The sequence below is a fragment of the Eptesicus fuscus genome, chromosome 21 (genome assembly GCF_027574615.1).
Source record: "Eptesicus fuscus isolate TK198812 chromosome 21, DD_ASM_mEF_20220401, whole genome shotgun sequence".
NCBI lineage: Eukaryota > Metazoa > Chordata > Mammalia > Chiroptera > Vespertilionidae > Eptesicus > Eptesicus fuscus.
The window spans coordinates 45,251,883-45,391,308 of NC_072493.1; the positions used below are offsets into that span (position 1 = coordinate 45,251,883).

General features: G+C 43.9%; 9 protein-coding genes, 1 non-coding gene and 2 pseudogenes across 10 annotated transcripts; 10 read left to right on the plus strand and 2 right to left on the minus strand.

Annotated features, from left to right (window-relative positions):
* The first annotated feature begins 13,153 nt into the window (after positions 1-13,153).
* LOC129147098 (zinc finger protein 665-like) lies at positions 13,154-14,664 on the plus strand. Its single transcript, XM_054711157.1, has one exon. It carries the CDS (start codon positions 13,154-13,156, stop codon positions 14,621-14,623), a length of 1,470 nt encoding a protein of 489 aa, XP_054567132.1. The 3' UTR covers positions 14,624-14,664.
* A 16,433-nt stretch (positions 14,665-31,097) lies between these two features.
* LOC114227374 (U6 spliceosomal RNA) lies at positions 31,098-31,193 on the minus strand (annotated as a pseudogene).
* A 4,657-nt stretch (positions 31,194-35,850) lies between these two features.
* Positions 35,851-36,834, plus strand: LOC103297705 (zinc finger protein 239-like). The gene has a single exon (XM_054711158.1). The coding sequence runs from the start codon at positions 35,851-35,853 to the stop codon at positions 36,832-36,834; it is 984 nt and encodes a 327-aa protein (XP_054567133.1).
* Positions 36,835-42,289: 5,455 nt separating this feature from the next.
* On the plus strand, positions 42,290-56,690 carry LOC129147522 (zinc finger protein 665-like). The gene is given in 4 exon segments (XM_054710033.1): positions 42,290-42,322; positions 43,185-43,307; positions 54,944-55,745; positions 55,995-56,690. Coding segments are annotated over 4 exon segments (1,548 nt in total). The 3' UTR covers positions 56,585-56,690.
* A 6,138-nt stretch (positions 56,691-62,828) lies between these two features.
* LOC129147827 (U6 spliceosomal RNA) lies at positions 62,829-62,931 on the plus strand. The gene has a single exon (XR_008555046.1). It is a non-coding gene; the product is annotated as a U6 spliceosomal RNA (small nuclear RNA).
* Positions 62,932-64,687: 1,756 nt separating this feature from the next.
* Positions 64,688-66,030, plus strand: LOC129147523 (zinc finger protein 773-like). Its single transcript, XM_054710034.1, has 2 exons — positions 64,688-64,938; positions 65,815-66,030. Exons 1-2 carry the CDS (start codon positions 64,753-64,755, stop codon positions 66,028-66,030), a joined length of 402 nt encoding a protein of 133 aa, XP_054566009.1. The 5' UTR covers positions 64,688-64,752.
* Positions 66,031-71,027: 4,997 nt separating this feature from the next.
* Positions 71,028-87,247, plus strand: LOC114229809 (zinc finger protein 883-like). The gene is made up of 3 exons (XM_054710035.1): positions 71,028-72,271; positions 72,356-72,431; positions 86,657-87,247. Exons 1-3 carry the CDS (start codon positions 71,028-71,030, stop codon positions 87,245-87,247), a joined length of 1,911 nt encoding a protein of 636 aa, XP_054566010.1.
* A 4,526-nt stretch (positions 87,248-91,773) lies between these two features.
* LOC129147685 (zinc finger protein 211-like) lies at positions 91,774-98,445 on the plus strand. The gene is made up of 3 exons (XM_054710769.1): positions 91,774-91,998; positions 92,923-93,049; positions 97,976-98,445. The coding sequence occupies exons 1-3, from the start codon at positions 91,840-91,842 to the stop codon at positions 98,056-98,058; spliced, it is 369 nt and encodes a 122-aa protein (XP_054566744.1). The 5' UTR covers positions 91,774-91,839; the 3' UTR covers positions 98,059-98,445.
* A 392-nt stretch (positions 98,446-98,837) lies between these two features.
* Positions 98,838-100,018, plus strand: LOC129147687 (gastrula zinc finger protein XlCGF7.1-like). The gene has a single exon (XM_054710770.1). The coding sequence runs from the start codon at positions 98,923-98,925 to the stop codon at positions 99,703-99,705; it is 783 nt and encodes a 260-aa protein (XP_054566745.1). The 5' UTR covers positions 98,838-98,922; the 3' UTR covers positions 99,706-100,018.
* Positions 100,019-117,175: 17,157 nt separating this feature from the next.
* On the plus strand, positions 117,176-118,978 carry LOC129147524 (zinc finger protein 502-like). Its single transcript, XM_054710036.1, has 2 exons — positions 117,176-117,192; positions 117,804-118,978. The coding sequence occupies exons 1-2, from the start codon at positions 117,176-117,178 to the stop codon at positions 118,714-118,716; spliced, it is 930 nt and encodes a 309-aa protein (XP_054566011.1). The 3' UTR covers positions 118,717-118,978.
* Positions 118,979-122,852: 3,874 nt separating this feature from the next.
* LOC114227391 (U2 spliceosomal RNA) lies at positions 122,853-122,984 on the minus strand (annotated as a pseudogene).
* A 7,263-nt stretch (positions 122,985-130,247) lies between these two features.
* On the plus strand, positions 130,248-139,065 carry LOC103305015 (zinc finger protein 239-like). Its single transcript, XM_054710037.1, has 2 exons — positions 130,248-130,280; positions 137,920-139,065. Exons 1-2 carry the CDS (start codon positions 130,248-130,250, stop codon positions 138,784-138,786), a joined length of 900 nt encoding a protein of 299 aa, XP_054566012.1. The 3' UTR covers positions 138,787-139,065.
* The last annotated feature ends 361 nt before the right edge of the window (positions 139,066-139,426 follow it).

The following is a 139,426-nucleotide window of genomic DNA, read 5'->3' on the forward strand; positions in this document are numbered from 1 at the left end:
GGGTGGCTTTTCAGATGATGGTGTTTGCCATTTGATCAGGTACTCCGTTTTTCTGAGTCGTTTCAATGTATATGGAGGTATACATGTTAATAACTTTTTGGTTGTTTTCTCCTGTTAATCTATATAATATCAATTTAGTTATTAGGCCAACCAAAGAACCTAGAGAAAAAGAAGGAAATAGTATTTCCCCTCTACAATGTCATTTTCCTCTTTTTGTCCCACTTAACTCCTCAGAATAAAAAAATACTGTTCAGGTTTGGCCAGTGATGCAGGCTGTGAAAGAATTCAGAGCTAAAAGAAGACATGAAGAGAGGATGTTTATGTTACTTTCCAAGAGAAAAAAGGACCAAGTATTGCTAGCCAATACAGGGCAGGAATAAAGGGTAGCTTATACTTCTCAGTAGTGTCTGTTTTGAAGAGACAAGGAATGGAAGGGCATTGAGTTGCGCTGAAGTTCAGTAGATATGAGGGGTTGTTTTTAAAAGTTTCAGTTTGTTTGCATTCCTGCAGACTGTCTGGGAGATGTATAGGTAGGTGACTTCTCAGTATTTTTCCAAACCTATAAAATATGACTAGAGCCCTAACCGGTTTGGCTCAGTGGATAGAGCTGTCAGCCTGCGGACTCAAGGGTCCCAGGCTCGATTACTGTCAAGGGCATGTACCTTGGTTGAGGGCACATCCCCAGAAGGGTGTGTGTAAGATGCAGCTGATTGATGTTTCTCTCTCGTTGATGTTTCTAACTCTTTGTTCCTCTCCCTTCTTCTCTGTACAAAAATCAATAAAATATTTTTTTTTAAATATGACTAGAGAAAAAGTTATGCAGAGTTCAAATGAGGCTTGTTTGAAGGGACAGAGGGAAGGAAACTTTACTAACTAGGGACTCCTTGGTGCAAATTATATCTGAGGTGTGACAACAGCAGGGAGGAGGGGTAGCAAGAATGTAGCCTTGAAATTAACTAATCTTGTTCAGCCGTTTTAACAGAGGAGTTGTGTGAATTAGAGGAGCCAGCAATCTTGGGGTTTAATTAGCAGGCGCTTCTAATAAATTGTGGAAGGCCACAGCAAAGAAAAAGAAAGACCTATTTTTTGTCCTTACAAATACCTCCACCACATTTAGAACCTAAGGCTTTAGTGGACTGACCAGTGAATATTCCAGGAGACCAAATAAAGGGACACCAACAATACGGGTCATTTTGTTAAGGAAGATGTGAACAATGGGTCTGGCAGGAACTAAACCACTCATTGAATTTTCTCCTCAACCCACAGGTTCTAACTCGAATACAGACAAAAATGATGCTCGATACTAATCTTAGCAAGCTCAGGGAGCCTGGCATGGCATAGTGAATCTTGCAAACTCAGAGGCCAAAAGTAACCATATAGGATGGTTTATAGCCCTGACTGGCTTGGCTCAGTGGATAGAGCGTCGGCCTGTGGACTGAAGGGTCCCGGGTTCGATTCCGGTCAAGGGCATGTACCCTGGTTTTGGGCACATCCCCAGTGGGGGGGTGTGCAGGGGACAGCTGGTCAATGTTTCTCTCTCATTGATGTTTCTGGCTCTCTATCCCTTTCCCTTTCTGTCTGTAAAAATTCAATAAAATATGTATTTTTTTTAAAAAGATAGTTTGTAGTTAAAACATTTTAAGTAAAAGTGAGTCACAGGGGTAATTATTCTAGCCTTGTTTTAGGCTTTTGTTTTGTTTTTGCAAAGGTCAATTTTTACCTTATTGAGCCTCTCTATTGTCTTTTTGCATCTAGAATAACATACCTTTGGATTTTCAGGGAAATTTCCATTTTACAGACTCCTAAGGGCATAATCTCCAAGCACAGAAGACCACAGAGCCCCAATTATTATTGTCATTGTGTTAAATATTAAGTGTTAACTATTCTATAACATTTCAAAAGAAGTATGTGTCTATTTTTTTTTTTTTACTTTTTAATCCAATCCCAAAGAACTCCCTCCTTAACTCTCCCCTCTAATTTATCACCAGTGAATGTCATGTAAACCCCTTATGTCTTCTCCTTTGCGTCTAATGTATAAAAAAGGTGCAAAACTGCCATTCTCCCAACTCAATCGATTGTTATGTTGCTTCCTGGCAATGTCTCAGGCTTCGGTCAAATAAACTAAGAAACTTCTCCACAGGTTTGGACATTTCGCACAACATCACCAAAAGCAGTTGACTCAGGTGAAGCTGGAGAACCTTACATGGAGGGGAATCAGCACTTCCAGGGACTCAACTGACAGAAGACAGACAGATTTATAAACACAAATTTAGAGCAGACCCAGAACCCAGCAAACTAGAGCTTTCCCATTGCTTTCAGAGAACAGAAGGAAATGTTCAAGTCTCAGGTGACTGTTTTTATTGTGTGTATGTGTGTGTGTGCGAGCTCTTAATTATCACTCAAGGATTTATTGTTTGTTTTCTACCCTCACCCATCTTCCCTTCTGAGATTCTGAACTCCATTCCATGCTTCCAAATCTCTGAAATCACTTCATCAGTTTTTGTTAATTAGATTCCATAAGAGTGAGATGAAGTGATACTGTCTTTCTCTGACTGACTTATTTCACTTAGCATGATGCTGTCCAGGTCCCTCCATGCTGTGTGAGAGGGTAAGAGAGTCTTCATTTTTACTGCTGCATAGTACAAATGTAACCACAGTTTTCTATCCACCCATCTAATGATGGACACTTGGGCTGTTTCCAGGTCTTTGCTATTGTAAATTGTGCTACTATTGACATAGGGATGCATACATTCTATCTGATTGTTTCAGGTTTCTTAGGGTATATTCCCAGAAGTAGAATCACTGGATCAAATGGCAGTTCCATATTACATTTTTTTGAGGAAAGTCCATATGGATTTCCATTATGTCTGTACCAGTTTACATTCCCACCATCAGTGAACTAGGGTTCCCTTTTCTCCACATCCTCCCCAGCACTTGCCTTTTGTTGATGGCAGCCATTGTGACTGTTGTGAGGTGATACCTAATATTTGCTTAAATGTGCATCTCTCTGATGATCAGTGACTTTGAGCATTTTTTCACATGTCTCTGGGCCATCTTATCCACACTGCAGCCAGGCACAGCTGACACTTTGAATGACATTAGAAGCAGATGCTCTTAAGTATGAGAGTCTGTTCTGTGACATTAACTTTGTATAATGGATTCAATGGAGGCAGGTTAGATTGACTTAGAGACTTGAGCAACTTCTGCAAGCTACATTTTCCCTGAAGGAGAAACCTTCATTCAAAAGTCTTGAATGAAGAAACAATGCCTGCCATTCAGAATGCGCAGGTCTTGAAGAAAGATATGCAAAACCAGCCGCTAAAGGAAGACAGGCAGGTGCACCAGAAACAAATTTGCCCCAGAATTCACCTCTCCAGAAGGCGATAGGGGACCCTTAGTATATTTGGTGTGTTCTTGGGCTATATGCTCTTAAATCCAATCCTGGAGTCAACTGAGAAATAAGGGATCCTGGCCTTGTAGCTTCGAAACTACATTACCCAGAAGGCCACGCATGGAATGCCACCAGTCTGAGCCAATGGAGGCTCAGAGAAGGCATTTCCGTTAGGCCGCTACTGTAGGGCGGGACCGGTAGTCCTCCGGGCAGGATTGTGTCTTAACGGGTTTTAGTCTCAGGCGGTCTGTGCTGAAGGCTGGAGAGTGCTTTTCCCCGCCGCACAGCCAATGGCGGGAGCCTCCCGTGGTGCTCACAGCTCACACTGGGGATTGAAGCTCGGAGTCACCGCCCGGACCCACGCCAGGGTCGGGACAGGCACCGCCATTCCTGCAGCGGCTTCGACTCCGGCCGCTTCCGCCCGCTCGGCCCACAGAGAGCAATGGCGGCGCCCGCGCTGAAGAGCTTCGCTGAGGTGAGTTCCGGTCCCCCAGGCCTCACCGCCTCCTCACACCGAACAGGACCGCTCGGGTGCGGGCGCCTGTCACGTCCTGCAGCTCAGTCCGCGTGGAGGACCGTGAGGAAGGCGGAGGGGAGGGAGGAGCGTTGTGGCTTCTGAGGCACAGCCAGTGCAGGGCGGAGAGGACAGGGCTGACTGGCATCTGAGGTTCCCTGAGGGTGTGGGCTGTGAGGATTGGCGGACAGATCAGAGGCTGCAGGGAGGACGGCACAGCCTCATTGGGGCTTTCCCGGCTGTGGGGTCCCTCAGGGGCCGGGGGTGGTCCTGGACCCGGCTGGGAGACAAGCTTCTCTCCATGCCATGTGCCAAGTTCATGGGTGAGTCCAGCGAGATCCAGTGGCATTGGAGCAGGAAGGGGGCAGAGCTGAGGGAGTGAACCTGGGACTGAAGATGGGAAGAGGTTAAAGGTTACCCAGTGGTGTGCACATCTGGAGGAAGTGTGAGCTGATGGTCCCCGGGACCTGGTGTGGGGACTGAAAGGCGAAGCATAAATCCAGGCTTGGCTGTGTCTTGGAGGCATGATCTAGGAGACTGCAGTGGGATTGCTTGGCGGGAAGGCTGGGGCCCTGCAGGCATCGCCCAGACCTTAAATGGCATTGCCCTCTCTCCTCCCCTCCCCCAGTCCTTCCCACCCAACCCAGCTGCTCTGCTGAGGGCAATCCCAGTGAGTAATGGGACTGTGATGAGAGAGCAGCCTGCACTGGCATTAGGGCCTGGTGTCCACACTAACCGGGTGCCCTGGAGGAGGTTGAGGGGGGGAAGGTGTGTAAGGAGCAGGAGTGGGGGTTCTCAGAGAGACAGCTCTGGTGTCAATTGTCTCCATTCTGACAGGTTGGCGTGACCTTTGAGGACATTGCCCTGTACTTCTCCAGGGAGGAATGGAGCCTCCTTGATGAGGGTCAGAGACAGCTGTACCTGAATGTGATGCTGGAGAACTTTGAACTTGTATCCTCGCTGGGTAAGACCCTCACTCTCACAGTGACCTGGACTTGGCTTTGGGATTTCCCAGGCCCCATCCCCCAGGGTGTGCTGTGTCCTCCCATGTAGACTGTGGTTCTGCTTGACTTTCCAGTTTCCTGGGTAGTTGCTGTCCTGGGGAGGGTGGGTCTGTTTCCGCTGCTCCCTTCTATTCCTGAAGTCCCAGTTCTCCCCGCTGTACTACGTTCACAGGGAAGGACTTGTGGTTGGTAGTGTTGCAGGAAGCCTGAGGGATTAGTGATGTCCAGTATTGTTGTGTTTACATGTGAGTATTGATTTCAGCAGCACCACTCATTGAAGAAACTATCTTTCCCTTCTTCTGGGTCTTGCAGCTTTGTCAGAGATTACTTGAAAGGATGTGCCTGGGTTTATTTCTGTGTTTTCTGTTCTGTTCTGTTGATGTATGTGTCTGTGTTTCTCCAGCAACACATCGTTTCCTTACTTTCTCTCTGTAATAAATTGAAGTCAGGAAGTGTGATGCCACCAGCTTTGTTCTTGCTCAGGATTGTTTTTGCTATTCGCATTATTTAGTTCAATACATTTCTAGATTCTCTTTTTATTTCTTTGTAAAATACCATAGGAATTATCCTCAGGATTGCATTTAATCTATAGATTGCGTGTGTACTATGGATATTTTTACCATATTTCTTTTTTAAATTTTTTATTGTTTAAAGTTTTACCTCTGTGCCCTCATTCTCCCATTGACTACAAATGAGTGAGATCATGTGATATTTATCTTTCTCCGACTAGCTTATTTCGCTTAGAACAGTGGTCGGCAAACTGCAGCTCGAGAGCCACATGTGGCTCTTTGGGCCCTTGTGTTTTTAGCAAACTCCAGCTTAGGAGTACCCTAATTAAGGTAATAACAGTGTACATACCTATATCGTTTAACTTTAAAAAAATTTGGCTCTCTAAAGAAATTTCAATCGTTGTACTGTTGATATTTGGCTCTGTTGACTAATGAGTTTGCCAACCACTGGCTTAGCATAATGCTATCCAGGTCCATTCATGCTGTTGCAAATAGTAAGAGTTCCTTCTTTTTTACAGCAGCATAGTATTCCATTGTATAGATGTACCACAGTTTTTTTTTAAATTTTATTATTATTATTTTTAAAAATATATATTTTATTGCTTTTTCACAGAGAGGAAGGGAGAGGGATAGAGAGCTAGAAACATCAATGAGAGAGAAACATCGATCAGCTGCCTCCTGCACAGTCCCTACTGGGGATGTGCCCGCAACCAATGTTCATGCCCTTGACCGGAATCAAACCTTGGACCTTTCAGTCTGCAGACCGACGCTCTATCCACTGAGCCAAACCGGTTTCGGCTGTTTTTTTTTCTTGATTTATTTACTTATTTATTTTTGTTTATGTATTTTCTTTTTTTTATTGTTTAAAGTATTACATATATTAGTACATGTATCTCCTTTTTTCCCCCATTGACCTTTCCCCAGCCTCCCCTAGCCCCTGTCGCATGCCTTCATCCCCGCTTCCCCCCCCCACCCCCCCCCAGTGTCTTGTGTCCATTGGTGTGCTTATATGAATGCATACAAGTCCTTTGGTTGATCTATTTCCCTCCCTCACCAACACTCCCCAGCCTTCCTGCTGTAATTTGACAGTCTGTTTGGTGCTTTACTTCCTCTGTATCTATCTTTTTATTCATCAGTTTATAATGTTCTTTATTTTCCATAAATTAATGAGATCATGTCTTATTTTTCTTTCATTGCCTGGCTTATTTCACTTAACATAATGCTCTCCAGGTCCACCCATGCTGCTGCAAATGGTAAGAATTCCTTTTTTATAGCAGCGTAGTATTCCATTGTGTAGATGTACCATAGTTTTCTAATCCACTCATCTGCTGATGCGCATTTAGGCTGTTTCCAAATTTTAGCTATGGTGAATTGTGCTGCTGTGAACATAGGGGTGTATATATCCTTTCTGATTGGTGTTTCTGACTTCTTTTTAATATATTTCTTTATTGATTTCAGAGAGAGGAAGGGAGAGGGAGAGAGATAGAAACATCAATGATTAGAGAGAATCATTGATCATTTGCCTCCTGTATATCCCCTAGTGGGCATGTAGCCCATAACCCGGCATGTGGCCTTGGCAGGAATCCAACCTGGCCCCTTCAATTTGCAGTCCAAGGGTCTATCCACTGAGCCAAACCAGCTAGGGCTGTTTCTGATTTCTTGGGATATGTTCCTAGAAGTGGAATTGCTGGATCAAATGGGAGTTCCATTTTTAATTTTTTGTGGAAACTCTATTCTGTATTCCACAGTGTCTGTACCAAATCTGCATTCCCACCAGCTGTGCACACGGGTTCCTTTTTGTCCACTTCCTTGCCAGCATTTTTCGCTTGTTGATTAGTTGATGTTAGCCATCCTGACAGATGTGAGATGATCTCTCACTGTCGTTTTGATTTGCATCTCTCGGATGTTTAGTGACTTTGAGCATGTTTTCACATGTCTCTTGGCCTTCTGCATGTCCACTTTCAAAAAGTGCCTGTTTAAGTCCTTTGCCCATTTATTGATTGGATTGTTTATCTTCCCTTTGTAAGATGTATGAGTTCCCTGTCAACCTTGGAGAGTAAACCCTTATGGATATAACATTGCCATATATGTTCTTCCATGCAGTAGGCTTTATTGTTGTTTTGTTGATGGTTTCTTTTGCTGTGCAGAAGCTTTTTATTTTGATGTAGTGCCATTTGTTCATTTTTTCCTAAGTTTCCATTGCCCTAGGAGCTGTATATGTAAAGACATTGCTAGGATATATGTCTGATATTTTGCTGCCTGTGAATTCTTCTAAGATATTTATGGTTTCCCGTCTTATGTTTAAGTCCTTTATCCATTTTGATTTTATTTTTGTGTATGGTATAAGTTGGTGGTCTAGTTTCATTTTTTGCATGTTTCTGTCCAATTTATCAACACCATTTATTGAAGAGTCTGTCTTGACTCCATTGCATGCTTTTGCCTCCTTTGTCAACTATTGAGCATAATATCTTGGGTCGATTTCTGGGTTCTCTGTTCTGTTGCATTGTTCTATGTCTGTTGTGGCAGTACCGGGCATTTTTGTAATATAGCTTGGTATCTGGTATTGTGATTCCTCCAACTTTGTTCTTCTTTCTCATGATTGCTGCGCTTTTCGGGTTTTGTGTGTTTTTTTTTTTATTCCATATGAATTTTTGGAGAGCTTTTTATAGGTCTCTGAAATATGCCCTTGCTATCTTAATGGGCATTGCATTGAATCTGCAGATTGCTTTGGGTAGTATGGATATTTTAATGATGTTGATTCTATCAATCCATGAACACAGTATATTTTTCCATTTGTTTATATCTTCTATCTCTTTTTTCAACTTCCTGTCATTTTCAGAGTTCAGATCTTTTACTTCGTTAATTAAGTTTATTCCTAGGTATCCTAATTATTTTGTTGTAATGGTAGATAGAATTTGTTTGTTTGTTTGTTTCCCTTTCTGTGAGTTCATTATTGGTGTAAAAAAAGCCATAGATTTCTGGGTGTTAATTTTGTATCCTGCTACATTGCTGAATGAATTTATTATATTTAGTGGTTTGTTGTTTTACTATTTTTATTAATTTCAGAGAGGAAGGAAGAGGGAGGGAGAGAGAGAAAGAAATATCAATGATGAGAATCACTGATTGGCTGCCTCCTGCAGGACCCCTTATGGGGATCGAGTCTGCAACTCCCAGTCCGCAGGCTGATGCTCTCTGCAGTGAGCCAAACTGATGCCAGTCAGTCCAGTTTCTCCTCCTTATGTGTCCTGATCTGCCCCTCCCCGCCAGGCTAGCCTGGCCCTGGAGGACAGCTGAAGCCTGAGCTTGTAAGTTCAGTTCCTGGTGCTGCCATTATAAGAGGAGCAGCTGGGTCTCCTGCAACCTCTGTGTCACTCAGTTCCAGTCCGCACTGGTTTTTACAGCTTGTAGTTCTTACTGCCAGTAGGGACTTTTTTTCTCAGGTCTGGGATTCTGGTCTGGGCATTTGGTGTGGGACTGTGACCCCTTGCTCCTCCAGGTGACCTCTGCAGAGACGACCTCCCTCCCAATGAAAAGAGTGGCCCCCATGGGTACAGGACCAGCACCTTCTGTGCCTCCGCACCTCCTACCAGTCTCAGTGAGCTTTCTTCTTTACTTCTCTAGTCATAACACTTCCATTCAGCTAGCTTTCCAGAGGTTCTGGCTGATGGTTGTTCTGTATTTTAGTTGTAATTTGATGTGATTGTGGGAGGCGGCAAGGACAGGCTTTTGCCTACACTGCCATCTTGGATCTCCTGTTATGTAACTTTTCTGAATTCCATTCTTTATTCTTCTTTTATCTTCACCTGAATAGTGATAATATTTTTTTCCATTGATTTTTTTTTTTCTCCTTAGAGAAAGAGAGAAAGGGAGAGGCAGATAGAGAGAGAGAGAGAGAGAGAGAGAGAAACATCAACTGGTTTCCTCCCACATGTGTCCCCACTAAGAGGGGGGATTGAGCCTGAAACCCACGAACTTGCCCCTTACTGGGAATTGAACCCATGACCTTCCAGTGTACAGGCAGGCACTCTCAGCACTGAGTGACACGGGCCAGGGCTATTTATTTATTCTTTAAATATATTTTATTGATTTCAGAGAGGAAGAGGAGAGAGCAATAGAATCATGAATAATGAGAGAAAGTCATTGATCTGCTGCTTCCTGCACTCCCCCCCCCCCCCCCCCCACCCCACAGGCTGGCAACCTGTGCATGTCCCCTGACAAGGAATGGAGTTGTGATGTTTTAGGTCATGGGCCGATGCTCAATCACTGAGCCATACTGGGAAGCCTTTATTTCTTGATTTTAGAGACAGGAAGGGAGACAGAGAAAGAGAGGGAAACATTGATCTGCTTGTTCTAGCCATCTAAGCATTTATTGGCTGTGCCCTACGTGTACCCTGATTGGAGATCAAACCCACAACCTTGGTGCATCGGGACCACACAAACAGTTGAGCTACCTGGCCAGCGCTCTGAATTTGTTTATTAATTTCAGAAACTTATATGGGATCCTTTATATATATATATATATATATATATATATATATATATACACATACACATACACACACACACACACACACACACACATACATATCTATACATATCTATCTATCTATCTATCTATCTATCTATCTATCTATCTATAGCAATTGTGGAGATTTATTGAAGAACAAGTATGACTCCCATGTGGGGAGGAGGGAAGAGTCCCTCAGAATGGACTCCCACGTGGGGAGGGGGAAAGGGTCCCCCTCATATGGGATCTTGCCAAATTTCTTTATGGCGTGTCATTCGTCTCCTAACATCAACATCTCTTATGATGCTTTGTGGTTCATAAGAGATGTCTTATCTTTCATTTCTTTGAGGCTTGTTTTTTTTTTTTCTTTTTGCTTTAGTCCCAGCACCATTTATTGAAGAGACTGTCTTGACTCCATTGCATGTTCTTGCTTCCTTTGTCAAGTATTAATTGAGCATAGTGGTTTGGTTTGATTTCTGGGTTCTCTGTTCTATTCCATTGATCTATATGTCTGTTCTTGTGCCAGTACCAGACAGTTTTGAGAACAGTGGCTTTGTAATACAGCTTGATATCTGGTATTGAGATCCCACCTACTTTGTTCTTCTTTTTTCAGGATTGCTGCAGCTATTTGGGGGTCTTTTTTTTTTTTTATTCCAGATGAATTTTTGCAGAGTTAGTTGTAGATCGGTGAAATATGCCATTGGTATTTTAATGGGGAGTGCATTGAATCTATAGATTGCTTTGGGTAGTATGGACATTTTAATGATGTTGATTCTACCAATCCATGAACATGGTATGATCTTCCATCTGTTTACGTTTTCCTCTATCTCTTTTTCAGTGTCCTGTAGTTTTCAGAGTACAGGTCTTTTACCTCCTTAGTTAAGTTTATTCCTAGGTATCTTAATTTTTTTGGTTTAATGGTAAATGAGATTGTTTTATGGTCACTCTTTCTGTAAATTCACTATTGGTGTATAGATATGCCATTAATTTTTTGGCATTATTTTTGTACACTGCTACATTGCCAAATTCATTTATTAAGTCTAATAATTTTTTGATGGAGTCCTTAGGGTTTTCTAAGTACAATATCATGTCATCTGTGAATAAGGACAGTTTTACTTCCTTTTCAATTTGGATGCCTTTTATTTCTGATTGTCTGATCGCAACGGCTAGTACTTCCAGTACTATGTTGAACAGGAGTGGTGTAAGTGGGCATCCCTGTCTTGCTCCTGTTCTTAGGGAAAATGGTTTTAGTTTTTGCCCATTGAATATGTTCTTGGCTGTGGATTTGTCATATATGGCTTTTATTATGTTGATGTATGATCCTTCTATTCCCACGTTGCTGAGAGTTTTTATCAAGAAAGGGTGTTGGATTTTGTCAAATGCTTTTTCTGCATCAATTGATACGACTGTGTGGTTTTTATCTCTCAATTTGTTTATGTGATGTATCACATTTATTGATTTGCGGATATTGTACCATCCTTGCATCCCTGGGGTAAATCTTACTTGGTCGTGGTGTATGATCTTTCTGATCTACTGCTAAATCCAGTTTGCTAGAATTTTGTTGAGGATTTTGGCATCTATGTTCATGAGGGATATTGGCCTGTCATTCTCTTTCATTGTGCTGTCTTTATCTGGTTTTGGTATTAGGGTGATGCTGGCTTCATAGAATGAGTTTGAAAGTGTTCCTTCCTCTTTAATTTTTTTGTATAGTCTGAGGAGGATAGGTTTTAGTTCTTCCTTGAATGTTTGGTAAAACTCCCCTGTGAAACCGTCTGGCCCCAGGCTTTTGTTTGCCGGAAGCTTTTTGATGACTGCTTCAATTTCTTCCATGGTTATCAGCCTATTGAGAGTTTTTTATTCTTCCTGATTGAGTGTTGGAAGGTTGTATTTGTAGGAATATGTCCATTTCCTCCAGGTTGTCTAATTTTTTTGGAATAGAGTTGTTCATAGTATTTTTAAACAACCCTTGGTATTTCTGCGTGGGGTTTTTCTTTGAAGATTTGCATCATTTATCCCATACAATGGCTCAAATGGGAATTAAGGGGAAGAATCATTTGTGCATCACAGTAGAAACTCAACTTTATGAATGACACAGTGGACACACAGGCAGTCTTGCCTTGGTGAAGGGTCATTGGGGAGGAATTCATGGCTTGCCTTTGTTACATTCATAGCTAGAAACCCAGTGTTCGGTTAAAGTTGCCCATTCCTCACCCAGTTATGCTTGTATGTGCTTATTGTTGATATTTTGCCAACTAATCAGTTCTAATAGTGATCATTTTACTCGAATTCTCAGTCCACAGATAACCTTGACCGCTCTGGACTTTGCACCTCTGCCTCTTTCACAGGTCTCTCTTTACTACAAGCCAAAGTTGGTCCATGCCTGCAGCACCTTGGCGAGCATGCGTGTTATCATATTGACATTGAACATCATGTGCTCTAATGTAATTCATTTTTATGGCTTTGAGCAGCATTAAATTATTCTACACAACTCACATGGTCTGCATGTAAGGTCCTAAGGAAGCCGTTTGTGCAGGAACAATGAGTAGAGCCTTCCTCTCTTCTTTGTGTCCCATCCTGGGCTTCTGTCCCTCCATTGGTGAGATTTTCCTCATCGACTAACTTTTGGGGCCGCATTATGTATAAGAGCAATTTCCTCATAGTATACCTCACTTGTCCTGAAAATTATTCTATGGAATCATGTCTACTCATGACAGATAAACATTTGTGGTAAAGATATTCTGTTTTCATGAGGTCAGCATGTACTTCACCAGCGTTTCTTTTTGTTCAGGTTGCTGCTGTGGAGCAGAGAATGTGGAGACACCCACAGAAGAGAACATTTCTGTAAGAGTGTCACAGGCAAGGAATCCCAAGGTAGCCTTGTCTTCCCAGAAGAGCCACCCCTGTGAGAGGTGTGGGCTAGTCTTGGGAAACATTTTCCACTTGACTGAGCTGCAGGGAACACAGCACAGACAGATACTGTTGAGATGTGGGGCATGTGCAAAACGGTTTTACTTCCGTGTAAAATTTCACCAGCAGCATGTGAGAGAGAAGACTCTCATTATAGGTGTGGACAGGATCTCACGTGCAAACAGCTGCAATTTCAATGTGTCCCAGAATCATTTCACATGCGAGGAGATTGGGCAGGGTGATGTCCTTACTGAGTCAGGACATCTCCACCTAAAGGCTACTCAGACCAGGGACAGTTCAAGTGCTATTTCAACACGTGGGATGACACTTCAAAGGAGAAAAGATTATTACACAAGAGAAGATTGTAAGAAAGACATTAGTTGCAACCATACGTTTATTGTGGAAAAGGATGTCCATGCAGGAAGTCGGTGTTTTGTGTGCTCTGAATGTGGAAAATATGTTACCAAATTTTTTTGGTTTCATTATCAACAGCGACGTGACACTGGAGAAAGGCCTTATCAGTGCAGTGAATGTGGGAAAACTTTTACCACTAAGACCCACCTTCGTAGTCATCAGAGAGTTCATACTGGAGAAAAGCCTTATAAATGCAGTGAATGTGGGAAATCTTTTACTGCTAGCGCTACGCTTCAATATCATCAGAGAATTCACACTGGAGAAAAGCCTTATAAATGCAGTGAATGTGGGAAGTCTTTTACCACTAACACCAACCTTCGAAGTCATCAGAGAGTTCATACAGGAAAAAAGCCTTATAAATGCATTGAATGTGGGAAACCTTTTACCACTAAGGCCCACCTTTATAGTCATCAGAGAGTTCATACAGGAGAAAAGCCTTATAATTGCAGTGAATGTGGGAAATCTTTTACCACATGCACTGATCTTTGTCGTCATTTGAGAGTGCACACTGGAGAAAAGCCTTTTGTGTGTAGTGACTGTGGAAAATCTTTTAAAGGTAGCACTGGTCTCCAATATCATCAGAGAGTGCACACTGGAGAAAGACCTTATCACTGCAGTGAATGTGGGAAGTCTTTTATCACTAGCACTGAACTTCATTGTCATCAGAGAGTTCACACTGGAGAAAGGCCTTATGTGTGCAGTGAATGTGGAAAATCTTTTACAACTAGCTCTCACCTTCATTATCATAAGAGAGTTCACACTGGAGAAAAGCCTCATAAATGCAGTGAATGTGGAAAGTCTTTTACAACTAGCACTACTCTCCAATATCATCAGAGAGTTCACACAGGAGAAAAGCCTTATCAATGCAGTGAATGTGGGAAGTCTTTTAACACTAGAACTGAACTTCATTGTCATCAGAGAGTTCACACTGGAGAAAGGCCTTATGAGTGCAGTGAATGTGGAAAGTCTTTTACAACTAACTCTAACCTTCATAGTCATCAGAAAGTTCACACTGGAGTAAGGCCATATAAATGCAGTGAATGTGGAAAATCATTTACAACTAGCTGTCACCTTCATTATCATAAGAGAGTTCATACAGGTGAAAAGCCTTATCAATGCAGTGAATGTGAGAAAACTTTTACCAATAACTCTAATCTTCGCAGTCATCAGAGAGTTCACACTGGAGAAAAGCCTTATCAATGCAGTGAATGTGGAAAATCTTTTACCACTAGCACCCACCTTCGTAGTCATCAGAGAGTTCATACAGGAGAGAAGCCTTATAAATGCAGTGATTGTGGGAAATCTTTTAGAAGTAGCAAAGGTCTTCAATATCATCAGAGAGCTCACACTGGAGAAAGCCGCTCTGAGTGCAATTAATGTGATACATTTCTCAGCTAAATTTGTAAATTCTCTGTACACAAAAGAGTCCAAATGTGAAAATTTTCTTATATGTGTAGGAAATGTTGCTTCTTAGATAGAAATTAACAGTTGTATAAGAAAATATGTGAAGTCTCAGTCAGAATTATAATTCATACATTTAATCACCTACATTATGTAACGTCCCCTCAACTGTTTTTGTTATTCTGTTTGTTAGTATTTATGTTGGAACCATATGTATCTATGTTGTACTTTCTAACATACAGAGATGTCTTGCCAGGTCTATGTCAGTATATAATTCTGTTGCTGAAGGTATTTGACCTGAACCACCTATAAGGTCTCTGCCGATGGCATCAGTCACCATCCTCATGTTCCCAGGGAAGCTAACTCTGTTGTCTAATTTGTTGAAGAAAATTAGGAATACCTGAGCCCTTAGTTCTTACTTGTTTCCCTGTCTTGAGTTGCCATATAGGACTGATTGCTGTTGGCCACATTAAACATAAGGTTGGAGAACTGCCATTTTCAAGGACACACATTCCCTAGATGCCAGTGATGAATTTATTGAGTGCCTACGTCATCAATGGGAGAATTGCCAGTTTCAGATTTCTTTCTTTGCAAAATAATGACGGCTTTTTCCTAAGACTTCTTTAATGTTGGGTCTTCTATTGACTCTATGGGTTAATTTATAAGGAGATCTGGGCTCTCCTGGCATGATGATGTGAAAAACTTTTATGCGGTCTCAAACATTTTTGCCCTTGGGTGAAGACTATGGTGCAGAAATTAGCTCAGCAGTGTTTGCCAAATTTACGTTGCTGCCCATAGTTTTCTTTTTCTTTCTTTTTTTTTTTTTTTTGAATCTTTTTTAATGAAACAAGATTACAATTGTTTCTCCTTTTTCCCCACATATCTCCCCACCACCCAGTTCCCACCCCCCCCTCTGCCCCTACCTCCCCCCCGCTGTCCTTATCCATAGGTGTATGATTTTTGTCCAGTCTCTTCCCATACTCTCCACACAGACACCCCTTTCCCCCTGAGAATTATCAATCCACTCCCATTCTATGCCTCTGATTCTATTAAGTTCACCAGTTTATTCTGTTCCTCAGATTTTTAATTCACTTGACTTTTAGATTCACTTGTTGATAGATATGTATTTGTTGTTCATAAAATACCTTTCAGCATTTCATATAATACTGGTTTGGTGGTGATGAACTCCTTTAGCTTTTTCTTATCTGTGAAGCTCTTTATCTGCCCTTCAATTCTGAATGATAACTTTGCTGGGTAGAGTAGTCTTGGTTGTAGGTTCCTGCTATTCATCACTTTGAATATTTCTTGCCACTCCCGTCTGGCCTGCATGGTTTCTGTTGAGAAATTAGCTGATAATCGTTTGGGAGCTCGCTTGTAGGTAACGAACTGTTTTTCTCTTGCTGCTTGTAAGATTCTCTCTTTGTCTTTTGCTCTTGGCATTTTAATTATGATGTGTCTTGGTGTGGTCCTCTTTGGATTCCTTTTGTATGGGGTTCTGTGCGCTTCCTGGACTTGTAAGTCTATTTCTTTCATCAGGTGGGGGAAGTTTTCGTTCATTATTTCTTCAAATAGGTTTTCAGGATCTTGCTCTCTCTCTTCTTCTGGTACCCCCATAATTCTGATGTTGGTTAGCTTGAAGTTGTCCCAGAGGCTTCTTACACTATCTTCAACTTTCTGAATTCTCTTCTCTTCATGCTTCTCTGGAGGAGTGTCCTTGGCCTCTTTGTATTCCAAATCTTTGAGTTGATTCTTGCAATCCTCTAGTCTGCTTTTGGGTATGTTTAATTTCTAGTTGGTCCTTTTTCATATCCTCGAGGGTCTCATTGAATTTATCGGCCTTTTCCATGAAATTCTTGAAAAACCTTATAACCGTGGTTTTGAACTCTATGTCCAGTCGCTTGTTCTCCTCCATTTCTTTGGTTTGTGATCTGTTTCCTTGCCTTCTCATATTCTCTGCTTCCCTGAGTTGGTAGGGTAGCTTTGTGTACTAGGTGTCCTATTGGTTCAATGGGTCAGCCTCCCAGTTACTTGAGATGGACACTTTTGGTGTACCCTTGTGTACTGTGTGTCCCCCAGGAGGAGCTACAGCAAGAACTAGTTTTCTCTTCTTTGCTTGGGCGGTTTTAGAGCAATCTGACTGGAGCTGTAGTTTATTTGGTTAAGCTGCCACAGAACAGGCCATTTATATGCAAAAGCCGCTGTGTGGAGCCTGGGCGGGTTTGTAGAATGTGCAGGGCGGGGTCTCAGGGCGTCACTAGGCTAGGGCGTGGCCATCGGCGATGGCTGCCGTCAGCCTTCTCTGCCTTTCCACTTTTCCAAGTCCCTGTGCTCCGCGCTGCAGCGTAGTAAACAATGATTGCTGGGCGCACCACTGCAAAAAAGTCACTCTCACTTTCCGACCCGATGGCTGAGAGTCCAGCTTCTCCCCGTAGGTGTCTGGGTCCCCCGAGTGTCCCCAGAAACTGGATTTCAGAGTGATTGGGAGCTTGTCTCCCTGCGGGTTAAAGAAAAGCGGCGCACCCAGTCGCCCGCCGCCAGCCTGATTTGCGCGCCTCCGTACCTCACTCAGCTTTTCAGCGATTGTGCTCCTTTCTCTTCTTAGTTGTAAATCTTCCACTCAGCCAGCTTTCCCGTGGTTCTGGGTGGTAGACGTTTTGTCATTTAGTTGTATTTTTGAAATTGTTGTATGAGGCAGCAGATTAGTTGTTTATGCCGCCATCTTGGTTCCTCTCTGCCTGTAGTTTTCCAGGAAACACTGTGGACTCTCTTGTCCTCATGTGAAGATGGATGCTTTGAGACACAGAGATTACTCCAAAGAGGTGGTAGCTGTGACAACCTCATGTATATCTGGGAGCAGCGTGAATTTTTTCTTGTTTTCAAGGGATGCTAAGACATTTGAAGGGAACCTCCTGCCCAGGTCTTGCAGAGGGCCATGTGCCCTGATACCTTTAATTCCATGGGTGATGGTCACTGGTTGGAGGACCATTACAGTGAGGGGAACCCCTTTCACTGCAGAAACACTGACCTAATTGTTGTTGGACCGGGCTGCAGCCCATTAGATGGAATGGTCTTCATCTAAACCTGCATGCAGAATTTTTTTTTAGGAAAAACAACAGGTACTGTGTGTACACAGATCTGAGAAATGTGTTGTTGTTTTTTTTATCTCAACAATAAATATTTATTAAATTTAAAAAACAATGCTAAGGAGAGGTGGAACTTAAGTGCCAGTTTATTTTTATTTTTTAAATATATTTTATTGATTTTTTACAGAGAGGAAGAGAGAGGGATAGAGAGTTAGAAACATCGATGAGAGAGAAACATCGATCAGCTGCCTCTTGCACACCCCCTACTGGGGATGTGCCCGCAACCAAGGTACATGCCCTTGACCGGAATCGAACCTGGGACCCTTGAGTCCGCAGGCCGACGCTCTACCCACTGAGCCAAACTGGTTTCGGCTTAAGTGCCAGTTTATTCTTTGGAGTCCTCAACTATCAGGTTAACAGAGTGCTGGATAAAGGCCAGCTTTGTTTGCACTTGCTGTTTAGTATCTTTCATGAGCTTTTTGTGGAATTCAGCCAATTCCTCTTTAAATGCTTTAATTTCTCTGGCAACATGCTGTTCTTTGTTTAAGCCTGCCACATTCTGTGTGTACTGCTTATGTGCAGCTTTCATTGCTTGCAGGATCTGCTTTAGCCTTTTTCTAACTTTTTGAAAAAACTTTTGTTGCTCTAAAAACGCCTCCTTAAAGTTTTGCTCTGATAATGTGAGGGTCTTCTCAGCTCTCTCCTACTCTTCAAAAAAGTCTTTAGTTGATTAAAACATTCCTCAAGAGGCTTCTCCCTTAGGTCCTGCCTCTCGCTGTAGCCGTCTCCAAGCTTCTGGGAAATGGTTTCCACGCAAGCATTGGCTTCCATGAATAGTTCTTTTTCCTTCGTGAGAAGAGACCTTTTCATACCACCTGTGTGATCGTCCAGGATTTCCCCCAATTCCTCACTCGATATTCTGTCCTCAAGGTCAAAAGGAGAACTGTCTTCCTGATCCTCCAACAGGGGCTCCAACTCTCTGTTCATGTCCTTCTTATGACGCACTGTCATTGTTAGAGTAATAATGATAAGAATAATATAGAATAAGTATCAAAATGTGGAATTACAGTGTGATATTAAAATATGATGTTAAAAAGTATTGAATGTAATGTAAACAGGTTGATTAAACACCCCTGAGTGGCCTGTATGCAGGAAAAAAAAAAGAAGTAAAGTGATCTGTTCCCCATATGTAAAACCAGATATGCAAGGCTCCTGGGACCCGCTGATAAGATACACTGAAGATGCCCATCTAGGCACATAAAAAGAGGAAGCACCAGAGGAAGATCAGAGAGGCTGCTCTGCTCCTCCACAGACGGTCACTCTCCACCCCGCTTCCTGCAAAATGCCCAAGCTCTGCCGTGGACTGTGAGTCCAAACAGTGAGCCGGAAACTGAGGCCTCAAGCAAGACGCCGAGCCGCAGCTACAACATCCAACGTCCAGTGTGTGTGTCTGTCGGCGCGGATCCCCGGGTGACCTGCCGAGGTCTGGAAACCACCAGGACTCTGGTAAATAAACTGTATGTGATTCGTGCATTGCATGTCTGCTCCTGTGTAATTTATGCTCGGTCAATATTAAGTAAGTACCTTGGGTCGTACGTGTCAGTTTAGAGACTGGCTGAGGCACCCTTGGTCGCCTGTGCTTACGTCCCTGAAGGAGAAATTGGGACAGTCATCGGGTCGTGTCCCGGGGTAGTCACGGGTCTCCTGAGCCTCCTGAGTGTTCCTCGGGCGGGGGCTCCCCGCGGAGAGTAGATGGGCTTTGGGGGTGCCTTCTTCATGTCACGGCTCAGATCTGAGGAATGTTTATCTTCGGTGGAGTGGTCATTGTCATTGTATATAATCGAGGTTTTGTGGCTCCTGTAGCTTCTCAGGTGTTCCCATCAGAACCATTGGTGCTCTGGCAGCAAAACTAAGGGGAAAACAAAGGGTGCCTTTTGTCCAGGGCTGTGGCTTTTGTGAGCCAGTCAGCATTCCAGTGGGTTTGGGTGAAAGTTCTTCATTGTTTGTTGCATTTCCTGTCACTGAGATGAGACTCACCCGGAGAGCATAAGAAGGTAGATTGAATATAGAGTTGCCAAACCTGTTGTTCCAAAATAGGTGAACGTACATTTGTTTTATCTGGAACCATTGTTAACAGCTGTGATGAGTAAATTGCATGTGTTAAGTATAGTGTTTCATAAATCTTGACATGTTCTTGAAACTTTAACCATGATTATACTCATAATACTGACCATATCTGTCACTGTGCAGTTGCTTCCTGACCTCATTTAATCTCTCTGTTCTTCACAGCTTTCCTAGTAACTATGGATTTACATTCCATTTTAATAGAGAACTTTGCTTTTTCTAAGTATTTTTCTGCTTTAACTTATATTTTATAAGTTCTTGGAGATTTATTAAAGATATATTAGTAACTCATCTGTGTTTTTTTTTTTTTGATAGATATTCTCTTTGTTGTTTTTGTCGATCCACATGAGAATATTTTCCCATTTATTTTTAGGGAGAGTGAAAAAGACAGTGAAAGACAGAGAGAAACATCGATGTGAGAGAAACACATCAGTTGGTTGCCTCCTTCATCAGTTGTGACCAGGGCCCGGCAGGGAAGGAGTCTTCATCCAAGGTGTGTGCCTTTGCTGGAATCGAACCTGGGACCCTTTGGTCTGCAGGCCTATGCTCTGTCCAGAGCCAAACCAGCTAGGGCTCTGGTAGATATTCTTTGAGTATATCACCATCATGTCCATTTTAATAAATATTTGGTCATTGCTAATAAAGCTGGTACAAACATTTCTGTATTATTCTTTATGTGGATATAAGCGTTATGTACCTTTGTCAGTCGGACATCCCCCGAGGGCTCCCGGAGTGTGAGAGGTCACAGGCCATGCTGAGGGATCCACCCTGAGTGTATGAATTTCATGAATGGGGCCTCTACTTCAAAGATATTGTGTAATTTTGAAATTCTACCTCACTGTAGTTTGATTGTATTTTCTGTAAAAATTTATGGTGAGCCTTTTCTCAGAAGTCTTAAATGCTTTTTTTTTTTTTTTTTTTTTGGTATTTGAATATATTTTAACATTTTTTTCCTTTATAATAAATATTTTATCTTTTTTTTAATGAATCTTTATTATTCAGATTACAATTGTTTCTCCTTTTTCCCCACATATCTCCCCACCACCCAGTTCCTACCCCCCCCTTCCCTTACCTCCCCCCCCCCGTCCTTATCCATAGGTGTATGATTTTTGTCCAGTCTCTTCCCATACTCCCCACACAGACACCCCTTTCCCCCTGAGAATTATCAATCCACTCCCATTCTATGCCTGATTCTATTAAGTTCACCAGTTTATTCTGTTCCTCAGATTTTTAATTCACTTGACTTTTAGATTCACTTGTTGATAGATATGTATTTGTTGTTCATAATTTTTATCTTTCTTCTTCTTTTTCCTCTTTTTAAAGAATACCTTTCAGCATTTCATATAATGCTGGTTTGGTGGTGATGAACTCCTTTAGCTTTTTCTTATCTGTGAAGCTCTTTATCTGCCCTTCAATTCTGAATGATAACTTTGCTGGGTAGAGTAGTCTTGGTTGTAGGTTCCTGCTATTCATCACTTTGAATATTTCTTGCCACTCCCGTCTGGCCTGCATGGTTTCTGTTGAGAAATTAGCTGATAATCGTATGGGAGCTCCCTTGTAGGTAACTAACTGTTTTTCTCTTGCTGCTTGTAAGATTCTCTCTTTGTCTTTTGCTCTTGGCATTTTAATTATGATGTGTCTTGGTGTGGTCCTCTTTGGATTCCTTTTGTTTGGGGTTCTGTGCGCTTCCTGGACTAGTAAGTCTATTTCTTTCATCAGGTGGGGGAAGTTTTCGTTCATTATTTCTTCAAATAGGTTTTCAGCATCTTGCTCTCTCTCTTCTTCTGGTACCCCCATAATTCTGATGTTGGTTCGCTTGAAGTTGTCCCAGAGGCTTCTTACACTATCTTCAACTTTCTGAATTCTCTTCTCTTCATGCTTCTCTGGAGGAGTGTCCTTGGCCTCTTTGTATTCTAAATCTTTGAGTTGATTTTTGCAATCCTCTAGTCTGCTTTTGGGTCTCTGTATAATATTTTTTATCTCAGTCAGTGTATGTTTAATTTCTAGTTGGTCCTCATTGAATTTATCGGCCTTTTCCATGAAATTCTTGAAAAACCTTATAACCGTGGTTTTGAACTCTATGTCCAGTCGCTTGTTCTCCTCCATTTCTTTGGTTTGTGATCTGTTTCCTTGCCTTCTCATATTCTCTGCTTCCCTAAGTTGGTAGGGTAGTTTTGTGTACTAGGTGTCCTATTGGTTCAACGGGTCAGCCTCCCAGTTACCTGAGGTGGACACTCTTGGTGTACCCTTGTGTACTGTGTGTCCCCCAGCAGGAGCTACAGCAAGGGCTAGTTTTCTCCTCCTTTGCTTGGGCGGTTTTGGAGCAGTCTGACTGGAGCTGCAGTTAATTTGGTTAAGCTGCTCCAGAACAGGCCATTTATATGCAAAAGCCGCTGTGTGGAGCCTGGGCGGGTTTGTAGAATGTGCGGGGCGGGGTCTCAGGGCTGGGTGGGGTCCCAGGGCGTCACTAGGCTGGGGCGTGGCCACCAGCGATGGCTGCCGTCAGCCGTCTCTGCCTTTCCACGTTTCCAAGTCCCTGCGCCCCGCGCTCCAGCACAGTAAACAATGATTGCTGGGCGCACCACTGCAAAAAAAGTCACTCTCACTTTCCGACCCGATGGCCGAGAGTCCAGCTTCTCCCCGTAGGTGCCTGGGTCCCCCGAGTGTCCCCAGAAACTGGATTTCAGAGTGATCGGGAGCTTGTCTCCCTGCGGGTTGAAGAAAAGCCGCGCACCCAGCCGCCCGCCGCCGGCCCGATTCGCGTGCCTCCGTACCTCAGCTTTTCAGCGATTGTGCTTCTTTCTCTTCTTAGTTGTAAATCTTCCACTCAGCCAGCTTTCCCGTGGTTCTGGGTGGTAGACGTTTTTGTCTTTTAGTTGTATTTTTGAAATTGTTGTGTGAGGCAGCAGATTAGTTGTTTAACTATGCCGCCATCTTGGATCCTCTCTGCCCATAGTTTTCCAGGAAACACTGTGGACTCTCTTGTCCTCATGTGAAGATGGATGCTTTGAGACACAGAGATTACTCCAAAGAGGTGGTAGCTGTGACAACCTCATGTATATCTGGGAGCAGCGTGAATTTTTTCTTGTTTTCAAGGGATGCTAAGACATTTGAAGGGAACCTCCTGCCCAGGTCTTGCAGAGGGCCATGTGCCCTGATACCTTTAATTCCATGGGTGATGGTCACTGGTTGGAGGACCATTACAGTGAGGGGAACCCCTTTCACTGCAGAAACACTGACCTAATTGTTGTTGGACCGGGCTGCAGCCCATTAGATGGAATGGTCCTATCTAAACCTGGATGCAGAATTTTTTTTTTAGGAAAAACTACAGGAACTGTGTGTACACAGATCTGAGAAATGTGTTGTTGTTTTTTTTATCTCAACAATAAATATTTATTAAATTTAAAAAACAATGCTAAGGAGAGGTGGAACTTAAGTGCCAGTTTATTTTTATTTTTTTAAATATATTTTATTGATTTTTTAGAGAGAGGAAGAGAGAGGGATAGAGAGTTAGAAACATCGATGAGAGAGAAACATTGATCAGCTGCCTCTTGCACACCCCCTACTGGGGATGTGCCCGCAACCAAGGTACATGCCCTTGACCGGAATCGAACCTGGGACCCTTGAGTCCGCAGGCCGACGCTCTACCCACTGAGCCAAACTGGTTTCGGCTTAAGTGCCAGTTTATTCTTTGGAGTCCTCAACTATCAGGTTAACAGAGTGCTGGATAAAGGCCAGCTTTGTTTGCACTTGCTGTTTAGTATCTTTCATGAGCTTTTTGTGGAATTCAGCCAATTCCTCTTTAAATGCTTTAATTTCTCTGGCAACATGCTGTTCTTTGTTTAAGCCTGCCACATTCTGTGTGTACTGCTTATGTGCAGCTTTCATTGCTTGCAGGATCTGCTTTAGCCTTTTTCTAACTTTTTGAAAAAACTTTTGTTGCTCTAAAAACGCCTCCTTAAAGTTTTGCTCTGATAATGTGAGGGTCTTCTCAGCTCTCTCCTACTCTTCAAAAAAGTCTTTAGTTGATTAAAACATTCCTCAAGAGGCTTCTCCCTTAGGTCCTGCCTCTCGCTGTAGCCGTCTCCAAGCTTCTGGGAAATGGTTTCCACGCAAGCATTGGCTTCCATGAATAGTTCTTTTTCCTTCGTGAGAAGAGACCTTTTCATACCACCTGTGTGATCGTCCAGGATTTCCCCCAATTCCTCACTCGATATTCTGTCCTCAAGGTCAAAAGGAGAACTGTCTTCCTGATCCTCCAACAGGGGCTCCAACTCTCTGTTCATGTCCTTCTTATGACGCACTGTCATTGTTAGAGTAATAATGATAAGAATAATATAGAATAAGTATCAAAATGTGGAATTACAGTGTGATATTAAAATATGATGTTAAAAAGTATTGAATGTAATGTAAACAGGTTGATTAAACACCCCTGAGTGGCCTGTATGCAGGAAAAAAAAAGAAGTAAAGTGATCTGTTCCCCATATGTAAAACCAGATATGCAAGGCTCCTGGGACCCGCTGATAAGATACACTGAAGATGCCCATCTAGGCACATAAAAAGAGGAAGCACCAGAGGAAGATCAGAGAGGCTGCTCTGCTCCTCCACAGACGGTCACTCTCCACCCCGCTTCCTGCAAAATGCCCAAGCTCTGCCGTGGACTGTGAGTCCAAACAGTGAGCCGGAAACTGAGGCCTCAAGCAAGACGCCGAGCCGCAGCTACAACATCCAACGTCCAGTGTGTGTGTCTGTCGGCGCGGATCCCCGGGTGACCTGCCGAGGTCTGGAAACCACCAGGACTCTGGTAAATAAACTGTATGTGATTCGTGCATTGCATGTCTGCTCCTGTGTAATTTATGCTCGGTCAATAGTAAGTAAGTACCTTGGGTCGTACGTGTCAGTTTAGAGACTGGCTGAGGCACCCTTGGTCGCCTGTGCTTACGTCCCTGAAGGAGAAATTGGGACAGTCATCGGGTCGTGTCCCGGGGTAGTCACGGGTCTCCTGAGCCTCCTGAGTGTTCCTCGGGCGGGGGCTCCCCGCGGAGAGTAGATGGGCTTTGGGGGTGCCTTCTTCATGTCACGGCTCAGATCTGAGGAATGTTTATCTTCGGTGGAGTGGTCATTGTCATTGTATATAATCGAGGTTTTGTGGCTCCTGTAGCTTCTCAGGTGTTCCCATCAGAACCATTGGTGCTCTGGCAGCAAAACTAAGGGGAAAACAAAGGGTGCCTTTTGTCCAGGGCTGTGGCTTTTGTGAGCCAGTCAGCATTCCAGTGGGTTTGGGTGAAAGTTCTTCATTGTTTGTTGCATTTCCTGTCACTGAGATGAGACTCACCCGGAGAGCATAAGAAGGTGGATTGAATATAGAGTTGCCAAACCTGTTGTTCCAAAATAGGTGAACGTACATTTGTTTTATCTTGAACCATTGTTAACAGCTGTGATGAGTAAATTGCATGTGTTAAGTATAGTGTTTCATAAATCTTGACATGTGCATGAAACTGAAACCATCATTATACTCATAATACTGACCATATCTGTCACTGTGCAGTTGCTTCCTGACCTCATTTAATCTCTCTGTTCTTCACAGCTTTCCTAGTAACTATGGATTTACATTCCATTTTAATAGAGAACTTTGCTTTTTCTAAGTATTTTTCTGCTTTAACTTATATTTTATAAGTTCTTGGAGATTTATTAAAGATATATTAGTAACTCATCTGTGTGTGTTTTTTTTTGATAGATATTCTCTTTGTTGTTTTTGTCGATCCACATGAGAATATTTTCCCATTTATTTTTAGGGAGAGTGAAAAAGACAGTGAAAGACAGAGAGAAATATCGATGTGAGAGAAACACATCAGTTGGTTGCCTCCTTCATCAGTTGTGACCAGAGCCTGGCTGGGAAGGAGTGTTCATTCAAGGTATATGCCTTTGACTGGAATCGAACCTGGGACCCTTTGGTCTGCAGGCCTATGCTCTGTCCAGAGCCAAACCAGCTAGGGCTCTGGTAGATATTCTTTGAGTATATCACCATCATGTCCATTTTAATAAATATTTGGTCATTGCTAATAAAGCTGGTACACACATTTCTGTATTATTCTTTATGTGGATATAAGCGTTATGTACCTTTGTCAGTCGGACATCCCCCGAGGGCTCCCGGAGTGTGAGAGGTCACAGGCCATGCTGAGGGATCCACCCTGAGTGTATGAATTTCATGAATGGGGCCTCTACTTCAAAGATATTGTGTAATTTTGAAATTCTACCTCACTGTAGTTTGATTGTATTTTCTGTAAAAATTTATCGTGAGCCTTTTCTCAGAAGTCTTAAATGCTTTTTTTTTTTTTTTTTTTTTTTTTGTATTTGAATATGTTTTAACATGTTTTTCCTTTATAATAAATATTTTATTTGATTTTTTAAAACATTTTCATTGATATCATAGAGCAAGGGAAAGAGAGGAAGAGATACGTACATGCATTTTGAGAGCACAGCTGGCATGGCTCAGTGGTTCCATGTGGACCTTTGAACCAGGAGGTCACGGTTTCATTCACAGTCCGAGATTATGCCTGTGCCCTGGCTAGATCCACAGTGTGCGGCATGCAGGAGGCACCCGATCAATGATTCTCTCTGAGCATTGACTTTTCTCTGTGTCTCCCTGTCCACTGGCAACTCCAGCCTCTCCTGCAGAGACATTCCCAGGTCAGGCACTTCTCATTTCCCAGTGCCCCCAAGCACCTTGTCTTTGCGTGCATTTTGGTAAGAAACGGGACCTACAGGAAGCCACTGACTGCTGCAGGGAGGCAGGTGCTGTGGGCACTCAGGTCTCATTGTGGTGCCCCACCTGGGAATCTCCAGCAGAATCCCTGAACTCCCTGAATCTCAGTTGGCTGAATGTGACATGCAGATGATTGATGGCGCTTACTCTGGCCTCCCAAGTTCAATAAATGAATCAAGCTAAGTACTTGTTGCCAGGATTCCAGGGTTGGATTTCTGAGCATTTTCTCTTTTCAATTCTCACAACAACCTAGACATGTGTAAACTCATATCAAATTGCTGAAAAAAATCAGTATCTGAGAAATGAAGTCAGCTCCCCAAGTTTACACCCCAGACAAGTGTCAGATTCACGGGGCTGGATTTTAACCATTATTTTCTCAGCGTCAGACACAGTCTCTACCACTGATGAGCAGCCCTCACTGGAGCAGGTGCAGCATGAGGACCAGGGTGGCTCAGCTGCAGCTCCTGTCTCCATGGTTGCAGTTATGCGTTTCCTCCCATTCCCTTTACATCTCAGAGCTCTTACCCTGGACATCCTCAGGTTCAGGGGAACGCCATCATTTCTCAGCTGCAGTGGTTTCTCCAGGGGACCTTCTCTCAGAGTGAGCTGCTGTTTGTCTGCCTCCCCTTTGATCCCAGCACAGAGTTTGACCCTCAGGAGACCTCGGTAATTAGGGCTGGGCCTCTGCACCTGTGCCCACATGTTGGGTGTCATGCTGTGATCCCATCCACTGTGATGAATTTCATGCCTCAATTTGACCCTTCACATGATGCTCCTATGTGGCACTGACATTCACCCTGCAGGAGTGGATACACTTGGACATGAATTTGGGGACCAAATATTCTGAAGTGATCCTAGTCTCATTGGATGGGTGCTCACCTCTTATTCATGCATAGGACCCACTGCCCATGTGCTTCTGTCCCATATATCCCTACTGGCTGAATGAGACAATGGCTCTCACCATTTTTTCTCTGCAGCCCAGATCAGGTTCTGAAACTGGTCTCCCAGTCTCCTGTGTCTGCACCCTGGGTCTTTGGGTTGGAACAGATTCCTTTTGAGTATAAGCTGTCACTGCAGTGCACAGCACCCTGGGCCACAACTGAGGTCCTTACTGTACTTTTCCTGACCATCTACCCTACCTGACTCTCCACACACCACATTTTCTGACTGTAGGTGAAGGTGGCCTTTCAGATGATGGTGTTTGCCATTTTGGCCAGTTACTCTGTTTTTCTGAGTCATTTCCATGTATACAGCAGGTATACATGTCAATAACGTTTTTATGGTTTCCCCCTGTTAACCTATATTTGTAATCAAATTTATTGATTTCAGAGAAGAAGGAAGAGGGAGAGAGAGAGAGAAACAGCAATGATAAGAATCATTGATCGGCTGCCTGCTGCATGCCCCCAGTGGGAATTGACCCCGCAATCCAGGCATGTACACTTGACCAGAATCGATTCCGGGACATCTCGGTCCTTAGGCCGATGCTCTATCCACTGAGCAATACCAGCCAGGGCTGTATCACAATTTTGAATCCACTCATCAATTGATGGACACTTGGGCTGTTTCCACATCTTTGCTATTGTAAATTGTGCTGCTATGAACATAAGGGTGCATACATTTTATCTGATTGTTTCAGGTGTCTTATGATATATTTCAAGAAGTATAATCACTAGATCAAATGGCAGTTCCATACTAAATTTTTTGAGGAAAGTCCAGACTGATTTCCATCATGGCTGCACCAGTTTGCATTCCCACCAGCAGTGTACTAGGGTTCCCTTTTTCCCACATCCTCCCCAGCACTTGTCTTTTGTTGATTTGCTGATGGCAGCCATTCTGACAGTGGTGGGTGATACCGAATTGTTGCTTTAATTGGCATCTCTCTGATGATCAGTGACTTTGAGCATTTTTTTCAAATGTCTCTTGTCCATCTTATCCACACTGCAACCTAGGAAAACCTGGCACTTCCGATGGAATCAGAAGCAGATGTTCTAAAGGATGAGAGCCTGTTTTGTGACATTAAATTTGTGCTATGGATTCAATGGAGGCAGGTTAAAGCCAGTTAGAGACTGGAGCAAACTCCCCCAGCTACAGTTGGCCTGAAGGAGACACAGCCAAAAGTCCTGAATGAAGAAACCTTCAGGAAGAGCAGGTCCTGGAGAAAGATACGCAAAATCAGCAGCAAAGGGAAGCCAGGAAGGTCCCCCAGAAACAAACTTAGCCTAGACATCACCTCCCCTGAATGCGCTGGAGGGCACTGAGTATACTTGGTGTGTTCTTGGGTTATTTGCCCCTAATCCATTCCTGGAGTCAGCAGAGAAATACTGGATCCTGACCTCGGAGCCTAGAAACTACATTACCCAGAAGGCCCTGTATGGAATGCCACCAGGCTGAGCCAATGGAAGCTCAGAAAAGGCGGTTTCCTTTGTCCATTTCTGAGGTCGGTTTTGTCCTCTGTCAGGTCTGTCAGGCGGTCAGGAGCTCCTGGTCGCAGGGTCCCGTGGAGAAGGCAGGAGAGGGGTGTTCCCCGCCTCACAGCCCATGGGGGGCGCCTGCAGGGCGCTCACAGCTCACACTTGGGGTTGAAGCTCCCAGTCGCTCCCTGGACCGCGCCGGGCCTCGGACCGGCACCGCCATTCCCTGGGCGGCTGCTGCTCCCGCCGCTCCCGCCCCGCTCGGCCCCCAGAGAGCAATGGCGGTGCCCGCGCTGAGGAGCTTCTCTGAGGTGAGTTCCTGTCCCCCAGGCCCTCACCGCCTCCTCACACCGAACAGGGCCGCCCGGGTGCGGGCGCCTGTCACGTCCTGCAGCTCAGTCCGCGTGGAGGACCGTGAGGAAGGCGGAGGGGAGAGGAGCGTTGTGGCTTCTGAGGCACAGCCAGTGCAGGGCGGAGAGGACAGGGTGACTGGCATCTGAGGTTCCCTGAGGGTGTGGGCTGTGAGGATTGGCGGACAGATCAGAGGCTGCAGGGAGGACGGCACAGCCTCATCGGGGCTTTCCCGGCTGTGGGGTCCATCAGGGGTCTGGGGTGGTTCTGGATCCCCCTGTTAGACAAGCTCTCTGTAGATCCATTTGCCAAGTTCATAGGTGAGTGCAGCAAGATCCAGTGTCATTGGAGCAGGAAGGGGGCAGAGCAGAGGCATTAACTTGGGGACTGAAGATGGGAAGAGGTTAAAGGTTACCCAGTGGTGTGCACATCTGGAGGAAGTGTGAGCTGATGGTCCCCGGAACCTGGTGTGGGGACTTAAAGGCGAAGCATAAACCCAGGCGTGGCTGTGTCTTGGAGGCATGATCTAGGGGACTGCAGAGGAATTGCTTGGCGGGAAGGCTGGGGCCCTGCAGGCATCGCCCAGACCTTCAATGGCATTGCCCTCCTCCCCTCCCCCAATCCTTCCCACCCAACCCAGCTGCTCTGCTGAGGGCAATCCCAGTGAGTAATGGGACTGTGATGAGAGATCAGCCTGCACTGGCATTAGGGCCTGGTGTCCACACTAACCGGGTGCCCTGGAGGAGGTTGAGGGGGGGCAAGGTGTGTAAGGAGTAGGAGTGGGGGTTCTCAGAGATACAGCTCTGGTGTCAATTGTCTCCATTCTGACAGGTTGGCGTGACCTTTGAGGACATTGCCCTGTACTTCTCCAGGGAGGAATGGAGCCTCCTTGATGAGGGTCAGAGACAGCTGTACCTGAATGTGATGCTGGAGAACTTTGAACTTGTATCCTCGCTGGGTAAGATCCTCACTGTCATCAGTGACCTGGACTTGGCTTTGGGATTTGCCAGGCCCCATCTCCCAGGGTGTGCTCTGTCCTCCCATGTAGACTGTGGTTCTGCTTGATTTTCCAGTTTCCTGGGTAGTTGCTGTCCTGGGGAGGGTGGGTCTGTTTCCGCTGCTCCCTTCTTTCCTGAAGTCCCAGTTCTCCCCGCTGTACTACGTTCACAGGGAAGGACTTGGTAGTGTTGCATGAAGCCTAAGGGATTCTACCTTGATTAGTGAGGAAAACATCTATAATAATAAAAGTGTAATATGCTAATTAGACTGGACAGCCAAATCACCTTCTGGAGGAATGACATCCTTCCAAACAAAGCCACCAGGGCTGAGTCATAGATTGTTAGGGGTGATCAGGCAGGCAGGCGAGCAGTTAACACTTTAACTGCCCAGCCTGTTTTGTCTTCCAGATGGAAAGTATAATGTCACTCACCGGTGACTGACATGATGCTTAACATGTTAAGGGCGATCAGGCAGGCAGGCAGAATGGTTAGGGGCGATCTGGCAGTCAGGCGATCAGTTAGGGACGATCAAGCAGGCAGGCAGAGTGGTTAGGGGCAATCAGGCAGGCAGGCGAGCAGTTAGGAGCCAGCGGTCCTGGATTGCGAGAGGGAGCTGGTCTGGCTGAGGGACCCCTTGCCCTGTTCATGATTTTTGTGCACTGGGCCTCTAGTTTTCTACATTCCTATTGGTCATTTGTACCTTTTTTTTTTTTTTTTTTTAATATGGAACACTTCACGAATTTGCGTGTCATCCTTGCGCAGGGGCCATGCTAATCTTCTCTGTATCATTCCAATTTTAGTATATGGGCTGCCTTTTTATTAACTGTACTAGAGGCCCAATGCACGAAGATTCGTGCAAGAATGGGCCTTCCTTCCCCTGGCTGCCAGCACTGCCTTTGCTCTGGCCGGAGCTGCCTTTCTCATCGATGTTTCTAGCTCTCTATCCCCTTCCTTCCTCTCTATAAAAAATTAATAAAATAGCCGAAACCGGTTTGGCTCAGTGGATAGAGCGTCGGCCTGCGGACTTAAGGGTCCCAGGTTCGATTCCGGTCGGGGGCATGTACCTTGGTTGCGGGCATATCCCCAGTGGGGGGTGTGCAGGAGGCAGCTGATCGATGTTTCTCTCTCATCGATGTTTCTAACTCTCTATCCCTCTCTCTTCCTCTCTGTAAAAAGCAATAAAATATATTTTAAAAAATTAATAAAATATATTTTTAAAAATTTATTCTTAGGCCGAAACCGGTTTGGCTCAGTGGATAGAGCATCGGTCTGCGGACTGGGGGGTCCCAGGTTCGATTCCGGTCAAGGCCATGTACATTGGCTGCGGGCACATCCCTGGTGGGGGGTGTGCAGGAGGCAGCTGGTCGATGATTCTCTCTCATTGATGTTTCTGGCTCTCTATCCCTCTCCCTTCCTCTGTGTAAAAAATCAATAAAATATATTTAAAAAAAAAATTTATTCTTAGTGTGTAGACGGGGAACGAATGTTTGTAAGTTTATTTTTCATCCCGTAACTTTTCAGAATTCCTTTTTTTTTTTTTTATCTTCACCTGAATACTGAAAACACTTCTTTATTTATTTTAGAGACAGGAAGGGAGACAGAGAAATAGAGAGAGGGAAACACAATCTGCTGTTCTACACATCTATGCCTTCACTGGCTCTCCCCTGCATGTGCCCTGATGGGGGAATCAAACCTATAACATTGGTGCATAGGGACCACACACTCATTAAGTGAGACACTGGCCATAGTTCTGAATTTGTTTATTAATTTCAGGAGCTCATAGTGGGATCTTGACGAATTTCTCTATGGAGGGTCATGTCAACTGTTAACATCTCTTATGATGCATTGGCTTCATAGTGACAGGTGTAATATCTTTTCTTTCATTTCTTTTTTAACTTATTTGAGGCTTGGTTTTTGTTTTTGTTTGCTTTTTTTTAGTGTAGCTAAAGGTTTGAAAAGTTTTGTATCTTTTAAAAATATACATTTTTGGTGTTCCTTTCTTTTGTCTTGTCTCCCTTTTATTCATGTTTGTTCTAATCTTTATTGTCCCATTTCTTTGCAACTTTTGCATTTACTTTCCTGTTGTGTTTCTAGTTTCCTGAGGTGCCAGGTTATGTTATTTAAGATCTTTTGTGACAATGTAGGCATTTATCCCTATAAAATGTCCTCTTAGATTTACATATTCTGAATATTATACATAAGCTGTGGTAGGTTGTCTTTTTATTTACTTTGTCTCTAGACTTTTTTGAGTGCTGTTGTGTATTTGGCTACCCTGAAATTCTTATGTACTAACTTATCACTAGAGGCCTGGTGCACGCATGCATGCACTAGTTGGGGACGTAACCTGTGGGGATCTGCTCACTGTGGGAGGACCGCTCATCCCGGTCAGCCGAGTGGCTGTGGACCCACCCTCTGAGCACCTTCTGAATGAGGAAATTAGTCTGAGCTGATATTTTGGGGAAATGTCATGGGTAAAGGCATGTTCTGTGTCCTGGAGGAACCTGGCAGAGAGCTTTGCACCCCAAAGCCACTTGGTTAATGTCCTTGATGTGCAATGCCAGGTCAGTGACATCATTGGGGATATTCAGAGCTGCCATGCTTCAGGATCCTCAGCTATCAGGACAGCCTCCCTTGGGGGTCCAAGTCACATCCCCTCTTGCCATCCACCTATACCAGCTCCCTGTGCTCTTTCTACAACACAGCTTAGAGGACCTACATGAGAGGACAGGCCAGAGTCTGGATTCTCAGGTATTTGATAGGTTCATAGACTGGGCCTCGTCCTGGGCCTGCAGTGGCTGCTCCTGCTGTGGGAGCGCAGTGACCACCAGGGAGCACCTCCTGTGCTGAGCATCTGCCCCCCTGGTGGTCAGTGCACGTCATAGTGACTGGTCGACTGGTCGTTCTGGTGGTTCCACCATTCGGTCGCTGGGCTTTTATATATATATATAAATTCCTTTCACATAGAGAGGAAGAGAGATGGAAGGAGAGAGAGAGAGTAACATCCGTGTGAGGGAGAAACATCAACCGGCTGCCTTCCGGACACACCATGACTGGAAAAGGAACCCGCATACTGATATGTGCCCTGACTGGGAATCGAATCCAAGACCCTTGGATACACAGAACGATGTTCCAGCAAACTGAGCCACATTGCCCAGGGCATTCTGTGGTTTTTAAAAACAAAAATTTCCAGTGTTTTTTGAAGAACAGGCTACAGAGCAGAAGCACAGTGGCTGTTAGAAGTAACTCTCACCCTTTTATTTTACCATATGTATCTTCAAATACATTTGTTCACCCAGTTTTCTGTCATGCTTTCTATTTAGTTCTTCTTTATTTGGTGTTCCATATTACTGTTTGTCTTCTTTATAGTCTTGTTCCCATATTCTGTGGTGGTATTTTCTTCCTGAATATCTGTCTACTTACTCTGGGATGGGAAAAGATTCTCTGTCTTCGATTCTGTCATCTTGCTGATGTCACTCTCAGAGATCTTTTTGCTGTGATCTCATTTGTGCTTTGTTGTCCTACCATAGTGCTGACGATCCATCTTTTCAGTATTTCTTTTAATATTTGCATCATTGCCTGGCCAGCTTAGTGGTTGAGCATCAAACTGTGAACCAGAAGGTCACGGGTTTGATTCACGGACCGGGCATATGCTCAAGTTGAGGGCTCGTTCCCTAGTGGGGGGCATGCAGGAATCAGCCAATCAACGATTCTCTATCATCATTGATGTTTCTCCCTCTCTCTCTCCCTCTCCCTTCCTCTCTGAAATCATGAAAATATATTTTACAAAAAGATTTGCATTGCCCTAGCCTTTGGTCGGCAAACTGCAGCGTGCGAGCCACATGCGGCTCCTTGGCCTCTGGAGTGTGGCTCTTCCACAAAATTAGGAATACGCTAATTAAGTTAATAACAGTGTACCTACCTATATATTTTAAGTTGAAAAAATTCGGCTCTCAAAAGAAATTTCAGTTGTTGTACTGTTGATATTTGGCTCTGTTGACTAATGAGTTTGCCGACCACTGCCCTAGCCAGTTTGGCTCAGTGGATAGAGCGTTGGCCTGTGGACTCAAGGGTTCCAGGTTCGATTCTGGTCATGGGCACATGCCGTGTTGCAGGCTCGATCCTCTATAGGGGACGTGCATGAGGCAGCCAATCAATGATTCTTATCATTGATGTTTCTCTCTCCCTTCCTTTTTGAAATCAATAAAAACATATATAAGAAAATAAAATAACCTTAAAAAAAAAAGATTTGCAGCATTTATCCCACCAAATGGCTCAAGAGGGATGTAAGAGGCAGAATCCTTTGTGCATCACAGAAGAAACATGACTTTATTAATGACGGGGTGGACTCAGAGGAGGTCTTTCTTTGTGAAGAGCTATGGGGGTGGTTTTGAACGCCTGGGCTTTGTTACATTCGTATCTAGGAATCCATTTTATTCTACAGTGTTTTGTTACCATTGCTCACTCCTCACCCAATTCTACTACTTCTTGCTTAATATTGACATTTTGCCAAGGACGCAGTTTTAATACTGATAATTCTATTCAGATTCCCAGCCTGTAGATAACCTAATCTCTCTAAACTTTGCACCTCTACCTCTTTCACGCTTCTCTCTTTCCTGCAGTCCAACGTTGGTCCATACCTGCAGAGCCTGAGATTGCACTGTATTATTATATTGACACTGAACATCCTGTGCTCTAATACAGTTGATTTGTATGGGTTTGAGCACATTGAAATTATCCTACACAGACACACATGAAAGGTCTTAAAGGAAACCGTTTGTAAAGGAACAACTAGCAGATCCTACCTCTCTTCTTTGTGTCTCGTCCTGGGCTTCTGTCCCCCCTTGCTGAGATGTTCATCATCCACCGACCTTTGGGGTCACGTTATGTATAACAGCCATTTCCTCAGAGTCTAACTCACTCGTCTTAAAAACCATTAAATGGAATCATATCCGGTCATGATGGATAAACACGTGTGAAGATATTCTGTTTTTATGAGGTCAACATGTACTTCACCAGCGTTTCCTTTTCTTCAGGTTGCTGCTGTGGAGCAGATAATGTGGAGGAACCTACTGAACAGAAGGTTTCTGTAAGAATGAAACAGGCAAGGAATTCCAAGATGGCCTTGTCTACCCAGAAGAGCCACCCCTGTGAGAGCTGTGAACTCGTCTTGGGAAACATTTTCCACTTGCTGGAGGGGCAGGGAACACAACACGGACAGATACTGTTGAGGTGTGGGGCATGTGCACAAGGATTTTATTTCAGTGCACAATTACACCAACAGCATGTGAGAGAGACTTTCAATACAGGTGTGGACAGGAACTCACTTGCAAACAGCAGCAATTTCAATGTGTCCCAAAATCGTTTCACGTGCGGGGAGGTTGGGCAGAGTGTCCTTACCGGGTCAGGACCTCTCCACCTAAAGACTACTCTCACCAGGGACAGTCCAAATGCTATTTCAACGTGTGGGATGATGTTTCAAAGGAGAAGAAATTATTACACCAGCAAAGAATGTAACAAAGACATTAGTTGCACCCACACGTTTATTCAGGAAAAGGGTGTCCATGCTGGAAGTCAGCGTTTTGTGGTCCCTCATTGTGGAAAATATTTTACCAAATTTTCTAGCTCTCATTATCAACAAAGAGGTTACAGTGGAAAAAAGCCTTATGAGTGCAGTGAATGTGGGAAAGCTTTTACCAGTAGAAATGGCCTCCGCTATCATCAGAGAGTTCACAGTGGAGAAAAGCCTTATGAATGCAGTGAATGTGGGAAATCTTTTACCAGTAGCACTGACCTTCGTCGTCATCAGAGAGTTCACACTGGAGAAAGGCCTTATCAGTGCAGTGAATGTGGAAAAGCTTTTAGCAGTAGGAACAGCCTAGGTGATCATCAAGTTTTGCACACTGGAGAAAGGCCTCATAAGTGTAGTGAGTGTGGGAAAGCTTTTACCAGTAGCAATGGCCTCCATTATCATCACAGAGTTCACACTGGAGAAAGGCCTTATCAGTGCAGTGAATGTGGGAAATCTTTTACCAAGAGCACTGGCCTTCGTCGTCATCAGAGAGTTCACACTGGAGAAAAGCCTTTTAAATGCAGTGAGTGTGGGAAATCTTTTACAAGAATTGATAGCCTTCTCATTCACCGGAGATTTCACACTGGAGAAAGTCCTTATGAGTGCAGTGAATGTGGGAAATCGTTTACCAGGAACAGTGGCCTCCGTAATCATCAAAGTTTTCACACTGGAGAAAGGCCTTATGAGTGCCCTGAATGTGGAAAATCTTTTACCACTAACACTCACCTTCATAGTCATCAGAGAGTTCATACAGGCGAAAAGTATTATAAATGCACTGAATGTGGGAAATCTTTTACAGGTAGCAACGGTCTTCAATATCATCAGAGAACTCACACTGGAAAAGCCATTTTGAGTGCAATTAATGTGAGATATCTCTCAGCCTAATTTGTAAATTAGCTCTGAACAGAAGAATCCGAATGTGAAAAATTTCTTAGCTGTGTAGGAAATGTCGTTCTTAATTAGGTCTTAACGATTGTATAAGAAAATACGTGAAGTCTGAATTATATCTCATACATTTAATCACATATATTATGTGACATCCTCACAACTATTTTTGCTGTTGAGTTTACTTGTTTTTATGTTGGAAACATATGTAGCTCTGTTGCACTGTCTAACATATAGGGATGTCTTGCCAGGTCTATGTCATTGCACATTTCTGTTGCTGAAGGTATTTCACCCGAACCACCTATAAGGTCTGTACAGATGGCATCACTTACCATCCTCATGTGCCCAGGGAAGCTAACTCTGTTGTCTAATTTGTTGAAGAAAATGAGGAATACCTGAGCCCTTGATTCTTAATTGTTTTCCTTCTCACCAGTTGGCACGAAGGACTGATTCATGTTGGCCCAGAAAACATAGTATTGCAGAGGGACTGCCATTCTCAAGATCACTCTTTCCCTAGATGCCGTTTATTGAGTGCATTAGTCATCAATGCAAGAATTGCCAGTCTCATGTCTCTTTCCTTTGTAAAATAATGAAGGCTTTTTCCTAAGGCTTCTTTAATCTTGGGTGTTCTATTTAGTCTGTGGGTTAGCTTATAAGGAGATCTGGGTTCCCTAAGTATGATGAGGTGAAAAACTCTTATGGGGTCTCAAATATTCTTTGCTTTTCAGGGAACAATATGGTGCAGAAATTAGCTCAGCAGCATTTGCCAAATTGACATTGCTGCCCATATTTTCCTAGGAAACACTGTGGCCTCTGTAGTCCTCATGTGCAGATGGATGCTTTGGGACACAGAGATCACTCCATAAAGGGGGTAGCTGTGACAACATCAAGTATGTTTTCCAGCAGCGTGAATTTTTTTCTTATTTTCAAGAGGTGCCCATACACTGGAAGGTAATCTCTTCTCCAGGACTTCCAGAGGGCCATGTGCCCTAATGCCTGCAATTCCATGGGCAATGGTCACTGGTGGGAGGACCATCACAGTTAGGAGAAACCCTTTCACTGCAACAACACTGACCTAATGAGTTTTGCAGGGGACTGCAGCCAATTAGATGGAATTTTTCTCATCTAAATGTGCATCCAGAAACGTTTCTTTTTTTTTTTTTAATGTATTTTATTGATTTTTTCACAGAGAGGAAGGGAGAGGGATAGAGTTCGAAACATCGATAGAGAAACATCGATCAGCTGCCTCTGCAAACCCGCTACTGGAGATGTGCCCGCAACCGAGGTACATGCCCCTAACAACCAGAATCAAACCTGGGACCCTTGGAGTCTGCAGGACGACGCTCTTTCCACTGAGCCAAACCAGTTAGGGCCAGAAACGTTTCTAAGATAAAGACTACAGGAGCGGTGTGTACACAGATGTGAGGATCTGCAGGCATGTTTGTCTTCTATGGACACAGTCGTTGTCATTGAACATAATCAAGGGGTTTTGTGGCTTCCTGTATCCTCTCAGATGTTCACCTCAGAGCCATGGGTGCGCTGGCAGAAAAGGAAGGACAAAGGCAAAGGCTGTCTGTAGTTTAGGGATGTGGCTTGTGTGATTCAGCCAGCATTCTTATTGGTTTGGGTGAAAGTTCTTCATTGCTTGTTACATTTTCTATCACTGAGGAGATATTCTCGCCCAGAGGGCATAAGGTGGTGGATTGAATATAGATTTGCCAAACGTATTTTTCCAATATATTTGAATTTACGCGTTTTTAAATCTTGAAACATTTTTGAAAGCTATAATGAGTAAAATACATGTTTAGTATAGTATTTCGTAAATTTTCTTGTGTGCCTGAAACTGAAACCATCATTACAGTCATAATGCTGACCATATCTGTCACTATGTAATTGTATCATGACCTCTTATAATCTGCCCCTGTTCTTCACAGCTTTCCTAATAACCGTGAATTTACATTCCATTTGAATAGAGTACTTTGCTTTTTCTAAGTATTTTACTGCTTTAATTTATGTTTCATAAATACTTGGAGTTTCATTAAAGATATATTAGTAACCCATTTTTTTCTGATAAATATACTTAACCTTTGACTATATCACCAATAGCTTATCCATTTTTATGAATATTTGGTTATTTCTAATAAAGTTGGTATCAACATTTCTATATAATTCTTTATGTAGATATGTTTTATTTACCTTTGTCAAAAATTGAGTGCATAATCTGAGTCGTTGAGTATTTGAATGTTTCAATCTACAAAGATTAGCACATTGTGGTCTAAACTGAATATACCATCATGGATGTTGTGGTGCAGTTGGTTCGGTGTGATCCCATGTACAGAAGGGTTGCCAGTTGAATTGCTTGGCGTGTCCCTGGGTCGTGGGCTAGCTTCCTGGAATGGGGAGTGCAGGAAGTGGCTGGTCTATGTCGCACTCTTACATTGTGTTTCTCTCCCTCACCCCTCTCCTCTCTCCAAAAATTAATAAAATTGCCCATCTGGCATGGCTCAGTCATTGAGCTTTGACCTTGAACCAGGTGTTCATGGGTCGATTCCAGGTCAGGGTACATTCTTGGAGATGCTGGCTCAAACCCCAGTGTGGCATGTGCAGGAGACAGCCAGTCAATGATTCTCTCTCATCATTGTTGCTTCTATCTCTGCCTTCCTTTCTGAAATCAATAAATATATATTTTAAAAATCAATAAACTGTCCCTTTAAAATAAACTGGTTGTACCTTTTGGCATTTTCCCTCCAGTGTGTGAGGTATTTTCAAGCACCACATCCTAGGACAGTGGTCGCCAGCTGGTGGTCCACGGACCACTGGTGGTCTGTGAGGACTGAAAGGTTGGTAACTGCTGTCCTAGAGAATATTTTGTTTGATCAATCATTCTTTATCTAAAAATTAGAGGCCCAGTGCATGAATTCATGCACATTGAAAGAAAATTAATTAGGAGAAATATTTTAATATCGCTGTTTACCCTTTTTTTTTTTATAATAGAAGTGTCAGAGATGAAAGAAAATTAGTAAAGTTTACAGAATGCAGAGTTCAAAACAGGCTTGTTTGTTGGGCGGGAGGGAAGGAAACTTTCTACTAACTAGAGACTCTTTGGTGGGAATTATCCCTGAGGTGTGATAACAGCAGGGAGGAGGGGTAGCCTTGAAAGTAACTTCTATTCTTCAGCAGTTTAAACAGAGGAGTTGTTTGAATTAGAGGAGCCAGAAATCTCTGGGTTTAATTAGCAGGTGCCACAGCAAAGAAACAGAAATACATTTTTCCTGTCCTTATAAATACCTGCACCACATTTAGAACCTAGGGCTTTAGTGACCTGAAGAGTGAATACTTCCAGGAGACCAAATAAAGGGACACCAGCAATCCTGGGAGCATTATGTTCAGGAGGATGTGAACAATGGATCTGGCAGGAAATAAACCATTCATTGAATTTTCTCCTCAACTCACAGGTTCTCATTCCCTGGTGAGGACAAAAATGACGGCATATACTAAACCTAGCAAGCTCAGGGATAGTCTCATGTGAAGCAGGAGGAAGTTACATGGAGGGGAATCAGCATTTCCAGGGACACAACTGACAGAAGACAGATTTTTTAAAAATATATTTTATTGATTATTTACAGAGAGGAAGGGACAGGGATAGAGAGCTAGAAACATCGATGAGAGAGAAACATCGACGAGCGGCCTCCTGCACACCCCCCACCGGGGATGTGCCCGCAACCAATGTACATGCCCTTGACCAGAATCGAACCTGGGACCCTTCAGTCTGCAGACCGACGCTCTATCCACCGAGCAAAACTGGTTTCGGCCAGAAGACAGATTTATAAACAGATTTAGAGCAGATCCAGAACACATCAAGCTAGTGCTTTCCCATTGCATTCAGAGAACAGAAAAAAGAAAAAAAAAGAAAAAGAAAATAAAAAAGCTCAAGCTCAAGTCTTAGGTGACTTTGTTTTTATTGTTGTGTGTATGTGCTTAATCCTCACAGAAGGATGTTTTTTCTTTTGTTTTTTACCCTCCCACGCCTTCCCTTCTGAGATTCTGCACTCCATTCCATGCTTCATTGTCTCTGAATTCACTCCATTCATCAGGTGTTTTTGTTTTTGTTTTGTTAATTAGATTCCATATATGAATGAAATGAAGAGATGCTTCTCTTTTTCTGACTGAGTTATTTCACTTAGCATGATGCTCTCCAGGTCCCTCCATGCTGCGTGAAAGGGTAAGAGAGTCTTCATTTATACTGCTGCCTAGTGTTCCATGGTATAAATGTACCACAGTTTTCTATCCACTCATCTATTTTTGGGCAGTTGAGCAGTTTCCAGATCTTTGCTTTGAACAGAGGGGTGTATAATATCTATGTGATGGTTTCAGGTGTCTTAGGATATATATCTAGGAGTAGAATCACTGAAATAAATGGCAGTTTGATATTAATTTTTTTTGCAAAAACTCCAAACTGATTCCATAATGGCTGTACCAGTTTGCATTCCCACCAGCAGTGTACTAGGTTTCCTTTTATCCACATCCTCCTCAGCACTTGTCCTTTGTTGATTTGCTGATGGCAGCCATTCTGACAGTGGTGGGGTGATACCTAATTGTTGCTTTAATTTGCATCTCTCTGATGATCAGTCACTTTGAGCATTTTTCACGTGTCTTTTGGCCATCTTATCCACACTGCAGCCCAGGCAGAGTTGACACTTCCGGTGGCATCAGAAGCAGATGCTCTTAAGTATGAGAGTCTGTTTGTGACATTAACTTTGTGTAATGGATTCAATGGAGGCAGGTTAGATCGAGTTAGAGACTTGAGCAACCTCTGCAAGCTACAGTTGGCCTGAGGGAGACAGGTGCCTAATGGCTTTACTGAAGAAACAATGCCTGCCCTTCAGAAAGAGCAGGTCCTGAAGAAAGATATGCAAAACCAGCCACAGCAGGTGCAGGAGAAACAAACTTGCCCCAGACATCACCTCCCCTGAAGGCGCTAGAGGACCCTGAGTACACTTGGTGTGTTCTTGGGCTGTTTGACCCTAAATCCAGTCCTGGAGTCAACAAAGAAATGCGGGATCCTGGCCTTGGAGCGGAGAAACTACATTACCCAGAAGGCCACGCATGGAATGCCACCAGTCTTAGCCAATGGAGGCTCAGAGAAGGCATTTCCGTTTGGCCGCTTCCGTAGGGCGGGACCGGTAGTCCTTGTGGCGGGATTTTTTTCCTCTGTTAATTTTTGTGTCCCGCGATCAGGAGTTCCTGGGTTCAGAGTCTGGTGGAGGAGTGAAGAGTGGTGTTCCCCCCCCACACACAACCAATGGTCGGAGCCTCCAGTGGCGCTCACAGCTCACACTGGGGATTGAAGGTCGGAGTCACCGCCCGGACCCACGCCAGGGCCGGGACAGGCACCGCCATTCCTGCAGCGGCTTCTACTCTGGCCGCTCCCGCCCCGCTCGGCTCACAGAGAGCAATGGCGGCGCCCGCGCTGAGGAGCTTCTCTGAGGTGAGTTCCAATCCCCCAGCCCCTCACCGCCTCCTCACAGCCTGGGGAGGGCGCCTTTCCTGTCCGCCAGCTCAGTCCGCAAGAAGGACGGTGTGGAAGGCGGAGGGGAGAGAGGAGCGTTGTGGCTTCTGAGGCACAGCCAGTGCAGGGCGGAGAGGACAGGGTGACTGGCATCTGAGGTTCCCTGAGGGTGTGGGCTGTGAGGATTGGCGGACAGATCAGAGGCTGCAGGGAGGACGGCACAGCCTCATCGGGGCTTTCCCGGCTGTGGGGTCCCTCAGAGGCCGGGGGTGGTCCTGGACCCGGCTGGGAGACAAGCTTCTCTCCATGCCATGTGCCAAGTTCATGGGAGAGTCCAGCGAGGTCCAGTGGCATTGGAGCAGGAAGGGGGCAGAGCTGAGGGAGTGAACCTGGGACTGAAGATGGGAAGAGGCTAAAGGTTACCCAGTGGTGTGCACATCTGGAGGAAGTGTGAGCTGATGGTCACCGGGACCTGGTGTGGGGCTTAAAGGTGAAGCATAAACCCACGCTTGGCTGTGTCTTGGAGGCATGATCTAGGGGACTGCGGTGGAATTGCTTGGCAGGAAGGCTGGGGCCCTGCAGGCATCGCCCAGAGCTTCAATGGCATTGCCCTCTCCCCTCCCCTCCCCCAATTCTTCCCACCCAACCCAGCTGCTCTGCTGAGGGCAATCCCAGTGAGTAATGGGACTGTGATGAGAGAGCAGCCTGCACTGGCATTAGGGCCTGGTGTCCACACTAACCGGGTGCCCTGGAGGAGGTTGAGGGGGGGGAGGTGTGTAAGGAGCAGGAGTGGGGGTTTTCAGAGAGACAGCTCTGGTTTCAATGGTCTCCATTCTGACAGGTTGGCGTGACCTTTGAGGACATTGCCCTGTACTTCTCCAGGGAGGAATGGAGCCTCCTTGATGAGGGTCAGAGACAGCTGTACCTGAATGTGATGCTGGAGAACTTTGAACTTGTATCCTCGCTGGGTAAGACCCTCACTCTCACAGTGACCTGGACTTGGCTTTGGGATTTCCCAGGCCCCATCTCCCAGGGTGTGCTGTGTCCTCCCATGTAGACTGTGGTTCTGCTTGATTTTCCAGTTTCCTGGGTAGTTGCTGTCCTGGGGAGGGTGGGTCTGTTTCCGCTGCTCCCTTCTATTCCTGAAGTCCCACTTCTCCCCGCTGTACTACGTTCACAGGGAAGGACTTGTGGTTGGTAGTGTTGCAGGAAGCCTGAGGGATTCCACCTAGATCAGTGAGGAAAGCATTTTCCTAATAAAAGTGTAATATGCAAATCGACCAAACTGCAGAACAATGGTCAGTGTAGGGCAGGCCAGTGAGCAGGTGTTGCCAGGCCAGCCAAGGTGCATGCCAGAGGGCAGAGGGAGGGGATGGTGATGGGTTGGTGGGGGTGGCAGCAACCAGTGGCGGCAGGGCAATGGGGGCTGGCGTCATCCCCTGATCACCCACCTGGTGGTCTCCCATAGAGGGAGACCACCAGTGGCCTTAGCGCAATTGGGGTTGGGGCCGGCTGCAAACTGCTGGCGCCATCCCAATCGGCCCACTGGTCACCTCCTGCAGAGGGAGGCCAGACTGCAGCTTAGGCCTGCTCCCTGCTCCCCTAAGCCATCAGTAGGACATCCCCTGAGGGCTCCCAGACTAAGAGGGTGCAGGCTGGGCTGAGGGGACCCCCCCCCCAGTGCACAAAATTTGTGCATTGGGCCTCTAGTTTTCTATATTCCTGTTGATCATTTGTACCTATTTTTTGAAGAATTGTCTCTTGCCAAAACCGGTTTGGCTCAGTGGATAGAGCGTCGGCCTGCGGACTGAAAGGTCCCAGTTTCAATTCCGGTCAAGGGCATGTACCTTGGTTGCGGGCACATCCCCAATGGGGAGTGTGCAGGAGGCAGCTGATCGATGTTTCTCTTTCATCGATGTTTCTAACTCTCTATCCTTCTCCCTTCCTCTCTGTAAAAAAATCAATAAAATATATTAAAAAACAAAACAAAACAAAAATCTGACCCATGTACCTTCGTGTCACTGGTGCTGGTTAATATTTAAAAAAAAAGAAAAAAAGAATTGTCTCTACTTTCTTATCCTGTTTATTAACTGTATTTTTTGGCTAAAGATTCTTTTGACTACCTTGTATATATTATGTATTAATTGCTATGACATACAGGAACACATATTGTTTCATGTGCTTAATTGTGCTTTGGAGATGCAAGATGTTGCTCCCCCACACCCACTTTTCTACATAGTCCATGTTTTTGGCTTGTTGCTAGTGCTTAGAAATAAAGTATTTTTAAGGAAATTCTATAGAGTTTGCATTGTTATTAGCCTGCAGTATAGTATTAACATATCTTTATTATCCCCTGGGAATTCCCATCTATTTGTTTGAATTTCTGTTTATATTGCAATATTCTCTTTATTGTGCTGATCAAAACCAAATCCCCAGTATCTGCAAGTGATTCCTTCATATGATTTGCGAGTATTTTCTCCCATTCTCTAGATTTCATTTTGTTATTGCTGTTGTGCTGTGAAGAATCTTTTTAAAAATATATATATACTAGAGGCCCGGTGCATGAAATTCGTGCACGGAGGGGGGTTGTCCCTCAGCCCAGCCTGTACCCTCTCCAATCTGGGACCCCTCAAGGGATGCCCGACTGCCTGTTTAGGCCCGATCCCAGGGCAGTCGGACATCCCTCTCACAATCCAGGACTGCTGGCTCCCAACTGCTTGCCTGCCTGCCTTCCTGATTGCCCCTAACCGCTTCTGCCTGCCAGCCTGATCACCTCCTAACCACTCTGCTGCCAGCCTGTTTACCCCCAACTTCCCTCCTCTGCCAGCCTGGTTACCCCTAACTGCCCTCTCCTGCAGGGTTGATCACCTCCAACTGCCCTCCCTTGCAGGCCTGGTCCTTCTCAACTGTCCTCCCTTGCAGGCCGGGTGCCTCCCAACTGCCCTCTCCTGCTGGCCATCTTGTGGTGGCCATCTTGTGTCCACATGGGGGCAGGATCTTTGACCACATGGGGGCAGCTATATTGTGTGTTGCAGTGATGATCAATCTGCATATTACTCTTTTATTAGATAGGATAGAGGCCTGGTACAGGGGTGGGGGCCAGCTGGTTTGCCCTGAAGGGCGTCCCAGATCAGGTGGGGGTTCCCTTGGGGTGTGGGGCGGCCTGAGTGAGGGGCCTGTGGTGGTTTGCAGGAGGGCCACGCCCCCTGGCAACGCAAGCGGAGGCCCTGGTATCTGGAATTTATTTTCCTTCTACAATTGAAACTTTGTAGCCTGGAGTGGAGCCAAGCCTGGGGCTCCCTCCGAGGCCCGAAGCCATTTCTGTTGGGGTTATAATTGAAACTTTGTTGCCTTAAGTGGTTGGGCCTGGCCAGGGTGTGCGGAGAGCTTTGCTTCCCTTGTTGCCGGTGGCAACCCTGGCCTGCTCTCTCAAGCTCCATTCTGCCACCATTTGTTTGAAGCTCCATTCTGCCGCCATTTGTTTGAATTCGTTTACCTTCTATAATTGAAACTTTGTAGCTTGAGTAGAGGCTTAGGCCTTGCCAGGGCAGGCGGAAAGCTTGGCTTCCTCTGTTACCTAGGAAACCTTGCTCTCTGTGGCTGTAGCCATCTTGGTTTGGGTTAATTTGCATACTCGCTCTGATTGGATGGTGGGCGTGGCTTTGTGGGTGTGTCGGAGGTATGGTCAATTTGCATATTACTCTATTATTAGATAGGATTTTATTGATTTTTTACAGAGAGGAAGGGAGAGGGATAGAGAGTTAGAAACATCTATGAGAGAGAAACATCGACCAGCTGCCTCCTGCACACCCCCTACCGGGGATGTGCCCGCAACCAAGGTACATGCCCTTGACCGGAATTGAACCTGGGACCCTTCAGTCCACAGGCTGATGCTCTATCCGCTGAGCCAAACCGGTTTTGGCAAGAATCTTTTTTTCTTTATTTTTTGCAAGCTGGCCTGTTTCTTTTTTCTATTTTGTCTGGTGGTTGGTGTCACATTTAGAAAATCCTGTCCAAAACAAATCTCCAAAACTTTTTCTCTCGGTTGTCCTGAGGAGTTTTCAGTTTTAGCGCTGACATTCAATTCTGTCATGCAGATTGAGTTACATTTTATCATTGGTGTCCAGTATTCTTGTTTTACATGGGAGTATTGATTTCAACAGCACCATTCATTGCAGAAACTATCTTTCCCTTCTTCTGTGTCTTGCAGCTTTGTCAGAGATTACTTGAAAGGATGTGCCTGGGTTTATTTCTGTGTTTTCTGTTCTGTTCTGTTGATGTATGTGTCTGTGTTTCTCCAGCAACACACCGTTTGCTTGCTTTCTCTTGGTACTAAAATGAAGTCAGGAAGTGTGATGCCACCAGCTTTGTTCTCACTCAAGATTGTTTTTGCTATTTGAGTTTTTCACTTCCATACATTTCAAGTCTCTCTTTTCATTTCTTTGTAAAATACCATAGGAATTACTCTCAGGATTGCATTTAATCTGTAGATTACATTATCTTCTATGGATATTTTCAAGTATTTCTTTTTAAATTTTTTTTTTAAGTATTATATATTGCATTACATATGTCTTCTCTTTCCCCGGTTGACCACAAATGAGTGAGATCATGTGATATTTATCTTTCTCCCACTGGCTTATTTCGCTTAGCATAATGCTCTCTAGGTCCATCCATGCTGTTGCAAATGGTTAGAGTTCCTCCCTTTTTTTAGCAGTGTAGTATTCCATTGTGTAGATGTACCACAGTTTTTTAATCCACTAAATTGCTGATGGGCACTTAGGCTGTTTCCAAATCTTAGCTATCATAAATTGTGCTGCTATGAACATAGAGATGCATATCTCCTTTCTGATGGGTGTTTCTGATTTCTTGGTATATATTCCTAGAAGTGGGATTACTGGATCAAATGGAAGTTCCATTTTTAATTTTTTAAAAAATATATCTTACTGATTTTTTTTTTACAGGTAGGAAGGGAGAGGGCTAGAGAGTTAGAAACATTGATCAGCTGCCTCCTGCAGACCCCCTACTGGGTATGTGCCCGCAACCAAGGTACATGCCCTTGACTGGAATCGAACCTGGGACCCCTGAGTCTGAGGCGGATGCTTTATCCACTGAATCAAACCAGTTAGGCCCCGTTTTGTTTTGTTTTTGAGGAAACTTCATACTATTTTCCACAGTGGCTTCACCTGTCTGCGTTCCCACCTGCCCTACACAAGGGTCCCTTTTTCTGCACATCTTCTCAAGCACTTTTTGTTTGTCGATTTGTTGATGATAGCCATCCTGACAGGTGTGAAATGCTATCTCCTTGTCCTTTTGATTTGCATGTCTCAGATGATTAGTGACTTTGAGCATGTTTTCATATGTCTCTTGGCCTTCTCTGTGTCCTCTTTAAAAAAAGTGTCTTTTTAGATCCTTTCTCCATTTATTTATTGGATTGTTTATCTTCCTTTTGATAAGATGTATGAGTTCCCTGTAAATTTTGGAGAGTAAACCTGTATCTGATAGAACTTTGGCAAATATGTGCTCCCATGCAGTGGGCTTTCTTGTTGTTTTGTTGATGGTTTGTTTTGCTGTACAGAACCTTTTTATTTTGATGTAGTGCCATTTGTTTATTTTTTTCTGTTTTCATTTGCCCTTGGAGCTGTATTGGTAAAGATATTGGTACGACATATGTCTGATATTTTGCTGCCTGTGGATTCTTCTAAGATTTTTATGTTTTCCACTCTTGCATTTAAGTCCTTTATCCATTTTTAGTCTATTTTTGTGTATGGAATAAATTGGTGGTCTAGTTTCTTTTTATGCATTTATCTGTCCAGTTTTCACTTCCATTTATTGAAGAGAGTGACTTGACTCCATTGTATGCTGTTGCCTCCTTTGTCAACTATTGAGTATAACGGCTTGGGTCACTTTCTGGGTTCTCTGTTCTGTTGCATGGTTCTATGTGTCTGTTGTTGTGGCAGTACCACGCATTTTTGTAATATAGTTTGATATCTGGTATAGTCATCCCTCCAACTTCGTTCTTCTTTCTCAAGATTGCTGCTGCTATTCGTTTGTTTTTTTATTTTCTTTTATTCCATTTGAATTTTTGGAGAATTTATTAAAGGTCTTTGAAATATACCGTTGGCATCTTAATAGGGATTGTATTGAATTTATACATTGCTTTGGGTAGTGTGGACATTTTAATGATGTTGATTCTACCAGTCCATGAACACGGTATATTCTTCCATTTGTTTATATCTTCTTCTTACTCTTTTTTCAACTTCCTGTATTTTTCGGAGTACAGGTCTTTTATCTCCTTAGTTAAGTTTACTCCTAGGTATCTTAATATTTTTGTTGCAATGGTAGATAGGATTGTTTGTTTGTTTGTCTTTCTGTGAGTTAATTATTGGTGTATAAAAGAGCTATAGATTTCTGCTTGTTAATTTTTTAAAAATACATATTTTATTGATTTTTTACAGAGAGAAAGGGAGAGGGATAGATAGTTATAAACATCGATGAGAGAGAAACATCGATCAGCTGTCTCCTGCACACTCCCTACTGGGAATGTGCCCACAACCAAGGTACATGCCCTTGACCGGAAACGAACCTGGGACCCTTTAGTCCACAGGCTGACGCTCTATCCACTGAGCCAAACCGGTTAGGACTGGTTGTTAATTTTATATGCTGTTACATTGCTGAATGCATTTATTATATTTAGTACTTTTTAAAAAATATACTTTATTGATTTTTTTACACAGAGGTAGGGAGAGGGATAGAGAGTTAGAAACATTGAGGAGAAAGAAGCATCAATCAGCTGCCTCCTCCACACCCTCTACTGGGGATGTGCCTGCAACCAAGGCTCATGCTTTTGACCAGAATCCAACCTGGGACCCCTCAGTCCACAGGCCGACACTCTATCCACTGAGCCAAACCGGTCAGGGCTTTAGTAATTTTTTGATGGAGTCTTTAGGGTTTTCTTTGTACAGTATCATGTCATCTGTGAATAATGACAGTTTTACTTCTTTCTTTCCAATTTGGATGCCTTTCATTTCTTCTTGTCTGATCGCTATGGCTAGCACTTCCAGTATTATATCGAACAGAAGTGATGAAAGTGGGCATTCCTGTCTTGTTCCTGTTCTTAGTGAAAATGGTTTTATTTTTTGCCCATTGAGTATGATGTTGGCTGTAGGTTTGTCATGTAAGGCTTTTATTATGTTGAGGTATGATCCCTGTACTCTCACTTTGCTGAGAGTTTTTATCAAGAAAGGGTCTTGGATGCTGTCAAACGTTGTTTTTTTTTCTGCATCAATTGATATGATTATGTGATTTTTGTCTTTCAGTTTGTTTATATGATGTATCATACTTATTGATTTTCAGATATTGTACCATCCTTTCATCCCCAAAATTAATCCCACTTGGTCATGGTGTATAACCATTCTAATGTAATGCTGGATCCGATTTGCCAGAATTTTTTTGAGGATGTTAGCATCTTTGGGGGTTACTGTGACTACAGTGTGAGAGCTGCTGTGCAGGAGACACCCCTATGGATCAGGACTTGCTTCAGTGGGGCTTTGGTGCTCAATGAGTCGTCTGCCCCTTGAGTGTGTTGCTTATGGATGTAAAGAGTTGTAAGCTCTGACCACTGACCACTGGGTACACTGGCTCTTGGTTCTCCAGGGAGGTGTAAAGTCAGCCCTTCCCTGGAACCACCCAGCAGGATCTACAGAGAGATCTGTAGATTCTCCTTTTGGTATCGCGTTTGAAAATGACCCGATGAGGCCCAGCTGTGAATCAAGGAAGGCTAGTTCTGGTGCCACTTTTTAGGCCTTTAATTGATAGGTTTGGGGCTCCCTGATCCAACTGCAACTTATATGACAGGTTTTAGCCCGAGCGAGGACAGGCCATTCATATACAAAAAGCTGCTGCACACAGCTTGGGTGGGGTTGTAAATTGGATAAAGTGATGTCTCAGGGAATCACCAGGGTGGAGCAAACCAAAATGGTTGTCAGACCTGGGACCTGGGATGTCTCAGCATAGGTATAATGACTGCTGCAAGCACCGCTGTCTGGTAGAAATCCACCCTGGAATTCTTGCCCAGACTCCAGTCAGTCCAGTTGCTCCTCATATGTTTCTTGATCTGCTCCTCCCCACCAGACTCTCCAGGCCCAGGATGTCAGAGGAAGCAGGAGCTTGTAAGTTCAGTTCATGGTGCTGGCATTACAAGAGGAGCTGCTGGGTCTCCTGTCGCCTCTGTGTCCCTGAGCCCCAGTCCGCACTGGTGTTTATAGCCCTTAGTTCTTTCTGCCAGTAGGGACTTCCTTTCCCACCTCTGGAACCCTGGGCTGGGCATCTGGTGTGGGACTGTGACCCCTTGCTCCTCCAGATGACCCCTGCAGAGATGACCTCCCTCCCAATTAGAAAAGTGGCCCACATGGGTACAGGACCTGCACCTTCCATGCCTCTGTACCTCCTACCAGTCTCAGTGTGCTTTCTTCTTTACTTCTCTAGTCATAACACTTCCATTCAGCCAGCTTTCCAGAGGTTCTGGCTGATGGTTGTTCTGTATTTTGGGTGCAATTTTAATTTGGTTGTGGGAGGCAACGAGTATAGGCCTTTGCCTACACCGCCATGTTGGATCTCTTCTCCAGTAACTTGAATAGTGAGAATATTTTTTTCATTGATGTTTTTTTTTCTTAGAGAGAGAGAGAGAGAGAAAGGGAGAGGCAGAGAGAGGAAGGGGAGAGAGAGAGAATCATCAATTGGTTGCCTCCCACTAAGAGGGGGGATTGAATCTAAAACCCATGTACCTGCCCCTTACTGGGAATTGGACCCATGACCTTCCAGTGTACAGGCAGGCACTCTCAGCACTGAGTGACACAGGCCTGGGCTATTTATTTATTTATTTATTTATTTAATTTATTTATTTTTTTTAAAAGATATTTTATTGATTTCAGAGAGGAAGAGAACGAGAGCGATAGAAACATTGTTGTAGTGTTCCCCGTGAATCGCACAAAGCACACCCAAGGAGTCGAATTAAGGAGTCATTTATGTAAAAGCCTGTGGGTACATGAGGGCCTTAACACTCCAAATCTCACAGCCCCGAATGGAAATAGCATTAGGCTTATAAAGACAAAAAATCACAAAGGCAGCAATTACATCCCTAGGTTTAGAAGGAGGAACTGATTTGGGAAAGCAGTTTGTTACAGAAGCTAAATTGAGCTAGCTAGTTATCTACAAAGATTAATTATAGTTTTGGGTCTTGGAGCCACTGAGTAAACTGAAAACATTTTCTGGAGCCATTGAAGCAATTAAAGCAATTTTGCTGTTCTGGTTCTCAGGTGTAGAAAAATGTCTTTTGAAAGACCACAGTCAATGTTGTATACAATCGAATGGGTTGATTTATATAAGTTCAATAATATAGAAAATAAATTCTATATTATTTTAGCAAGCAAATAATTACAGAAGCCAGAATAGCAGGGTTAAAATTTAAACAGCAGTCTTTACCCCAGATGAATGCTACTATGCCTCAACATGAATAATAAGAGAGAGTCATTGATCAGCTGCTTCCTGCACACCCCCCGACTGAAGATTGGGCTGGCAATCTGTGCATGTCCCCTGACAAGAAAGGGAATTGTCATCTTCTAGGTCAGTGGTCGACGAACTGCGGCTTGGGAGCCACATGCGGCTCTTTGGCCCCTTGAGTTTTTAGCAAAGGCCAGCTTAGGAGGACCCTAATTAAGTTAATAACAATGTACCTACCTATATAGTTTTAAGTTTAAAAAAATGTGGCTCTCAAAAGAAATTTCAATCTTTGTACTGTTGATATTTGGCTCTGTTGACTAATGAGTTTGCCAACCACTGTCCTAGGTCATGGGGTCAATGCGCAATCACTAAGCCGTACTGAGCAGCCTTTTATTTATTGATTTTAGAGACAGGAAGGGAGACAGAGGAAGAGGGAAACATTGATCTGCTGTTCTACCCATCTATGCATTCATTGGCTGTCCCCTACATGTGCCCTGATGGGGGATCAAACCCACAACCATGCTGCCTCAGGACCACACACTCAATAGCTGAGCTACCTGGCTAGGGCTCTGCATTTGTTTATTAATTTCAGAAGCTCATATGAGATGTTGACAAATTTCTCTATGGAGGCTCATGTCGTCTCCTAACATCAACATCTCTTATGATGCTTTGTGGTTCATAGTGTCAGGTGTAATGTCTTATCTTTCACTTATTTGTTCATTTAGTTGAGGCTTGGTTTTGTTTGTTTGTTTGTTTTTGTTTTTCACTGTAGTATAGTTCGTTTGCCAGTTTTTGTATTTTTTGAAAAGTACCTGTTAGTTATTCTTTCATTTTTGTCTCTCTTTTATTGATGCCTGTTAAAATATTTATTGTTTCATTCCTTTGCCACTTCTGGGTTTACTTTCTTGTTTTGTTTCTAGATTCCTGAGATGGCAGGTTAGGTTTTTGAGATCTATTTTTGTAATGTAGGCATTTTTTCCTATAAAATTTCCTCTTAAAAATGCATTTTCAGAACTTAATATATGATTTTTGATAGGTTGTCTTTTTATTTACTTTGTCTCTGGACTTTTTTGCATTCTGTTTTGTGTTTGGCTATCTTGATATTCTTGTCTGTTTATTTATTATTGGTTTCAGATAGAGAGGAAGAGAGATTGAGAGAGAGAGAGAGAGAGAGAGAGACATCAGTGCATCAGTGTGAGGGAGAAACATCAATCGGCTCCCTTCGAGAGACAGACAGACAGACAGACAGACAGACAGACAGATAGACATCAGTGTGAGGGAGAAATATCAATTGGCTCCCTTCAGCACACAAGCTAACTGGAAATGGAAACCACATACTGTTATGTGCCTTGACTTGGGAATTGAATGCTCGACCTTTTGGTACACAGAACGATGCTCCAACCAACTGAGCCATTTTGGACAAGGCATTCTGTGGATTTTAAACACAAGAATGTTCAGTATTTTTTTGAAGAACAGGCCACAAGGGTCAATGATAGTAGAAGCACTGTGGCTGCAGGAGGTAACTGACCCTTGTTTTTACTGTAGGTATCTTCAAATATGTTTGTTCACCCAGTCTTTTCCAGTCATCCTTTCTGTACAGTTCTCCTTTATTTGTGTCTGTAATACTGTTTGTCTTCATGGTACTCTTATCCCCATTTCCTATGTGGTCTTTGTTCATGGCTAGCTGTCTTCTTACACTGGGGTGGAGCGAGATGCTCATATTGCTGATTCTGCCATGTTGCTGATGTCACATACATAGGTCTTTGGTCTGTAATCTCATTTGTCCTTTGTTGTTCTACCACAGTGTTGACCATCCAAATTTTCTGTTTTTCTTTGAAGATTTACATCATTTATCCCATGCAATGACTCAAATGGGATTTAAGTGGAAGAATCATTTGTGTATCACAGAAAAAACACGACTTTATGAATGACACAGTGGTCCCACAGAAGGTCTTGCCTTGGTGATGGGTCATTGGGTAGGAATGCACGGCTGGCCTTGGTTACATTCATAGCTAGAAACTCAGTGTTTTCTTACAGTTGCCCATTCCTCATCCAATTATGCTTGTTTGTGCTTATTGTTGATACTTTGCCAACTACTAAGTTCTAATAGTGATCATTTCTACTCAGATTCCCATCTCACGGATAACCTTAACCTTTCTGGACTTTGCACCTCTGCCTCATTCACAGATCGCATTTACTGCCCTCCAACGTTGGTCGTTGCCTGCAGCACCTTGGACTGCACACCTGTTATTATATAGACGTGTATATCCTGTGCTCTAATACAATTAATTTTTATGGCTTTGAGCAGCTTTAAATTATTCCACAGAGACTCACATGGTCAGCATGTAGGGTCCTAAAGGAAGCCGTCTGTGCAAGAACAATGAGTAGAACCATCCTTTCTTCTTTGTGCTTCTGTCCCTCTCTTAGTGAGATTTTCTTCATCGACGGACTTTTGGGGTCATGTTATTTATAATAGCTATTTCCTCAGTGTCTCACTCATCTAGTCATGACAGATAAACATTTGTGGCGAAGATATTCTGTTTTCATAAAGTCAACATGTACTTCACCTTCCTTTCTTTTTGTTCAGGTTGCTGCTGTAGAGCAGAGAATGTGCAGGCACCAACAGAACAGAAGGTTTCTGTAAGAGTGTCACAGGCAAGGAATCCCACGGTAGCCTTGTCTTCCCAGAAGAGCCACCCCTGTGAGAGTTGTGGACTCGTCTTGGGAAACATTTTCCACATGATGGAGCTGCAGGGAGCACAACACGGACAGATACTGTTGAGATGTGGGGCATGTGCAAAACGATTTTATTTCAGTGCAATATATCACCAACAGCATGTGAGAGAGACTTTCATGAGAGGTGTGGAAAAGAACTCACTTGCAAACAGCTGCAGTTTCAATGTGTCCCAGAATCGTTTTCCATGCGGAGAGGTTGAGCAGGGTATCCTTACCGAATCCGGACATCTCAACCTAAAGGGTACTCAGACCAGGGACTATCCAAATGCTATTTTGACACGTGGGATGATGTTTCAAAGGAGAAAAAGTTATTGCACCAGAAAAGAATGTAAGGAAGACATTAGTTGCACCCACATGTTTATTCAGGAAAAGGGTGTTCATGTTGGAAGTAGGTGTTTTGTGTGCTCTCCATGTGGGAAATCTTTCACAACTAAATCTCGCCTACATAATCATCAGAGAATTCATACAGGAGAAAAGCTTTATAAATGTGGTGAATGTGAAAAATCTTTTACAAGTAGCAATGGTCTCCAATATCATCAGAGAGTGCACACTGGAGCAAGACCTTATCACTGCAGTGAATGTGGGAAGTCTTTTACAACTAATTCTAATCTTCATAATCATCAGAGAGTTCATACAGGAGAAAAGCCGTACAAATGCAATGAATGTGGAAAATCTTTTACAACTAACTATCACCTTCATAATCATCAGAGAATTCATACAGGAGAAAAACCTTATCAATGCAGTGAATGTGGGAAAACTTTTACACAAGCTGGTGGTCTCCAATATCATCAGAGAGTTCACACAGGAGAAAAGCCTTATCAATGCAGTGAATGTGGGAAATCTTTTACCAATAACACCCACCTTCGAATTCATCAGAGAGTTCACACTGGAGAAAAGCCTTATCAATGCAGTGAATGTGAGAAATCTTTTACCACTAAGTCCAACCTGCGTAGTCATCAGAGAGTTCACACAGGAGAAACGCCTTATCGATGCAGTGAATGTGGAAAATCATTTACAACTAACTTTCACCTTCATAATCATCACAGCATTCATACAGGTGAAAAGCCTTATAAATGCAATGAATGTGGGAAATCTTTTACAAGTAGCACTGGTCTCCAATATCATGAGAGAGTTCACACAGGAGAAAAGCCTTATAAATGCAGTGAATGTGGTAAGTCTTTTATAAGGAGCACTGGTCTCCAATATCATCAGAGAGTTCACACAGGAGAAATGCCTTATCAATGCAGTGAATGTGGGAAAACCTTTACTTGGAGGAGAAACCTTTGTCATCATATGAGAATACACGCTGGAGAAAATTTTTATAAATGCAGTGAATGTGGAAAGTCGTTTAAAACTACCACTGGTTTCCAATATCATCAGAGAGTTCACACTGGAGAAAAACCTTATAAATGCAGAGAATGTGGGAAATCTTTTATCTGGGATACTGCTCTTCGTCATCATGAGAGAGTTCACACTGGAGAAAAGCCTTATAAATGCAGTGAATGTGGAAAATGTTTTACAATTAACTCTAATCTTCATAAACATCAGAGAATTCACACTGGAGAAAAGCCTTATAAATGCAGTGAATGTGGGAAATCTTTTACCACTAAGACCCACCTTCATAGTCATCAGGGAGTTCATACAGGAGAAAAGGCTTATAAATGCAGTGAATGTGGGAAATCTTTTACCTGGTTTACTGCCCTTCTTACTCATCAGAGAGTTCACACTGGAGAAAAGCCTTATAAATGCAGAGAATGTGGAAAATGTTTTACAATTAACTCTAACCTTCATAAACATCAGAGAATTCACACTGGAGAAAAGCCTTACAAATGTAGTGAATGTGGGAAATCTTTTACCGCTAGCGCTCACCTTCAATATCATCAGAGAATTCACACTGGAGAAAAGCCTTATAAATGCAGTGAATGTGGGAAATATTTTAGAAGTAGCAGTAGTCTTCAATATCATGAGAGAGTTCACACTGGAGAAAGCCATTATGAGTGCAATTAATATGAGGTATCTCTCTGCCAATTTTTTTAAATTCACTGTGCACAAAGGGTCCAAATGTGAAAAATGTCTTAGATGTGTAGAAAATGTAGTTTCTTAATTAGGACTTAACAAATGTATAAGAAAATATGTGTAGTCTCAGTCTGAATTATATCTCATACATTTAATCACCTACATTAGGCTTTTTCCGAAGACTTCTTTAATGTAGGGTGTTCTATTAACTCTAGGGGTTAGTTTATAAGGAGTTATGGCCTCTCCAAGCATGATGACATGAAGAACTTTTATACCATCTCAAACGTTTTTGCCCTTGGGGAAGACTGGTGCAGAAATTAGCTCAGCATTTTTTGCCAAATTTACATTGCTGCCCATGATTTTCCTAGGACACACTGTGGACTCTAGTCTTCATGTGAAGATGGATGCTTTGAGACACAGATATCACTCCAAAGGGGGTAGCTGTGACAACCTCAAACATGACTGGGAGCAATGTGATTTTTTTTTTCTTGTTTTCAAGGGATGCTAAGACATTTGAAGGGAACCTCTTGCCCAGGTGTTGCAGGGGGCCATGTGCCCTAATGACATCAATTGCATGGATGATGGTCACTGGTTATAGGAACACTGAACTAATTGTTGTTGGACTTGGCTGCAGCCCATTAGATGGAATCGTCTTCATCTAAACTTGCACCCACAAATTATTTTTACGAAAAGTCTACAGGAGCAGTGTGTACGCAGATCGGATGGACTCCAGACATGTTTATCTTCTGTGGACACAGTCATTGTCATTGAATATAATCAAGAGGTTTTGTAGCTTCCTTTATCCACTCAGATGTTCACCTCAGAGCCTGACAGAAAAGGAAGGACAGAGGCAAAGGGTGTCTGTAGACCAGGGATTTGACCCAGCCAGCATTCTTGTTGGTTTGGGTGAAAGTTCTTCATTGTTTCTTAATTTTCTATCACTGAGGCAAAACTCTTGCCCAGAGGCAAAAGAAGGTGGATTGAATATAGATTTGACAAACCTATTTTTCTAATATATTTGAACTTATACATTTTTAAATTTTCAACCATTTTTAAAAGCTACAATGAGCCCTTACTGGTTTGGCTCAGTGGATAGAGCGTCGGCCTGTGGATTGAAGGGTCCCAGGTTCGATTCCGGTCAAGGGCATGTACGTTGGTTGTGGGCACATCCCCAGTTAGGGGGTGTGCAGGAGGCAGCTGGGTGATGTTTCTCTCTCATTGATGTTTCTAACTCTCTATCCCTCTCCCTTCCTCTCTGTAAAAAAATCAATAAAATATATATTTTTAAAAAGCTATAATGAATAAGTTTTTAGTATTTCATAAATCTTCATGTGTGCATGAAACTGAAACCATCATTATAGTCATAATACTGACTGTCTATCACTGTGTAATTGCTTCATGACCTTTTTCAATCTATCCCTGTTCTTCACAGCTTTCCTAATAACCATGGATTTACATTTCATTTCAATAGAGAACTTTGCTTTTTCTAATTATTTTTCTGCTTTAATTTATGTTTCATAAATACTTGGAGTTTCATTAAAGACGTATTATTAACTCATCTTTTTTTTCTGATAAATATTCTTCTCTTTGAATATATTCCCAATAGCTTATCCATTTTTTTGAGTATTTGGTTATTTCTAATTATTTTGGTATAAAGATTTCTGTATAATTCTTTATGTGGATGTAAGTTTTATTTACCTTTGTCAAAAATTTAGTGAATAATCTGAGTCATTGAGTATTTTAATGTTTAAATTTATAAAAATTAGCATATTGTTTTCTAAATTGAATATACCATCATGGATGTTGTGGTTCAGTTTTTTGGCTGTGATCCCATGTACAGAAGGGTTGCCGGTTGAATTGCTTGGTGTGTCCCTGGCTTGTGGGCCAGCCTCCCAGAATGGGGGGTGTAGGAAATGGCTATGTTGCACTCTTGCATTGTGTTTCTCTCCCTCACCCTTCTTCTCTCTCCAAAAATTAATAAAATTGCCCGTCTGGCATGGCTCAGTCATTGAGCTTTGACCTATGAACCAGGTGGTTATGGGTTGATTCCAGGTCAGGTTACTTTCCCGAGTTGCCAGCTGAAACCCAATGTGGGGTGTGCAGGAGGCAGCTAGTCAGTGATTCTCTCTCATGATTGGTGCTTCTATCTCTCCTTTCCTTTATGAAGTGAATGAATATATTAAAAATCAATAAACTATTCCTTCAAAATAAAAACAAGCTGATTGTACCTTTTGGCGTTTTTTTTCACCAGTGTGTAGGTTATTTACATGCTCCAAATCCTAGAGCAGCGGTCGCCAACTGATGGTCCACAAACCACTGGTTGTCCATGAGGGTCTGAAAGGTTGGCAACTGGTATCCTAGATAATATATTTATGTATTTCAAATCTTTATTGATTTCAGAGAGGAAGGGAGAGGGAAAGAGAAACATGAATGATGAGAGAGAATCACTGATTGGCTGCCTCCTGCACACTCCCTACTGGGGATCAAGCCCTCAACCTGGGTACATGCCCTTGGCCGGAATTGAACCAGGAACCTTCAGTCTACAGGCTGACGCTCTATCCACAGAGCCAAACTGGCTATGGCCTAGATAATATTTTGTTTGGTCAATCATTCTTTATTTAAAAGCTAGTGGCCCGGTGCACGAATTTGTGCCCGTTGAAAGGTAATTAATTAGAAGAAATATTTTAATATTGCTGTTTGCCCTTTCTCTATAATGGAACTTATTCTAACACTGAAGCCAGTGTCAGATGGGGACAAATCAATTCCTGGAATCAGAACAATCTCTCTACAGATCCTGTTAATACTTCAGCTTCGGCCTAACTGGTTTGGTTCAGTGGATAGAGCGCCGGCCTGCGGACTGAAGGGTCCCAGGTTCCATTCTGGTCAAGGACATGTGCCTTGGTTGTGGGCACATCCCCAGTGGGGGGTGTGCAGGAGACAGCTGATCGATGTTTCTAACTCTCTATTCCTCTGCCTTCCTTTCTGTCAAAAAAATCAATAAAATATATTTTTTAAAAATACTTCAGCTTCGATTATGTTAGGTTGTAATCTTTCAGTAATAAATCTAGTACCATTACAAAGACCCCATTTACTACTGAGATTTCTCAGTAGCATGATGACTCGACCTACTTTCAATAATAATTTATGACATGGCATTCCCGAAAGAGTAATACTTTAAAAAAAGATTTAATGGGAAAAGCTTCCTTTTCAGCATCATCCATTAAATCTAATATTATTGTCGATTACACTGTCATCTCTGAGTCCTAATGCAATTTCTGTTCCCCAGCCTTTTTCACCATGTGGGTAAATAATAGGATACGTCATTGCATCTAATGTAGGAAACAGAATACTGATTTGTTTCATTTTAGAGGCATTCAGAATATTGGGATCTGGTTTACAATGAATGAGCAAGTCCCTTTCAAAAGGAGGTCCTCCATCTTCATTTCTGATTATGACAGCAACTTTGGTTACACGGGGATAATTATATCTACCCGGATCACTATTATGATCGAATTTAATCACCATTGTTACTTCCATGCAACACTGTCACTTTCAGTTTTAGAATGTCAACAAAAACAACGAAATTCACAGTCGACAATGACAGATCGAAACACACACATGCGATTGGCGCCAGCGAGAGCTCTATGTGCATTGCGCATCCATGAGTCAGCTTAGCCTTTTATACATAGAGAATAAACTTGCTTAATTAGACCTGCTTTCTGATGTAGCTCAACTTTTTCCAGCCCTGTGAAGCATCCCAACTTCTCTTTCAGGTAATTGTCAGCAACAGAGCAGCAAATGTCAATATGAAGTACATTATTATTGTAGATCACACAGGGAGAACAAAGGGTAAAATATTTAACTTCAGCTGTGTTTGACTATATTCTGTGCAGTAGAAAGACCCAAAGTCATTTTCAAGGTCCACCAAATCTTACTTCTTTTCAGTCGGATCTAGTTTCTAAGCTTTCTAAATCTGTTTTCTGATTAATTAAAAGAAAATAGGATGCCACTGAGTGTGCTATCTACCTGCTCCAGGACTTCTGTGAGGATCAAATGAGATGAGGCACAGGAAAAGCTTCACAGACATTTGGTTACAGTGTAATGTGTTTCCACCTGAGGCTAGTCGTTGCTAGGGAGAGGAAGCCAGGTGTTACTACTGGACATCATTACCCAGATAGTTTGACACTTAGCATATTGACATCTTATATAGATAGATATATAAATAGATATTCCATAATTTTGTCATTCTACCTCAATGTTGTGTGTTCATATTTTATCCAGGGATTTACGGGGAGCTATTTCTCAGAAGTGAATTTGTTGAATCTGTATCTTTGTTAAAACATCTGATCATATGTTCTACCTATTGTGCTATGACTTTTGGCAGTATTCTCTCTCTCTCTCTCTCTCTCTCTATATATATATATATATATATATATATACACACACACACACACACACACACACACACACTCGAGGCCTGGTGCACAAGTTCGTGCACGGATGGGGTCTGGTTGTCCATCCCTGATTTGGGTGGGAGGGGCCATTTAGTGGCAAGGCCGAAAGGGAGGGGGCTTCGGACAGTTTTCCGGCCATCCACACCACCAACTGGGGTGGCATCGGCCCTTCAGGGTGGGTGCTGATCAGGGGCAGGGCTACTGGGGCAGTTATTAGCATCAAAGATCTTTGCAGGGTGTGTACATGTTTGCTGTTTGCTTTTGGATGAGTTGAAGCTTCAAAGGCACTTTAGTGTCAGGGACACTTACAGCTTCCATTTCTTTTTTTTTTTTTAATATATTTTATTGATTTTCTTACAGAGAGAAAGAGAGAGGGACAGAGAGCCAGAAACATCAATGAGAGAGAAACATCGACCAGCTGCCTCCTGCACACCCCCCACCGGGGGTGTGCCCACAACCAATGTACATGCCCTTGACCGGAATCGAACCCGGGACCCTTCAGTCCGCAGACCGACGCTCTATCCACTGAGCCAAACCGGTTTCGGCTTACAGCTTCCATTTCTAAGCCTCTCCCAAGACAGGTAATGCGGTTTAGTTCTGTACTGACAAACCCTCTAAAGAGAGGCCGTGGTTTGATGTGGCTGCCCTCTTTGGTAGTAAGCAGTAGAGAGAGAACACAGGAAGATGGTGGTTGTGCTGGGCACCTCTCCTGGACACCTGACTGATGGTCCAGACCATGAGCAGTTTTCCTCCTGATCACTCGTCATTCAGGTTCCTGGTCTATGAAGGCTGGAGAGTGTTTACTTACTAAGAATTATTAAAGGTCACACTTTGGTGATCAGGGTTGGGGGTGCTGATTGGGGGTGGGGGCACGAGGGGGGAGTGGCTGAGAGCAATTGGCTTGTGCAGTGTGCTTCATAGCCACAGGTCGTACTGGTGGTTTTGTTGTGTGATCACTTGGCTTTTATACATATAGATTTTTTTCTTGGTATTTCAAGAAAAACATTAATATCACAAGAAAGAAGATTTTAAATATTACAATGTTACATGCAATAGACACCAATTATTCAAGGAAAATGATGTTACATAAAATATTACATGCAACAAACATTAATATTTCAAGAATAAAAGGATTTTAGTATAATAATATTGCCCAAACTGTACTAACATAGTAGGATATCACAAAAGTTGTAGGAAATATTAAAACTCTGCAAATACAGGATTACTTCTATTCTGGAATATTTTCCCCCTCTAGCTCTATGTTCATCAGTTTATGTTGTTCATTATATTCCACAAATGAGTGAGATCATATGATATTTATCTTTCTCTGACTGGCTTATTTCACTTAGCATGATGCTCTATAGATCCATCCAAGCTGTTGTAAGTGGTAAAAGTTCCTTCTTTTTTATAGCAGTGTACTATTCCATTGTGTAGATCTACCACAGTTTTTTAATCCACTCATCTACTGATGGGCACTTAGGTGGTTTCCAAATCTTAGCTATTGTAAATTGTGTTGCTATTAACATAGGGGTGCATATATCCTTTCTTGTTGGTGTTTCTGATTTCTTGGGATATATTTGTAGAAGTGGGTCCATTGGGTCAAATGGGAATTCCGTTTTTAACTTTTTGAGGGAACTCCATACTGTTTTACACTGTGGTTGCACCTGTCTCCATTCCCCCCAGCAGTGCACGAGGGTTCCTTTATCTCCCCATCCTCACCAGCACTTGTCCTTTGTTGATTTGTTGAGCCAATTTTCTCTAACAAAAAGACAGCGGAGTGCTTGCTTCGGCAGCTGACATACTAAAATTGGAAGGATACAGAGCAGCTTAGCATGGCCCCTACTCAAGGGTGACACACAAATTTGTGAAGTGTTCTATAATTTTTTAAATGAAAAAATATATTTTTAAAAAGTCAATGAAAAAAAAAGGCAATGGAACAACAAAGATGGATGTTGGAATTTTACTCATTTTATACCTTTTTTGCTTTAGGAAATCAAGGTTTTTTTTGGTATTGAAATACGTTTTTTACTTTTTAATATTTTAAAACAATTTTTATTGATTTCATCAAGCAAGAGAAAGAGAGAGCGAGAAACACGAATAATGACAGACGAGCCAGCATGGCTTCATGGTTACACATGGACCTATGATCCAGGAGTTCACAGTTCCATTCCCACTCAGGCACATACCTGCACCCTGAGTATGGGGAATGCAGGAGGCAGCTGATCAATGATTCTTATTATTCATGTCTCTCTCTCTCCCTCTCCTGGTACCTCAGCCTCTGCCTGCAGAGACATTCCCAGGCCAGGCACTTTTCATTCCCCGATGCCCACAAGCACCATTGTCTTCGGGAACATTTTAGTGAGAAATGGGACCTATAAGAAGCCACTGACTCTGCTGCAGGGAGGCAGATGCTGTGGGCACTCAGGTCTCATTGTGGTGCCCCACCTGGGAATCTCCAGTGGAATCACAAGAGCTCCCTGAATGTCAGTTGGCTGAATGTTACATGCAGATGATTGATGGTGCTTACCTTGCCTTCCAAAAGTAATAAAAGTAACAAGCTGGCCCTAGGTGGTTTGGCTCTGATGATCAGTGACTTTCAGCATTTTTCACATGTCTCTTGGCCATCTTATCCACACTGCAGCCCAGGCAGAGCTGACACTTTGGATGACATCAGAAGCAGATGCTCTTTTTTTTTTTTTAATATATTTTATTGATTTTCCAGAGAGGAAAGGAGAGGGATAGAGAGCCAGAAACATCAATGAGAGAGAAACATCGACCAGCTGCCTCCTGCACAACCCCCACCGGGGACATGCCCGCAACCAATGTACATGCCCTTGACCGGAATCGAACCTGGGACCTTTCAGTCCGCAGACCGACGCTCTATCCACTGAGCCAAACCGGTTTTGGCATAGATGCTCTTTTTAAAAAAAATAAAATAAAATTAATTTTACAGAGAGGAAGGGAAAAGAATAGAGAGTTAGAAACATCCATGAGAGAGAAACAGCGATCAGCTGCCTCCTGCATACTCCCTAATGGGTATGTGCCTGCAACCAAGATACATGCGCTTGACTGGAATGGAATGTGGGACCCCTGAGTCCTCAGGCCGACTCTCCAGCCACTGAGTCAAACCAATTAGTGCAGAAGCTGATGCTCTTAAGTATGAGTGTCTGTTTTGTAACATTAACCTTGTATAATGGATTCAGTGGAGGCAGGTTAAATCAAATTAGAGACTTGACCAACCTCCTCCATCTACATTTGGCCTGAAGGCACCAAGTGCCAAAAGTCCTGAATGAAGAAACAATGCCTGCCATTCAGGAAGAGCAGGTCCTGAAGAAAGATATGCAAAACCAGCCACGCAGGTGCAGGTGAAACTTGCCCCAGACATCACCTCCCCTGAAGGCGCTAGAGGACCCTGAGTACACTTGGTGTGTTCTTGGGCTATAACCCCCTAAATCCTGTCCTTGAGTCAACTGAGAAACACCTGACGCGAGCCTTGGAGCGGAGAAACTACATTACCCACAAGGCAACGCATGGCATGTCACCCGGCTGAGCCAATGGGGACTCAGAGAAGGCGGTTCCGTTTGGCCGCTTCTGTAGGGCGGGACCGGTAGTCCTTGTGGCGCGGTTTTACCTTCTCAGATTTTTGTTTCAGGCGCACAGTCCCATGGAGAAGGCTGAAGAGTGGTGTTCCCCGCCTCACAGCCCATGGACGGAGCCTCCAGTGGTGCTCACAGCTCACACTGGGGATTGAAGCTCGGAGTCACCGCCCGGACCCACGCCAGGGCCGGGACAGGCACCGCCATTCCTGCAGCGGCTTCTACTCCGGCCGCTCCCGCCCCGCTCGGCCCACAGAGAGCAATGGCGGCGCCCGCGCTGAGGAGCTTCGCTGAGGTGAGTTCCTGTCCCCCAGCCCCTCACCGCCTCCTCACACCGAACAGGACAGTCTGGGTGGGGCATCTGTCACGTCCTGCAGCTCAGTCCGCGTGGAGGACCGTGAGGAAGGCGGAGGGGAGGGAGGAGCGTTGTGGCTTCTGAGGCACAGCCAGTGCAGGGCGGAGAGGACAGGGTGACTGGCATCTGAGGGTCCCTGAGGGTGTGGGCTGTGAGGATTGGCGGACAGATCAGAGGCTGCAGGGAGGACGGCACAGCCTCAATCCGGGCTTTTCGGGCTATGGGGTCCCTCAGGGGCCGGGGGTGGTCCTGGACCCGGCTGGGAGACAAGCTTCTCTCCATGCCATGTGCCAAGTTCATGGGTGAGTCCAGCGAGATCCAGTGGCATTGGAGCAGGAAGGGGGCAGAGCTGAGGGAGTGAACCTGGGTCTGAAGATGGGAAGAGGTTAAAGGTTACCCAGTGGTGTGCACATCTGGAGGAAGTGTGAGCTGATGGTCCCCGGGACCTGGTGTGGGGACTGAAAGGCGAAGCATAAACCCACGCTTGGCTGTGTCTTGGAGGCATGATCTAGGGGACTGCAGTGGGATTGCTTGGCGGGAAGGCTGGGGCCCTGCAGGCATCGCCCAGACCTTAAATGTCATTGCCCTCTCCCCTCCCCTCCCCCAATCCTTCCCACCCAACCCAGCTGCTCTGCTGAGGGCAACCCCAGTGAGTAATGGGACTGTGATGAGAGAGCAGCCTGCACTGGCATTAGGGCCTGGTGTCCACACTAACCGGGTGCCCTGGAGGAGGTTGAGGGGGGGAAGGTGTGTAAGGAGTAGGAGTGGGGGTTCTCAGAGAGACAGCTCTGGTTTCAATTGTCTCCATTCTGACAGGTTGGCGTGACCTTTGAGGACATTGCCCTGTACTTCTCCAGGGAGGAATGGAGCCTCCTTGATGAGGGTCAGAGACAGCTGTACCTGCATGTGATGCTGGAGAACTTTGAACTTGTATCCTCCCTGGGTAAGACCCTCACTGTCAGAATGACCTGGACTTGGCTTTGGGATTTCCCAGGCCCCATCTCCCAGGGTGTGCTGTGTCCTCCCATGTAGACTGTGGTTCTGCTTGACTTTCCAGTTTCCTGGGTAGTTGCTGTCCTGGGGAGGGTGGGTCTGTTTCCGCTGCTCCCTTCTTTCCTGAAGTCCCAGTTCTCCCCGCTGTACTACGTTCACAGGGAAGGACTTGTGGTTGGTAGTGTTGCAGGAAGCCTGAGGGATTCCACCTTGTTCAGTGAGGAAAGCATTTTCTATATTCCTGTTGGTCACTTGTACCTATTTTTGGAAGAATTGTCTCTACTTCTTTATCCTGTTTTGGTTAAAGATTGTTTTGAATACCTCTATATTTTATATATTAATTGCTTACTGTGTACAGGAACACATATTGTTGCATGTGCTTAATTGTGCTTTGCAGATATTACTTCCCCACTCCAACTTTTCTACGAAGTCCATGCTTTTGGCAACCCTGTGTTCAGCAGGTCTAGTGCCACCATTTTTCTAAAGCTCAGATGCTTGTTACTAGTGCTTAGCAATAAAGTATTTTTAATGAAATTATATAGAATTTGCTTTTCAGACAGAATCATTGCATTGTTATTATCTGCAGTATAGTATTAACATATCTTTATTATCCCTGGGGAACTCCCACTATTTGTGTGAATTTCTGTCTATATCGCAATATTCCCTTTATTGTGCTCATCAGAACCGAATCCACAGTATCTAGTGATTCCTTCATAAGATTTGCGAATGTTTTCTCCCATTCTCTAGATTTTCTTTCTTTCTTTTCATTTTGTTTATTGCTGTTGTGCTGTGAAGCAGCTTTTTTTATTTTTGTTTTATTTCTTGCAATCTGGACTGTTTATTTTTTCTCTTTTATCTGGTGGTTGGTGTCACATTCAGAACATCCTGTCCAAAACAAATCTCGAAAGCTTTTTCTCTAGATTGTCCTGAGGTGTTTTAAGTTTTAGCGCTGAGGTTTAACTCTGTAATGCAGGTAGATGTAAATTTTATCAGCAGTGTCCAGTATTCTTGTTTTACATGTGAGTATTGATTTTTAGCAGCACCATTCATTGAAGAAACTGTCTTTCTCTTATTCTGTGTCTTGCAGCTTTGACAAAGATTACTTCAAACCAAGATTACTTGGTTTTATTTCTGTGTTTTCTGTTCTGTTCTGTTGATGTATGTGTCTGTGTTTCTCCAGCAACACAGTTTGCTTGCTTTCTCTTGGTAATAAATTGAAGTCAGGAAGTTTATGCCACCAGCTTTGTTCTCGCTCAAGATTGCTTTTGCTGTTTTAGTTTTTTAATTCCATACATTTCAAGATTCTCTTTTCATTTTTTTAGGTAAAATACCATAGGAATTATCCTCAGAACTGCATTTATTTATTTTTTTTTAAATTTCTTTATTGATTAAGGTATCACATATTTGTCCTCATCCCCCCCATTCCCATCCCAAACCCCTCCCCACGTATGCCCCACCCCCCTTTGTCCCTGACCACTGGGTAGGCTTATAAGCATGCATACAAGTCCTTTGGTTGATCTCTCCCCCTTACCCCCCCCCTCCCCTACCTTCCCTCTGAGGTTTGACAGTCTGATCGATGCTTCCCTGTCTCCAGGTCTGTTTTTGTTCATCAGTTTATGTTGTTCATTATTTCCCCTAGATGAGTGAAATCATGTGATACAAGAAATACACTTAAAAGAACCGAAAATGAGACAAGCAATAATGGTTATGCTGAGAGGCAAATGCCTCAGAACTGCATTTAATCTGTAGAGTGCGTTGTGTACTATAGATATTTTCACCATATTTTTTTTAAAAAATTCTTTATTGTTTAAAGTATTCCATATTGTATTACATATGTCTCCTCTTTCCCCCATTGACCACAAATGAGCGAGATCATGTGATATTTATCTTTCTCCGACTGGCTTATTTTACTTAGCATAATGCTCTTCAGGTCCATCCATGCTGTTATAAATGGTAAGAGTTCCTCCTTTTTTACAGCAGCATAATATTTGATTGTGTATATGTTTTACAGTTTTTTAATCCACTCATCTGCTGATAGTCACTTAGGCTGTTTCCAAATCTTAGCTATCGTAAATTGTGCTGTTTTGAACATAGGGGTGCATATATCCTTTCTGATAGCTGTTTCTGGATTCTTGGGATATTGACCTAGAAGTGGGATTACTAGGTCAAATGGGAGTTCCATTTTTAACTTTTTGAGGAAACTCCATACTGTTCTCCACAGTGGCTGCACCAGTCTGCATTCCCACCAGCAGTGCACGAGGGTTCCTTTTTCTTCACATCCTCCCCAGCACTTGTTTGTTGGTTTTTTTTGTGTGTGTGTGTGTGTGTTTTTTTTTTTAATTTCTTTATTGATTAAGGTGTCACATATTTGTCCTCATCCCCCCATTCCCATCCCACACCCCTCCCCACGGATGCCCCAACCCCCTGTTGAACTTAACCATTGGATAGGCTCATATGTATGCACACAAGTCCTTTGGTTGATCTCTCCCCCCCTCCTCCCACCCTCCCCTATCCTCCCTCTGAGGCCCGATAGTCCGATCGATGCCTCCTTGTTTCTGGTTCTGTTCTTGTTCCTCAGTCTATGTTGTTCATCATTTCCTTGTTTGTTGGTTTGATGATGATAGCCATTCTGACCTGTGTGAGATGGTACTGTATTGTCGTTTTGATGTGGATCTCTCGGATGATTAGTGACTTTGAGCATGTTTTCATATGTCTCTGGGCCTTCTGTAGGTCCTCTCTCGAAAAGTGTCTATTTAGTTTCTTTTCCCATTTTTTGATTGGGTTGTTTATCTTCCTTTTGTTAAGTTGTATGAGTTCTCCGTAAATCTTAGAGATTAAATCCTTACCGGAAGTATCATTGGCAAATATGTTCTCCCATGCACTGTGCTCTCTTGTTGTTTTGTTGATGGTTTCTTTTGCTGTGCAGAAGCTTTTTACTTTGATGTAGTCCCATTTGTTTATTTTCTCCTTAGTCTCCATTGCCTTAGGAGCTGTGTCTATAAAGATATTGCTTGACATATGTCTGCTAATTTTCTGCCTGTGGACTCTTGTAGGATTTTTATGGTTTCCGTCTTACATTGTCCTTTAGCCATTTTGAGTTTTAGTATGGTGTAAGTTGGTGTTCCAGTTTCATGTTTTTGCATGTATCTGACCAAATTCCCTAACACCATTTATTGAAGAGACGATCTTGATTTCATTGTATGCTCTTGCCTCCTTTTTCAAATATTAATTGAGCATAGTGGTTTGGGTTGATTTCTGGGTTCTCTGTTCTGTTGCATTGTTCTATGTCTGTTGTTGTGGCAGTACTGGGCATTTTTGTAATATAGCTTGGTATCTGGTATTGTGATCCCTCCAACTTTGTTCTTCTTTCTCAAGATTGCTGTGGCTCTTCAGGTTTATTTTTTTATTCCATATGAATTTTTGGAGAGTTTGTTCTAGGTCTGTGAAATATGCTGTTGGTATCTTAATAGGGATTGCATTGAATCTGTAGATTGCTTTGGGCAGTATGGACATTTTAATGATGTTGATTCTACCAACCCATGAACATGGTATATTCTTCCATTTGTTTGTGTCTTATCCTATCTCTTTTTTTTCTTTTTGAAAAAAATATATTGTAGCCGAAAGCGGTTTGGCTCAGTGGATAGAGCGTCGGCCTGCGGACTGAAAGGTCCCAGGTTCGATTCCGGTCAAGGGCATGTACATTGGTTGCGGGCACATCCCCTGTGGGGGGTGTGCAGGAGGCAGCTGATCGATGTTTCTCTCTCATTGATGTTTCTAACTCAATGAGAGAGAGAGAAACATCACTTGATGGAGAAACATCAATAGGCTGCCTTCTGCACACAAATTAACTGGAAATGGAACCCACATACGGATATGTGCCTTGCATGGAAATGGAATCCTCAACCCTTTGGTACACAAGACGATGTTCTAATCAACTGAGCCATACTGGCCAAGGCATTCTGTGTTTTTAAAGACAAAAATTTCCAGTATTTTTTGAAGAACAAGCCACTAGCGTCCATGATAGCAGAAGCACAATGTCTGCTGGAGGTAACTCTAACCCTTATTTTTGCAGTGACTCAAATAGGATTTTTTAAAAAATTATTTCATTGATTTTTTTTACAGAGAGAAAGGGAGAGAGATAGTCAGAAACATCGATGCGAGAAAAATATCGATCAGCTGCCTCCTGCACACCTCCCACTGGGGATGTGTCCGAAACCGAGGTACATGCCCGTGACTGGAATTGAACCTGGGTTCTTTCAATCCACAGGCCAACGCTCAATCCACTGAGCCAAACCGGTTAGGGCTCAAATGGGCTTTAAGGGGAAGAATCATTTGTGCATCACAAAAGAAACACAACTTTATGATTGACACAGTGGACCCACAGGCGGTCTTGCCTTGGTGAAGAATCGTAGGGGAGGAATTCTCGGCTGGACTTTGTTACATTCATAGCTAGAAACCCAGTGTTTTCTTACAGTTGCCCATTCCTCACCCAGTTATGCTTGTTTGTCCTTATGTTGATACTTTGCCAACTACTCAGTTCTAATAGTGATCATTTCTACTTGGATTCCCAGCAAACAGAGAACCTTAACCTCTCTGGACTTTGCACCTCTGCCTCTTTCACAGGTCTCTCTTTACTGCACTCCAGCGTTCATCTATACCTGCAGCACCTTGGAGTGCACTCATATTATTATATTGACATTGAACTTCATGTTCTCTAATACAATTAATTTTTATGGCTTTGAGCAGCTTTAAATTATTCTACACAGACTCACATGGTCAGCATGTAAGGTCCTAAAGAAGCCATTTGTGCAGGAACAATGAGTAGAACCTTCCTCTCTTCTTTGTGTCCCATCCTGTGCTTCTGTCCCTCCGTTGGTGAGATTTTCCTCATCGACTGACTTTTGGGCCCACGTTATGTATAACAGCAATTTCCTCAGAGTCTACCTCACTCATCTTGAAAATCTTTCTATGGAATCATGTCTAGTCATGACAGATAAACATTTGTGGTGAAGATACTCTGTTTTCATAAGGGCAACATGTACTTCACCAGTGTTTCCTTTTGTTCAGGTTGCTGCTGTGGAGCAGAGAATGTGGAGGAAGCAACAGAACAGAAGGTTTCTGTAAGAGTGTCACAGGCAAGGAATCCCAAGGTAGCCTTGTCTTCCCAGAAGAGCCACCCCTGTGAGAGTTGTGGATTCGTCTTGGGAAACATTTTCCACGTGATGGAGCTGCAGGGAACACAACACGGACAGATACTGTTGAGGTGCGGGGCATGTGCAAAACGGTTTTACTTCCGTGTAAAATTTCACCAGCAGCCCGGGAGAGAGAACACTGTCATTAGAGGGGTGGACAGCATCTCACTTGGAAACAGCTACAATTTCAATGTGTCCCAGAATCATTTCTCCTGCGGGGAGGTTCAGCAGGGTGTTCTTACCGGGTTAGGTCATCTCCACCTAAAGGCTACTCAGACCAGGGACAGTCCAAATGCTACTCCAGCATGTGTGATGACGTTTCAAAGGAGACAAAATGATTACACCAGAAAAGACATTACTTACACCCACACGTTTATTCAGGAAAAGGGTTTTTATTCAGGAAATCGGTGTTTTGTGTCCTCTGAATGTGGAAAATATTTTATCAAATTTTCTTGCTTTCATGATCAACAGCGAGGTCACACTGGAGAAAGGCCGTATCAGTGCAGTGAATATGGGGAAGCTTTTAGCAGTAGTAATAGCCAAGGTGATCATGAAGCTTTGCACACTGGAGAAAGGTCTTATCACTGCCTTGAATATGGGAAAGCTTTTAGCAGTGCTAACAGCCTAAGTGATAAGCAAGCTTTGCACAGTGGAGACAGGCCTTATGAGCGCAGTGAAAATGGAAAAGCTTTTTCCAGTAGCAGTGCCCTCCATTATGATCAGAGAGTTCACACAGGGGAAAGGCCTTATGAGTGCAGTGAATGTGGAAAATCTTTTAAAAATATCTCTCACCTTCATAAACATGAGAGAGTTCATACAGGAGAAAAGCCTTATCAATGCAGTGAATGTGGGAAATTTTTTACCACTAACAACCATCTTCGTATTCATCAGAGAGTTCACACTGGAGAAAAGCCTTACAAATGCACTGAATGTGGGAAATCTTTTAGCACTAACACCAACCTTCGTATTCATCAGAGAGTTCACACTGGAGAAAAGCCTTATAAATGCAGTGAATGTGTGAAATCTTTTACCTGGAGCACTGCCCTTCGTCGTCATCAGAGAATTCACACTGGAGAAAAGCCTTATCAATGCAGTGTATGTGGGAAAACTTTTACACAATTCAGTGGTCTCCAATATCATCAGGGAGTTCACACTGGGGAAAAGCCTTATACATGCAGTGAATGTGGTAAATCTTTTCGTACTACGACGCACCTTCGTACTCATCAGATAGTTCATACAGGAGAAAAGGCTTATAAATGCAGTGATTGTGGAAAATCTTTTACAAGGAGCAGTAGTCTTCAATGTCATCAGAGAGCTCACACTAGAGAAAGCCGTTATGACTGTTAACTAATGTGAGATATCTCTCAGCCAAATTTGTAAATTCGCTCTGCACAAAAGAGTCCAAATGTGAAAAATTTCTTAAATGTGTAGGAAATGTATTTTCTTAGGACTTAACTATAGTATAAGAAAATTTGTGAAGTCTCAGTCTGAATTATATCTGATACATTTAATCACCTAAATGTTATAACATCCCCTCAACTGTTTTTGTTGTTGTATTTGTTGGTATTTATGTTGGAACCATATGTATCTATATTGCACTTTCTAACATACAGAGATGTCTTCCCAGGTGTATGTCACTACATATTTCTGTAGCTGAAGGTATTTCACGGAACCACCTATAATGTCCCTACAGATGGCATCAGTTACCATCCTCATGTGCCCAGGGAAGCTAACTCTGTTGTCTAATTTGTTGAAGGAAATTAGGAATACCTCAGCCCTTAGTTCTTCCTTGTATCCCTGTCATGAGTTGCCACATAGGACTCATTACTGTTGGCCCCAGTAAACATAAGGTTGCAGAGGAACTGCCATTGTCGGGGACATACTTTCCTTAGATGCCAGTGATGAATTTATTTTGTGCCTCAGTCACCAGTGGAAGAATTGCCGGTCTCAGGTCTCTTTCTTTGCAAAATAATGAAGGCATTATCCTACGACTTCTTTAATCTTGGGTGTTCTATTGAGTCTATAGCTTAGTTTATAAGGAAATCTAGGCTCTCTAAACATGATCAGGTGAAAAACTTATGGGCTCTCCAAAATTTTTGTAGGTTGGGGCAGACTATGGTGCAGAAATTAGCTCAGCAGTTTTTGCCAAATTTACTTTGCTGCCCATAATTTCCCAGGAAACACTGTGGACTCTAGTCCTTATGTGAAGATGGATGCTTTGAGACACAGAGATCACTTCAAAATGGGGGGAGCGGGGTAGCTGTGAGAACCTCAAGTATGTCTGGGAGCAGCGTGAATTTTTTCTTGTTTTCAGGGGATGCTAAGACATTTGAAGGGAACCTCCTGCCCAGCTCTTGCAGAGGGACATGTGTCATAATGCCTTCAATTCCATTGGTGATGGTCACTGGTTGGAGGACCATTGCAGTGAGGGGAACCCCTTTCACTGCAGAAACACTGACCTAATTCTTGTTGGACCAGACTGCAGCCTATTAGATGGAATGGTCTTCATCTAAACCTGCACGCAGAAATATTTTTTTTCTTCCTTAGAAATTTTTTTGATGTAAAAACTACAGGAGCGGTATTACCCCAATCTGAGGGACTCCAGGCATGTTTATCGTCTGTGGAGCGGTCATTGGCATTGATTATAATCAAGAGGTTTTGTGGCTCCTGTAGCTTCTCAGGTGTTCCCATCAGAGTGATTGGCGCTCTGGCAGTAGAACAAAGATGAAGACAAAGGCTGTCTTTAATCCAGGGATGTGGCTTTTGTGACCCAGTCAGTCAGCATTCCAGTGGGTTTGGGTGAAAGTTCTTCATTGTTTGTTGCATTTTCTGTCATGCGATGAGACTCTCAGAGAGCGTAAAAAGGTGGATTGAATATAGAGTTGCCAAACCTGTTGTTCCAAAATAGGTGAACGTACATTTGTTTTATCTTGAACCATTGTTAACAGCTGTGATGAGTAAATTGCATGTGTTAAGTATAGTGTTTCATAAATCTTGACATGTGCATGAAACGGAAACCATCATTACACTCATAATACTGACCAGATCACTCACTGTGTAGTTGCTTCCTGACCTCATTTGATCTGTCTCTGTTCTTCACAGCTTTCCCAGTGCCCATGGATTTACATTCCATTTTATTAAAGAACTTTGCTTTTTCTAAGTATTTTTCTGCTTTAATTTATATTTCATAAATTCTTGGAGATTTATTAAAGATATATTAGTAACTCATCTCTTTTTTTTTATATATAGATATTCTTTTTCTTGTTAATCCTTACCGAAGGATATTTTTCCATTGATTTTTTTAGGGAGAGTGGAAGATTCAGGGAAAGACAGAGAGAAACATCGATGTGAGAGAAACACATTGATTGGTTGCCTCCTGCATCAGCTGTGACCAGGGCCCAGGCTGGGAAGGAGTCTTCAACGAAGGTACATGCCTTTGACCGGAATCCAACCTGGGACCCTTTGGTCTGCAGGCCTATGCTCTATCCAGAGCCAAACCGGCTAGTGCTCTGGTAGATATTCTTACCTTTGAATATATCACCATCATGTTGTCCATTTTAATAAATATTTGGTTATTTCTAATAAAGCTTGTACAAACATTTCTTTATAATTCCTTATATGAATATTAGAGGCCAGGTGCATGAAAATCCATGCACTGATGTGTGGGTCTCTGAGGCTGGCCTGCCCCCTGTCACAGTTCAGGAATTCTCAGGGGCGGAAGACCACCGAACAATTGGGAAGGCAATGCCCCCATCATGCTGCTGCCACTGCTGGCAGCGCAAGCCTCGAACGGCCCTCGGTACCTGAACCTCAGGCGGCCCTGGGCAGCCAACATCCGAGGTATTCCTGTGCCTTGGGCTGGCCCTGGGCTACTGGGGGCTGTGGGGACTGGGGGACAACAGAGGCAGGTGCGCAAATGGGCGGACCCAGCAGTGTCATGCACCTGCCGCCCCAGGGGGCTGAGGGAACTGGGCATTGCGTTCGTGTGTCTGTGGGCACTACCATCTTCGAGTGTGGTATTCTATTAGCATATTCCCTCTTTATTGGCTGTGGGTGCTGCCATCTTGTGAGGGTGTGATGGTTAATTAGCATATTCCCTCTTTATTAGATAGGATAAGTGTTATTTACCTTTGTCAATCGAACATTCCCCAAGGGCTCCCGGACTGCAAGAGGGCACGGGCTGGGCTGAGTGATCACCCCTGAGTGTATGAGTTTTGTGCACCAGGCCTCTAGTTCAAACATATTCTGTAATTTTGTCATTCTACCTCACTGTTGTGTGATTGTACTTTTTTGTAAGAATTTATGGTTAGCCTTTTTTCAGGAGTGTTATATGCTTTTTTTGTATTAGAAGAATGTTTTAATAATTTTTCCTTTTTAATAAATAATTTATTTTAAAAAACATTTTCATTGATTTCATAGAACAAAGGAGAGGGTCCGATATATAGGAACATGATTGCTGAGAGCACAGCTGGCATGGCTCAGTGTTTCCATGTGGACCTATGAACCAGGAGGTCACGGTTCCATTCACAATCTGGGCAGATCTGCAGTGTGGGGCATGCAGGAGGCACCTGATCAATGTTTCTCTCTCAGCATTGATTTTTCTCTCTGTCTATCTCCGTCTCCTTTGAACTCCCGCCCTCCCTGCAGAGACATTCCCAGGACAGACACTTCTCACTCCCCAATACCCACATGCACCTTTGTTTTTGGGTGCATTTTATTAAGAAACTAGAGACCCAGTGCACAAGATTTGTGCACAGAAGTGGGGTCTCCTCAGCCCAGCCTGCATTCTCTCCAATTCGGGACCCCTTGGGGGATGTCCTTAGGATCGGGCCTAAACCTGCAGTTGCACATCCCTCTCACAATCCGGGGACACTGGCTCCTAATTGCTCAACTGCCTGCCTGCCTGATTGCCCCTACAGCCCCCCTGCCTGCCAGTCTGGTTGCCCCCTGCTGACAACCTGGTTGCCACCAAGTGCCCACCCCGGCCTGGACACCCCTAACTGTCTCCCCGCCCCACCCCCACCAGCATGGTCACCCCTTACTGCCCCTCCCTGCCGGCCTCGTCACCCCTAACTGCCCCCCTGCCATCCTGGTCACCCTCACGCTCCACCCCGCCCCCTCCCCTGCCAGCCTGGTCGCCACACACAATGTGCTGTTCGGTCGTTTGGTTGCCCCTCACTGCTTCACCTGCTGGCCTGGTTGCCCCACGCAGCCTGCTGATCAGTCGATTGGTTGTCCCTTGCTGACCCCCCTCCAGCATGGTCACTGCACACAGCCTGATGGTCAGTCATTTGGTCGTACCTCACTAACCCACCTACCACCCTTGTTGCCCCACTCAGCTTGTTTGGTCGTCCATTTGGTTGCGATGGCCCCTGGCTCTTTATATCTATAGGTGGGACCTATAAGAAGCCACTGACTCTGCTGCAGGGAGGCAGGTGCTGTGGGCACTCAGGTCTCATTGTGGTGCGCCCACCTGGGAATCTCCAGCAGAATCACTAGAGCTCCCTGAATCTCAGCTGGCTGAAGGTGACATGCAGATGACTGATGGCGCTTACTCTGGCCTCCCAAGATCAATAAAAGTAACAAGTTAATACTTGTTGCCTGGATTCCAGGGTTGGATTTTTGAGCGTTTTCTCTTTTTAATTCTCACAACAACCTGGGAACATGGAAACGTATCAGATTGCTGTCAAAATTCAGTATCTGGGAGATGAAGTCAGCTCCCCATGTTTACTCCACAGACAAGTGTCAGATCCACGGGGCTGGATTTTAACCATTATTTTCTCCAGCATCAGACACAGTCTCTACCACTGATGTGCAGCCCTCACTGGAGCAGGTGCAGGATGAGGTCCAGGGTGGCTCAGCTGCAGCTCCTGTTTCCATGGTTGCAGTTATGCGTTTCCTCCCATTCCCTTTACATCTCAGAGCCCTTACCCTGGGCCTCCCCGTGTTCAGGGGAACGCCATCATTTCTCAACTGCAGTGGTTTCTCCAGGGGAACCTTCTCTCAGAGTGAGCTGCTGTTTGTCTGCCTCCCCTTTGATCCCAGCACAGAGTTTGACCCACAGGAGACCTCGGTAATTAGGGTTTTGTCTCTACAGAGCTGACACTTTGGATGGCATCAGAAGCAGATGCACTTAAGTATGAATGTCTGTTTTGTGACATTAACGTTGTATAATGGACTCAATGGAGGCAGGTTAGAGACTTGAGCAATCTCCCCCAGCTACATATGGCCTGAAGGAGAGACATGCTTTTTTAAAAATATATTTTATTGATTTTTTATAGAGAGGAAGGGATAGAGAGAGAGAAACATCTATGGGAGAGAAACATCAATCAGCTGCCTCCTGCGCACCCTCTACTGGGGATGTGCCTGCAACCAAGGTACACACCCTTGACCAGAATTGAACCTGGGACCCGTCAGTCCCCAGGCTGAGGCTCTATCCACTGAGCCAAACCGGTTTTGGTACTGATGCTTTATTTATAGTCAGAGGTAAACAAGGTAGTGGTCACCATAGTTACAATGTTCTTGTAAGTTTCACTTGTTTTGGCAGCACTTGCTGCACCTCCCACAGCCCACTAGCTATCCAGGAAAGATCTAGGGAGCAGTCACAAGACCTAGCTTACAGGTCAGTTGGAGGCTTAACCCTATAACTACTCCCTACAAGTATGAATGTCTGTTTTGTGACATTAACTTTGTATAATGGATTCAATGGAGGCAGGTTAGAGACTTGAGCAACCTCCCCCAGGTACATATGGCCTGAAGGAGAGACCTGCAAAATGGCCTGAATGAAGAAACAATGCCTGCCATTCAGGAAGAGCAGGTCCTGAAGAAAGATATGCAAAACCAGCAGCTAAAGGAAGCCAGCAGGTGCAGGAGAAATAAACTTGCCCCAGACATCACCTCCCCTGGAGGCATTGAAGGGCCTGAGTATACTTGGTGTGTTCTTGGGCTGTTTGTCCTCAAAACCAAGCCTGGAGTCAGCTCTGAGGAAATGCAGAATTCCGGACTTGGAGCCTAGAAACTACATTACCCAGAAGGCCCTGTAAGGAATGCCACCAGGCTGAGCCAATGGAGGCTGAGAAAAGGCAAGTTTCCTTTGTCCATTTCTGTGGGAGGGACTAGTGCTCCGGGCGGGTTTTGTCTTCTGTCAGGTCTGTCAGGCGGTCAGGAGCTCCTGGTCGCAGGGTCCCTTGGAGAAGGCAGGAGAGGGGTGTTCCCCGCCTCACAGCCCATGGGGGGCGCCTGCAGGGCGCTCACAGCCGACACTTGGGGTTGAAGCTCCCAGTCGCTCCCGCCCCGCTGCGCCCACGGAGTGCAATGGCGTCCCCCGTGTGGAGGCGTGTGGCTGCGGTGAGTTTGTGTCCCCCGGGTCCTCAGCGGTTCCTTCACGGACACCACAGCCCGGGTGCGGGCGCCTGTCACGTCCTGCAGCTCAGTCCGCGTGGAGGACCGTGAGGGAGGCGGAGGGGAGGGAGGAGCGTTGTGGCTTCTGAGGCACAGCCAGTGCAGGGCGGAGAGGACAGGGCTGACTGGCATCTGAGGTTCCCTGAGGGTGTGGGCTGTGAGGATGGGGGGACAGATCAGAGGCTGCAGGGAGGACATCACAGACTCAACTGGGGTCTGATGATGGGAAGGGGTTAAAGGTTACCCAGTGGTGTGCACATCTGGAGGAAGTGTGAGCTGATGGTCCCCGGGACCTGGTGTGGGGACTTAAAGGTGAAGCATAAACCCAGGCTTGGCTGTGTCTTGGAGGCATGATCTAGGGGACTGCAGTGGGATTGCTTGGCGGGAAGGCTGGGGCCCTGCAGGCATCGCCCAGACTTAAATGGCTTTGCTCTCTCCCCTCCCCTCCCCCAATCCTTCCCACCCAACCCAGCTGCTCTGCTGAGGGCAATCCCAGTGAGTAATGGGACTGTGATGAGAGAGCAGCCTGCACTGGCATTAGGGCCTGGTGTCCACACTAACCGGGCGCCCTGGAGGAGGTTGAGGGTGGGAAGGTGTGTAAGGAGTAGGAGTGGGGGTTCTCAGAGAGACAGCTCTGGTTTCAATGGTCTCCATTCTGACAGGTTGGCGTGACCTTTGAGGACATTGCCCTGTACTTCTCCAGGGAGGAATGGAGCCTCCTTGATGAGGGTCAGAGACAGCTGTACCTGAATGTGATGCTGGAGAACTTTGAACTTGTATCCTCGCTGGGTAAGACCCTCACTGTCACAGTGACCTGGACTTGACTTTGCCATTTCCCGGGCCCCATCTCCTAGGCCCTATGCCAAACTCAAAGGCTAATATTGGCCAAGTAAACAAGGTTTAAGTTTATGTGGTCCGCCAAAAAAAACAAAAGCTATAATTTTTCTCAGACATGTAGGTTTATTTTGATAGACATATGCTGAATACAAAGGCTAAAATAAATGAGTAATCTTTAACATAAGATATTAGAACATTTTAATAAAAATTAGTATTTTTCTTGAACATTGATTTACCAGGCACTGAATAACTGCACAAATTAATAAATGTAACGCAAATAAACCTATTTGTCTTATTCTCCAAAAGCGAAATATTTCCTGTTTTTCACATCAAACAAGTCAGCACAAGGCTAATGAAATGGCAATGGGCTGCTAAAATATTTCCTGCTAGTGTTAGTGGAGAGAAATGATGCGCCTGTATATAAGGCGAGTAAGGGAAATGAATGCAACACGATTATCACTCATTAGTTAATGTTGTACTTCGTTATTAATAATTATGTATAACAGGATACTGTAAAAATTAAGTTACGAAATTTTTATTAAAATGTTTCTTTTTTTTTTTTTTATTAAAATGTTTCTTACATACGGTTATATTGGCTAGGCCCTAAAAATATTCTTTGTGGGCTGCATGCGGACCGTGGGTCGAGAGTTTGACATGCTTGTCCTAGGGTGTGCTCTGTCCTCCCCTGTAGACTGTGGTACTGCTTGATTTTCCAGTTTCCTGGGTAGTTGCTCTCCTGGGGAGGGTGGGTGAAGTCACAATACTCCCCGCTGTACTAGGGTTATTTATTTATTCTTTAAATTATTTTTTTTAAATATATTTTTTAGCCGAAACCGGTTTGGCTCAGTGGACAGAGCGTTGGCCTGTGGACTGAAGGGTCCCAGGTTCGATTCCGGTCAAGGGTATGTACCTTGGTTGCGGGCACATCCCCAGTGGGAGGTGTGCAGGAGGCAGTTGATGGATGTTTTTCTCTCATCGATGTTTCTAACTCTCTATCTCTCTCCCTTCCTCTCTGTAAAAAAAATCAATAAAATATAATTTTATAAATATATATATATATATATATAATTTATTTTAGAGAGGAAGAAGAGGAGAGAGAGCTTGAAACATCAATGATGAGAGATCATGTTTAATAGGCTGCCTTCTGCACGATGCACACTGATGATTGAGCCTACAACCTGTGCATGTGCCTGGACAAGGAATTGAATTGTGACCTCCTAGTTCATGTGTTGATGTTGAATCACACTGAGCCATACAAGCCATCCGTTATTTATTGATTTTGGAGACAGGAAATGAGACAGAGAAAGAGAGAGACGGAAACATTGATCTGCTATTCTACTCATCTATGCATTACTGACTCTTCCCTGCATGTGCCATGATGGAGGGTCAAACCCATAACCTTGGTTCATAGGGACCACACATTCACCAACTGAACTACTGGCCGGGCCTCTGAATTTGTTTATTAATTTCAGAAGCTCATAGTGGCATCTTGACAAATTTCTCTAGGGAGGTTCATGTCATCTGCTAACATCAACATTGCTTATTTTTTTCTTTATTGATTAAGGTGTCACATATTTGTCCTCATCCCCCTATTCCCATCCCACACCACTCCCCACCCCCCCTGTTGTCCTTAACCATTGGTTAGGCTCGTATGCATGCACACAAGTCTTTTGGTTGATCTCTCCCTCCTACCCCCTCCTTCCCCTACCCTCCCTCTGAGGCCCGACAGTCCGATCGATGCCTCCTTGTTTCTGGGTCTGTTCTTGTTCATCAGTCTATGTTGTTCATCATTTCCCTTAGATGAATGAGATCATGTGTTATTAGAAATATACTTATAAGAACCAAATGTGAGACGAGCAATAATAGTTATGCTGACAGGCAAATGAATCAGTCTGTAGTGAGTTTCTTTCTGGACTAACAGTTCTTTTGAGACCCAATTTCAATGTCCACCAGTTCCTTATGTGTACATGTCGGCACTGACTTTTCAGCTCTGGGTGGTGGACAAATGGTGGTAATGCAGGTCCGACTCCCTCTGGTTTGGTCTCGCCTGGACCCAGGGGCGCGGCTTCACCCGGACTCAGGTGCGCGCGGCCTCACCCGGTCCCAGGATCCAGCCTCACCCGGACCCAGGGGCACTCGGCCTCCCCCGGACCCAGGGGCGCGTGGCCTCTCCCGGACCCAGGTGCGCGCGGCCTGACCTGGTCCCAGGATCCGGCCTCACCCGGACCCAGGGGTGCATGGCCTCACCCGGGCCCGGGACCCAGCCTCATCCAGACCCAGGGGCACATGGCCTCTCTCGGACCCAGCAACATCGCTTATTTTTTTTATTTTTTATTTTTTAATAAATCTTTATTGTTCAGATTATTACAATTGTTCCTCTTTTTTCCCTCCATAGCTCCCCTCGACCTGATTCCTACCCAACACTCTGCCCTTACCCCGCCCCCCACTGTCTTCATCCATATTTGTACAATTTTTGTCCAGTCTCTTCCCGCACTCCCCACACTCTTTCTCCCCCAAGAATTGTCAGTCCATTCCCTTTCTATACCCCTTTAGCTTTTTCTTATCTGTGAAGCTCTTTATCTGACCTTCCATTCTGAATGATAGCTTTTCTGGGTAGAGTAATCTTCGTTGTAGGTTCTTGCTATTCATCACCTTGAATATTTCTTGCCACTCTTGTTTGGCCTGCATAGTTTCTGTTGAGAAATCAGCTGACAGTCGTATGGGTGCTCCCTTGTAGGTAACTAACTGTTTTTCTCTTGCTGCTTTTAAGATTCTCTCTTTGTCTTTTGCTCTTGGCATTTTAATTATGATGTGTCTTGGTGTAGTCCTCTTTGGATTCCTTTTGTTTGGGGTTCTGTGCGCTTCCTGGACTTGTAAGTCTATTTTTTTCACCAGGTGGGAGAAGTTTTCTGTCATTATTTCTTCAAATAGGTTTTCAGTATCTGGCTCTCTCTCTTCTTCTGGCACCCCGATAATTCTGATGTTGGTACGCTTGAAGTTGTCCCAGAGGCTCCTTACACTATCTTCATAATTTTGGATTCATTTTTCTTTTTGCTTTTCCGGTTGAGTGTTTTTTGCTTCTTTGTATTTCAAATATTTGACTTGATTCTTGCAATCCTCTAGTCTGCTGTTTGATCTATGTATAATATTTTTTATTTCAGTCAGTATATGCTTAATTTCTAGTTGGTTCTTTTTCATATCCTCAAGGGACTTGCTAAATTTATCGGCCTTATCTAGAAAATTCTTGAAAAACCTTATAACCGCTCTAACCAGTTTGGCTCAGTGGATAGAGCATCAGCCTGTGGACTCAAGGGTCTCAGGTTCAATTCTGGTCAAGGGCATGTACCTTAGTTGCGGGCACATACCCAGTGGGGAGTATGCAGGAGGCAGCTGATCGATGTTTCTCTCTCATCGATGTTTCTAACTCTCTATCCCTCTCCCTTCCTCTCTGTAAAAAATCAATAAAATATATTTTTAAAAAATCCAACATCCTTATAACCATGGTTTTGAACTCTATATCCAGTTGTTTGCTTTCCTCCATTTCTTTCATTTGTGATCTGTTTCTTTGTCTCCGCATTTTGGCTTCTTCCCTGAGTTGGTAGAGTAGCTTTGTGTGCTAGGTGTCCTATAGGGCCCAGTGGCTTAGCTTCCCCGGTTACCTGAGATGGACCCTCTTGGTGCACTCTTTTGTGGGCTGTGTGCATAGTCTTGTTGAAGATAAGCCTTGATTGTTGTTGGTATCACTGGGAGGAATTGACCTCCAGGCCAATTGGCTGTGAGGATCAGCTGTGTCTACGCTGGGAGAACTTCTATGCTGGAGACACCCTTATGAGACAAGAATTGCAAAATCCTCTGTGCTCATCTTGGATGGGGCAGTGTCTCCTGGTGGAGCCGACAGCATTGGTTTCCTGTCAGCCCTGCCCTAATAGGCCCCTGTGTCTCAGTGTCCTGTGGTAATCCCTGCAAGCACCTCTGAGAGAAAGCCGTCCTTGAGTTCCACCCGTTGCCAGACAAGTCCAGTTTCTCCCCGAATGAGTCTGGGTTCCCAGAGTCTCACCCAGAACTGGAGTTCAGTGCAGCCAGGAGCTTTTGTCCCCCTCTCGTTTGAGAAAGCCATCTGTGTACTCTGTTGCCTGCCCTCTCCACGCACGCCCCTCGGTATCTCTGCCTTCCGCAGTTCCTCTGAGTCTCAATGTGCTTTTCTCTTTCCTGACAGTCCAGTTTCACCCCGGATGAGTCTGGGTCCCCAGAGTCTTGCACTGAACTGGAGTTCAGCGCAGTCGGGAGCTTTTGTCTCCTTCTCGCTTGAGAAAGCCAGCCGCGCACTCAGTTGCCAGTCCTCTCTACGCGCTTGTCTCAGTACCTCTGCCTCCTACAGCTCCTCTGAGTCTCAGTGTGCTTTTCTCTTTTGTTCTAGTTGTAGAATTTCCACTCAGCCAGCCTTTCTGTGGTTCTGAATGATGTCTGTTTTGTCTTTTAGTTGTAGTTTTGAAATTGTGCAAGGCAGCAGTTTAGATGTTTACCTATGCCGCCATCTTGGTTTCTCCTTCTATGAGTATTTTAAAAAATAATATTTTTATTGATTTCAGAGAGGAAGGGAGATGGAGAGAGAGATAGAAACATTACTGATGAGAGAGAATCATTGCTCGGATGCCTCCTGCATGCCCCCTACTGGTGATCAAGCCTAAAACCCAGGCATGTGCCCTTAAACACAATTGAACCTGGGACCCTACAGTTGGAATTGAACCGGGACCCTTCAGTCTGTGGGCCTATGCTCAATCCACTGATGGAAACCGACTAGGACCATTCTGTGGGGGGTATTTTTGTTTTTGTTTTTTAATATAATATATTTTTATTGATTTTTTTTTACAGAGAGGAAGGGAGAGTGATAGAGAGTTAGAAACATCAATGAGGGAGAAACATCAATCAGCTGCCTCCTGCACACTCCCCCACTGGGGATGTGCCCGCAACCAAGGCATATGCCCTTGACCAGAATTGAACCTGGGACCCTTCAGTCTGCATGCCGACGCTCTATCCACTGAGCCAAACCGGTTAGGGCCATTCTGTGGTTTTTAAAATCAAAATTTCCAATATTTTTCGAATTACAGGTCACTCTGGTCAATGTTAGCAGAAGCCAATGGTTGTTGGAAATAACTCTGATCCTTGTTTTTGACTGTAGCTATCTACAAATATGTTGGCTCACTCAGTCTTTCCAGTAATTCTTTCTGTTTAGTTCTTCTTTATTTGTATCTGTAATACTGTTCATCTTCATGGATATTCTTATTCCCATTTCCTATGGGGTTTTTGTTCATGGATAGCTGTCTACTTACTCTGGGATGGGGGAAGATGCTCATATCTCTGATTCTGCCATCTTGCTGATGTCACTCACACAGGTCTTTTGCCTGTGATCTCATCTGTGTTGTGCTGTTTACCACAGTGTTGACCATCCATCCTTTCAATGTTTCTTTTACGATTTTTATCATTTATCCGTGCAATGACTCAACTGGGAATTAAGCAGAAGAATCATTTCCGCATCACAGTAGAAAAATGAGTTTATGATTGACACAGTGGACCCGCAGGCAGTCTTGCCTGAGTAAAGGGCTGTTGGGGAGGTTTTTACACCTGGGGTTTGTTACATTCATAACTAGGAACCCATTTGGTTCGACAGTGTTTTGTTACCATTGCCCATTCCTCACCCAATTCTACTTGTTCTTGCTTATTGTTGATACTTTTCCAACGACTCAGTTTTAATAGTGATCAGTGCTCACTCTCCTTGGATTCCCACTCCATGGATAACCTAACCTCTCTAAACTTTGCACCTCTACCTCTTTCACCGGTCTCTCTTTAGTGCCCTCCACCGTTGGTCCATGTCTTCAGAGCCTTAGAGTGCACACCGATTGCTGTATTGAGGTAGAACATCACGTGCTCTAATAGAATTGATTTTTAGGTTTGAGCACATTCAAGTTATTCTACACAGACTCACGTCACCAGCATCAAAGGACCTAATGGAAGCCATTTGTGGAGGAACAACTAGCAGACCCTCTCTTCTTTGTGTCCCATCCTGTGCTTCTGTCCCTCCCTTGGTGAGATTTTATTTTATTTTATTTTTTTAAAATATATTTTATTGATTTTTCACAGAGAGGAAGAGAGAGGGATAGAGAGTTAGAAACATCGATGATAGAGAAACATCTATCAGCTGCCTCTTGCACAACCCCTACTGGGGATGTGCCCGCAACCAAGGTACATGCCCTTGACCAGAATCGAACCTGGGACCTTTCAGTCCGCAGGCCGACGCTCTATCCACTGAGCCAAATCGGTTTCGGCCCTTGGTGAGATTTTCATCATCCACTGACCTTTGGGGCCAAGAAAAGTATAACAGCCATTTCCTCAGAGTCTTAACTCACTCATGTTGAAAATCTTTCCATGGAATCATGTCCAGTCATGATAAATAAACATCTCTGGTTAAGATATTCTGTTTTTATAAGGTCAACATGTATTTCACCAGCCTTTCTTTGTGTTCAGGTTGCTGCTGTGGAGCAGAGAATGTGGAGGAAGCAACAGAACAGAAGGTTTCTGTAAGAGTGCCACAAGCAAGGAATCCCAAGTTAGCCTTGTCTTCCCTGAAGAGCCACCCCTGTGAGAGTTGTGGGCTCGTCTTGGGAAACATTTTCCACGTGATGGAGCTGCAGGGAACACAGCACGGACAGATACTGTTGAGGTGTGGGGCATGTGCAAAACGGTTTTACTTCAGGATAAAAGTTCACCAGCAACCTTTGAGAGAGAAGACTTTCATTAGAGACGTGGACAGGATCTCACTTGCAAACAGCTGTGATTTCAATGTGTCCCAGAATCATTTCACATGCGGGGAGGTTGGGCAGGGTGTCCTTACCGGGTCAGGACATCTCCACCTAAAGGCTACTCAGAACAGTGACAGTCCAAATGCTATTTCGACACGTGGGATGATGTTTCAAAGGAGAAAAGATTATTACACCAGAAAAGAATGTAAGAAAGACATTAGTTGCACCCACATGTTTGTTCAGGAAAAGTGTGTCCATGCTGAAAGTCAGTGTTTTGTTTGCTGTGAACGTGTTAAAGATTTTACCAAATTTTCTAGCTTTCATTATCAACAGAGCCATCAGAGTGGAGAAAAGCCTTATGAGTGCAGTGAATGTGGGAAAGCTTTTACAGGTAGAAATGGCCTCCATTATCATCTGAGTGTTCATAGTGGAGAAAAGCCTTATGAGTGCAGTGAATGTGGGAAGTCTTTTCCCAGAAGCACTGAACTTCGTCGTCATCAGAGAGTTCACACTGGAGAAAGGCCTTATAAATGCAGTGAATGTGGGAAAACTTTTACCACTCACACCCATCTTTGTCGTCATCAGAGAGTTCACACTGGAGAAAAGCCTTATAAATGCAGTGACTGTGGGAAATCTTTTACCAGTAGCACCCATTTTCGTAATCATCAAAGAATTCATACAGGAGAAAAGCCTTATAAATGCAGTGAATGTGGGAAGTCTTTTACCTGGAGCACTGCACTTCATCGTCATCAGAGGATTCATATAGGAGAAAAGCCTTTTACGTGCAGTGAATGTGGGAAATCTTTTATCACGAAGACCCACCTTCGTAGTCATCAGAGAGTTCACACTGGAGAAAACAGTTATAAATGCAGTGAATGTGGAAAGTCTTTTACAAGTAGCACTGGTCTCCAATATCATCAGAGAGTTCACAGTGGAGAAAATCCTTATCAATGTAGTGAGTGTGGGAAATCTTTTGCGTTTAACTCTCACCTTCATCGTCATCAGAGAGCTCACACTGGAGATAGATAGCTGTTACTAGTGCAATTAATGTGAGATGTCTCTCAGTCTAATTTGTAAGTTCACTCCGCACAAGAGTCCAAATGTGAAAAATTTCCTAGATGTGTACGAAATGTAGTTTCTTAGTTAGGATTTAACAATAGTATAAGAAAATATGTGAAGTCTCATTAGTATGAATTATATCTCATACATTTAATCACCTACATTATGTAACATCTCCGCTACTATTTTTGCTGTTGTGTTTGTTTGTTTTTATGTTGGTACTATATGTATCTATGTTTCACTTTCTAACATGCAGAGCTGTTTTGCCAGGTCTATGTCACTGCATATTTCTGTTGCTGAAGGTATTTCACCTGACCCACGTATAAGGCCCCTTCAGATGGTATCACTCACCATCCTCATGTGCCCAGGAAAGCTAACTCTGTTGTCTAATTTGTTGAAGAAAATTAGGAATATCTGAGCCCTTAGTTCTTACTTGTTTCCCTGTCTTGAGTTGCCAGATAGGACTGATGACTCTTGGCCCCAGTAAACATAATGTTGCAGAGGGACTGCCATTTTCAGGGACACACATTCCCTTGATGAGTTTATTGAGTGCCTAAGTCATCAATGGAAGAACTGCCTGTGTCAGGTTTCTTTCTTTGCAAAATAATGAAGGCTTTTTCCTAAGACTTCTTTAATCTTGGGTGTTCTATTGTCTCTCTTGGTTAGTTTATAAGGAGATCTGGGATCTCCAAGCATGATGAAATGAAAAGCTTTTATGGGGTCTCAAACATTTTTGCCCGTTAGGAACAGTGTGGTGCAGAAATTAGCTCAGCAGTGTTTACCAAATTTACATTGCTGCCCATAATTTCCCAGGAAACACTGTGCACTCTGGTCCTCATATGATGTCTTGATGCTGTGAGACACAGAGGTCACTCACCCCAAACGGGGTAGCTGTGACAACCTCATATATGTCTTGTACCAACGTGAATTTTTTTCTTTTCTAAAAGGCATGCTAAGACATTTGAAGGGAACCTCCTGCCCAGGTGTTGCAGAGGGCCATGTGCCCCAATGCCTTCAATTCCATGGGTGATAGTCACTGGTTGGAGGCCCATCACCGTGAGGGGAACCCCTTTCACTGCAGAAAAACTGACCTAGTTGTTGTTGGACCAGACTGCAGCCCATTAGATGGAATGGTCTCCCTCTTCTTCTCTCTCTAAAAATTAGTAAAGTATCCTTTAACCCTTTGCACTCGCTTGCTTTTTTCGCGATTCCTTTATTCTAATGCTAACCGTGTCGAGTCACACTCGACATCCGAGTGGAAAAGGTTAAAAATAAAATATAAAGCTTAAATGATTGTCTTTTTTTGCACTTTTCTTACAATGTATGAAGGATTCACATTCTCCATATACTAGATAATATTTAATATGGTCAATCATTATTTATTTAAACTTTTTTTTGTAAGTTTATCGTGCTACCTCAGTTTGATTGTATTTTTTCTACAAATTTAAGTTTGAGTCTTTTCTCAGATGTATATTTGCTCTGTCTGTATCTTTGTTAAAACCGCTGATCATATGTTCTGCCTAATATACTATGCGTTTTGGCAATTTTCTTCAACAAAAAGACAATGGAATAACAAAGATGGATGTTGGAATTTCATTCATTTTGTGCCTTTTTTGATTTAGAGAATAAATTTTTTTCAAGTGGAATAATGTGTTTTAGTATTTTATACCTTTAAAATATATGTATTTTTAGAGATTTTTAAAAGGTGTAAGTTTTATGTGATCTGAAGAGAAACCAGAGTATGAGAGATTTTTTAAAATATTTTTTATTGATTTCAGAGAGGAAGGAAGACGGAGAGATAGAAACATCAATGGAGAGAGAGAAGCATTGGTAGGCTACCCCCTGCACACGGCTACTGGGAATGTAGCCTTCAACCCCACCACGTGCCCTGACCAGAAATTCACTGGGGAACTTTTTTTGCTATGTTGATGCTTTAACCACTGAGCCACACCAGCTTGTAATTCTTTAGTTTTTAAATGCTATGCACAATACAGTGAACACAGTTAATTTTAACCTGCACCACTAACATTCTCCACCACCTTCAGAAGAGCAACCTTAAGATACATTCTAAGGACAGCAGCCCTTCACTTCCCCAGTGTCAGCAAACACCTTTTTTAAAAATATATATATTTTATTGATTTTTAAAAAATATATTTCATTGATTTTTTACAGAGAGAAAGGGAGAGGGATAGAGAGCTAGAAACATTGATCAGTTGCCTCCTGCACACCTCCTACTGCAACCAAGGTATATGCCCTTGACCAGAATCGAACCTGAGACCCTTGAGTCCACAGGCTGACCCTCTATCCACTGAGCCAAACCAGTTAGGGCAGCACCTTTGTTTTTAAGGGCTTTTGAGAAAGAACTGGGGCCTTTCTGAACGCGCTGACCCACCTGCCGGGAGGCAGTACTATGGGCACTAAGGTCTCCAACCTACAATCTCCAAGAGACTCACTACAGCTCCTTGCACCTCAGTTGGCTAAGTGTGACATGAAGGTGATCACGGGACTTACCTATGACTCTAAGAATCAATAAAAGTGATGAACTTAGTACTTGCCTGTGCCAGAGTTCCAGGGTTTGCTTTTTGAGCATTTTCTCTTTTAATTCTCACAAAACCCTGGGAAGTCTAAACTAATATCGAACTCTTGGGAACATCCTCCATTACAGAAATGAAGAAGATTTTCCAAATTTACTTAACAAACAATTCCAGGGCTTACTGGCAAACCCCGAGGGAAGAGTGAATGATTACTCTGACACTCGTTTCTGTGAAAGAGAGGGCTAAGGACTTCCTGGCTATAGGAGCCAAACAGCCCCATTCGCCTGCCTCAAGTTTTTATTTATTTTATTTTATTTTATTTTTTTTTCAAGTTTTTATTGTAACAACAGCTTGAATTAAAATTAACTATTAGATACTATCAGGAGGGTAAGCATCCTTGAGAAGACACATGCGTCTGCAGTGTCCTTTAAGCAAAGACATCTCAAGACTAAGCATAAAGATTCTAGTAAATACCCGGGGGCTCTCACGTACACAGACTTGCTTCCTCACATCTCCCCCTATTTTGTTTTGCTGGATGTAGAAGACAGAGGGAGGTGGTGAACTTTCTGCTTGGAATGTCAGGGTCCTCAAACCGTATTTACTTCTCAAGTTGCATTTTTGTAGACTACAAGAAAAAATAAAAGAATTCTAATGACATCAATGGGTAGTCCCATTAAGAAGACAAGGTGCTGGCCAGCATTAAATCCTGCCTTCTAGCAAGTGTAGGGAACATCTTTATAACCAGGAAGAGGCTAGGGTGAGGAATGTAGCTACATGCAGGCCTGGAGGTTTGTAGAAGGGAGCTATTATTATTAGTCACCAGGCAATGAGACCATGTTGATGAGATAATATTTTCACTTCTAGTGAGTTGGTCTGACACTGCTTTTGGGTTTGCTTGCTGGATTTACAGCTGCATCACCTCCCTAATTACTTCACACAGGCCTTGATAACTTTAAGAAAAAAATAACCCTCTATTCACATATGAGAAACTTAAACCTTTATTCACATAAGTATATGTGTTCTAAGACTTAAAATAATTATTTTTAGATTAATTCAAGTGACCTATAAGATATATTATTCAGTATACTCACAATTTTCTTTTAAGATTTCCCTTCATAACCCTTTTATGACTTTCCCAAACATTCTTACAACTTTCAGACTGATTCTTTTTTTTTTTTTTTAATATATTTTATTGATTTTTTACAGGGAGGAAAGGAGAGGGACAGAGAGCTAGAAACATCGACCAGCTGCCTCCTGCACACCCCCCACCGGGGATGTGCCCACAACCAATGTACATGCCCTTGACCGGAATCGAACCTGGGACCCTTCAGTCCGCAGGCCGACGCCCCATCCACTGAGCCAAACCGGTTTCGGCCAGACTGATTCTTAAGTATTCCTACTACAATAAATTTTCTTCCTGTTATATTCCTTTCTTTATACCCTTTCTCACTATTATTATTTCCTCAACTCTAATTCTTTACAGATCCTCTGCTACTTACACAAACCCTTCAGTTTGTCAATTTACTTTCTTTTTCCTTTATCTCTCTACCCTCTATTATATCAAAACTATCTCTACCTTCTTTCTAATTCGTTAGAATTAAATGTCAGTTCTACACAGGTTCCTCCATTGCCAGCTTCAGCGCAATTGGAGTGGTGAGAAGTACGTCTCAGGGTCCTTCTCTCCTCCAGTCCTTGCTCTGCTCATGTCTGTCTAACTGCCCTGAGTTATACATGGTGTGTTCTTGGGCTATTTGCACTTAAATCCACTGGAGTCAGCAGAGGAAATACAGGATCCTGGCCTCGGAGCAAAGGAACTACATTACCCAGAAGGCGATGCATGGACTGCCACCAGGCTGAGCCAATGGAGGCTCAGAATAGGCGTTTCCGTTCTCCAGGTCAGTAGGGCGGGGCCGTTGTCTGGCAGGCGGGATGCTGTCTTCTGTCCTTTCTGTCTCAGGCGGTCAGGAGTTCCTGGTCACCGGGTCCAGTGGGGAAGGCACGAGAGGGGTGTTCCCCGCCTCACAGCCCATGGTCGGAGCCCCCAGGGGTGCCGGAAGCTCGCGCACCACACGCGCCTGGGCCAGGACTGGGACCGCCGTTCCCGCAGCGGCTTCTACCCCAGTCGCTCCCGCCCCGCGGCGCCCACGGAGTGCAATGGCGTCCCCCGTGTGGAGGCGTGAGGCTGCGGTGAGTTTGTGTCCCCCGGGTCCTCAGCGGTTCCTTTCACGGACACCACAGCCCGGGTGCGGGCGCCTGTCTCGTCCTGCAGCTCAGTCCGCGTGGAGGACCGTGAGGGAGGCGGAGGGGAGGGAGGAGCGTTGTGGCTTCTGAGGCGCAGCCAGTGCAGGGCGGAGAGGACAGGGTGACTGGCATCTGAGGTTCCCTGAGGGTGTGGGCTGTGAGGATTGGCGGACAGATCAGAGGCTGCAGGGAGGACGGCACAGCCTCATTGGGGCTTTCCCGGCTGTGGGGTCCCTCAGAGGCCGGGGGTGGTCCTGGACCCGGCTGGGAGACAAGCTTCTCTACATGCCATGTGCCAAGTTCATGGGTGAGTCCAGCGAGATCCAGTGGCATTGGAGCAGGAAGGGGGCAGAGCTGAGGGAGTGAACCTGGGGTCTGAAGATGGGAAGAGGTTAAAGGTTACCCAGTGGTGTGCACATCTGGAGGAAGTGTGAGCTCATGGTCCCCGGGACCTGGTGTGGGGACTTAAAGGTGAAGCATAAACCCAGGCTTGGCTGTGTCTTGGAGGCATGACCTAGGAGACTGCAGTGGGATTGCTTGGCAGGAAGGCTGGGGCCCTGCAGGCATCGCCCAGACCTTAAATGGCATTGCTCTCCTGCCTCTCCCCTCACCCAATCCTTGCCACCCAACCCAGCTGCTCTGCTGAGGGCAATCCCAGTGAGTAATGGGACTGTGATGAGAGAGCAGCCTGCACTGGCATTAGGGCCTGGTGTCCACACTAACCGGGTGCCCTGGAGGAGGTTGAGGGTGAGGAAGGTGTGTAAGGAATAGGAGTTGGGGTTCTCAGAGAGACAGCTCTGGTTTCAGCACAGAAGTTCTCCCAGCGTAGACACAGCTGATCCTCACAGTCAGTTGTCTCGATTCTGACAGGTTGGCGTGACCTTTGAGGACATTGCCCTGTACTTCTCCAGGGAGGAATGGAGCCTCCTTTATGAGGGTCAGAGACAGCTGTACCTGAATGTGATGCTGGAGAACTTTGAACTTCTATCCTCTCTGGGTAAGACCCTCACTCACCAGTGACCTGGATTTGGCTTTGGGATTTCGCAGGCCCCATCTCCTAGGGCAAGCATGTCAAACTCGAAGGGCAACATGGGCCAAGTAAACAAGGTTTACGTTTATGTGGTCCGCAAAGAAACAAAAGCTATAATTTTGATAGAAATGTAGGTTTATTTATTTATTTAATAAATCTTTATTGTTCAGATTATTACAATTGTTTCTCCTTTTTCCCCCCCATAGGTCCCTCCACTTGGTTCCCACCCCACCCTCTGCCCTTACCCTCCCCCCCCCCCGCCACTGTCCTCATCTATAGGTGTACAATTTTTGTCCAGTCTCTTCCCACACCCTCCACACTCCTTCCCCCCCGAGAATTGTCAGACCACTCCCTTTCTATGCCCCAGATTCTATTATATTCACCAGTTTATTCTGTTCATCAGATTTTTTAATCACTTGATTTTTAGATTCACTTGTTGATAGATATGTATTTGTTGTTCATAATTTTTATCTTTACCTTTTTCTTCTTCTTCCTCTTCTTAAAGAATACATTTCAGCATTTCATATAATACTGGTTTGGCTGTGATGAACTTTAGCTTTTTCTTATCTGTGAAGCTCTTTATTTGACCTTCAATTCTGAATGATAGCTTTGCTGGGTAGAGTAATCCTGATTTTAGGTTCTTGCTATTCATCACTTTGAATATTTCTTGCCACTCCCATCTGGCTTCCATAGTTTCTTGTTGAGAAATCAGCTGACAGTTGTATGAGTGCTCCCTTGTAGGTAATTAACGGTTTTTCTCTTGCTGCTTTTAAGATTCTCTCTTTGTCCTTTGCTCTTGGCATTTTAATTATGATGTGTCTTGGTGTGGTTCTCCTGTTGTTTGGGGTTCTCTGCGCTTCCTGGACTTGTAAGTCTATTTTTTTCACCAGGTGGGGGAAGTTTTCTGTCATTATTTCTTCAAATAGGTTTTCAGTATCTGGCTCTCTCTCTTCTTCTGGCACCCCCATAATTCTGATGTTGGTACGCTTAAAGTTGTCCCAGAGGCTCCTTACACTCTTTTCACATTTTTGGATTATTTTTTCTTTTTGCTTTCCCGGTTGAGTGTTTTTTGCTTCTTTGTATTTCAAATCTTTGACTTGATTCTTGGGATCCTCTTGTCTCCTATTGGATCTCTGTATATTATTTTTTATTTCAGTCAGTATATGTTTAATTTCTAGTTGGTTCTTTTTCATGTCCTCAAGGATCTCGCTAAATTTATCGGCCTTTTCTAGAAAATTCTTGAAAAACTTTATAACCGTGGTTTTGAACTCTATATCCAGCCATTTGCTTTCCTCCATTTCTTTCATTTGTGACCTATTTCTTTGTGCATTTTGGCTGCTTCCCTGAGTTGATAGAGTGGCTTTGTGTGCTAGGTGTCCTATAGGGCCCAGTGGCTCAGCCTCCCCAGTTACCTGAGTTGGACACTCTTGGTGCACCCCTTTGTGGGCTGTGTGCACAGTCTTGTTGTAGTTAAGCCTTGGTTGTTTCGGTATTACTGGGAGGAATTGACCTCCAGGCCAATTGGCTGTGAGGATCAGCTGTGTCTACGCTGGGAGAACTTCTGTGCTGGAGACACCCTTATGAGGCAAGACTCAGTGGGGCTTTGGTGCTCACTGAGTCTGCCCCCTGAATGTATCCCTTATGGATCTGAGGAGTTGTAATCTGGATGTTCCTACTCTGACCCCTGGGTACACTGGCTCTTGGATCTCCTAGGAGGTGCTAATTTAGCCTTTGCCTGAGGCCACCCAGCAGGAGCTACAGAGAGTTCTGCAGATTCCTCTTCTTTGTTTGGGTTTTGGAGGTGCCCAGGTGTGAAGCAACGCAAGCTGCTGTGGGGCCTTGGGCCTTCTTTTGGATGTTCTGGGTCTCACTGACTCAGCTGCAGTTTATTAGGTAAGTTCAGAATTCAAAGGACCAGGCCATTCATATGCAAAAGCCTCTGGGCTCAGCTTGGATGGGGCGGAGTCTCAGGGTGGAGCAAACAGCAATGGCTTCCCATCATCTCTGCCCTAAGAGGCCCCCGGGTCTCAGTGTCCTGAGGTAATCGCTGCAAGCACCTCAGAGAAAGCAACCCTTGCGTTTCGCCCGCTGCCATACAGTTTCTCCCCGTATGAGTCTGGGTCCCCAGAGTCTCACCTGGAACTGGAGTTTAGAGCAGTTGGGAGCTTTTGTTTCCCTCCCGCTTGAAAAAGATAGCCGCGTACTCAGTTGCCAGCCCTCTTCGTGCACGCGCCTCCATACCTCTGCACTTCCACAACTCCTCTGAGTCTCAGTGTGCTTTTCTCTTTCCTTCTGGTTGTAAAATTCCACTCAGCAAGCTTTCCTGTGGTTCTGGATGATGTCTGTTTTGTCTTTTAGTTGTAGTTTTTTTTTTTTTTATATATATATTTTATTGATTTTTTACAGAGGAAGAGAGAGGGATAGAGAGTCAGAAACATCGATGAGAGAGAAACATCGATCAGCTGCCTCCTGCACACCCCCCACTGGGGATGTGCCCGCAACCAAGGTACATGCCCTTGACCGGAATCGAACCTGGGACCTTTCAGTCCGCAGGCTGACGCTCTATCCACTGAGCTAAACCAGTTTCGGCTTTAGTTGTAGTTTTAAAGTGGTTGTGCGAGGCAACAACTCAGGTGTTTACCTATGCCGCCATCTTGGTTTCTCCTCATCAACATCTTTTCTTTTTTTTTAATATATTTTATTGATTTTTTACTGAGAGGAAGGGAGAGGGAAGGGAGAGAGATAGAGAGTTAGAAACATCGATCAGCTGCCTCCTGCACACTCCCTACTGGGTATGTGCCTGCAACCAAGGTACATACCCTTGACCAGAATCGAACCTGGGACCCTTGAGCCAAACCAGTTAGGGCAAGTTTTTCCAATTTTTATCATTAAAAAAAAAAATACCTGTTAGGTGTTCTTGTGTTTTATCTTGTCTCCCTTTTATTTATGTTTATCCTAATATTTTTGTTTCTTTCCTTTGCAACCTTTGAGTTTACTTTCTAGTTATGTTTGTAGTTTTCTGAAGTGCCAGTATTTTCAGAGATTTTATTTTTCATAATGTAGGCATTTATCCCTATAAAATTGCCTCATAGAATTGCATTTTTTGAATTTTATACATGAGCTTTGGTAGGTTTTCTTTTCATTTACTTTGTCTCTAGATTATTTTTTCAATATATTTCCATTGATTTCAGAGAGTAAGGAAGAGGGAGAGAGATAGAGAAACTTCCATGATGAGAGAGAATCATGGTGGATCAGCTGCCTCCTGTAAGTCCCCCACTGGGGGTCGGGCCCACAACCCCGGCATGTGCCCTTGACTAGAATTGAACCCGGGACCCTTCAGTTCGCAGGCCGACGCTCTATCCACTGAGCCAAATCAGTCAGGGTTCTCTAGATTTTTTGAGTTCTCCTTTTTGTTTGGCTACCCTGGACTTCTTATTTATTTATTTGTTTGTTTGTTTATTTATTTATTTATTTATTTATTTATTTATTATTGGTTTCAGATAGAGAGGAAGAAAAAGGGAGATGGAGATGGAGATGGAGGGAGGGAGAGAGAGAGACAAAGACAGAGAGGGAGAGAGAAGAGGAAAGGAGAGACTGAGAGAGAAACTTCAGTGTGAGGGAAAAACATCAATCAATCAGTTGTCTACACACATGTCCTAAATGGAAATGGAACCTACATGCTGATATGTGCCTTGACTGGGAATCAAATCCAAGACCCCTAGGGTCATGGGATCACAGGATGATGCTCCAACCAACTGAGAAACACTGGCCAGGGTATTCTCTGGGTATTTTAAAAAATATATTTTTATTGATTTCAGAGAGGAAGGGAGAGGGAGATAGATAGATACATTACTGATGAGAGAGAATTATTGATCGGCCGCCTCCTGCACGCCCCCTTCTGGGGATCAGGCCTAAAACCCAGGCATGTGCCCTTAAAAGTAATTGTACCTGGGACCCTACAGTTGGAATCAAACCTGGGTCCCTTCAGTCTGTGGGCCTATGCTCAATCCACTGATCCAAACCGGCTAGGGCCATTCTTGTGGTTTTTAAAAACAATGTTTCCAGTATTTTTCTAATTACAGGCCACTCTGGTCAATGATAGCAGAAGCACAATGGTTGATGGAAATAACTCTGATCCTTGTTTTTGACTGTAGCTATCTGCAAATATGTTTGCTCACCCAGTCTTTCCAGTCATTCTTTCTGGGAAAAGATTTTCCACATTCATTGCACTCATAAGGTCTTTCTCCACTGTGAACACTCAGATGATAATGGAGGCCATTTCTTCTTTATTTGTGTCTGTATTACTGTTTGTCTTCATTGTACTCTTATTCCCATTTCCTATGGGGTTTTTGTTCATGGATAGCTGTCTACTTCCTCTGAGATGAGGGAAGATGCTCATATCTCTGATTCTGCCATCTTGCTGATGTCACTCACACAGGTCTTTTGCCTGTGATCTCATCTGTGCTGTGCTGTTGTACCACAGTGTTGACCATCCATCCTTTCAATGTTTCTTTTACGATTTCTATCATTTATCCGTGCAATGACTCAACTGGGAAATAAGTGGAGGAATCATTTCTGCATCACAGTAGAAACATTACTTTATGAATGAAACAATGGATCAACAGGCGGTCTTGCATGAGTATAGGGCTGTTGGGGAGGTTTTTACACCTGGGCTTTGTTACATTCATAACTAGGAACCCATTTGGTTCGACAGTGTTTTGTTACCATTGCCCATTCCTCACCCAATTCTACTTGTTCTTACTTATTGTTGACACTTTTCCAACGACTCAGTTTTAATAGTGATCAGTGCTCACTCTACGTGATTCCCACTCCATGGATAACCTAACCTCTCTAAACTTTGCACCTCTACCTCTTTCACCGGTCTCTCTTTAGTGCCCTCCACCGTTGGTCCATGTCTTCAGAGCCTTAGAGTGCACACCGATTGCTGTATTGAGGTAGAACATCACGTGCTCTAATAGAATTGATTTTTAGGTTTGAGCACATTCAAGTTATTCTACACAGACTCACGTCACCAGCATCAAAGGACCTAAAGGAAGCCATTTGTGGAGGAACAACTAGCAGACCCTTCCTCTCTTCTTTGTGTCCCATCCTGTGCTTCTGTCCCTCCCTTGGTGAGATTTTCATCATCCACTGACCTTTGGGGCCAAGAAAAGTATAACAGCCATTTCCTCAGAGTCTAACTCACTCATGTTAAAAATCTTTCCATGAAATCATGTCCAGTCACGATAAATAAACATCTCTGGTTAAGATATTCTATTTTTAGCTGAAACCAGTTTGTTTCAGTGACTAGAGCGTTGGCCTGCGTACTGAAGGGTCCCGGGTTCGATTCTGGTCAAGGGCATGTACCTTGGTTGCGGGCACATCCCTGGTGGGGCGTGTGCAGGAGGCAGCTGGTCGATGTTTCTCTCTCATCAATGTTTCTAGCTCTCTATTCCCTCTCCCTTCCTCTCTGTAAAAAAAATCAATAAAAATATTTTTTAAAAAAGATATTCTGTTTTCATAAGATCAACATGTACTTCACCAGCGTTTCCTTTTGTTCAGGTTGCTGCTGTGGAGCAGAGAATGTGGAGGCCCCAACTGAACAGAAGGTTTCTGTAAGAGTGTCACAGGCAAGGAATCCCAAGGTAGCCTTGTCTTCCCAGAAGAGCCACCCCTGTGAGAGCTGTGGGCTCGTCTTGGGAAACATTTTCCACGTGATGGAGCTGCAGGGAGCACAACACGGACAGATACTGTTGAGGTGCGGGGCATGTGCAAAACAATTTTATTTCAGTGCAAAATTTCACCAGCAGAATGTGAGAGAGAAGGCTTTCATTAACGGTATGGACAGGATCTCACTTGCAAACAGCTGCAATTTCAATGTGTCCCAGAATCGTTTCACATGCGGGGAGGTTGGGCAGGGTGTCCTTACCGGGTCAGGACCTCTCCACCTAAAGGCTACTCAGACCAGGGACAGTCCAAGTGCTATTTCAGCGTGTGGGATGACGTTTCAAAGGAGAAAAAATGATTACACCAGAAAAGAATGTAAGGAAGATGTGAGTTGCACTCACACGTTTATTCAGGAAAAGAGTGTCCATGCTGGAAGTCAGTGTTTTGTGTGCTCTGAACGTGGAAAATACTTTACCAAATTTTCTAGCTTTCATTATCAACAGAGACGTCACAGTGGAGAAAAGCCTTATGAGTGCAGTGAATGTGGGAAAGCTTTTACCAGTAGAAATGGCCTCCATTATCATCTGAGTGTCCACAGTGGAGAAAGACCTTATGAGTGCAATGAATGTGGGAAGTCTTTTCCCAGAAGCACTGACCTTCGTCGTCATCATAGAGTTCACACTGGAGAAAGGCCTTATAAATGCAGTGAGTGTGGGAAATCTTTTACCACTAGCAGTGACCTTCATTGTCATCAGAGAATTCACACTGGAGAAAAGCCTTATAAATGCAGTGACTGTGGGAAATCTTTTAGCAGTAGCACTGCCCTTCATTGTCATCAGAGAATTCACACTGGAGAAAAGCCTTATAAATGCAGTGAATGTGGGATATATTTTACCTGGAGCATTGCCCTACGTCGTCATCAGAGAGTTCATAAAGGAGAAAAGCCTTATCAATGAAGTGAATGTGAGAAATCTTTTTCAAGGAGCAATGGTCTCCAATATCATCGGAGGGTTAACACTGGAGAAAGCCATTATGAGTGCAATTATTGTGAGATTTCTCGCAGCAAATTTCTAAATTCACTCTGCACAAAAGTGCCCAAATGTGAGAAATTTATTAGATGTGTAGGAAATGCAGTGTCTTAGTTAGGACTTAACAATAGAATAAGAATATTTGTGAAGTCTCATTTGTCTGAATTATATCTCATACATTTAATCCCCTACATTATATAACATCCACCCAACTGTTTTTGTTGTTGTGTTTGTTAGTATTTATGTTGGTATCATATGTATCTGTGTTGCACTTTCTAACATACAGATACGTGTTGCCAGATCTATGTCACTGCCTATTTCTGTTGCTGAAGGTATTTCACCTGAACCACCTATCAGGTCCCTACAGATGGCATCAATCCTCCTCCTCATGTGACCAGGGAAGATAACTCCGTTGTGTAGTTTGTTGCAGAAAATTAGGAATAAATGAGCCCTTAGTTCTTTCTTGTTTCCCTGTCATGAGTTGCCACATAGGACTCATTACTGTTGGCCCCAGTAAACATAGTAATGTTGCAGAGGGACTGCCATTTTCAGGGACACACTTTCCCTAGATGCTAATGATGAATTTATTCAGTGCCTAAGTCATCAATGGGAGAACTGCCAGTCTCCGGTCTCTTCGGTTTGTAAAATAATGAAGGCTTTTTACTAAGACTGCTTTCATGTTGGGTGTTCTATTGACTCTGTGGGTCAGTTTATAAGGAGATCTGGGCTCTGCAAGCCTGATGAGGTGAAACACTTTTATGGGGCCTCAAACATTCTTTGCCCTTGAGGAATAGTATGGTGCAGAAATTAGCTCAGCAGTGTTTGCCTAATTTACATTGTTGCCCATATTTTCCCAGGGAACACTGTGGACTCTCTAGTCCTCATGTGGAGATGGATGCTTTGAGACACAGAGATCACTGCAAAGAGTGGGCAGCTGTGATAATCTCAAGTATGTCTGGCAGCAGTGTGAATTTTTTTCTTGTTTGCAAGGGATGCTAAGACATTTGAAGGGAACCTCCTGCCCAGGTCTTGCAGAGGGCCGTGTGCCCCAATGCCTACAATTCCATGGGTGATGGTCACTGGTTGGAGGACCATTGCCGTGAGGGGAAACCCTTTCACTGTAGAAACATTGGCCTAATGGATGTTAGAGGGGACTGCAGCTCCTTAAATGGAATGTTCCTCATCTAAACATGAATGCAAGGATGTTTCTGAGTAGAAGTCAACAGGAGCGATGTGTACACAGACCTGAGGATCTCCAGGCATGTTCTCTTCTGTGGACACAGTCATTGTCATTGATTATCATCAAGAGGTTTTGTGGATTTCTGTACCCTCTCAGATGTTCCCCTCAGAGCCATTGGTGTGCTGGCAGAAAAACAAAGAGGAAGGCAAAGGGTGTCTATAGTAGTCCATGGATGTGGCTTTTGTGATTCAGCCAGCATTTCTGTTGGTTCGGGTAAAAGTTCTTCATTGTTTGTTACATTTTCTGTCACTGAGGAAGGACAGTTGCCCAGAGGGCATAAAAAGGTGGATTTAATATACTGTTTCCAAACCTATTTTTCCAATATAGTTGAACATACACGTTTTTAAATCTTTAAAAATCTTTACATTTTTAAAAGGCAATAAGGAATAAATTACGTGTTGAGTATAACGTTTCATAAATCTTGATGTGTGCATGAAACTAAAAGCATTATTATACCCTTAATTGACCATATCTGTCATTGTGAAGTTGCTTCAGGACTATTTATTTTATTTTTATATTTTTACTGATTTTTTACAGAGAGGAAGGAGAGGGATAGAGAGTTAGAAACATAGGATGAGAGAAAATAATCGATCAGCTGCCTCCTGCGTGCCCCCCACTGGGGATGTGCCTGCAACCAAGGTACTTGCCCTTGACCAGAATGGAACCTGGGACTCTTGAGTCCGCAGGCCGACGCTCTATCCACTGAGCCAAACCGGTTAGGGCTTCAGGACTATTTTTAATCTGTTCCTGTTCTTCACAGTTTTCCAAGTAACCATTGATTTACATTCCATTTTTTAAAAAATATTTTATTGATTTTTTACAGAGAGGAAGGGAGATAGAGAGTTAGAAACATCGATCAGCTGCCTCCTGCACACCCCCCACTGGGGATGTGCCTGCAACCAAGGTACATGCCCCCAACCGGAATCGAACCTAGGACCTTTCAGTCCGCAGACCGACACTCTATCCACTGAGCCAAACCGGTTTTGGCTACATTCCATTTTTTTAAATACATTTTTATTTATTTTAGAGAGGAAAGAAAATGGAGAGAGAGATAGAAACATCAATGATGAGATAATCATTCATTGGCTGCCACCTGCATACCCTCTACTGTGGATTGAGCCCTGCAACCCGGGCATGCGCCCTTTACTGCAATTGAACCTGAGACCTGTCAGTCCACAGGCCAAGTTCCATTCCATTTTAATAGATCACTTTGCATTTTCTAAGTATTTTTCTGCTTTAATTTGTGTTTCATAAATACTTAGAGATTTGTTAAAGATGCATTAGTAACTCATCTATTTTTTATAAATATTCTTTCCCTTGAATATATCACCAAAAGTTTATCCATTTTTTATGTGTTTTTGGTCATTTCTAATAAAGCTGGTACTAACATTTCTGAATAATACTTTATATGGATGTAAGTGTTATTTACCTTTGTCAAATGTTCCGTGCATAATTTCTGTCATTGGGTATTTGAATGTTTGAATTTACAAAGATTAGCATTTTGTGATCTAAACTGAATATAGCATCATGGATGTTGTGATCCCATGCACCGAAGGGTTATCTGTTGGTTTGCTGGGCCTGTGCCTGGGTTGTGGGCTAGGTCCTCGGAATGGGGTGTGCAGGAGGCAGCTGGTTGATTTTGGACTCTTGCATCGTGTTTCTCTCCCTCTCTCTTCTTCTCTCTCCCCCCAAAATTAATAAAATTGCCCGTCTGGCATGGCTCAGTCCTTAAGTTTCAACCTATGAGCCAGGAGGTCATGGTTCGAGTCCCGGTCAAGGCATATTCCCGAATTGCAGTGTGGGGTGTGCAGGAGGCAGCCAGTCAATGATTCTGTCTCATCATTGGTGCTTCTATCTCTTTCTCCCTTCCTGAAGTCAATAAATATATATTTAAAAAATCAATACACTATTCTTTAAAAATAAAAATAAACTGATTGTACCTTTTTGCATTTTTCCACATGTGTGAGGTATTCACATGCTCCACATCCTAGAAAATATTTTGCTTGGTTAATCATTCTTTACTTAAATAAATTCTGTAATTTTGTCATTCTATTTCACTGTTGTTTGATTGTATTTTTTCTAGGAATTTATGGTGAGCCTTTTCTCAGAAGTGTATTTATTGAGTCTGTATCTTTGTTAAAACATCATATGTTCTGTCTAATATGCTATGAATTTTGGCAATTTTCTTTAGCAAAAAGATAGTATAACAACAAAGATGGATGTCGGAATTTTACTCATTTTGTGCCTTTTTTGCTTTATGAAGTAAATTTTTTTGTATTGGAATGATGTGTTTAGTATTTTTTACCTTTTAATAAATATTTTAATTGATTTTTAAATATTTTTATTGATTTCATAGAGCAAGGGAGAGGGAGAGAGAGAGAAACATAAATGATGAAAGCCCAGCCACTGTGGCTGAGTGGTTCCACAAGGACCTGTGAACCAGGAGGTCATGGTTCGATTCCTGGTCAGGGTACATGCCTGGGCCCTCGGCTGATAGATCCCCAGTGTGGGGCATGCAGGAGGCAGCTGAGCAATGATTCTCTCTCAGCATTGATGTTTCTCTCTTCCTCTCCTGGCACCCCAGCTTCTCCTGCAGAGACATTCCCAGGCCAGGCACTTCTCACTCTCCCAATGCCCACAATCACCGTTGTCTTTGGGTGCATTTTAGTGAGAAACGGGACCTGTAAGAAGCCACTGACTCTGCTGCAGGGAGGCAGGTGCTGTGGGCACTCAGGTCTCATTGTGGTGCCCCACCTGGGAATCTCCAGCAGAATCGCTGGAACTCCCTGAATCTCAGTTGGCTGAAGGTGACATGCAGATGACTGATGGCGCTTACTCTGGCCTTCCAAGATCAATAAAATAACAAGCTGAGTACCTGTTGCCAGGATTCCATGGTTAGATTTTTAAGTACTTTCTCTTTTAATTCGCACAACAACTTGAACAAGTAGAAACTCCTATCAAATTGCTGAACAAATTCAGTATCAGAGAAATGAAGTCAGCTCCCCAAGTTTACACCACAGACAAGTGTCAGATTCTCGGGGCTGGATTTTAACCATTATTTTCTCCAGCGTCAGACACAGTCTCTACCACTGATGTGCAGCCCTCACTGGAGCAGGTGCAGGATGAGGTCCAGGGTGGCTCAGCTGCAGCTCCTGTTTCCATGGTTGCAGTTATGTGTTTCCTCCCCTTCCCTTTACATCTCAGAGCCCTTACCCTGGGCCTCCCCGTGTTCAGGGGAACGCCACCATTGCTCAGCTGCAGTGGTTTCTCCAGGGGAACCTTCTCTCAGAGTGAGCTGCTGTTTGTCTGCCTCCCCTTTGATCCCAGCACAGAGTTTGACCCACAGGAAGGCTTTTTCCTAAGACTGCTTTAATGTTGGCTCTATGGGTTAGTTTATAAGGAGATCTGGGCTCTGCAAGCCTGATGAGGTGAAAAACGTTTAGGCGGTCTCAAACATTTTTGCCCTTGGGGGAACCGTATGGTGCAGAAATTAACTCAGTAGTTTTTTCTAAATTTACGTTGCTGCCCATATTTTCCCAGGAAACACTGTGGACTCTAGTCCTCATGTGACGATGGATGCTTTGAGACTCAGAGATCACTCCAAAGAGGGGGTAGTTGTGACAATCTCAAGTATGTTTGGGAGCAGCATGAATTTTTTTCTTTTGTTCAAGGGATGCTAAGACATTTGAAGGGAACCTCCTGCCCAGGTCTTGCAGAGGGCCATGTGCCCTGATGCCTTCAATTCCATGGGTGGTGGTCACTGGTGGGAGGACCATTGCAGTGAGGGGAACCCCTTTCACTGCAGAAACACTGACCTAATTGTTGTTGGACGAGACTGCAGCCCATCAAGTGGGATGGTCCCCATCTAAATGTGCATCCAGGAATGTTTCTGAGAAAAAGACTATAGGAGCGGTGTGTACACAGATCTGAGGGACTCCAGGCATGTATCTTCTGTAGAGCAATCAATGTCATTGAATATAATCGAGGTTTTGTGGCTTCCTTTCACCTCCCATATGTTCCCATCAGAGCCATTGGTGTGCTGGCAGCAAAACCAAGACAAAGACAAAGGATGTCTTTAGTCCAGGGATGTGGCTTTTGTGAAGTGATCCATTCTCTCTCATCATTGATGTTTCTGTCTCTCTCTTCCTCTCCCTTCTGTGAAATCAATAAAAACATATTTTAGCCCTAGCTGGTTTGGCTCAGTGGATAGAGAATCGGCATGTGGATTGTAGGGTCCTAAGTTCAATTCCAGTCACAGGCATACACCTGGGTTGCTGTCTCGGTCCCGAGTGGGGCTTGTTCAGAGGGCAGCCAGTCAATGATTCTCATCATTGATGTTTCTGTCTCTCCCTCTTCCTTTCTCTCTGAAATAAATAAATAGATATATTTTTAAAAATAAATAAAAACATTTTAAATAAAAATGTTTTTTTAATTGATATTAGAGAAAGAGGAGTGAGAGAGAGACAGATAGAAACATGAATGCATTAACATCAACTGGCTGCCTCCTGCACGCCACTCCTGGGGATGGAGCCTTCAACCTAGGCATGTGCCCTCACTCCAAATCAAACTGGGGAGCTCTTGGTGCATGGTTCGATACTCAGCCACCTAGCCTCACCATGGGAACATTTTTTGTTTGTTTTTAAATGCTATGCACAATGCAGTGAATATTTTTCATTTTAATCCACACTACTAACATTCTCCATCACTTCCACAAGACCAGTCAGCTGATAATGCAGTTTGCCCTTGCTTTGTAGTGTTGGGTATCTTCCTTGTCTGTTGCCATGAGGGTTCTTCGGTGAAAACAGGACTCTCAGCGGGATCATGGCACGCTGATAGGCAGAGGTTTAACACGTTAAGCGCCCAGCCTGTTTTGTCTTCCGGACAGAAAGTATAGTGTCAGTCAACGGTGACTGACTGGGCGCTTACCGTATTCAAGTCCCACAGCCCAGTCAGGTGGAAATGGTAGGGCAATGATATGTTTGTCAGGAGCCCTAGATGTGAATCCCAAATTTCTGATTATTATTGACTGACAGGGAACTGAGCACTCTTTCTGCTCTGAGCCTCCACTTTCTTTTCTGTATAATGGGTAGGAGGTATGTCTTCATCCCGAAGCTGTTAGAAGAGATCAAGAGCTACGGTGCCCATCAGCAGCGCAGCAGGTGTGTGTGCAGCGTGTCTGGGCTTCTGGGACACCAGCCTTGGCCTTAAGAGACGTTCCCAGGAAAGGAACCCTTCAGTTCCCCAATGCGAACAAGCACTGTTGTTTTTAAGGGCTTTTGACAAAGAAAGGGCGCTTCTCAGTACACGTTTACTTACCTGCAGGGAGGCAGGTACTGTGGGCACTTAAGTTCTCAGTGTAGGGTCTCCAGAAATTTGCTCACTTGCTAAATCTTCCTGCATTTCAGTTAGCGAAAAGTGGCATGAAGGACTCTGAGGACCAATTACAGTAACAAACTGAGTACTTTCCTGTATCAAGATTCTGGTGTTTCCTTTTTTTTTTTTTTTCTTTTCATTTTTTTAAAACAATATATTTTTATTTACAGAGAGGAAGGGAGAGGGAGGGAGAGTTAGAAACATCGATGAGAGAGAAACATCCATCAGCTGCCTCCTGCACACCACCTACTAGGGATGTGCCTGCAACCAAGGTACATGCCCTTGCCCCAAATAGAACCTGGGATCCTTAAGTCCACAGGCCGACGCTCTATCCGCTGAGCCAAACCGGTTAGGGCCCGATGTTCCCTTTTTTGAGGATTTTCTCTTTTCATTCTCACAACCTGAGAATTTGAACCAATATGGAATTGCTGGGAAAATCCATGGTTACAGAACGGAAGTAGGTTCTCCAAGTTTACTCAGCAAACAAGTGTCAGGTAGAAGAGGCTGGATTGCAACCCAAGCTTCTGGCTCCAGAGCCAAGGGCAACGTCTACAAGTCCTGGTGAAGCCCTCTGGGTCGGGACGCTGGTGACCAGGGTGGCTCAGGTGTAACTGCTGTTTCCATTGTTGAAATGATTCCTCCCCAATTTTTGTAACATATCAGAGCTCTCCTGCCCTGTCCCTTGGTCCTCACTGGAATACTATCATCTGTCAGCAGGAGTGGGTTGTTAGGGGAATCTTTATTGAGTCTGACCTATACTTTGTCTCCCTTTGATGCTACCTTGGAGAATGACCCTCCAGAAGCCCCAGTGATTTGGGCTGGATCTCTGCACCCTCACCTATCTTGTGGCTGACAGGCTGTGGCCCCATCCACTGGGGTAACTTTCCCGTGGAGTAGAGCAGAGTTTTCCCGGCCAGGTACCTGGGCTTTCGTAGAACGTAGAATGTAGAATGTGTAGCCGCGTAGTTGGGAAAACTCTGAGGCCCTTCCAGGTCAAAGGGGGGGGGGGGGGTCGGGAAGGTCCCTGAAGCCTACCGGTTAGAAGGAAGCGATGAGATTCCCACGTGTCCTGGTACGGCAGGGTTTGAGAAGTGTTCTGAGCAGGCCAATCGACTCAGAACCATGCCACCGAGCAGAGCCAGAGCAGGAGTCAGAAGCTCAGGGTTAGGTTCGAGGATAGTCCATGCTCACCCAGGGTCGGCACCATGATGAAAGATGAAACAGAGGGCCGGAGACCATGGGATACCAGGATACAGGCTTTATTGGCGATCACCCTGCCGGCCGCCTTCCAGAGGGGAAAAAGGGACGGGCCAGGGTGAGAGCGCCTTTTGAGGGGAGGTAAGGAGGAGACGGGGCTTAGGGTACTCAGCACACGCTGATTGGTGGTTTCATGTAAGGTACATGATTAGGGACCTAGGGACTTAGGACTCAGGGGTAACCAATCAACGGGTCTTTCTAAAATTTGGCAGGTGCTGATTGGTGATTCAATGTACAGTCCATATAAGGTGTTCAGGAATGTCCGGCTGCAGGTGGAGTTTACGTCATACTCCATCCATCAGTTGGGGGAAGGGAGGATCTATCACATATCTCTCTCTTTTTTTAAGTGATTTATATAATTTCTCATAAGTTTTTAGCTTTTTTTCAACACTTCTGCTTCATTCCTTACTTTTTGTCTTTATGACATGCTCACATTTAGGTTTATACTTCACTGTCATTTTTGCTCTGAATTTTCAAAAACAGATTTTCAGAGAGGTAGGGAGAGGGAGAGAGAGATAGAAACATCAATGATGATAGAGAATCATCGATAGGCCGCCTCCTACATTCCCTCACTGGGGATCTAACGTACAACCCAGACTTGTGCCTCAACCTGGAATCAAAACCTGCCCCCCTTTTATAGCGTGATGCTCATACAACTGGGCTGGGTCCTAATTTTTAAGTAGGACAAGCTTCTTACAGAATTATGCAATTTAAGATTCACTGCACATATGCATACCCATAATTGTAATTTATAATATTTCATGTGATTTTAAAGTTTTTGAGCAATATATAGGTCAGCTTTTAGTATGAATATGTATTTCATTTATTGTAAATATAATTTGTGAATATTTGTGTAATCTTATCACATTGAGAATGCCTGAAACAATTCAGCTGACATCTTTGATATATCTGTAGGGACAAAATATCTTTCACTATGATAATTACAGTGGCATCTTCACATTAACAAAAACCAATAACTTTGTCAGAATTCAATTCTCCCACTTTTTCAAAAATTTATCTTTATTGATGTTTAAGTAAAAATTAAATAGTTCCATTTAAAGTTTATATTATGCATCTTAGTTCTTTTTTATTTCACAGATATGTCCTACATTTTTAAACTTTTTTTTATTTTTTTTTAGAGAGAATGGAGAGTTAGAGACAGAAACAAAGATGTGAGAGAGATACATCGACTGTTAGCCCTTGCACTAACTCAGACCACATCGGGACAGAGCCTGCAACCTAGGTACAAGGACTGGCTAAAATCAAACCCAGGACCCTTCAGTCTGCAGGTCCTCGTTCTAACCAGTGAGCTAAACTGGATAGGGCTGTCCCACATTCTTGGGTTATATTTGTCACATACCTATACGATGGTGTATGTAGGTGGTTTGTGTGATAAAGCTTTCCAGACTCACCCTGGTTCATTTGGCTCAGAGGATAGAGCCTCCGCCTATGGACTGAAGGATCCCGGGTTCATTCCTGTCAAGGGCACCTACCTGGCCCTGGTTGGGACGTGTGCAGGGGGCAACCAATCAACGGGTCTTTCTAAAATCGATGTTTCTGTCTCTCCCTCTCTCTTCCACTTTCTATAAAATTCAATGGAAAATATCCTTGAGGTAGGATTAAAAAATAAATAAAAAATTTTCAAGACTGTAATGCAGGCATACTTCTAACGAGTCGCAGCATTAGGCTTACAAGATACTGTGTTTTCATAAACATTCCTTTACGGGAATCAAATGACAACTCTTCTTTATCCATTTTCAACATGTCTCTTTCGTGAGGAAGGTCATGTCCCAGTGTCCCTACCAGCAGATGTCGCTGTTTTCCTTGGAGTGATGTGGAGAACCCTTCCATCACCGTCTTGGACGCTGGACCCCACCTTACCCAGAAGGCCTTGTGAGGAATCCGCCAGCTTAGCCAATGAAAGGTCAGAAAAGGCCTTTCTCTTGCGTCACCCGCGTGCAGGGGCGGGACTTCCGGTGCACTCTGGGCGGCTATTGGTCTTCACCCAGAATCTACTCCAGTACCGGGTGGAAGGCTCCGGGGGGCGGCGGCAGAGACAGGTGCTCGGAGGGAGAAGGTCCGAGTCCTTGCCCGCTCAGCTCGCTCGTGGGAGTGAAGTTCGCTGAGGCCACCGGGTTCCCCACGTCCCTGACGGAACCGAGACCCTTTACTGCCCCTCCCACCGCCCCTGCTTCTTACCGCCGCGCCGGCCTCTCCGGCCTCGATCCGCGCACAGCGTGCAATGGCAATGGCCTTGCTCAGGGGCTCAGCTGAGGTGAGTTCGCGTCCCCCTCCCGCCACACCGGCCCTCACCGCCTCCTCACACTCCACCCAGCAGCCTGGGGTCAGGGCGCCTGTCACGTCCTGCAGCTCAGGTCCCCGTCACGGACCCTGAGGAAGGTGGAGGGGAGAGAGGAGTGTTGTGAGATCTGAGGACACAGGAAGTGCAGGGCAGAGTGGACAGGGGTGACTTAGTGTGAGCTAATGGTCCCAGAGACCTGGTATTGGTACTTTAACAAAAAAATAGCCCTGACCGGTTTGGCTCAGTGGATAGAGCGTCGGCCTGCGGACTGAAGGGTCCCAGGTTCGATTCCCATCAAGGGCATGTGCCTTGGTTTCAGGCACATCCCCAGTGGGGGGGGTTGCAGGAGGCAACTGATGGATGTTTCTCTCATGGATGTTTCTAACTCTCTATCCCTCTCCCTTCCGCTCTGTAAAAATTAAATAAAATATATATTTTTAAAAAATACACACACACACACACACGCACTGAGTGGCCAGATTATTATGATCTCTGAACGCATAATGATCTGGCCACTCAGTGTGTGTGTATGTGTATATTTATATGTATACGTGTACACACACACACACACACACACACACACACTGGGTGGCCAGATTATTATGATCTCTGAATGCATAATGATCTGGCCACTCAGTGTGTGTGTATGTGTATATTTATATGTATACGTGTACACACACACACACACACACTCACACACTGAGTGGCCAGATTATTATGATCTCTGAACGCATAATGATCTGGTCACTCAGTGTGTGTGTGTGTGTGTGTGTGTGTGTGTGTGTATGAGGCCCAGTGCATGAATTCATGCATGGGTGGGGTCCGGCCAGCCAGGGGAAGGGGACATGGCCAGCCTGCCTGCTGGTCGAACTCCTGCTCGAGGGGGCAATTTGCATATTACCCTTTTATTATATAGGATATACACTGAGTGGCCAGATTATTATGCTTTCAGAGATCATAATAATCTGGCCACTTAGTGTATATTTATTGATTTCAGAGAGGAAGGGAGAGGGGGAGAGAGACAACAGCAATGACAGAGAATCATCCAGAGGTTGCCTCCTGCACGCCACCTACAGGGTATCCAGTCTGCAACCTGGGCATGTGCCCTTCATTAGAATCGAACCCGGGATCCTTCAGTCCACAGGCCAATGTGCTATCCACTGAGCCAAACCAGCTAGGGCTGGTGTTGGGATATAGGGTGAAGCATAAGCCCAGATTTTTCTTTGTCTTGGAGGCATGATCTGGGAGACTGCAGTGGTCTTTCTTGGCAGGGAGGCTGGGGCCCTGCAGGCATGGCCCAGAGCTTAGATGGTGTTTCTCTGCTGTCCCCCTTCCCAGCCCATCTGTTGAGCTGAGGGCAATCCCAGTGAGTAATGGGACTGTGATGAGAGAGCAGCCTGCACTGGCATTAGGGCCTGGTGTCCACACTAACCGGGCGCCCTGGAGGAGGTTGAGGGGGGGAAGGTGTGTAAGGAGTAGGAGTGGGAGTTCTCAGGGAGACAGAGCTGGTTTCCAATTGTCTCCATTCTGACAGGTTGGCGTGACCTTTGAGGACATTGCCCTGTACTTCTCCAGGGAGGAATGGAGCCTCCTTGCTGAGGGTCAGAAACAGCTGTACCTGAATGTGATGCTGGAGAACTTTGAACTTGTATCCTCGCTGGGTAAGACCCTCACTCTGGCTGGTTCTGGGTACCATGCCCTCTCATCTCTGGGGGTGCTCTGTCCTCACCTGTGGACTGTACACATTGCTTGATTTGTCCAGTTTTCTGGGTTCTTGCTGTGGCTGGCAGGGTTTGTTGTTTGCACTGCTCCCTTCTATACCTTTAGACACAACACCTGCTGCACCGAACTGGTAGGGAGGGTTTGAGGTTGGTTGTGTGGCAGGGATACTAATGGATTCCAGTTGAGTAGTGAGCAAAAGCATATTCTTTATTCCTGTTGGTCATTTGTATGTATATATTTTTTAAAGTATCTCTCCATCCTTATTCCTATTTTATGTATAAATATTTTTTTATTTCGGAGAGGAAGGGCGAGGGAAAGAGAGAGAGAAGCATCAGTGATGAGAGAGAATCATCGATCGGGTATCTCCTGCATGGCCCCCTACTAGTGGGGATTGAGCCAGCAACTTGGGCATGAATTCTGACCAGGAACTGACCCACGACCTCTGGGTTCATAGATGGATGCTCAACCACTGAGGCAAACCAGCCAGGGCTTTAGTCCTAATTTTAACTATATTTATTGGCTAATGAGTGTGTGGAATATTTTTCTAGTTTATAATAAGATACATCTCCTTTTGCATTTGCTTAATTGTGCTTCCCAAATATTGCATTCTTGCCGAAACCGGTTTGGCTCATGGATAGAGCGTCGGTCTGCGGACTGAAAGGTCCCAGGTTCATTCCGGTCAAGGGCATGTACCTTGGTTGCAGCACATCCCCAGTGGGGGTTGTGCAGGAGGCAGCTGATCGATCTCTCTCTCATCGATGTTTCTAACTCTCTATCCCTCTCTCTTCCTCTCTGTAAAAAATCAATAAAATATATTTAAAAAAAAATATTGCATTCTTGTTTTATGTACAAATTTCATGTTTTTGGCAATTCCGCATTCAGGAAGTCTAGTGTGGCTGTTTTTCCAGCAGGCTCAGATCTGCTTACCAGTGTTTACCCATAAAGTGTTTTTAATGAATTTATGTAGAATGTTTTCAGCAACACTGTTGTTCTTCATAGCCTTCATTATAGTGTTACCATAACATGGCTTTCTCTCTATCACAATATTTGCTTTATTTGGTTGATCTGAACCGAATCCACAATATCTTCAATATGTTTATAGGATTTGCAAGTATCATCTCCCATCCTCCTATAGTTTGCCTTTTCATTTCATTTTGTTAGTTGCTATTGTCCTGGGAAAAAGCACTTTCATTTGTTTCAGTCTGGACTGATTTTTCTCTTTTTGCCTGGTGGCTGGTGCCACATCCCAGAAATCATGTCCAAAACAAGTCTCCAAGCGGTTTCTCTGGGTTGTCTTGAAGGATTTTAAAGTTTTAACCTGGACATTTAGTTCTCTCATGCAATCTGAGTAAATGTTTATCAGTGGTTTTCTTCTTTTCCATGTGAATATCTATTTTTTCAATACCCCTCATTGAAGAAACTGTCCTTTCTTAACATTTCTTGTGGTTTTATCAAAGGTTACCTGAATTTATGCGCCTGGCTAAATTCTGTGTTTTCTGGTGTGTGGTTTTTGGTTTTGTGTCTTTGTTTCTGGGTGTATTTCAGTAACACACTGTTTGGTGGCTTTGGCTGTGTAATAGATTGAAGGCAGGAAGGGTGATGCCACCAGTTTTGTTCTTGCTAAAGATTACTTTTGCTATTTGAGGTTTCAGAGATTGGAATTATCATCCGGATTACATTTAATCTGGAGATTGCTTTGGGTAGTGTAGATATTTTAAGGAAAATACATTTTCAAATAACAACACCAGATGTCTTTCCACTTTTTTGTGGTTTCTTCCATTTTTTCACCACTGTATTCTAGTGTTCAATGTACAGATTTTACATCTTTGTGGTTGAATTTATTCCTGAGTATTTCATTCTTTTTAGTGCTATTGTAAACTTGACTACTTTATTTCTTTCGTTAAAAATTTATTTATGCATTTATTTATTTTTAATATACTTTTATTGATTTCAGAGAGAAAGGGAGAGGGAGAGAAAGATAGAAATATCAATGATGAGAGAGAATCATTGATTGGCTGCCTCTTGAACACACCCTACTAGTGATCGAGCCAGCAACCTGTATCGAACCTGGGACCTTTCAGTTCAGGCTGACTATCCACTGAGTCAAACCGGCTAGGGCTCTTCATTTCTTTTTTGTTGTTGTTGTTGATTTTTTAGAAAGAAAGGAATGGAGAGAGAGAGAGAGTGAAACATCCATCTGAGAAACAGCGATCAGCTGCCTCCTGCATGCTCCCTACCTGGGATCTTGCCCACAACCTGGGCATGTGCCCTTGATGGAGAAAAAGAGACATTTTTGGGGGCTAGCAATCTGAATCTAGTCACTGCCCCTTTAATTGTCTTGTTCTGCAACACCTGTTTACTCCCATTTTAGAGAGGCCATAAACCTTCTCCAGACAAAGTTATCAGTGAGTGGTGCCAGGCCAGGTCTTTGGTTGAGGTCCCTAAGCCCCAGCACATAGGGCTCATTAAGAACTGCAACGGAGCCAAAACCGGTGTGGCTCAGTGGATAGAGCATCAGCCTGCGGACTGAAAGGTCCCAGATTCGATTCCAGTCAAGGGCACGTACCTTGGTTGTAGGCACCTTCCCAGTAGGGGGTGTGCAGGAGGCAGCTGATCGATGTTTCTCTCATCGATGTTTCTGACTTTCTATCCCTCTCCCTTCCTCTCTGTAAAAAAATCAATAAAATATTTTTAAAAAAGAAGTTCAAAAGGAACTGCAAAACCCCATATTTGGGAGAGAAAGGACTGAAAAAAATATATAAAAAAGGGACAAATTCCTCCATGTTGTTGCTCAGAATTTGAAACATTCCCCCCCCCCCCCCTCTGGGCTCGCACGTAATAAAGTGTAACTCCATTTCTCTAAGTGTTGCTGGGTTTCTCTCTGGTGTTCTGTAACACCCTGACCAACAAAAGAACAGCTAGTCTGTCCGTTCATGGGAAGATGTTCAATCAACTGAGCAACACCGACAATGGGCCTTTTTTCCTTTCTTTATCAAATAATTTATTGTTAGTGTTTAGAAATGTTTGTATTTTGGAACTAATGTTTGTATTTTGATATTTTATCCTGGAACTTTTCTGAATTTATTTTTTATTCAATATTTATGTATTGCTTTTAGAGTGAGAGAGACAGAGACATTGTTCTCTGCCCAGTGTATGTATCTTGATGGAAAAATCAAACCCACTACCTTTGTACATCAGAACCACACTCTCACAAACCGAACCACCCAGCTAGGGCTCTGAATTTTTAAAATTAATTTTAGAAATTTATAGTGAGTTCTTTACAATTTTCTCCATGTAAGTTCATGTCATTTGGCAACATCTCTTCCGCGTTGTGCTTCACTGTCAGGTGTAATGTCTTTTATTTCATTTCTTTTTAAAAAAATGTATTTTATTGATTTTTTACAGAGAGGAAGGGAGAGAGATAGTTAGAAACATCGATGAGAGAGAAACATCGATCACCTGCCTCCTGCACACCTCCTATTGGGGATGTTCTCGCAACCAAGGTACGTGCCCTTGACCGGAATCGAACCTGGGACCTTTCAGTCCACAGGCCAATGCTCTATCCACTGAGCCAAAGCGGGTCGGGCTTATCTTTCATTTCCTTTTTAAATTCATTTTAGTGTTGTTTCTTTTGTTTTAGTTTGGATAACAATTTGCCAATTTTGTGCATCTTTTAACAAAATAGCTCTTAGCCATGCCAGGCATGGTGATTAGAGTGTAGGCCCAAGTACCAAAGGGTCACGGGTTCAATTCCTGATAAAGTGCATGAACCTGGGTTGCTGTTTTGATCCTCCTCCCTTGTTGGGGTACATGTAGAAGGCACCCAACCAATGTGTGTCTTTTACATATATGTTTTTGTGTGTTTTTCTCTCTCTCTCCCTTCCACTGTCTCGAAAAATATAGTCTGGGGTGGGGATTAACCAGAACAAAAAGGTTAGCTCTTAGTTATGATATACTTTTGTCTCTAGTTTATTAATGGTGGTTCTAATATTCATTGATTGTTTTCTTTGCTACCTTTAGGTGTACTTTCCTTTTTTTGTTTTCTTCTAAAATATATTTTTATTGATTTTAGCGAGAGGAAGGGGGAGGTGTAGAGAGACAGAAACTTCAGTGATGAGAGAACATCATTGTTTAGCTGCCTGCTGCATGCCCCCTACTGGGGATTGGGCCCACAATACAGCATATGACCTGACCGGGTATTGAACTGTGACCTCCTGGTTCATAGGTTGACACTCGGGTTTACTTTTTTTTTTTTTTTTAATATATTTTATTGATTTTTTACAGAGAGGAAGGGAGAGGGATAGAGAGCCAGATACATGGATGAGAGAGAAACATCAGTCAGCTGCCTCCTGCACACCTCCTACTGGGGATGTGCCCGCAACCAAGGTACATGCCCTTGACCGGAATCAAACCTGGGACCTTTCAGTTTGGCTCTATCCACTGAGCCAAACCGGCCAGGGCTCGGGTTTACTTTCTTGTGTTTCCAGTTTTCTGAAGTGCAAGGTTAGGTTGTTTATTTGAGATCTTTTTTATTAATGTAGGAATTTATTGCTCTAAATATTCCTTGAGAATTGCATTTCCTGCACTGTATACATAAGTGTTGGTAGATTGGGTTTGAATCCACTTTGTCTCTCTATTTATTTCAGATCTCTTTTTCTGGGTTTTCTTTCACCCACTGATCCTTAAGGAATATGTTGTCACTCACATAGATTTTTTTTCCAGTGATCACTGTTGCACTTTGTAGTTCTTCCTCAATGCTCAGCATGCATCTCTTTGTTTTTTCCTTTTGGATTTATATAATCTGAACCCCATGTGCTGAATCAGTTGGGATTCATGGGGGAGAATCATTTGTACATCACAAAAGAAACATGACCTGATGAATGACAGGGTGGACCCAGAGGCGGTCTTGCCTTGGTGAAGGCCTGTTGGAAAGGTTTTGACACCAGAGCTTTGTTAAAGTCATAACTAGGAACCCATTTTGTTCAAATGTATTTTGTTGCCATGACCCATTCCTCACCCAATTCTACATTTACTTGCTTATTGTTGACACTTTGCCAACTCTTCAGGTGTAATAGTGTTCATTTCTACCCGGATTCCAAGTGCACAGATAACTTTAACTTCTCTAAACATTGCCCCTCTACCTCGTTCACAGTTTTCTCTTTATGGCAAACCAACCTTCATCTATGCCTGCAGAGTGCCCACGTATTATTGTATTGACCTTTAACACCTTCTCCAATACAATAGTTTTTTGTGGGTTTGAGCACATTCAGATTCTCCTACCCAGACTCAGGTTGCCAGAATGAAAGGTCCTAAAAGAAGCCGTTTGTATAGGATCATTGAGTAGAGCCTTTTTCTCTTCTGTGTTTTCCATTCTCCGTTTCTGTCCCTGCCTTGGTGAGATTTTCACCATTGACTAATCTTTGGGGCCAAGTAATGTGTAACAGCTATTTCCTTACAGTCCAAATCACTTGGCTGAAAATTATTCTATGAAATCATACGTAGTCATGACAGATAAACATTTGTAGTGAAGATATTCTCTTTTCATAAGGTCAACATGTACTTCACCAGCGTTTCCTTTTGTTCAGGTTGCTGCTGCGGAGCAGAGAATGTGGAGGAACAAACAGAACAGAAGGTCTCTGTAAGAGTGTCACAGCCAAGGAATCCCAGATTAGCCTTGTCTTCCCAGAAGAGCCACCCCTGTGAGACTTGTGGACTCGTCTTGGGAAACATTTTCCACGTGATGGAGGGGCAGGAAACTCAGCAGATCCATGTACTATTGAAGTGTGGGGCATGTGCAAAACAATTCTATTTCAGTACAGAATTTCACCAGCAGCATGTGAGAGAGAACATGTTGATTGGAGGTGTGGGCAGGATGTCACTTTCAAACATGTGCAATTTCAATGTTTACCAGAATTATTTCACCTGTGGGGAGGCAGGCACACTTACCTGGTCAGGACATCTCCATCTTAAGGCTTCTCAGACCAGGGACAGGCCAAATGATATTTCAAAGGGTGTGTTGGAGTTTCAAAGGAGGAAAGATTTTTACACCAGAAAGGAATTAGAGGAAGACATCGGCAGTAGTAATCTTCATCATCATCAGACAGTTCACACTGGAGAAAAGCCTAATAAATGCAGTGAATGTGGGAAATCTTTTGCCACTAGTACTGTCCTTCATTGTCATCAGAGAATTCACACTGGAGAAAAGCCTTATAAATGCAATGAATGTGGGAAATCATTTACCAATTTGAGTAGCCTCCATTATCATCAAAGTGCTCACTCTGGAGAAAAACCTTATAAATGCAGTGAATGTGGGAAATGTTTTATCACTAATAGTGAGCTTTGTCGTCATCAGAGAGTTCACACTGGAGAAAAGCCTTATAAATGCAATGAATGTGGGAAATCATTTACCAATTTGAGTAGCCTCCATTATCATCAAAGTGCTCACTCTGGAGAAAAACCTTATAAATGCAGTGAATGTGGGAAATCTTTTATCACTAGCAGTGAGCTTCTTCGTCATCAGAGAGTTCACACTGGAGAAAAGCCTTATAAATGCAATGAATGTGGGAAATCATTTACCAATTTGAGTAACCTCCATTATCATCAAAGTGCCCACTCTGGAGAAAAACCTTATAAATGCAGTGAATGTGGGAAATATTTTATCACTACCTCTGAACTTCATTGTCATAAGAGAGTTCACACTGAAGACAAGCCTTGTGAATGCAGTGAATGTGGGAAATCTTTTACCACTAGCAGGTACCTTTATTGTCATCAGAGAATTCACACTGGAGAAAAGCCTTATAAATGCAATGACTGTGGGAGATCTTTTACCTGGAGTACTGCCCTTCGTCGTCATCAGAGAATTCACACTGGAGAAAAGCCTTATAAATGCAGTGAATGTGGGAAATCATTTACCAATTGGAATAGCTTCTGTTACCACCATCAAAGTTCTCACACTGGAGAAAAATCTTATAAATGCAGTGAATGTGGGAAATCTTTCAAAAGTAGCAATGGTCTTCAGAATCATCAGAGAGTTCACACTGGGTAAAGCTATTATGGGTGCAAATAACATGAGATATGTCTCAGCCAAATTTCTAAATGTCCTTTGCACATATGAGTCCAAATGAGAGTAATTACTTAGATGTGTACGAAATGTTGTTTCTTAGTTAGGTCTTAACAATAGTATAAGAAAATTTGTGAAGTCTCATTTGTCTGAATTGTAATCTCATACATTATATAAAGTCCCCGTAAGTGTTTTTGTTGTGTTTATTTTTATGTTGGAACTATGCATATTTATGTTTCACTTTGTAACAGAGACCTATTGTCAGATCTATGTCACTACATATATCTGTTACTGAAGGTATTTCTTTTTTTTAATTTAATAAATCTTTATTGTTCAGATTATTACAATTGTTTCTCCTTTTTCCCCCCTTATCTCCTATCCACCCAGTTCCCACCCCACCCTCTGCTCTTACCTACCCCCCACAGTCCTCATCCATAGGTGTACGATTTTTGTCAGGCTCTTCCCTCACCCCCCACACCCCTTTACCCCTCAGAATTATCAGTCCACTCCCTTTCTATGGTCCTGATTCTATTATATTCACCAGTTTATTCTGTTCCTCAGATTTTTAATTCACTTGATTTTTAGATTCACTTATTGATAGATATGTATTTGTTCTTCATAATTTTTATCTTTATTTTTTTCTTCTTCCTCTTCTTAAAGAGTATCTTTCAGCATTTCATATAATACTGGTTTGGTGGTGATGAACTCCTTTAGCTTTTTCTTATCTGTGAAGCTCTTTATCTGACCTTCAATTCTGAATGATAACTTTGCTGGGTAGAGTAATCTTGGTTTTAGGTTCTTGCTATTCATCACTTTGAATATTTCTTGCACTCCCATCTGGCCTGCATAGTTTCTGTTGAGAAATCAGCGGACAATCGTATGGATGCTCCCTTGTAGGTAATTAACTGTTTTTCTCTTGCTTCTTTTAATATTCTCTCTTTGTATTTTCCTCTTGGCATTTTAATTATGTTGTGTCTTGGTGTGGTCCTCTTTGGATTCCTTTTGTTTGGAGTTCTGTGTGCTTCCTGGACTTGTAAGTCTATTTCTTTCACCTGGCGGGGGAAGTTTTTAGTCATTATTTCTTCAAATAATGAAAGTTTTGCTCTCTCTCTTCTTCTGGCACCCTCATAATTCTGATGTTGGTACGCTTGCAGTTGTCCCAGAGGCTCCTTACACTTCAAATTTTTGGATTCTTTTTTCTTTTCTGGTTGAGGGTTTTTGCTCTTTGTATTTCAAATCTTTGAGTTGATTCTTGTGTTCCTCTTGTCTGCTGTTGGGTCTCTGTATAATAATTCTTCATTTCAGTCAGTGTATGTTTTAATTTCTAGTTGGTCCTTTTTTCATATCCTTAAGGGTCTTGCTAAATTTATCAGCCTTTTCTAGGAAATTCTTGAAAAACCTTATAACCGTGATTTTGAACTCTTTATCCAGTTGTTTTTCTCCATTTCTTTCGTTGGTGATCTGTTTCTTTGTCTCTGCATTTTCTCTGCTTCCCTGAGTTGGTAGGGTAGCTTTGTGTGCTCGGTATCCTTTATGGGCCAGTGGCTCGGCCTCCCCAGTTACCTGAGGAGGACACTCTTGGTGCACCCCTTTGTGGACTGTGTGTACAGCCTTGTTGTAGTTAAGTCTTGATTGTTGTTGTTATCACTGGGAGGAATTGACCTCCAGGCCAGTTAGCTGTGAGGATCAGCTGTGTCTACACCAGGAGACCTTCTGTGCAGGAGACACCCTTATGAGACAAGACCTGCAAAATTGCAAAGCCTCTGTGCTCAGCTTGGATGTGGCAGCGTCTCAGGGCTAAGCAGACAGTCTTGGCTTCCCGTCAGCCCTGCCCTATGAGGCCCCTGGTTCTCAGTGTCCCTCAGTTATCACTGCAAGCACCTCTGAGAGAAAGCCGCCCTTGAGTTTTGCCCACTGCCAGACATTCCATTTTCTCCTCCAATGAATCTGGATTCCCAGAGTCTCACCCGGAACTGGAGTTCAGTGCAGTTGGGAGTATCCGGTTCCCTCCAGCTCGAGAAAGCCAGCAGACACTCAGCAGTCAGTCCTCTGCGCGCACTTACATGTGCGCCTCCAGACCTCTGCCTTTTGCGGCTCCCCTGAGTCTCTGTCTGACAGTCCAGATTCTCTCCCGTAAGAGCCTGGGTCCCCAGGGGTTTGCCCGGAGCTGGGGTTCAGTGTAGTCAGGAGCTTCCGACTCCCTCCCGCTAGGGAAAGCCAGCGGCAACCTCAGCAGTCAGTCCTCTCTGCGTGCACTCTCGTGTGCGCCTCCAAACCCCTGCCCTCCGCGGCTTCCCCGAGTCTTCGTGTGCCTTTCTCTCTACCTGATAGTCCAGACTCCCCCCCCCCCCCCCTGTATGAGCCTGAGTTCACAGTGTCTCGCCCGGAATCAGGAATCAGTGCAGTCAGAACTGGGGTTCAGTGCAGTCGGGAGCTTCCTTCTCCCTCCCGCCAGAGAAAGCCAGCCAGGCACTCAGCCGCCCTTCCTCTCTGCGTGTGTGTGTTTGTACCTCAGCCCTTTGCAGCTCCTCTGATTTTCCATGAGCTTTTCTCTTGCCTTCTAGTTGTAGAATTTCCACTCAGCCAGCTTTCCTGTGGTTCTGGATGATGTCTGTTCTGTCTTTTAGTTGTAGTTTTGAAATTGTTGTGCAAGGCAGCAGTTTAGGTGCTTACCTATGCCGCCATCTTGGTTTCTCCCTCTGTTGCTAAAGTTATTTCACCTTAACTACCTATAAGGCCCCTACATATGGCATCAATCACCATCCTCTTGTGCCCAGGGAAACTAATTCTGTTATGTAGTTTGTTGAAGAAAATTAGGAATACCTAAGCCCTTGGCTCTTAATTGTTTTCCCTCTAACCAGTTGCCACATAGGACTTATTAGTGTTGGCCCCATAATATTGCAGACTTACTGCCATTCTCAAGGGCACACTTTTCCTAGATGCCAGTGATGAATTTATTGAGTGCATACTTCATCAATGCAAGAACTGCCAGTCTCATGTCTCTTTGGTTTGTAAAATAATGAAGGCTTTTTCCTAAGACTTCTTTAATCTTGGGTTTGCTATTTACTATGTGAGTTAGCTTCTAAGGAGATATGGGCTCTTCTAGCATGGTGAGGTGAAAAACATATGGGGTCTCAAACATTTTTGCCTTTGAGGGAAGAATATAGTGCAGAAATTTCCATAGCAGTTTTTGCCAAATTTTCATTGATGCCCATGTTTTTGTAGGGAACACTATGGACTCTCTAGTCCTCATGTTATTTCTGGATTCTTTGCGACACAGAGGTCACTCCAAGAAGCGGGTAGCAGTGACAACCTCAAGTATATCTTCCAGCAGTGTGAATTTTTTTCTTGTTTTTCAAGGGATTTCCATATACTTGAAGGGAATCTCTTGCCCAGGTATTGTAGAGGGCCATGAGACCTAAAGCCCACAATTCCATGGGTGATTTTCATTGTTGGGAGTACAATAGTAGTTAGAGGGAACCATTTCACTACAGAAACACTGGCCTTAAGAGTTTTGCTGGGGATTGCAGCCCATTAGATGGAATGTTCCTCATCTAAACGTGCATCCAGGAATGTTTCTGAGGAAAGTCAACAGAAGCGGTGTGTACACAGACCTGAGGGTCTCCAGGCATGTTTATCTTCTGTGGACCCTGTCATTGTCATTGATTATAATCAAGAGGTTTTGTGGCTTCCTATATCTTCTCAGATGTTCCCACCAGAGCCATTTGTGCGCTGGCAGAAGTACAAAGATGAAGGCAAAGGGTGTCTGTAGTCCAGCGATGTGGCTTTTGTGATCCAGCCAGCATTCTTTTTTTTAAAAAATATATTTTATTGATTTTTTTACAGAGAGAGGAAGAGAGAGAAATAGAGAGTTGGAAACATCGATGAGAGAGTAACATCAATCAGCTGCCTCCTGCATACCCCCTACAGGGGATGTGCCCGCAACCAACGTACATGCCCTTGACCGGAATCGAACCTGGGACCTTTCAGTCCGCAGGCTGGTGCTCTATCCACTGAGCCAAACCAGTCAGGACGCGGCCAGCATTCTTGTTGGTTTGGGTAAAAGTTCTTCGTTGTTTGTTACTTTTCTGTCACTGACACAAGGCTCTCACCCAGAGAGCATAAGGTGTATTGATTTGCCAAACCTATTTTTCCAATATAGCTGAACATATACATTTTAAATTTTTGTATCATTTTTAAACTGATAAGAACAGATACTACACTTGATCTTAGCCAAAAGGCCGAGAAGCGATAAATTTTTGTATCATTTTTAAAAAGGTATAACAAATAAAGTACAGGTTAGGTATACTGTTTTATAAATCATTATGTGTTCATGAAACTAAAACCATCTTTATACTCATAACTAGAGGCCGGGAACACGGAATCATGAACTGGTGAGGTCACTCAATGTGGCCTGCGGGGATTGATCAGAATATGGCATTGAACGTCTCCCAAGTACCAACTGGCATGCAGGTGCCGTGATGCTCCCACTCATCCCGCTGCCCCTGCCACTGGCGCTCGGTAGGTTCGTTACTGCACCACTGTGATCTCTGTGCACCCATTCTATGGTGATACTGGAACGCCCATGACCGAGAAGCAGCAGTGAGCTCATGCCCAGTTAGTCTCAATGCCAGTGTTGATCCTGGTCAGGATGGGGTAGGGGCGTGCAGAGGGAGTGACCGTGGGAGAGGCTTGTGCCTTCGCACCTGCACTTGTCAGCGGGGTGCCTGGGTTCTAGCCCCATAGGTGAGCTGAGTAGCACTCCTGTTTTAGGAGCGTCTGCCCCCTGGTGGTCAGTGTGCATCATAGTGGCTGGTCACTTAGGCTTTTATATACATAGACTAGGAGCCCGTTTGCAGGAAGATTCCTGCAAGCGGCCCCCACAGCTGCGTGAGCTGCTGCTGCCGCTGCCACCCACCCCGCCCCACCCGCCGCCACTGCTGTTGCGGCCACTGCGGCCGTGCGCCACCTCTGCTGCCGCCCGCCCCGCCCCACCCTGCCTTTTTATTTTTAAAAATTTGTTTTTTTACAGAGAGGAAAGGAGAGGGAGAGAGTCAGAAACATCAATGAGAGAGAAACATCTATCAGCTGCCTCCTGCACACCCCCCATTGGGGATGTGCCTGCAACCAAGGTACATGCCCTTGACCAGAATCGAACCTGGGACCCCTGAATCCGCAGGCCCATGCTCTATCCACTGAGCCAAACCGGTCAGGGCCTGAATTTACTTTTTATTTAATATTTATTTATTGCTTGTGCTGGGCCAGCACAGCCAAGGGTTTAGTGAGCCTGAGGGGGTGGGGTTGGCGAAGGATTTAGAAAAGACAAAGAGAATAAGCTGGGTCGAGGTGGATCTCCTGTGCCTGGCTAAGGCCACAGGGAGATACCCAGACAGCAAGCTGAGCCTTTATTTTATAGCCAGAGGGAAACAAGGTACTGGTCACCATAGTTACAGCGTTCTTGCGAGTTTCACTTGTTTTGGCAGCACCTGCTGCACCTCCCACAGCCCATTAGCTACCCAGGAAGGATCTAAGGAGCCTCATAAGGTCAAGCTTAATTATGCTAAGAGGGCTGTGCCCTCTAAGCTGGGACTTGTTTGTGGCTTTGCCAACAGGTGAGTCTGAGGCTTAACCCTATAGCTGCTCCCTACAATTGCTTTTAGAGTGAGAGACATTGCTCTACTTTTCCACCATCTATTTACTCATTGGCTGCCCCCTGCATGTACCTGGATGGAAAATTAAACCCACTACCTTGGTGCATCAGAACCACACTCTCACAAACTGAGCGACTCAGCTAGGGCTCTGAATTTTTTTAAATTCATTTTTAGAAGTTTATAATGAGTTCTTTACAGTTTTCTCCATGTAAGTTCATGTCATTTGACAACATCTCTTCTGCGTTATGCTTCAGTGTCAGGTGTAATATCTTATCTTTCATTTCTTTTTTTAAAAAAATCTATTTGATTGATTTTAGAGAAGAAGGAAGAAGGAGAGAGAGACAGAACTATTAACAATGAGAGAGAATCATTGATTGGCTGTCTCCTGCATGTCCCCTACTGGGGATCAAGCCTGCAACCCAGGCATGTGCCCTTGCCTGGAATCGAACCTGGAACCCTTCAGTCCACAAGCTGACTCTCTGTCCACTGAGCCAAACCAGCTAGTGCAAGGTTTGTGTATGTTTAAAAGAAATAGCTCTTAGGCCTGGAAGGCATGGTGGTTAGAGTGTCGGCCTGAGCACCAAAGGGTCATGGGTTCAATTCCTGATGAAGTGCGTGAACCTGGGTTGAAGTTTTGATCCTCATCCCCTATTGGGGCGTATGTGGGAGGCACGCAACCAATGTGTCTCTCTCACATCTATGTTTTTTTGTATTTCTTTCTCTCTCTCTCACTGTCTCTAAAAATGAATGAAAAAGATATTCTCAGATGAGATTTAACAAGAACAAAAAAAGTTAGCTCTTAGTTATGATATATTTTTGTCTCTAGTTTATTAATGGTTGTTCTAATGTTCATTGTTTACTTTGCTAGCTTTGGGTGTACTTTCACTGTTTTTTTTTTTTTCCTAAAATATATTTTTATTGATTTTAGAGAGAGGAAAGGGGAGGGATAGAGAGACTGAAATATCAATGATGAGAGAGAATCATTGAGTAGCTGCCTGTTGCATGCTCCCTACTGGGGACAGAGCCCACAACCCAGTCTATGACCTGACCAGGTATTGAACTGTGACCTCCTGGTTCATAAGTTGACACTTGGATTTACTTTCTTGTTGTGTTTCCAGTTTTCTGAGGTGCAAGGTTAGGTTGTTTATTTGAGATCTTTTTTCTTCAAGTAGGAATTCACTGTGCTGAACTTTCTGCTTAGAATTGCATTTCCTGCATTTTATACATAAGCTTTGGTAGATTATATTTGCATTCACTTAACTCTATTTTTTTAAGATCTCTATTTTTTCTTTAACCCATTGATCCTTCAGGAGTGTGTGGTTCAATTTGAACATACTTGTGAGTTTTCCAGCATTCTTGAAACTAAAATTGATTTTTAGTTTCATATATTGTGACTAGATAAGGTACTGGATGTGATTTCTTCTCAAGGTTTGAGACTATTTTCTGTCCTGACATATGATCTGCTTAGGGAATGTTTCATGTGCGCTTGACAAGAATGATTCTCCTTGGATGGAATGTTCTATATATATTTATTCTGTTTCCTCTAAAGTCTAGTCCACCAGCCAATCAGGAGTGAGTATGCAAATTAACCCAACAAAGATGATGGCAGCTGCTCCGGGCCTCTCGGCAGCACGCATGCAGGCGCTGAGCGGTCAGGCAGGATGGGACAGTTGCTGTGAGGGGGGAGGGCAGTGGCAGAGGGAGCTACAGGAACGGCGCTCTGCCTGGACTGAAGACTGAAGGCGGCGGCCAGACCGAAGGCCTGGGTCCCAGGTGCCGGAGGAAAACTGGTGCCAGGAGCCAGGGGAAGGGCCTATTGCACAAATCTCTCCATGCAACGGGCCTCTCGTCATTAACATATTATGTTTTGATTGTTAGAATGGACGACTGGACACTCAGCATATTAGGCTTTTGTTATATAGTATTTTTACCTTTGAATATATCAGCAATAGTTTATTCATTTTTATGAATATTTTGTTATTTCTACTAAAGCTGGTACAAACATTTCTATATACCATATTTTCCAGCGTGTAAGACCCCCAACTTTTGAGAAGATTTTCCTGGGTTAAAAAGTCGTCTTATACGCTGGAAAATACGGTAATTCTTTGTATGGATATGAGTTTCATTTAACTATGTAAAAAATTCAATGCATAATCTAGATCCTTGTGTATTTAAATGTTTAAATTTACAAAGATTAGCATCTTGTGATCTATACTGATCATGGATGTTGTGGCTCAGTTGCTTAGGGCTGATCCCATACACCATAGAGTCATCAATTGGATTGCTGGGGTTGTGCCTGGGTTATGTGCTAGCTCCCTGGAATCAGGTATGCAAGAGGCAGCTGGTCAATGTTGCACTCTCAGGTTGTGTTTCTTTCCCTCTCCCTTTTCCTCTCTCCAAAAATGAACAAAATAGCCCGTGTTGCATGGCTTAGTCATTGAACTTTGCCCTATGAACCAGGAAGTCATGGTTCGATTCCTGGTCAAGGAAGATTCCCAAGTTACCAGCTCAAATCCCAGTGTGGGGTGTGCAGAAGGCAGCCCATCAATGATCCCCTCTCACCATTAGTGCTTTATTGACCTGAAGAGTGACTGCTTCTAGGAGACCAAGTAAAGGGACCCCAGCAATACTGGGGGCATTGGGTTCAGGAGGACGTCAGCAATGGGTCCCAAAGGAAATAAACCACTCAGTGAAATTTCTTCTGAACCCATAGATTTTAACACCCCGGTATGGACAAAAATGATGGCACTTACTAACCCTAGCAATGTCAGGGAGCCTGGCATGGCATGGTGAATTCTTACAAACTCCGAGGCTAACAGTAATCACATAGAATAGTTTGAAGTTAAAACTTTGTAAGTAGCCCTAACCGGTTTGGCTAAGTGGATAGAGTGTCGGCCTGCGGACTCAAGGGTCCTGGGTTCGATTCCGGTCAAGGGCATGTACCTTGGTTGCGGGCACATCCCCAGTAGGGGGTGTGCTGGAGGCAGCTGATCTATGTTTCTCTCTCATCGATGTTTCTAACTCTCTATCCCTCTCCCTTCCTCTCTGTAAAAAAATAAAACAAAATAAAAAAATAAAACTTTGTAAGTAAAAGTGAGTCACGAGGGCAGTTATGTCCTAGCCTTTTCATTCATTCAGCCAGCTTTCCGTGGTTCTGGGTGGTAGACGTTTTGTCTTTTAGTTGTGGTTTTGAAATTGTTGTGCGCAGCGGCAGTTTAGTTGTTTAACTTTGCCGCCATCTTGGTTCCTGGAGGCCGAGATTTTTCTTTTTCTTTTTTTTTTAATATATTTTATTGATTTTTTTTTACAGAGAGGAAGAGAGAGGATAGAGAGTTAGAAACATCGATGAGAGAGAAATATCAATCAGCTGCCTCCTGCACACCCCCTACTGGGGATGTGCCTGCAACCAAGGTACATGCCCTTGACCGGAATCGAACCTGGAACCCTTGAGTCCGCAGGCCGACGCTCTATCCACTGAGCCAAACCAGTTCGGCGAGATTTTTCTTTTTTTAAGGATGCATAGTATTCCCTGGTATAAATGTACCACAGCTTTTTTATCCACTCATCTACTGATGGGCACTTAGGCTGTTTTTAAACCTCAACTATTGTAAATTGTGCTGCTGTGAACATAGCAGTGCATACATTCTTTCTGATTGTTGTATTGGGTTTCATAGGGTATATTCCTGGAAGTGGATCACAGGCTCAAATGGCAGTTCCATATTTAATTTTTTGAGGAAACTCCATGTTTTCCATAATGCCTTCACCGGTCTGCATTCCTACCAGCAGTGTATAAGGGTTCCCTTTTTCCACATTGTCGTAAGTAATATATAGAAATGTTTTTAAATGCTTTAAAATGCCTAAAAATATTAAGAAGGTTTTAAAATGTTTACATTAACTTTCCTTGAAACTTAAAGTATGATATTAAGAACACATTCCCCACTGCTGTGAAACATGTATCCCTCATAGATAAAGATTTGAACTTCAGTAAATAACTCAGAGTGACTTGTCAAGATAACCTTTTGAGTGAGTGATGTATTCTCCCTAGATAACCACATGTAGCCCCTCGCCCTGTTTTCGATAAACGTGTGTGCATTGACCTAATTTATTGATAGCCACCTGGACTACTGCAGATGTGGTACAGGCTTTAAAATTGGGGATCCTGCCCTAGCCGGTTTGGCTCAGTGGAAGGAGCGTCGGCCTGCAGACTCAAGGGCCCCAGGTTCAATTCCAGTTCAAGGGCATGTACCTTGGTTGCGGGCACATCCCCAGTAGGGGGTGTGCAGGAGGCAGCTGATGGATGTTTCTCTCTCATCGATGTTTCTAACTCTCTAGCCCTCTCCCTTCCTCTCTGTAAAAAAAAATCAACAAAATATATCTTTTAAAAAATGGGGATTCCAACTAGCCCAGTGCTCGCCTGTCAAGAAGCCACGAAGGGACGTCCTTTTGTCAGTACTGCAAGCGATGCTGCTGCACACTCCTCTTCCTGCCAGTCCACAGCAGAACAGCTAGTCACTCCCAACTGAGACTCGACCCAGCTCTCGGGTGAGGAACGCCGGCCCCGTGCATCCAGACCAGCTCAGCTGCCGGACCCCAGAGGACAGCACCAACGGGATCCCCATTTAAGCCTGTACCCGCAGCACCAGGAATTGTGTGAGTAAGAAAGTGCTGTGTGATTTGCAACTGCATATGTTTCATGTAGTGTAATTCCTCTGGCAGTTAATTGAATTATTTTGTGTAGGCTTAAAATTTAAAGCTTCTGGTCTTTTTGGTCCTAAGCCTGCCCTCGGTCCTGTTTGCGTACAGTAGCCTCTTTGCTAGCAATTACTTGAATGTCCTCATGCCTGCGTGGTTGAAGTTTATCTCAAGGGACGCCTTAGAATAGATAAACACCCCAGATCCTTTCCCGGGATCTGCTTGGGACACACATCCTCGCCAGCACTTGTCCTTTGCTGATGGCAGCCATTCTGACAGTGGTGGGGTGGTGCCTAATTGTTGCTTTAACTTGCATCTCTCTGATGATCAGTGAAGGGGAGCATTTTTCCATGTTTTTTGGCCATCTTATTCACACTGCGGCCCAGGCAGAGCTGATGGCACTTCGGATGGCATCAGAAGCAGATGCTCTTAAGTATGAGAGTCTGTTTTGTGACATTAACTTTGTATAATGGGTTCAATGGAGACCGGATAGATCGAGTTAGAGACTTGAACAACCTCTGCAAGCTACATTTGGCCTGAAGGAGACAGATGCCTAAATAGCCTGAAGGAAGAAACAACGCCTGCCCTTCAGGAAGAGCAGATCCTGAAGAAAGATATGCAAAACCAGCTGCTAAAGGAAGCTACACAGGGGCCTCAGAAACAAACTTGCCCTGGAAATCACCTCCCCTGAAGGCGCTAGAGGGTCCTGAGTATACTTGGTGTGTTCTTGGGCTATTTGCTGTCAAAACCAGGTCTGGAGTCAGCTGAGGAAATACCAGATCCTGGCCTTGGAGCATAGGGACTACATTACCCAGAAGGCCGGGCGTGGAATGACAACAGGCTGAGCCAATGGAAGCTCAGAAAAGGCGTTTCCGTTTTTTTCCAGTTTTGGAGGGCGGGACCGGAAGTCCTAGTCGGATTTTGTATTCTCTCCGTTTCTTCTCTCGGGGGATTCAAGAGTTCCAGGTGGCAGACGCCAGTGGGGAAGGCTGGAGAGTGGTGTTCCCCGCCTCACAGCCCATGGTGGGAGCCTGCAGTGTTGCTCACAGCTCACACTTGGAATTGGAACGCAGAACTGAGCTACCGGACCGCGCCGGGCCTCGGACAGGGACCGCCATTCCCTGGGCGGCTGCTGCTCCCGTCGCTCCCGCCCCGCTCGGCCCACAGAGAGCAATGGCGGCGCCCGCGCTGAGGAGCTTCGCTGAGGTGAGTTCCTGTCCCCGGACCCCCACCGCCTCCTCACACCGAACAGGACCGCCCGGGTGCGGGCGCCTGTCACGTCCTGCAGCTCAGTCCGCGTGGAGGACCGTGAGGAAGGCGGAGGGGAGGGAGGAGCGTTGTGGCTTCTGAGGCACAGCCAGTGCAGGGCGGAGAGGACAGGGCTGACTGGCATCTGAGGTTCCCTGAGGGTGTGGGCTGTGAGGATTGGCGGACAGATCAGAGGCTGCAGGGAGGACGGCACAGCCTCATCGGGGCTTTCCCGGCTGTGGGGTCCCTCAGAGGCCGGGGGTGGTCCTGGACCCGGCTGGGAGACAAGCTTCTCTACATGCCATGTGCCAAGTTCATGGGTGAGTCCAGCGAGATCCAGTGTCATTGGAGCAGGAAGGGGGCAGAGCTGAGGGAGTGAACCTGGGACTGAAGATGGGAAGGGGTTAAAGGTTACCCAGTGGTGTGCACATCTGGAGGAAGTGTGAGCTGATTTAAAGGTGGAGAATAAGCTCGTCCTTGGCTTTGTCTTGGAGGCGTGATCTAGGAGACTGGGGTGGTACTGCCTAGAGCCAGGGAGGCATGGCCCAGAGCTTAAATGGCTTTGCTCTCTCCCCTCCCCTCCCCAATCCTTCCCACCCAACCCAGCTGCTCTGCTGAGGGCAATCCCAGTGAGTAATGGGACTGTGATGAGAGAGCAGCCTGCACTGGCATTAGGGCCTGGTGTCCACACTAACCGGGTGCCCTGGAGGAGGTTGAGGGGGGGAAGGTGTGTCAGGAGTAGGAGTGGGGGCTTCTCAGGGAGACAGTGCTGGTTTCCAAATGATCTCCATTCTGACAGGTTGGCGTGACCTTTGAGGACATTGCCCTGTACTTCTCCAGGGAGGAATGGAGCCTCCTTGATGAGGGTCAGAGACAGCTGTACCTGAATGTGATGCTGGAGAACTTTGAACTTGTATCCTCGCTGGGTAAGACCCTCACTCTCACCAGTGACCTGGACTTGGCTTTGGGATTTCCCAGGCCCCATCTCCCAGGGTGTGCTGTGTCCTCTCTTGTAGACTGTGGTTCTGCTTGACTTTCCAGTTTCCTGGGCAGTTGCTGTCCTGGGGAGGGTGGGTCTGTTTCCGCTGCTCCCTTCTTTCCTGAAGTCCCAGTTCTCCCCGCTGTACTACGTTCACAGGGAAGGACTTGTGGTTGGTAGTGTTGCAGGAAGCCTGAGGGATTCCACCTTGATCAGTGAGGAAATAATTTTCTGTATTCCTGTTGGTCATGTGTATATATTTTTGGAGGATTTTCTCTACATCCTTATCCTGTTTATTAACTGTATTTTTTTGGTTAAAGAGTCTTTTGACTACCTTGTATATTTTATATATTAATTGCTTATTACATACAGGAACACATATTTTTTTTCATGTGCTTAATTGTGCTTCACAGATACTGCTCTTCCAGGCCCACTTTTCTACAAAGTCCATGTTTTTGGGAACAGTGCAGTCAGCAGCTCTAGTGCCACCATTTTTCTAGCAAGCTCAGATGCTTGTTACTAGTGCCTAGCAAGAAAGTATTTTTAATGAAGTTATATAGCATTTGCTTTTGAGACAAAATCATTGCATTGTTACTAGCCTGCAGTGTAGTATTAACATACCTTTATTATTCACCATGAACTCCCAACTATTTGTGCGAATTTCTGTCTATATTGCAATATTTGCTTTATTATGCTGATCAGAACTGAATCCAGTGATTTCTTCATATGATTTGCGAGTATTTTCTCCAATCCTCTAGATTGCATTTCATTTTATTTTGTTTATTGCTTTGTGCTGTGAAGAAGCTTTTTTCTTTATTTGTTGTGATCTGGACTGTTTGTTTTGTCTATTTTGTCTGATGGTTTGTTTCACATCCAGAAAATCCTGTCCATAATAAACCTCCAAAACTTTTTCTCTAGGTTGGCTTGAAGGACTTTTGTTTTTTGTTGTTTTTTTATTTTATATTATTTTTGTTTTATTTATTTATTTATTTATTTATTTATTTATTTATTTTGAAGGACTTTTAAGTTTTAGCATTGGCATTTAATACTGTCATGCAGGTTGAGTTAAATTTTATCAGGAGTGTCCAGTATTGTTGTGTTTACATGTGAGTATTGATTTTTAGCAGCACCATTCATTGAAGAAACTATCTTTCTCTTCCTCTGTGTCTTGCAGCTTTGACAAAGATTATTTGAAAGTATGTGCCTGGGATTATTTCTTTGTTTTTTGTTCTTTTCTATTGATGTATGTGTCTGTGTTTCTCCAATAACACACTGTTTGCTTGCTTTCTCTTTGAAATAAATTGAAGTCAGGAAGTGGGATGCCACCAGCTTTGTTCTCACTCAAGATTGCTTTTGTTAGTGGATGTGTTTTCGTTCTATACATTTCAAGATTCTCTTCATTTCTTTGTAAAATACCATTGGAGTGATCATTGGAATTGCATTTAATCTGTAGATAGCTTTGTGTACTATAGTTATCTTCACGATATTTCTCAAATTCATGAACACAGGATGTCTTTTTTTAAAAAAATATTTTACTGATTTTTTACAGAGAGGAGGAGAGAGGGACAGAGAGTCAGAAACATCTGTGAGAGAGAAACATCGATCAGCTGCCTCCTGCACACCCCCCACTGGTTGCTGACTAGCCTTTCCGGCTTCCTGTCCACATCTATTAGTGAAACAGTGATTGGTTTCTGGCATTAGCTATTCTTGTATTTTGTCTTATGTCCTTTTTATGCTTGTTTTAATATTTATTGTTTCTTTCTTTTCCAACCTTTGGGTTTACTTTCTTGTTGTGTTTCTAATTTTCTGAGGTGCTAGTATTTTTTTTTTTTTTTTGAGATATTTTTTCATATTGTAGGCATTTATTTTTATAAAATTGGCTCTTAGAATTGCATTTTCTGAATTTTATACATGAGCTTTTGTAGGAGTCTTTTGATTTTCTGTGTCTCTAGAACTTTTTATGTTCTCTTTTTTTTATTTGGCTACCTTGGAATTCTTATTTATTTTTTATATTCAGTTTCAGATAGAGAGGAAGAGAGATGGAGAGGGCGGGAAAGAGAGGGAGAGGGAGAAGGGGGGAGGAGAGAGAGAGATATCAGTGTGAGGGGGAAACATCAATCCGTTGTCTAGACACATGTCCTAACTGGACATGCAACCTACATACTGATATGTGCCCTGACTGGAAATCTAATCTGAGACCCCTAGGGTCACAGGATGATACTCCAACCAACTGAGCCACACTGGCTAGGATATTCTGTGGGGGTTGTTTTTTTTTTAAATATATTTTTATTGATTTTTTACAGAGAGGAAGGGAGAGGGATAGAGAGCTAGAAACATCGATGAGAGAGAATCATCGACCAGCTGCCTCCTGCACACCCCCCACCGGGGATGTGCCCGCAACCAAGGTACATGCCCTTGACCGGAATCGAACCTGGGACCCTTGAGTCCACAGGCCGACGCTCTATCCACTGAGCCAAACCGGTTTCGGCAGGGGTTGTTTTTTTTAAATACATTTTTATTGATTTCAGAGAGGGAGATGGAAAGAGAGACAGAGAAATGTCAATGATGAGAGAGAATCATGATTGGCTGTCTCTTACATGCCCCCCCACTGGGGATTGATCTCACAACCTGGGCATGTGCCTTTGACTGGAATTGAATCTGGGACCCTAGTGTTGGAATCCAATCCGGGACCCTTCATCTGCATGACTATGCTTTAGCCACTGAGCCAAACCGGCCAGGGCCATTCCGTGTCTTTTAAGCACAAAATTTTCAGTATTTTTTCGAATAATAGGCCACTATGGTCAATGATAGAAGAAGCACAGTGGTTGATAGAGGTGACTCTGACCCTTGTTTTTGACTGTAGCTATCTTCAAATATGTTTGTTCACCTAGTCTTTCCAGTCATTTGTTCTATGCAGTTGTCCTTATTTGGTGTTCTGTATTACTGTTTGTCTTCATTGTATTGTTATTCCCATTTCCTGTGGGGTTTTTATTCATGGATAACTGTCTACTTACTCTGGGATGGGGGAAGATGCTCATATCTCTGATTCTGCTGATGTCACTCAAATAGCTCTTTTGCCTGTGATCTCATCTGTGCTGTGCTGTTGTACCACAGTGTTGACCATCCATCCTTTCACTGTTTCTTTTACGATTTTTATCATTTATCCGTGCAATGGCTCAACTGGGAATTTTTTTTTTTAATGAATCTTTATTGTTCAGATTACAATTGTTTCTCCTTTTCCCCCCCATATCTCCCCACCACCCAGTTCCCACCCCCTTCTCCCCTTACCTCCCCCCCTCTACTGTCCTTATCCATAGGTGTATGATTTTTGTCCAGTCTCTTCCTGTACTCCCCACACAGACACCCCTTTCCCCCTGAGAATTATCAGTCCACTCCCATTCTATGCCTCTGATTCTATTAAGTTCACCAGTTTATTCTGTTCCTCAGATTTTTAATTCACTTGACTTTTAGATTCACTTGTTGATAGATATGTATTTGTTGTTCATAATTTTTTATCTTCTTCTTTTTCCTCTTTTTAAAGAATACCTTTCAGCATTTCATATAATACTGGTTTGGTGGTGATGAACTCCTTTAGCTTTTTCTTATCTGTGAAGCTCTTTATCTGCCCTTCAATTCTGAATGATAGCTTTGCTGGGTAGAGTAGTCTTGGTTGTAGGTTCCTGCTATTCATCACTTTGAATATTTCTTGCCACTCCCGTCTGGCCTGCATGGTTTCTGTTGAGAAATTAGCTGATAATCGTATGGGAGCTTCCTTGTAGGTAGCTAACTGTTTTTCTCTTGCTGCTGGTAAGATTCTCTCTTTGTCTTTTGCCCTTGGCATTTTAATTATGATGTGTCTTGGTGTGGTCCTCTTTGGATTCCTTTTGTTTGGGGTTCTGTGCGCTTCCTGGACTTGTAAGTCTATTTCTTTCATCAGGTGGGGGAAGTTTTCATTCATTATTTCTTCAAATAGGTTTTCAGCATCTTGCTCTCTCTCTTCTTCTGGTACCCCCATAATTCTGATGTTGGTTAGCTTGAAGTTGTCCCAGAGACTTCTTACACTATCTTCAACTTTCTGAATTCTCTTCTCTTCATGCTTCTCTGGAGGAGTGTCCTTGGCCTCTTTGTATTCCAAATCTTTGAGTTGATGCTTGCGATCCTCTAGTCTGCTGTTGGGTCTCTGTATAATATTTTTTATCTCAGTCAGTGTATGTTTAATTTCTATTTGGTCCTTTTTCATATCCTCAAGGGTCTCATTGAATTTATAGGCCTTTTCCATGAAATTCTTGAAAAACCTTATAACCGTGGTTTTGAACTCTATGTCCAGTCGCTTGTTCTCCTCCATTTCTTTGGTTTGTGATCTGTTTTCTTGCCTCCTCATTTTCGCTGCTTCCCTGAATTGGTAGGGTAGCTTTGTGTACTAGGTGTCCTATTGGTTCAATGGGTCAGCCTCCCAGTTACTTGAGGTGGACACTCTTGGTGTACCCTTGTGTATTGTGTGTCCCCCAGCAGGAGCTACAGCAAGAACTAGTTTTCTCCTCCTTTGCTTGGGCGGTTTTGGAGCAGTCTGACTGGAGCTGCAGTTTATTTGGTTAAGGTGCCACAGAACAGGCCACTTATATGCAAAAGCCGATGTGTGGAGCCTGGGCGGGTTTGTAGAATGTGTGGGGCGGGGTCTCAGGGCGGGGCGGGGTCTCAGGATGTCACTAGGCTAGGGCGTGGCCAATAGCGGTGGCTGGCGTCAGCTGTCTCTGCCTTTTCACGTTTCCAAGTCCCTGCGCCCCGCGTTCCAGCGCAGTAAAACAATGATTGCTGGGCGCACCTCTGCAAAAAAGTCACTCTCACTTTCCGACCCAATGGCTGAGAGTCCAGCTTCTCCCCGTAGGTGTCTGGGTCCCCCGAGTGTCCCCAGAAACTGGATTTCAGAGTGATCACGAGCTTGTTTCCTTGTGGGTTGAAGAAAAACCGCGCACCCAGTCGCCCACCGCCAGCCCGATTCGCGCACCTCCGTACCTCTGCTTTTCAGCCTTTGTGCTCCTTTCTCCCCTTAGTTGTAAATCTACCACTCAGCCAGCTTTCCCGTGGTTCTGGGTGGTAGACGTTTTGTCTTTTAGTTGTATTTTTGAAATTGTTGTGCGAGGCAGCAGATTAGTTGTTTAACCATGCCGCCATCTTGGTTCCTCCTCAACTGGGAATTAAGTGGAAGAATCATTTCTGCATCACAGTAGAAACATGACTTTATGAATGACACAGTGGACCCGCAGGCAGTCTTGCCTGAGTAAAGGGCTGTTGGGGAGGTTTTTCCACGTGGGCTTTGTTACATTCATAACTAGGAACCTGTTTGGTTCAACAGTGTTTTGTTACCATTGCCCATTCCTCACTCAATTCTACTTGTTCTTACTTATTGTTGATACTTTGTCAACAACTCAGTTTTAATAGTGATCAGTGCTCACTCTACTTGGATTCCCAGTCCATGCATAACCTAACCTTGCTAAATTTTTCACCTCTCACAGGGGTGGAATCTCTCTTTAGTGCCCTCCACCATTGGTCCATACCTGCAGAGCCTTAGAGTGCACACCGATTGCTGTATTGAGGTAGAACATCACGTGCTCTAATAGAATTGATTTTTAGGTTTGAGCACATTCAAATTATTCTACACAGACTCACATCACCAGCATCAAAGGATCTAACAGAAGCCATTTGTGGAGGAACAACTAGCAGACCCTTCCTCTCTTCTTTGTGTCCCATCCTGTGCTTCTGTCCCTTCCTTGGGGAGATTTTCATCATTGACTGACCTTTGGGGCCAAGAAATGTATAACAGCCATTTCCTCAGAGTCTATGGAATCATGTCTAGTCATGACAGATAAACATTTGTAGTGAAGGTATAATGTCAGCATGTACTTCACCAGCGTTTTCTTTTGTTCAGGTTGCTGCTGTGAAGCAGAGAATGTGGAGACAGCGAATGAACAGAAGGTTTCAGTAAGAGTGTCACAGGCAAGGAATCCCAAGTTAGCCTTGTCTTCCCTGAAGAGCCATCCCTGTGAGAGTTGTGGGCTCGTCTTGGGAAACATTTTCCATGTGATGGAGCTGCAGGGAACACAACACGGACAGATACTGTTGAGGTGTGGGGCATGTGCAAAACAATTTTGTTTCAGTGCACAATTTTACCAGCAGCATGTGAGAGAGAAGATTTCCATTAGAGGCGTGGACAGGATATCACTTGCAAAGAGCTCCAGTTTCAAGGTGTCTCAGAATCATTTCACCTGTGGGGAGGTTGGACAGGGTATACCTACCTGGTCTGGACATCTCCACCTAACGGCTACTCAGACCAGGGACAGGCCAAAAGATATTTCGAAGAGTGAGGTAAAGTTTCAAAGGGGAGAAAAATACAACACAAGAAAAGAATATAACAAAGTCACTGGCTGCAATCACACGTTTATCCAGGACAAGTGTTTACATTCTGGAAGTCAGTGTTTTCTGTGCTGTGAATGTGGAAATTACTTAACCAAATCTTCTAGCTTTCATTATCAACAGAGTGTTCACACTGGAGAAAACCCTTATGAGTGCAGTGAATGTGGGAAAACTTTTACCAATAGCAGTGGTCTCCGTTGTCATCAGAGAGTTGACACCGGAGAAAGGCCTCATCAGTGCAGTGAATGTGGGAAATCTTCTATCAGTAACACTGCAATTCATGAACATCAACTTCACACTGCAGAAAGGCCTTATCAGTGCAGTGAATGTGGGAATTATTTTGCCAGTATCACTACCCTTAATCGTCACCAGAGAGTTCACACTGGAGAAAAGCCTTACACATGTAGTGAATGTGGGAAATCTTTTACGACGATGCATAGCCTTCATTGTCATCAGAGACTTCACACTGGAGAAAGTCCTTATGAGTGCAGTGACTGTGGGAAATCTTTTACCCGGAGCAGTAGCCTCTGTAATCATCAAAGTTTACACACTGGTGAAAGGCGTTATGTGTGCAGTGAATGTCCAAAATCTTTTACCACTAGCACTGATCTTTGTCGTCACCAGAGAGTTCACACCGGAGAAAAGCCGTATAAATGCAGTGAATGTGGGAAACGTTTTGCCAGTAGTAGTTGCCTTCGGTGTCATCAGAGAGTTCACACTGGAGAAAAGCCTTCTAAATGCAGTGAATGTGGGAAATCTTTTACCACTAGCAGTGATCTTCGTCGTCATCAGAGAGTTCATACTGGAGAAAAGCCTTATAAATGCAGTCAATGTGGGAAATCCTTTACCACTAGCAGTTATCTTCGTTGTCACCAGAGAGTTCACACTGGAGAAAAGCCTTATAAATGCAGTGAATGTGCGAAATCTTTTATGACTAGCAGTGAGGTTCGTCGTCATGAGAGAGTTCACACTGGAGAAAAGCCTTATAAATGCCGTGAATGTCCAAAATCTTTTACCACTTGGAATGGCCTCCATTATCATCAGCAATTTCACCCTGCAGAGAAGCCTTCCTAATGCAGTGAATGGGGGAAATATTTTACCCCTAAGACCTATCTTCATAGTCACCAGCGAGTTCATACAGGAGTAAAGGCTTATAAAAGCAGTGAATGTGGGAAATCTTTTACAAGTATCAATGGTCTCCCAATATCATCGGAGACTTCAATCTGCAGAAAGGCCTTATGAGTGCAATTAACATAAGATATCTCATTCAAATTCTAAATTTGTTCTGTACATATGTGTTCACATGTGGTACTTTTCTTAGATGTGTAGGATATGTTGTTTCTCAGGTCTTAACAGTAGGATAAAAGGTTGCAAAGTCTCATTTGCATTATATCATATATTTAAAAAATTTTTAAAATATATTTTATTGTTTTTTACAGAGAAGAAGGGAGAGGGATAGAGAGTCAGAAACATTGATGGGAGAGAAAGTTGGATCAGCTGCCTCCTGCACACCTCCCACTGGGGATGTGCCCGCAACCCAGGTACATGCCCTTGACCTGAATCGAACCAGCGACCTCTCAGTCTGCAGGCCGACACTCTATCCATTGAGCCAAACCAGTTAGGGCTATCTCATATATTTAAACACTTACAATATGTAAAGTCCCCACAAGTGTTTCTGCTGTCGTTTTTTTATAGTTGAACAATATGTGTCTAT

What these genes read in the sequence shown, in the direction of transcription:
- LOC129147098 (XM_054711157.1), top strand. Translation starts at nt 13,154, where the DNA reads ATGACACTTCAAAGGAGAAAAGATTATTACACAAGAGAAGATTGTAAG.
- LOC103297705 (XM_054711158.1), top strand. Translation starts at nt 35,851, where the DNA reads ATGTTTCAAAGGAGAAGAAATTATTACACCAGCAAAGAATGTAACAAA.
- LOC129147523 (XM_054710034.1), top strand. Translation starts at nt 64,753, where the DNA reads ATGGACGGAGCCTCCAGTGGTGCTCACAGCTCACACTGGGGATTGAAG. An exon ending in CGCTGAGGAGCTTCGCTGAG is followed by an intron (nt 64,939 to 65,814) that starts GTGAGTTCCTGT and finishes CCATTCTGACAG; the next exon opens with GTTGGCGTGACCTTTGAGGA.
- LOC114229809 (XM_054710035.1), top strand. Translation starts at nt 71,028, where the DNA reads ATGTACTTCACCAGTGTTTCCTTTTGTTCAGGTTGCTGCTGTGGAGCA. An exon ending in ACTGGAGAAAAGCCTTATCA is followed by an intron (nt 72,272 to 72,355) that starts ATGCAGTGTATG and finishes AAAGCCTTATAC; the next exon opens with ATGCAGTGAATGTGGTAAAT. An exon ending in TAGTTCATACAGGAGAAAAG is followed by an intron (nt 72,432 to 86,656) that starts GCTTATAAATGC and finishes AGTGGAGAAAAG; the next exon opens with CCTTATGAGTGCAGTGAATG.
- LOC129147685 (XM_054710769.1), top strand. Translation starts at nt 91,840, where the DNA reads ATGGTCGGAGCCCCCAGGGGTGCCGGAAGCTCGCGCACCACACGCGCC. An exon ending in TGTGGAGGCGTGAGGCTGCG is followed by an intron (nt 91,999 to 92,922) that starts GTGAGTTTGTGT and finishes CGATTCTGACAG; the next exon opens with GTTGGCGTGACCTTTGAGGA. An exon ending in TGAACTTCTATCCTCTCTGG is followed by an intron (nt 93,050 to 97,975) that starts GTAAGACCCTCA and finishes GTCTCTCTTTAG; the next exon opens with TGCCCTCCACCGTTGGTCCA.
- LOC129147687 (XM_054710770.1), top strand. Translation starts at nt 98,923, where the DNA reads ATGGACAGGATCTCACTTGCAAACAGCTGCAATTTCAATGTGTCCCAG.
- LOC103305015 (XM_054710037.1), top strand. Translation starts at nt 130,248, where the DNA reads ATGGCGGCGCCCGCGCTGAGGAGCTTCGCTGAG. An exon ending in CGCTGAGGAGCTTCGCTGAG is followed by an intron (nt 130,281 to 137,919) that starts GTGAGTTCCTGT and finishes CGTTGTCATCAG; the next exon opens with AGAGTTGACACCGGAGAAAG.